This window comes from Heloderma suspectum, chromosome 1, assembly GCF_057233095.1.
Source record: "Heloderma suspectum isolate Gila_16-S chromosome 1, 16-S_ref, whole genome shotgun sequence".
NCBI classification, from domain to species: domain Eukaryota; kingdom Metazoa; phylum Chordata; class Lepidosauria; order Squamata; family Helodermatidae; genus Heloderma; species Heloderma suspectum.
In genome coordinates this window covers 158079037-158223215 of record NC_139458.1, presented here as the reverse complement: position 1 = coordinate 158223215, position 144179 = coordinate 158079037, and the positions used below count along the sequence as shown (strand labels likewise).

General features: G+C 44.0%; 1 protein-coding gene and 1 long non-coding RNA gene across 2 annotated transcripts; one reads left to right on the top strand and one right to left on the bottom strand.

The window, feature by feature from the left end:
• Positions 1 to 83412: 83412 nt before the first annotated feature.
• On the bottom strand, positions 83413 to 114793 carry LOC146358347 (uncharacterized). The gene is made up of 4 exons (XR_014784118.1): positions 114595 to 114793; positions 105605 to 105735; positions 83625 to 83720; positions 83413 to 83497 (listed from the first exon to the last, which is right to left on the bottom strand). It is a non-coding gene; the product is annotated as an uncharacterized LOC146358347 (long non-coding RNA).
• A 10518-nt stretch (positions 114794 to 125311) lies between these two features.
• On the top strand, positions 125312 to 143526 carry DDX18 (DEAD-box helicase 18). Its single transcript, XM_084808331.1, has 14 exons — positions 125312 to 125486; positions 128258 to 128443; positions 129382 to 129534; positions 131065 to 131200; positions 132330 to 132430; positions 132554 to 132753; positions 132841 to 132955; positions 133474 to 133613; positions 134639 to 134800; positions 137428 to 137580; positions 138800 to 138913; positions 139847 to 139903; positions 140948 to 141125; positions 142809 to 143526. Exons 1-14 carry the CDS (start codon positions 125357 to 125359, stop codon positions 142952 to 142954), a joined length of 1971 nt encoding a protein of 656 aa, XP_084664457.1. The 5' UTR covers positions 125312 to 125356; the 3' UTR covers positions 142955 to 143526.
• Positions 143527 to 144179: the final 653 nt, after the last annotated feature.

Here is a 144179-nt window from a genome sequence, read left to right as displayed (position 1 = left end):
TGCACTTCTCCAAATTTTGCAACACATTTCATCAACCAAAAAAAAAAAAGTACAATGGGTATATTAGGGGAAAGTTCACACATAAATGCATATGTTAATGAAAATAATGTACGAAACGTCATTAGATAAGGGGAAATTAGATAAGGGGAAATAGATAAGGGGCAAACAGGCTTGGTGTCAACACCTGGGCCAACATAGGCCCACTCAGGCTGATGCTGGTTGCTTCAGTATCCTTCCTTTCTTCTTATTTTTAAAAACATTGCAGTCAGCTGGGAATGTCCATGGTTAGAGATGCTTGTTTTATTATTTTTTATTTTAAACACATATTAGTTTAAAACATGGAACCGCACATTTTTGGAGTGTTATTATTTTAAAATCAGGGTTGGCAAGCAGGTGTGTGTGGTGAGTTTTTTGTATTTTTGTTTTCTTCTTCTCCTTTGCTCTAATATACAAGGAATGTTAAGTTGTAAAGCATGGAATTGTGGCAGGGGAGGGGGTAGAAGAGAAATACGAGTTTTGTGCTTTACTTCTAAAGTAATACACATGGCCATCTCAAGGGAGGCTTTGTAAGGCCGTTACATCCAGGGTCTAAAATGACCTACCTGCTACTAGACAAAATGGCAGACAAAATGTGTGTATTAGGATAAATGCACACAAAAATGTGTACATATTTTCAGGTGGACTTTAAAAAAAATAAATCACAAACTGATGCAGAAAAGGGATGAAAAAAACTTAAGATTGGGGAAACAAAAAACTGAGATAAACCCAAACTGACAGATTTGCCCACCCCTAGTTTGGACTTATGGTCAAGTATCTTAGCTGAGAGACTTCTCTAGACTGTACTAGTATTCCTCTGTGAAGCACCACCATAGACAAAGGATTGCTACATTGCTTGATCTAGCTGTCATTCTCTCCTTGAGAACACAGATGGTGTGCTGTCTGTTGAAAAGTGAGGCTGTGAGATCCCTCTCAGCTGCCCCAGTCTGCTATATGTTAATATGCATCAGACAGATCAACATGATATGAACATCACATGGAAAGTGCTAGAAATAGCCTCTGACTTACCCTTGCTCTCAGTTATACTTTCCAAGAAGGCATTGATCATCTCCATGTGATGCAGATATAGGATGGGCTACATGTTATAGCTGCAATGAGTATAAGTCATCATATCTGTCGACTTTTCAGCAGGCAGCAAAATCATTTTTATTCCCCTTGGCTTTTAATATTTTTTAATCTGAGATTGAAGGTTTTAACTCTTCTCTTCTTCATTTTAATACTTTGTTTTCATTTTGTTGTTTTTGTGGAATTTTGTTTTGTACACTGCTTTGAGGGTCCTTATTAGGGTGGTATAGAAATGTTTTAATACATACATACATACATAAAATATCTAGCAGTCTCCTTATGATGCCCATACCATTATCAAACTTCCATTTCTTTATGCTCCCCCATGTTCTCTGAGTTGTACTGGTATATTTTTAGTTCCTAAGCCAAGAACAATATTGATCCTTGTCTTGGTCCTTTTCTTTTCCCTTTCTTTTTTTGCAAATGTGGTACCATTTTTCACAAATCCTTTATTATTATAATAGTGCAGCAAGTCTGAGCTGGTGTGACTATTACTGCAACTAAGTAACTGCTCACATATGCACAAATAGTACCAAATTAGAAGACTGGGCTCATGCAAGATTGCAGCTGGTCTTTGATTTACTTGCGATTTTCCTTTTCATGGGAAAGAAAGGACCGTCTCCCATGAGCTTGTTCTTCTCTTATTCCATTCACACAAACAGTTCCTGCAGCCAGTTATACCTTCAATTCCTGCAGCCAGTTAAACCTTCAATTCCTGCAGCCAGTTAAACCTTCAATTATTGTTCATGTGAGTGGTGTAATAACAAAAGAGCAAGTTCATGGGAGATCACTTATGATGGCTCAGACTTGCATCCCTTTGCATGTTATGAAGACTTGGCCAATTGTTGTTTTCTCCTTTCTCCACTTACACCTCTAAGATATGAACACAGGAGAGCAATTTGCACATACGCATAGACATGATACAAATAGGGAAGAATAAGGTCCAAAGCAATCCTAAGGTATCACCCCAAATCACCCCCCCCCCAAAAAAGAGTACTGCAAACACCATTTGTATTTCCCTTGAGGAAGGTTTTGGATGATTTCAGTGGAAGGGAACGGAGAGACAATTATGTGAGAACAAGGACAGACTGAGGGCATGACTGACACAGAGCTGTGAAATTATCACTTGATAAGCCTTCCTGACAAGTATTTCATTCACTTGCTAAGGAAGGCCTCCCCAAAGAAGAACTCCATCTGTGACAACCATTTCATACAATCTATCATGTTTCAGGTTGTGTGTGGTGCACCTGTCTCAGCTCTGAGAGAAGCAGACACAGCTCTTCTCCTCACACTGCCTCAACACATACAACACTTGCTCCAGTTCCTCACAGCCAAAACTGTAGGAGGGGGAATTCAATATCTGGCACAGAAATTAGTGTTTTGCCATTGGAAATATATTGATGAAAACAAACCAGAACTATTATTCATAAGTCCTCATCCAGAGATAACTGCAGACGTATAGTAGGCTGCATGTTATATGGCTGAGATTCATTTTTAATATAAACATAATTCCATGTTAACGTTCATCATTAGAGAAGCATGAGACAAGGGTATACATGTGTAAGCCTGGTCAGTGCAGTCCCCTGGTGGAATGCCTGGAGTTCAAACATTTTTGACTATAGCCTCGTTCAGGCATTATTAAAACCAGTATTATTCACCATGTGATGTCAGGATTCCTTTAACCCCCACTTTATTTCAACGCCAAAGACAAACACAGATGAGAGTAGGGATGGGGGAGAAATCCTCCACGGACCCCAGTGAGGCTGGATTCAAAAGAATCCACCCCCCCCCCCCGAGTCCGTGGAGGATCAGAAGACTTACCTCCACCTCCTGGAGAAATCCTCGCCAGCCGGATCCTCCCTGCCAGCCGGCTCCGAAGTGCCATCGATATGGCCACCATGCCGTATCGCTGGTTGAAGGGAGGGATGTGACTGCGGACACAAATGGCATCTAGGATGCCATTTGCGGCCGTAAAGGCCTTAGTTTAAGGTAAATGCAGCCATTTTTGTGGCTCTGCGAGGTGAAGATTTTGTTCCTTCTGGAGCAGCCAGACCAATTCTGGACATTCTCAAAGCTTTGTGAGTGTTTCAGCTCTTCTGAGTGCTGCCAAAAAAATCACTACTTTGCTTTCACTTTTCCATATATTGAAAACACCAGGATGGGGAGAGAGTGGAGCTGAGTGACTGACAGGTCTACTTTCTAATCACAGTGAACCATTTACCAGGGGTCCCCCAACCACAGTGCTTGGGGGGGGTTTGTTGCGTATCACATAATGTTTTGCTGCACCCTGTTCTCTAGGGCTGTGCAAGGACTCCCTCATCTGACTCAGAAGCCACTTTGTGGCTTTGGAGGCGGGCCCGATTAAGTTTGGGCTGATTGGGGGGGGGCAACCCGACTCAGCCCCAAACCCGTAGTGGGATTAGGGTGGCCAAATCCCTCTTTGGGGGGGCCCAATGCCCTCACGCAAACCCCCAGCTCCTTACCTTGCCACCGCAGCCTTCTCCTCCATCGCTGCCTCCTCTATTGCCACCAACTCCTCCTCCCCCCCCACCTTCTCCTACGCCACTGCCACCTCCCCCTCCATCGCTGCTGCCTCCGCTACCTCCACCGCCACCATCATCGCCACCGCCAGCTCCTGAGGCCTGGACACATGCCGGCTCGTCTTGCAGGGAGTTGCCATTTTAAAAATGAAAAGGAAATTCCAGGAAGTTGCCATTTTAAAAATGGTGGCTCCCTGCAATAAGTGCTGGTGCGTGTCCAGGCCTTGGGAGCTGGCAGCGGAGATGACGGCGGCAGTGATGGCAGAGGCGCAGCGGTGGAGGAGGCAGCGACAACAGAGCCAGGAGCAGTGACAGTGGTAGAGGCGGCAGCAATGGAGGTAACGGCAGTGATGGGCAACTCTCAGGTAAGCACCTGGAGGCACTGGCACAGCTTGGCCAGGGGTGCTGAAGCTCCGAAGCGCACCAAGGCACTCCGGAGAGCCCCCAACCCACTCTGGGTCACTTCACACCCCCTCCGCTTCACCTTGGAAGGGGCTCGAAGTGACCCAAAGCAGCCCGCTTCAACTCGGACTTCGGGCCTCGGGCCAAAGCGGTGCACAGCCCTACTGTTCTCTGCTCTCTGTTAGGTGTGTCTCATCTGAGCAGCAACATTTTCGAAGAGCTTTGATGCAGTGATAGAAGAACTTTTTGTGGCTTTTTTTAATCCTTCTTGATACCAGTCCTTATCCTTCCAACCAGTCGACATCCTTCCAACCAACCCTTATTCCAACTTCTCTTTTCCTGCAATCCTTCCTTTTCCATTTGAATCCATTCATTCACACCTTGAGCCTTCCTTTACAAGTTAAGTTTAATTTGTTATTGTTGTTGTTAATTAGCCTGTCTGGTGTTTTTTTAGAAGTTAGCTGTATAGGGCATTGTCACCTCCCTTCTCCCCATCCCCAATGTTGGCCTTATTTATTTAATCATTCATTCATTCATTCATTCATTCATTCATTACATTTCTATACTGTTCTATTTAAATCAAGTTCTGTGTTCATGCTTCATTTCTTTTGCTTGTGCGAGCATGGTAGTATTATATTATTACAGTTATACTTCACCGTTCTGTCTCACTGTGTTCTCTTTGTTGCTTGTGGCTTGTGCTGTGTGTGAGTTTCATTTTACAAATGCAGACACAGTGCTATGAGTAGGGATGTTGGAGAAATCTGCAACAGATTAAAATGAGCAGATTTCTGTGAATCTGGCCTGCAGATTCCACAGTGGACTGACTTTTTCCAAGTCATGCAGATTCCATGGACTTGCAGATCATTTTTTTCACTTGGGGAGGTGGGGGGTGACTTGCACTAATATGTATTAACTAATGCACTTTAGTGTTAATCTCGCACTGAAAGGGTTAAATAATTTTGAGAACAAAGGACTGAAAAGGCTACTTCTAACTGAAAATGGCTAATTTGATCTGGAATGGTTGAATGGTCTGAATGAGGTTTTTGAGGAGACCTACAAGAAGACCTTCTAAAAGATCCCAGCCTCATATTTAAGAAGACCCCATACTTATATTCCAGACCCCTGACCCATGAACAAGAAGACCCTGAAATTGTGATTCTATGCTAATTAATGTTGTGGCATTATAATACATCTAACTAAAACTTTACAGAACTGGCTTTGAAAGAAGATGAAAAACTGCAGCTGCCTTTTGCAAACAGCTTCTACAGAGCAGTAGGAAGGTCACAGTGAACTGTGTTGGCACAGATGCTGATATGCCACGAAAGCACATAAGAACTGAGGATGCTCAGACACCAACTAGAAAGAAAGATTTGCTGTTAAGACACTCATGTTGTGCACCTGCAGAGATAATGGAATGTCCTTACTCAATGCTTGTTGGGTGGCAGAGGCATAACAATAAGCACAAGCCATGATTGGAAGGAGATGTTAAGGTGGAGATGACCAAAGATGACCAAAGACAACCGTTGAGTTCCAGGAAGATAAACCCGGAAAAAACACATCAATCAGGATAACGTGTCCAGATGGTAGGTGTTTTAAGATGTCTCAGAGTAACCTTTTAATGATGGTTCCTGAAATGTTCCCAAGCCACATGGGCATAAAATGTAAGAATGTTGGAGGGGTAGATAGACACCTTGCTTCTGACTGGTGAATGAGTGGTTTAATCATGCACACATCTTATTTTTGATTGAAAGATGGTTGTCTCATCATTCATTGGTCCCCCACCTTGAGCCAGAACAAATGTATAAAAGCACAGGTAGCAAGAGCTAAGGATGTCAGAGATATCTGCAACGGAACCAGATGAGTTCAGATTTTCATGAATCTGACCCACAGATTCTGCTTTTCCCACGTTGGCTGGATTCCATGGACTTGTGGACCATTTTTCTAACTTTCCCAAATTTTGCACGGATTTTGTTGTAGAAAAATACGCAAAATAAAAAAGGCCAAAGATGCGCATCTCCCTCATTGGCTAAAGCGTGAAAATGTGCATCTGGGGAAAATTTGCCCATTTTTGCACATGTGAATTTGTGCAAATGTGAGTTTGCACAAATTCAGGGGAAATCAGATTCCATCAGTGGGTGGGTAATGGAACGAAAGGCGCCTGACAATCCACAAAACACAGACGGAATGGATTTTACACAATGTGTATATCCCTAGTGAGAGCTCTCTGTGCTTCTTTTTGCATTGCTTTGTTCTCCAGTTGCTTCAGCTTTGATTTTTACTGGATCACCGGACCCAAGGATTTTGGTAAATATGGATTCTTTTAGATATTAGAATGCAAAGAATTTAATCGTCTTCTTTCTGAAGTTGGGTCTTAGAATGTTTCCTGAGCATGGAACTTCATCTTGTTTCTGAAAACGGAACTTTGAATTATTTTCAAGACTTTGGTTTTTTTCTTTCACTCTTGCTTCTACATTTAACTAAGTTTAATTCTTCATATTCCTAGAGGAACCGAGTAATGCTTTAGCTTAGCTTTTGACACCCAAGTAATGTACAGGAGAAAGAAGCAGAGTTACCAATTTTAGCATGTTTTAGTTTAGCTTTAAACTGCAAGTAGAATGCAGGAGGGTGTTGAGGAGGCATCATATTATTCAAATAACAAGGTTAGAAGCTCAATTTGTTATCTTGCTCACTGCATTTGTAGAGCCAGCTTTCTCAACTGCAGTTCTTTCAGTTAATCTTATATTTATGTTGCATTCTCTTTCACTGCCAATAATGTAATCATAGAGAAAGATTCTAAATTGTGCTCATATAATCACCTTTTCTTAATTTTTGTAATTTTCATAAATAAAGCATTTCATTGGTTTCAATTTCCTTCTGAGTCTGTGGTGATGTTTGCCTGTTTGGACTTAGCTTGGTTACCCATCAGGGTGTCCCAGAACCAATTGGTATAGATTCTGAAGCGAAACAGGACCAAATAAAAAATTAGCACATGTGTACAAGTGTGCATCAGCACTAATACGTACTTGTGCACTTGCACAAATGCACATTAGCTCATTAACAAAATCTGTACATCCCTAGATATGAGTCATCTAGTGTGAACACAGGCACTGTTCACTGGCAATAGTAATACAAACCATATGGTATTCCTAGGGGGGAGTTAGAGGAGGTAGACACAGAGCTGTTGCTGGCACTGCCCATGCCCAGGTGACTGCCCCGCCCGATCATATGTCCAGTGCTTGCAGAGCAGTACTTTAGAGCAGACTCGGTATTTTACAGTTACTGAATTGTATCCTATTGTGCTCATGAACTAACAGGACCCACCGCTTATGCAGTAGAGCTCTTGCAGTTCTAAAAATAACTCGAAATGAGCAGAAATTCTCATTTGTGGAACAAGGAGCTCATTTCCAGGGTAATTTTAGAAGCACAAAAGTGCAAGGGCAATTGAACTAGTGGAGGCAGGGCAGCCCTGGTGGATACTGATCACTGCATTGAACCTTCCCTCCTTTTCATCTTTGTTGTGAGTTTGGGCAAGAAAGAGCCCTCAAACCAACTGTGTCTGGGTTTGTCTCAAGATGGTGCTTTCCTTGTTTTAAATGTTACAATACATTATGCCAAGTCTATTGCTTAATTTGAAAATAACAACAATTGGGGTGCAATCCTATGGGGATAGGCAGCCGCCTCCAAACTCGGAGGCAACTGCCTATCCAATGCAGGGTGGGAGAAGCATGGAGGGGATCGTCCCCTCTGCACTTCAGCCGCCCTGCATTTGCGGCTAGACAGCCAATTTCTAGCCACGGGAAGGCAGAGCAGGGGAAGCGGCTGCCGGACAACATATAGGATGTGTTGCCTGGCATTTCCGCCTTCCCTGCCCCAGAACATTCCATTTTCACCACGCTGCACTGTTCTTACGAGTGCGGAGCACAGGGCCGTTCCGAGCTGCCTGAGAGGCAGTGTGTGTGGGGGGAAGGTTGGTTCCTGGAAACTTACGTATCCTATGGCTGTGTAGCCACTGACTAGCGGCCATAGGATTGCTCCCTTAATGTGATACATTTGGCCCCCAGCTGCTTCAATGCCTAAAAAATGTTCAGCCCATTTCTTTGGCAATTCTATAGCAATTCCTATTGTAAAGCAGTGATTCTTGCTTCTTAAATTACATGAGTTTACGGTGACACTAAAAATGAGTCCCAACTCCCTTCCTTCTCCTTTCCCCCTTTGTCCCATTCCTGAATAATCAAACGTATTGTAGCAGCAGCTGGCTTGGCAAATCCCAATTAGACCTAGCATTTGAGAGGCATTGCACACGTTTTGTGAAGCTTTCTGTAAAAGCGAAGTTTGATTCCTTCCAGCAGCCAGTGGATTGGTGCTGTGAAATTCTAATAGAGAGTGATTCCTTTGTTGCTTGCAGAATGGAAGACTGGCTGGACACAGAAGTCTAACAAAAGAGGTTTCTGCCAATATGCTTTGCTTGTTTCCCATGGTTCCAACACTGATCTAGCAAAAATGCAGTGCAATCCTACTTACTCAACTCTAGTGGAGGAAAAACTCCTGAAGTTCAGTTCCATGTTTCTATTGAAGAGTCTGCACTCCAGGCGTCTTAACCCATTGTTGTCAAAAGTTTAAGATGTCCCACATCACCTTTATTTTTTTTTAAAAAAGGTTTGTCATGTCTCTCTTGTACTTACATATAGAGTTGAAATGCCATTATATAGGCCTTAATTATTTGGAAGGCTTCCAAAGTCATTGTTCAGTCTCAGTGTAGAGCTCTACGTGCGTCTTTTGTTGACTGTACTTCAATCTACCTGATTGCCTACAGTGCATGTCTCCCTGCTTGTTTCAATAGATGATGATGCAGTATAATAATAAATTATGCTTTCCAGATGGAGAGTTGGATCCAACTCTCGCGTGACCAGAAATCTGCTCATGTGGTAGAACTTCCACTCATGCAATAGGATTCCTCATCCTCTCTTCCCCCCTGCAGCAGCCCCCCTGCACACTAAAAATCTGCTTTGTAGGGTCCCCCAACCTTCCAGAGCAGATTTAGGGAGCATGAGAGAAGGTGTGGGGGGAAGGTGAAATTCTTCCCACCAGCAGTACTCTTCTACTGGTGGAACAATGCCACTGGATACAACCAAAAAGGTTTTTAAAATAAATGCAAACGCACCATCTCTGCATTAGCTTTTTGTAGAAAGCCAATTGACATGTTTTATGTATGTGCAGGTGTGTGCATGCAAGAGAGAGAGAATAAGAGCACAGCCATTGCACTCGGGTTGGTTTCTTACCCTTACTGCTTTTTGAAGCCTAGCAGTAACGTGCTGGATATGAGCACAGGAGATCTTTCTCCATAGCTTCCAAAGCCTAGCCAAAGGCTCATTAAATAGGGTCAAGTAACTCCCAATTTCTCAATGCCAACTTAGATATGTGAATAAATTATAATGCTCTGTTTCACTAGCAGTACTGTAATAGTAAATGTTTACAATGTAACTAACAGTACTGTAAAAGAGAGATGAAGCAAAAGAGATAGAGGCTGGATCTACACTTACTGCCTTTTTTCGCTTCCAATGAGGTTTCACCACCCACCTTTCATACTACGCAGTACCCGCCTCGAGTTGGAACCGGAATTTCCCACTTCCGTGCTCCCACTTTCAATACCCTAATATCCCGGTATTTCCCCTTAATGTGCTCTGATTTTCCACCTTCGCTACCGTATCCAGTCATAGTCCCCTCCCCCGCCTGTCTATATACAGCAATGTTTGTATTTCTCTCCTGTCCAGTCGCAGCTCTCGATGGCCCCATGCCTTCTTCCGGCTACTGATCGCATAGCTTCCTCAGCAGCCCCCGTTTCCTCAGCAACAAGCAAAGGGCTGGATGTGCGCACCGGTCAGTAGTTGGATAGGCGACCGCCTGGGAATCAGGCTTCCTGCACTGAGCAGGGGGTTGTTCTATCCCTTCAAATGAGATTAAGTTTTACCCCCTCCTATCCCCCGCTCCTGATTTTTTTTTTAATTAAGGAGTTATCCTTGCAGAATCGGGGCTTCTCTGCAATTTTTTTTTTTTTTCTAATTCAGGCATGATCTTCGAAGATTCGAAGTTGTGAAGCTTCGGTCGCCCATCCAACTACTGACCGGAGCCAACCCTGCTTAGCATCCGAGATCAGACAAGCGGGCACAGGAAAACAGGAGGAAAACAGCACAGTGCTCGAGTGTGAACCGAGCTCGCACATTCGATGAAGCACTGCAACGGGGAAAATGGGTGAATGTGAATAATCACGTTTTAATGCGAGAGAGTTTAACCCAACGGGACACCGAATTCATTGCGATGGCAGGTGCTATGTAGATTGGCCCAGAGAGAGTGAACACTAAAATCTGTAAACAAAACAAAACCCACACATTTCAAGATTTGGATTTAGGGCAGAATCCAACAGGATGCTTATACCCCCACCGATTCTCTTATACCCCACCAATTATGTTGTGCAAGTGGCCCCTGCTGCTTGTGCAATGATGATTTTGCACTTCCAAGGCAACACAAAACAATGAAAATGCTCATTTCTGGGAGGCAGCTTGGCAGAATTCACATAATGAAACTCCGCTGACCTGCCTCCTTCCAGAACCATGTGTTTCCACTCATTTCGGGGCTTCCCCTAGGAAGTGCTACATCTCCCTTGCATGCGGCATGGGTCCCAATTGCACAAGTGCCCTGGAAGGACCCACCGCTTGCAGAAGGGAATCAGCAGGAGCATAAGTACCTCATTGGATTCTACCCTTTGAATTCAATGTTAGACCTCAGAATTCAGGACTAAAGTTTGACCTCAGCGTTTGACAAAAATTGACCTCAACATGTGATAGTTCTATTTTTGACATGTACGAGATGAAACAGTTAAACGAATGAGTAAATCAGCTCAAAAGTCAGTTTTTATAGAATACAATGGCATACAGATGCCAAATACTAACACTAGCATCTATTGGTACCAAATGCTTCCACAGCGGTTGTTGTCAAATAGTGATGACAGCTACTGCTACAACATCACATAGCAAATACTGTCAGATACATATTACCATTCAGTGTCAGCTGTCAAATGCTTTCAAGTATCAAAACATGAAAATAAAACATGGAATTGATTAATATCAGGGAATATTTTTTACAAAATGCTCTTCTAGTGTTGTATAACTCCAGTAAAACTACAGATAACATATAATTTTCCAGATTCATACCTTTGGAGATGTAGAACTGGTAAAGCAGATTTGAACACATGTGATGAATCTGCCTTAATATGAAAGTATTTTCAAATTTTCAAAAATACTCTTGATATCAGTTAGATATCAGCTAATTTTAAATTCAAGTATGGCTTTATTGGGGAAATCTAACAAATTGCTGATGACTCAAATAAATACTGTAGGTCCCATCCAACTCAGTATTTCTCTAGCAACAGAGAACCCATTGAATCTGTTATCTCATGACTGGAGGGTGTGGGGAAACCTTAAAGGTCTTTCCACATCTTTCCACCTACTCGGAGGAGTTGTCATTTTAGACCACCATTACCTCCCATCCCCCAGTCATATCCTTTACCAGATCTTCATAAGCTAACGAATTCATACAACAACCATCTTATCTCACATTTACACCTGATGTGTGTATGATCTGAAATCTGGTTCCTTTTCTTAAATTTAAGCCTTTCAGTTCTTTTTCAGTTTTCCTATGCCCAGCTGAACTGATCCTTTACAGGCAAGAAGACACACTGATTAAAAAAAAATTATGACAACATGGTTTTGATTTATTTCCTTTGTGCAAGCCCTTACAACCTTTGATCAAATTCCTATCAAGTACAGATGCCTATATTTTTTTCTTATATACACTATATAATTATAACTTATATATCCAATATTTCATTAGATAGTGAGCTTCTCTTTTTGCTGTTTTACTCTGGGTTACAACCAAGATCATACAAGTGGACTTTCAATTACACAATGGTAGACTAAATATTATAAGCAATGAGTTTATTTCTTTAGTGATCTTGTTGTATAGTTGTGTGTGTGCTTCTTTTTTGTTGCTTGTATGTTTAACTTTAGTACTAGTAGTTGTTTTATACTGCCTTTCAGCAAAATCCACCAAAGTGGAGTACAAAATAATATCAAAAACAATGAAAACAAAAGCATCAAAAGCAATACTAAATTTTCACTTAAAACAATTAAAACCACTAAAAGAAATTTAGAAGCCAAATTAAACTGATGTGACTTCATACCTTTTCTAAAAGCAGAGAGACTGAGGACCGATCATAACTCAAGGGAGTGCATTTGATAATTTGGAAGTGACACAGGAGAAAGCCCTGTCACACCTATCTGTCAGGTGGGCTTCCTCAAGTGTCAGGACCTCAGAAGGCCCTCTCCTGCATATCTTTCAGCTTTTCCACATGAGGCAGTTAATCGGCTGTTAATCCTCTGTACTTTCGGTTTCGTCGCAGAATTTAGATTCGAGCACTACACAAGAAGCATTTATTTTCCTGCTTTTCCACTACATAACCTCTAGGTGGCACTGTGGTAGAGCAGAATAGCACAAATACACAAGAGGAAATCACGCTTTCTTTTGTTTTCACAGTTAAACACCATATTTTCCCTGCTCTGAAAAAAACTCGCTCAATGTGCTGGAGCAAAACTGGAGGATCATGACATCATCTAAAGAACCTGTAAATAACCATGAGAAGGGAATGATGAACACAATAAATTCCTTGTGTAGAAAAGCCCTTAATAACCAGACAGGTTCATAACAAGACTGGTGGTCCCTCAGATAGCCAGGCCCTAAGCCATTCAGGGCTTTAGCAGTTAAAGCCAATACCTTGGATTGAGCCTGGAAAACAATTGGCAACCAGACCAGTGCAGATCTTTCAATATGATCCCAATACCACGTACCGATTAGCAGACTAGCTGCTGCATTTTACACCAGCTGAAGCTTCTGGAGTCTCTTCAAGGATAGCCCTATATATAGCACATCACAATAGTCTAAACATGACGTGACACAGGCATGTGTAACTGTTGCCAAATGAGACTAACTTGGGAAGGGTCTCAGCTGGTACACTAAATGTAATTGCGCAAGCACACTCCTTGCCACGTACATCACCTGAGACAGTAGGGATAGCGTGGGGTCAAGGAGCATTCCTAGGGACTTATTGTTTCAAAATAAGATATTCCATGGGGAAGACAGAGCATACCTAAAAGTTAATCCCATCTCTTCCATGATTGGGAAGGTCTCTGGAAGCACCTCACCACGGTCACAAATGATCAATATATTTTATCCTTGTCCTTCTATTATATTGGAGCAGCCCGAAACTATATGTAAATAAATGCTTATAGTTCTTAGGTTCTGCCTTCTAATGATTAAGTAGTTTATCATGTGCCTATGGGTTCTCTTCCAGTCAGCTTTCCCACCACTAAACTATGCTGCTTCATACTGCCCTCTGTGCCCTTGTGTTAATTACTTTGATTAACTAAAGGAGAGACTTATTAAATTTACTAATTCCACTGTCTATAAACCAATATCCTGCAATCCCTCTGCATCAATAACCAGCAGGAGGCCTGGTAGCTACAACATTTCTGATAAAATCATGTTTCCTTTTTTGCTTGTGAGAGATGAAATTTCTACCTATATAAGCCCAAAGCGCACCTGAGCCCTACCTGGAGACGTTAAGCAAAACACACAAACTCTTTTAACACAGGGGATTTCAGTAACACAACCAATATGACAAGTCTCGCTTTAAACAACAGAAACTGAAAGAAGGCAACAAATACATTGTGAACTGCCCAGTATATCAGCATTTTTCAAATGTGCTCTTGACAATAATTTGTGTGTGGAGGAACCCTGTACAGTTAAGAGGATTTTCTGGGTCATACACTCAGTTCCACATTAACAAAATAGTACTGTGCCGAAAATTTCTCCCACATGTTTTTCGACTAGTCTCATTCCATTTGATAGAAAAGAAATTGCTTTCAAAAAGAAATTAAAAGGAGAACATTTGGAGAAATTCTCATGGGTTGGGTCTGGGGTTCTTGTGCTTACCTTACTTATGAGGTGGCGGAGAAGTGTCCATGAGTGTCCTGTCTGTCATTGTACAGTAACCTCTGTGGCAACCTGTAGCCTCCTTGGCTTCCCACACTTGGCTTCCCACACAGTTAAAGCCATCATGAGGAAAACATCATGAGGCAATTCCTCCCATGGGGCTTTTTCAGTTCAGAAAGTGCAGGTGGCCTGGGAAGCTGCAGAGCAATGGAAAGATGTAGAATAGAGAGAGAAAAGCTCAGTCCTCCCAGCTCACCCACTTCTGCCGGAACTTTGTCCTTCTTGCTTGAGGATCACTGAAATTCTGCCCGAATTCCAGTTTCCCACTCTGTCTGGTGACATTTTCTAGGGTTTAGCTTGGCTCATCTATGACTGTGATGAATGTTGGACAGCATTCATGCTTTTCTGGCCTTTATTCTGGCCTTGTTTTACCAGGTTGTTTGAAACCTATAGTATGTCATTGTTCTTTTGCTCTGCAGAGATTCTTATCTCCCTTCACTGTGGATCTGTCATCTGATACAGGTCTAACCAATAGTGGCTCTTTTAACCATAGGCATAGCCCAGCAGAACCTGTGAACTCTTCGCTAATCGTTGTTATGTCATTCAGATCTCAGTTCTTCTGTTCCTTAAATTAGGTATCTGGGAAGAAACTACATCTCCTGGACCCTGTGACAGTATATAATCACAATAACTGTTTTTTCCATAGGAAAGTTAAGGTGGAATTTGGAAAACATTTATCCAATAAACAATAAAAAATAATGAAGTATTTTGCTTTAGTACAAACACAGAATTAGGTTTTTCTCATCCATTTTTTTTCCCATTTGTTTTTCAGATAGAGAATGTTAACACACCAGCAAAATAATTGGGAGAAATCATATGCACTCATTTTTATAAATAGCATTGTAGAGAAAGAATGAATGAAAGCTTGGCTTTTTAAGCCTTTGTATAACAGACTTGCATATCAGCTAAAAATAAAAATGAAACTGGGAGGGACTGTAAGGCGGAAATGGCTAACCACAGGAGGATTTGCATAAAAGGGGGAGGGAGTGGTAGTGGGCTAATCAAAGTATGAGATGTGAGACACAAAGCACTCATAGACTTGCGATGCTGCCTAAACGATTTGTTTATTGAGTACAGTTTTTATGAATGAAGGACAGGGTAATACTGCATGGTAACCAAGGCCCAGGCCACCTCCCTCTCAGGTGCGCTCAGTGGACGATCTCGTAGTTCCACCCACTGCCGAAGCTGGTCTTGAGCATGTGGCCCTTGTCGGTGATGGTGAAGTACTTGGGCTCCCCAACAGGCAGCGTGAATCCTGGGAGCAGATTGTAGGTGTACTTGTTGGCCAGCTTGGTCTCTCACTCAGTGCTGTAGGTGACCATGCAGTGGGCCTCCTGCTTGAGGTAGGCGTCGACTGTGAAGTCGTCGAGGCTGGCCTCATTGTCGATGGCAGTGTCAGTGCCAACCAGGATGGGCTGGGGCTGTATCTTGATGAAGATCTGCGGGGGGGGGACTGGCTGAAGGCCATGGTGGCAGTGTGGCTGATGTCGCAGTGCTGGTGCTCCTCAACGTGGGGCTTCTTGCTCCAGATGCGCCCGGTGCAGCAGATGGCCAGGTCATTCCAGCACATCCCGGGCAGGAGCAGCATGCCGCCCCCAAAAAGCTCCTCGTAGTTGGTCTGATAGCGGCCGCTCTTGTTCCCCACTTTGTTGATGTGGTTCAGGTCGGTGGGCAGCCTGTTGCTGGCCCCCACGCAGCTGCGGTTGTTGTGGTGCATGAAGTTTCCCTGATCCTCGTTGGCCACATTCTTCTCGGGGTCCAGGATCAGGGACTTGTTTGGGTAGTAGTGGCCGGAGTCGGCGTTGAGCATGGGAGGCCCAGGGCAGACGTCCATCATGCCCATGTAGGTCTCCTGCATGACGTCCGGGATGGCCGCCTCCACCCCTGCCTCGGCCGCCCCCTCCAAGATGCAGTTGTCATCCTGGGCTCAGCCGAGATCAATGCCTGCCCTGTCCACCTAGCTCGGGTCCATGCTCATTCGCATGTAAGATTGAGAGGTCTCCCAGTCTTTGATGACAACGATACACATTTGGACCGTTGTAATCAATTCACCAGAGAAGGAGGTACCTGCCAGCCAACACAGTGGATTGGACCCCTGGGCCACAGCTCCCCCAGTGGCCTGGTCTCCCCACTCGTGCAGCCTCTTGCCATTCTGCGCCATAGCCAGCTCTGCCAGGTCAGGTCGACAAGGCCTTTTCTGCAGTGGCGGGAGGATGAGAGCTGGTCCGCCCTTTCTCTTATGGGGTGCTTCAGGAGGCTGGGACTCACTGGGGCTTCCAAGAGGCGTTTCCTCAACAGTGGAAGGCTAAGACTCCTCGGGGGGCACCCTTCGGCGGGACTGGTGTCGGGCTCGGGGTCCTGCATGGCGATCCCTTGCTCGGGCTCGGGCCGCTTGAAGAGGCCTTCTCTGGACACTTTGAAATAACAGAAATGAATGCTAGTGAGGTCTTTGGGAGTGCAGAGTTTATTTTTAGTGATGGTGTAGTACTCGTCCCCATGCTCTGTGCTGAGCTGCTCGTCGACCACGGTCTCGACCCGCTCGGTGAACTGCTCGGGGTCCTCAGGCTCTTCCCCAAGGGGGTAGTTGACTTCACTGGCTCCTGCAGGAACCAGGGGTTGCTTGGGCCTGGGCTGGATGACAACCTCGTGAGCTGGCTTGAAAGGATCATACGGAGCAGGGGCCGGGGTGCTTAAATCGGGCTGAGGCTGCTTAGGCGGGGGCAGAACAGGCTTGGGTTTGGGTGCACCGGGCAGAGGCTAAGGGTCTCCAGGTTTCCAGTTACAGGGCTTTTTGATACCCAGCTGAGCCCAGGTCTGGCCAATGGCCAGCAAAAGGATAGTTTTGTACTTGGGCCAAAAGGTCTTGGGAAGCCTGCCCGAGTCGGACCTGTCTTGCGCAGAAGACCTGGCCCACCTCTGTTCCCCGCTGATCCTGGCCAGTCAGGTGCCCCGGGCCCCCAAGAAACTGGTCAACCCACACCAAGGCAAGAAGTTGAGAGAACCAAGCTGTTTGAGCCCACCCCCGAGGAGCAGGTGGACGTCGAGGAGCTCTCACAGGTCTTCGAGCTCGACTTGCCGTAAGGTCCCCCAGCCAAAATGGAGGTCCCTCCTGGGCCCAAGGCTGACCCTGCTCAGCTGGATCAGCCAATTGATATCCTGCTTCTGCAACCCCCTCACAGGCTCCTGCCACCCACCAACCCGCTGAGGTGCAAGGCTCCCAGCGTTTCTGACTTTCTCATCGAGTATAATGCCGCCCAGGTGGACCGAGGTCACCATCAAGACCCATGTGGGGCTGACCAACGGCCCCTCGGATCAAGCAGCACAGGGCGGCCATGGCTGACGATTACTACCAGCCCTTCTCGTTCTATCGTAACCCGACACAGGTGGTGGGGCACCCTCCTAGCCTGCGAGTAGCTGCCCAAGTACACGGCCACCTACTCCATCGTTCCCAGCTTGGGCAGGCCTCCCAAGGCCTTTTGGCCCAAGTCCTTTTTTTTCATATAGAGAATGTGAACACATCAACAAAATAATTGGGGAAAATCATATGCACTCATTTTTATAAATAATATTGTAGAGAAAGAATGAATGAAAGCTTGGCTTTTTAAAAAGAACATAATACAAAAATAAGGGTCTAATTCAGATGTTAGTCTCTTTTTTGTTACAAAAGTAGCATGAAACTGTAGTTGAAACAAAAGTAATAAAGGCAGGCATAAGTTTGAAATGGTAATGAGAACAGAAAAAGCAAAGCACACATCCTTTCCTGTGCCAAACACTTTAATGAGGATAAAACAAATTTAAGATTGTAATCTCAAACTGCTTATTGGATGCCAGCACTGATACTACAGAAATGTGCCATTCTGGCACTTTATATTAAGAACAACAGTGTAGAAAATTGCTCATTTTGAAACATATTATCTATCTCCTGAGTCACCCAGTCCAAATATCTCTGGGATGTACATCTTCTCTTTCCTAGATAATTGATTCTGATTTTACATTACTGCTATCTCTCATCTGAAACAAATTAGTGGTTCATCAAGCTGTGACCGCATTACCAAGTCTACCATCATATAACCCAAACTGGTATAGGAAGTAACACAGCGAGCTGGCTTCGTTCAGCATGAACTAAGGCCTCAGCTGGAGTTTTAGCTATTTTCCACCATTAACTTCCAAAGATGATAGATTGGAGGACAGTCAGATCCAAAATCGAAATCACATTCTGTTGCCCAAGTATAGCCCTGCAGTTGTAAAATGTGAAACTCAGAAAAATTCCCAGAGAGGCATTCTTAATATAAACATCAAATACTGGAGATCCCTACTTCCCCCACACACACACTTTCAGAAATGTGTGGCTTATGAAAGTATTTCATTTTCATTTTTTTCAGTTCTGTACTACTCAGTAGCCAAGCTCTCTGGGCAGTTCACAAAAATTAAAACCCAAATACAACCTGATAAAAATATAATATAAAATCTTTAACATACAAAAAAATTTAAACCATTTGAAACAGCTAAAAACAATTAACAATAGAACATCAGGACGCAATAAAACAGCTAACATTAAACACTCATCATAAGCCAGCAAATGCCTGGGGGTAGAGGAAAGTCTTAATTGGCACTGAAAAGATGACAATGCTGGCCCATGCAGACCCCAGTGTAGAGAGTATTCCAGAATTGGGAGACTATCACCAAGAAGGTCCACTCTGTTGTTGCCATCCTCTGAACCTCCCTCAGAGGAGGCAATTGGAGGCAGGCCCCAGATGTTGATCAAAGTGTATGGGTAAATTCATACCAAGACAGGCGCTCTGTCAGGTATTGTGGTCCTGAGCCATGTAAAGCTTTATAGGTAAAACCCAGCAAATTGAACTGGTTTTGGAAACATACTGGCAACCAGTGCAAGCAGCCCAGAATCAGTGTTTAAGGGCGCAATCCTATCAAGATAGGCAGCCGCCTCCGAACTCAGAGGCGACCACCTATCCAAAGCAGGGCAGGAGATGCATGGAGGTGATCATTCCCACTGCCTTCCTCCTGCCCTGCAGTTTTGGCTAGACAGCTGCTTTCGGCTGTCTAGCCACGGGACGGCTGAGTGGGGAAGGAGGCTGTTGTTCAACACATTAGATTTGTCATATCAGCATTTCCGCCTTCCCTGCCCCGGAACGACCCCCGGAATGCTCCATTTCGGCCACTCCGCACTCCTCTTGTGTGCTCTGTGCTGCCTCAGAGGTGAGAGGAGGTCAGTTCCCGGAAAACCAGATATCCTATGGCCGTCTAGCTGCTGTCTAGCGGCCATAGGATTGCTCCCTTATACTCACACGCTCTCAGCATATGGCTCAGTGGATCATGCATAATATTTTCACTTGGCGTAGATCATTAAATGCTGTGGTTTGCTGTACTGAAGGGGATCGTTGCACTGGACATTGGAGCTTTATAGTTCTTCTGTTGTTGTTTTGTCTTAAAAAGAGGGACATGACAGAGGTTTATAAAAATATGAATGACGTGGAGTTCATACGTAGATGCAAATTCTCTCCCACACTCTTTCTTAGAATTTGGATGGGGTGGTTGTCACTCACTGAATTTGATAGGCAGTAATTTTAGGGGAAGAAAAAATAAAGTTTATTCACTTATCCATGTGGTAAGTAGTTCTATATGTTATGAGTAGGGGGATCACAGGAGGACATTTTCGGAAGGATCCTCCTCTGTACAAACTGTAATGTAAGCTCTAATCCCTACTGGTATTGAATTTATGATTTCCTAATTTCTAAAATGGGAAGTGGCAGTGCTCAAATTTATCTAAAACAAACACTGATGAGTTAAAATCATGTCCCTGATGAGTTAAAATCATGTCTTGTACAAGTGTTCAGAGGCTGCCTGTGGTTGCTTGACAGTGAATGAAGGGCGCTATACACGAACTCAGAAGCACTCTGTTCTTTATTATTACTTCACATTTCCAAAGGCTAAGCCCTGGCATTTACTCTGAATTAATCGCACTGAATTTCACAGGAGTACTATTGATTAGTTTACTGGAAGGTTTAGGCCACAGACCACAATCAGTAATTCAGGAGAGGATGATGTACAGGAGTTTTTACAATAAGGCACCTATCTCCTTGCTTACATGCTATAAAACATGAATAACTTGTTTTGTGTAAAAACCAAAAATGCCTGAGGAGGAAAGGTATGACTCTTCTCTGTTCAGTGGCTTTGCCATATCAATGGTAACCTCTGGCTCTAATGAATGATCACATCTAGGTAAAGTTAGTCATGCCGATAGGCATTAAGTGATTTGAGACTTTTACTGAAGCAGCATTTTAGCCCTGATGCAAGTCCCATGAGAGAGAGAGAGAGAGAGAGAGAGAGAGAGAGAGAGAGAGAAATTTACAGCATATACCTATACATGCCTACTCAGAAGTAAGTTCCACTGAGTTCAAATGGGCTTTCTCCCAGGTAAATGGGTATAAAATTCCAGTCTCCGATATGATATTAAAGTGAACGTCTATATTCTGGTGAATGTCAACATTCAGACATGAATCTTGACAATCCAGATGAATTTCAGGTCTGTGAATATAGGTGATAGACATAGATGTAGAAGTACATATAGATATAGTTATATCCACTTTTTGACATCCAGATGTGAATGCTAAATATCACATTACGGATGATGATGTTCATTGGTGGGCGTGCGCGCGCGTGTCTTTAGTTTCCAGACGTTCACAAAATGTCTCTAAGTCTGTTGACATTCACTGTAACATACAGTAATAAGCCTCAGATCAATGCTACCAAGGATCCTCATGTGGCTGAACCCTCTTGTACTAGGATGATATTCCTCGTATGTAGATCATAACAGCCAGGTGTTTGCCTGACCTAACGGCCTTCCCAGACAGCATGCTCCACTGATATTGCAATTAGAAATTATGGCAAAGCCGTCTGCTACCTTCAGAATCTAGGAGAGCCACAGGCTCTCTGATCCTTCACCCATCTGATAGTTGATCAAAGTGGCCCTTTACAAGATGTTTTGCAAAGGCCCCCCAGGTCAGCTGGATAATGGCTAACAGGAGAGAGGAAGCAGACTAACAGAAAGCAGAGAAATCAGACTAAATCTTCCCAAGTTTGCTTAGGCAGAAGTCATGTTTAAAAAATACTACGTCTCGGCCAGTGGCGTACTTGGAGGTTTACTCCCAAAAGCAATTGGAGGGTACTGAATCAGGGATAAATTAAGCCCAATGGCTTTTTCTTGTAGCTCCACTTTGTATGGAATACAATTTCTTTACTGTTCTTTCCCCACAGTAGAAAATCTGTAAGTAATTTCAAATGCTGGAGGTGGGGAGGGGGAATCAACTCAATAGATGGAGAGCTTCACCCAGCAAGTGCATTTAGTTATTGTTTGTAAAGCAAAAGCAGAACTACAGTGCCATTCTCCTCCCACAATAAAGCTTTTTTGCCTTTCAGCTCAATCATTTACTGTAGTTTCTTTTAGCTAGACTCAAATCATCTCGCTTTATTGACTTGATCAGATGGCACCAAGTTGAAGATCTGGTAACTGAGCCATCAATGTTATTATGTTGCATTTGACTCCATGATGTCTGAGAGCTTGGTCAAAACACATTTTTCCCTTGGAACATTATCAAAACGAAAAACACCATGCTTAGTGTCTCTGACTATACCAGACAAGCACCAAAAACCTTTTTTCTCCCTAATGCTGTTTAGGTGACTTTTCAGAAAGGAAATAAAATGCAGTTAGGTAGCCAATGGCACTATGAATCTGCCATGTTCTCTGACCTTGATCCTCCCCTGCGCTGGCTCTGAGGAGGACTGCGAGTTGCAGGAGGCATCGTCCTCTGCGCTGGTTTGAACAGCGCGACGGCCCGCGGAGCCGGAGAGTGTGGATGAGTGCGCCCGTCACTTCCACTTTCATGTAGCGTGTAGGTTGCTTAGCGTGTCATCCACACTCAGGGTGCTGAGGGGCTAAGCAACCCAGCAGTTACCCCAACAACAAACCATGGGTTAGCTACTGCATTGTTGGGCCCTAAACAACCCAGAACTCTGGGTTCGGATGCCATGCTAAGCAACCTACAAAGGAGCTGATTGTGGGCTGCTGAGTGAAAGCGGAAGTGGCAGGTGTGCTGCAGAGCACACATCTGCTTGTCCCTGACAGTCCATGGGTTCCTTTACCCATGGGCTGCTGTGTCATGTGAACCAGGTCGCTGTCTGCCACCCCAGACATTCTAGGGCAGAGAATGTGGCTTGACTAGACACTTTGTACTCAGAGAATACCCCCTGGATATCCTCACCATCCCATGCCTCAGCAGCCAGTGGCAGGAGAATCAGGCAATGGCCCTTTAAGAGACAGACAGCTCCTGGGCCAGCAGGGGGTGGGGGAATGTTAATAACGCTCTTCCTGAGTGTGTTCCAGCCAGCATAGATTTGTCCAGGGTCCTGGCAGAGCCTGGCCAAGCCTGGCCATCCTGCTTTATTGGACTCTACTCCTCCTTGCCTCTCTAGTAAGAGCAACTGCTTCAGATCAGCTCCCCTGGGAAACTTGAGTCAAGCTAGACAGGACAGTATCTTTGAAAGGAATCCCACACATTTTATTTGGACGTTTTATCGCTTAAGTCAAGGATGATCACCATCAGTGGGCTCAGAGGCCATGTCTTTCTCCATACCGTGTCCGGGAGCCAAAGTGCATGTGGCCACCTAACTGTACACATTCAGGAATGATCAGCCTCTATAATCAAAATCAGCACCATCTAGAAATATTGGAAAGGGTTTGCCAGTTAAGGGATCTATGCACCGGCCCAGTCTGTGAGGAGCTCATGCTTCGGGCAAGCAGACAGTTCAGCAAAAAGATAGTGAGGGAGCTGTCTCTAAGCAGCCAAGGAGGCAGACCAGACTAGGGAGCTCTACAGCAGGGCTGGGCAGAAAGTAGATCCCCAGACGTTTTGAACTTCAACTCCCAGCATTTCTGACACTGGCCATGCTGGCAGAGGCTTATGGAATTGAAGTCTAAAACATCTGGAGATCTACCTTCTGGACACCCCTGCTCTACAGGGCCAAATGGGACACAACTGAGCCCATGCATTAATCAATCCCTACTGGGCAGTGCCAACTCCTGAAATACAACTTTCTAGTATTGGGCCTCGGCCAGGGTAGAATTAGCAGGGTCAAGGTGCAGGGCCCAAGAGGGTTAGGGGAGAAGGAGTAGGGTCCTCAGAAAATACTCCATTAAAGGTATTCAGGTATTCCATGTGCTTAGAATTCTCTGACTACCTAGCAGACCAACCCAGCTCTCCTAGCACAACCTTCTCCAACCTGTAGTTCTCCAGATATGTTGGACTACAACTCCCAGGATTCCTAACCATTGGCCATGCAGGCTGGGGCTGATGGCATTGCTCCAAAACATCTGGACGGCACCAGATTCAGATTGGGGAAGACTGCCCTAGCCCTATCCAGACACCAACTGTGCTATAAGCACAGAGCAAGAACGAAAAGTACAAACTCAACCAAGTGACCCCAGCTGCAGACTCGTACATGTTGATATGTGTAGCATATTATTAAGTAAACAAGCATTCAGAAGACATTCTAGAAAACATTTATTCAACCAGTCCCAAAGAAAGGCAGAGGTTTTCCATCAATGATCATTCCCCAGAAGAAAGAATTTCAGCAAGAGCGGAAGCAGCACATGCCACAGTTTTCCCTCTCCTAGACAGCTATTAATGGTACTGCGTTCTTGGCTTACTTTGCATCTGATCACCTTGTGTCCCACACTGAATCTAGTGATTCTAAGAGTGATCATGAGGGTGCTCCTAAATATGGATCTACTGTTGCAGCTTTGCCCAATCTGGTGCCCTCCAGATGTTTAGGACATCAACTTCCACCAGCCACAGCCGGAATGGCCAATGGCTAAGGAATGCTGGGAGATGTCATTCAGAATATCCCGAGGGTGCCAGTTTGGGGAAGGCTGCACTACTGTCTCTTATATACACTAATGTTATAATGCCCATTGATTCAGCTTAAGAACAGAAGCCTCCTCTAGCTCTCTAAGGTCAGGGAAAGTCTCTTCATTGATTGGATGTCTCGGAAGAATCCAAAGGGAAGTTAATTGAATATCTGCCTGGTGGAAGCTAGATAGGGTTGTTAATAATGAAGATACTAGTTTTCAGTTAAAACCTCTGTCCTTTCTTTTAGCAGAAACTTATAAGAACTCTTGTGCACAATGTTCTGTACCTTGTAATTGTTCAGGAAATATAATCACTCCCTGTTAACTTAAGCATTTTCCTTGTTTTGTTCCAGCCACAAAGAGCAATTGTTTAGACTGACTGTCTTTTCTGAGCATTGTTGCTCAGTTTACTCTATGTTTGCTAAATAACCTAAACTTAATACAAATTGAATTACCTCTGCTGGGGATTTGCCTATTGTCTGCTATCCACTGTGCCAGTGAAACTTCCTGACTGTGGGTATATATTATAAACTGGGGCTGCAGTGCTTCTGTGTGTGCATTTAGCAATAAACAATTATATTAACTTCTTCGTATGACCTTCGCATGAGTGAATCCCTAACTTATTACAGTGCTAGTCACATGGGATGACTGGCAGCACTGATGCAGAACACATCACCATTCATGCTCCCCTGAAATTAAACTGATTAAAGAAGGTTCATGTGAGATCTGGATATATATCCTCATTGCTAATTTACATGGAATGCTGCTTCAGCCTGCAGGTCTCATCTGCCAGTACATTTTATGAGTCTTTACTATTCAGTACAGTTCAGTTAAACATCATGATGTATATGGAGATATGGATTTACATCAGTAAGGCATTGGCTGTACATGGATCTCTCTTTCTGGATCAGGGCGCTGCTCTATTGTATGGGAAGCTCCAGAAGATTGCTTCATTGTGTTAGGATTGTGTGGCCATGCTGAATAGTTCCAAGGAATCCAAGAATTTCCCCTGTTCCAGCTAGTATGCCCATTGCAAGAAAAATCCATTTTCTAAGCACTCAAAAATATTATATTACTGGGAAAATGTGGGTTCCCTGCCCCACCATCAAAATGTTATACTGCTGTGACTAGTGCCATGTGGAATGTGGTTGCATGATTGTTACGGGCACCTATTGGTGAGTGCCCGTGATGTTACTGGCAACTGACAGCACAATTCTGCTAGGGATGTCAGAGAATTCCGCCACAGATCTCAGTGAAGCCAAATGCCAGTGCATTTGGCCCCTCAAAATCCGTAGTGGAACGAAGTCCCCCGCCCCACCACCCCACGAAAGGCGCGCAAAACGGAGCACTTACCTGGTGCCATTCACGCTGCTTTGCGAATGGCGACTGCATCTGCGGCCACCATTTGTTTCCCCATTTAGGCCATGATAGACTACGTAAATACATTTAGGCCATTTGCGTCCCTGCGGAGGCCGTCATAGGCTACGTAAATATTTAGGTAGCCTATCACGGCAAAAAAATGGGAATGCAAATGGCGGCAGCTGTAGCCACCGCCATTTGCGTTCCTGGGGTTTTTTTGGCCGTGATAGGCTACGTAAATATTTACGTAGCCTATCATGGCGAAAGACAGGGGCGCAAATGGTGTAGCGGCTGCCATTTGCGCCCCTGTCTTTCGCCTACTGTAATATTTACGTAGCCTATCACGGCCAAAACCATGAACGCAAATGGCAGCTGCCATAGCCGCCGCCATTTGCGTCCGCAGGTTCCAGGCGCCTGCGAATGCACCCAGCTGGTGGTTCTGCGGAGTTGCCGCGGAGCGGAGCCGGCCGGGTTAGGATTTCAGGGGGAGATGCAGGGCGCCTCCCCCCACCGCAAATCACCCCTGCGAAAAGGTAGGTAACTTTCGTACATTCCTAAATTCTGCTCCCCCACCCCCTTATATGCATTGTTTTTATGAGAGCTTTTAAGAGCTTTAAAAATGTATTTTTGCTATATTACATGTTGTATGAGCTTAGATTCTGTGTGTAATGCATGATCTCACATGGAGGCCAGGGTTGGGGCCTGCTGCCACAGTCCCATTCTCCACTTCACATGTTCAGTGTGCTCTGATTGCAGACATCTATACAGTGTGTCCCAAGATTTTTAAGGTAATAACATTTGGGCCAGAACCTGGTGGTAACCCTTCTGATTAGTAAAGGAAACTGTTAGTTAAATAGGTTCTCATAGCCAGGCCCTACCATTAGGCAGACTGAAGCTGCCACCACAGGCAGTGGCAGCCTTGTGGCTTTTCCCCTCTGTTGGAAGACAGACCTGTATATGTGACGTAACCTGTCCTGGTCTCCTGAACTAGCCTGCTGCCACAAGTTTGTGGTGGACATGACCCTATCACCAGTGGTGAAGAAAGATTCAGTTGCCAGCCCAGTCAGTTTCTATATGTGGACTAAGGGAGGGAGTGCCATCTTGTCCTTAACCTCAGGCAGAAAAATGTCTTAGGTCAGCACTGCTCATATAACCATATAATTAAAATAACATTTTAAGATTTTAATATTAATATTAATATTAATATTAAAAAAATAAAATTTATGTTATTTTAAAACTTGGTGGCTGTGTTTTTGTTTGATTTCTCCTTGAAGAGTTGTTGTTGTTAGTTTAATTTGCTTTTTAATGTGTGATTTTATGGGTCTTATATTGGATTTGTGGTTTGTTTTTAATGTTGTATACACTGCCCTGGGATCCTGTGGATGAAGGGTGGTTTATAAATTTTATAAATAAGATTAGATGGAGGAACGCAGAAGAGTGTTCAGTCCTAATCAAGATACATACCCTGCACAGGCAGCACATTTGCCCATATCTATATTTTACAAAGATATAAGAATCATTCAGAGGGAATTAAATCCACCTAATCGATTAGAGAGAGAGGAAAGAAAAGTTGACATGGTGTTTTTGCATTACAGATCTGAAGCTGGAAGCAAGCAAGGGGTTGTGCTCCTAATATTTACCACTCACCTGTGCTCATAGACTGCTTGTTTTAATTGGGATTTACGCCAACACTTTGGCAGAAATAAATAACACAAAGCAGGCCAGAGAAGGTTCCCCATCAAATGAAAAGATGTAAAAACAGGAAACATAAAACATCGTAATAAATAAAAGAAGATCAGAGAGATTCCATAAGCCAGCCCAAAGTAGTAACCTGGTGTCAAGCTCTGGCCAGCACATGGGTACCAGGTAATCACTTTGCCCAGCAGCTTAACCAAATTCTTTGCAGATCAGCATAGAATCATAGAATCATACAATAGTAGGGTTGGAAGGGGCCCACAAGGCCATCGAGTCCAACCCCCTGCTCAATGCAGGAATCCAAGTCAGAGCATCCCTGACAGATGGCTGTCCAGCCTCGTCTTCAACGCCTCCAGTATGAGAGAGCCCACCACCTCCCTAGGTAATGGGTTCCATTGTCGTATTGCTCTAACAGTCAGGAAGTTTTTCCTGTTGTTGAGCCGGAATCTGGCTTCCTGTAACTTGAGCCCATTATTTTGTGTCCTGCACTATGGCATGATTGAGAAGAGATCCTGGCCTTCCTCTCTGTGACAACCTTTCAAGTACTTGAAGAGTGCTGTCATATCTCCTCTCAGTCTTCTCTTCTCAAGGCTAAACATGCCAGTTCTTTCAGTCTCTCTTCATACGGCTTTGTTTCCAGTCCCCTGATCATCTTTGTTGCCCTCCACTGAACCCTCTCCAGTTTGTCTGCATCCTTCTTAAAGTGTGGTGCCCAGAACTGGACACAGTACTCCAGATGAGGCCTAGCCAGTGCTGAGGAGAGGGGAACTAGTACTTCCCGGGATTTGGAAGCTATACTTCTATTAATGCTGCCAAAATAGCATTTGCCTTTTTTGCAGCCACATCACATTCTTGGCTCATATTCAGCTTGTAATCGACAACAATTCCAAGATCCTTCTCACTTGTAGTGTTGTTGACCCACGTATCCCCCATCTTGTAACTGTGTATTTGGTTTCTTTTTCCTAGGTGCAGAACTTGGCATTTATCCCTATTAAATGTCATTCTGTTGTTTTCAGCCCAGTGCTCCAGTCTATCCAGATCACTTTGAATTTTGTTTCTGTCTTCCAAAGTATTAGCTATCCCGCCCATTTTTGTGTCATCTGCAAATTTGATCAGCATTCCCTGCACCTCCTCCTCCAAGTCATTAATAAAAACGTTGAAGTGTACTGGGCCCAGGACTGAGCCCTGCAGTACCCCACTCGTTACCTCTCCCCAGTTTGAGAAGTCCCATTGATAACCACTCTTTGAGTCTGATTCTGTAGCCAACTGTGGATTCACCGGATCATTGTTTCATCTAACCCACTTTGAGCTAGTTTGCTCCTCAGGATAACATGGGGCACTTTGTCAAAAGCTTTGCTGAAGTCGAGGTATATTATGTCTACAGCATTCCCACGGTCCACAAGGGAGGTGACTTGATCAAAAAATGAGATACGATTTGTCTGGCAGGATTTGTTCTTGACAAATCCATGTTGGCTTCGAGTCATCACTGCATTGTTTTCAAGGTGCTTACAGATGGATTGCTTTATCATTTGCTGCTCCAGAATTTTCCCAGGGACTGATGTCAGACTGACTGGTCTGTAGTTCCCAGGTTCCTCCTTTTTACCCTTTTTGAAGATAGGGACAACATTAGCCCTCCTCCACTCATCTGGCACTTTCCCCATCCTCCATGATTTCTTGAAGAGAATAGATAGTGGTTCTGAGAGTTCTTCTGCCAGTTCCTTTATTAGTCTAGGATGCAGTTCATCTGGCCCAGGAGATTTGAACTCATTCAAAGTAATTAGGTGTTCCTTGACCATATGCCTATTGATCTCAACCTGCAATCCTGCCCCTTCAGCCTGTACTTCGCCTTTGCCAGGGGGGTCATAGACCCTCTTTTGGGAGAAGACTGAGCCAAAGTAGGAATTGAGCACCTCTACTTTTTCTTTGTCACCTGTTACCATTTTGCCATCCTTATTTAATAGCTGAACAACCATTTCTTTCCTCTGTCTTTTACTATTCTCGTAGCTGTAGAAAGACTTTTTGTTGTTTTTAGCATCCCTCACTAACCTCAGCTCGTTCTCAGCTTTAGCCTTCCTGACGCCATCCCTGCAATTCTGTGCTACCTGCCTGTACTCTTCCTTTGTTGCTTGGCCTTCTTTCCACTTCCTATATGTGTCCTTTTTTTTGTTTTCAGGTCATCTCTAAGCTTTTTGTGAAGCCACATTGGCTTCTTCTGTTGTCTTTCACCTTTTCTTCTTGTTGGAATTGTTTGTAATTGTGCCTTGAGAATTTCCTTTTTTACAAGCTCCCACCCATCTTGGACTCCTTTTCTCATTAGAGTTGCTTGCCATGGGACCTTACTGATCATTGTTCTGAGTTTATTAAAATCAGCTTTCCTAAAATCCACGGTACGCATTTGACTACACTCGGCTTTTGCTTCCCTTAGAACCAAGAACTGAATTACAACATGGTTGCTTTCCCCCAGAGTTCCTATAACTGCTACTTTATCCACTAAGTCATCTCTGTTGGTTAGGATCAAGTCAAGGATAGCCGATCCTCTAGTTCTTTCCTCTACTTTCTATAGGAGGAAATTATCAGCAACACAAGTCAGGAATCTCTTGGAGGGGCCATGTTTTGCAGAATTTGTCTCCCAACAAATATCGGGGAAATTGAAGTCCCTCATTACTACTACATCATGCTTCCTGAAAACATTGGCTATTTGCTTTTCAAAAGTTTCATCCTCATCTTCTCCTTGATTGGGTGGCCAGTAGTAGACTCCGACCACCAGGTTCCTTTTATTCTTTGCTCCATTTATTTTGATCCAGATGCTCTCGATGGGACTACAAAGCTCATTCTCCTGTATTTCTGTGCAGAGATATGTATTTTTCACATACAGTGCAACCCCACCTCCCTTTCTGTTCCTCCTGTTCTTTTTGAACAAGTTATATCCTTCAGTTGCTGTATTCCAGTCATGAGAGTCATCCCACCAAGTCTCAGTTACACTTATCAAGTCATAATTTCCCTCTTGTATTAAGAGTTCAAGTTCGTTCTGTTTGTTTCCCATACTCTGGGCATTAGTATATAGACATTGAAGACCATGTGCTTTATAGTCTGGCTTTCTTCCTACATGTTTCTGAAGACTATTATTGGGTGCTATTAGAGCTGTTCTCTCCGTTGCGGTGCATGAGCCTTCATCCATTGTTACCCCCAACTGTACATCTCCCTTCCCCGCAGGATTCAGTTTAAAGCCCTCCTGATAAAGTCCTTCATGCTGTGGCCAAACATCCTTTGTGAGGTGCAACCCATCCCTTGCCAACAGCCCATCTTCCAGGAAGTATAGCCCGTGGTCCCAGAATCCAAATCTCTCGCGTCAGCACCACCTTCAGCATCTATACCCCATGCATTGGTCCAGCTGTGTGCATGACATTCTTCACTGGCTTTGCTTTACCAGAGTTTGACCAAGAGTACTGGAAATTCAGGTGTATCTATTCAAACAATGAAATGTATGGCAAGAAAACACTGTCAGCAATTAGATTGTTCAAGTATCTGCCAAGGTTTGATTTGTCACCCTAAGTCTTGGCTGACAAAAGCAGCCTATTGGCTGCTTGGGACTATAAAAGCCCTGAGCAGGACAATGTGAGCGTCATTCCAAGACAGTACTTATCTAGTGAGTTGTTTAGAGTGTAGATGATTTTCTGGACTCATTCCTGACCTTGACCTTAGTCCAGATTTAGAGCTTCTGCCTTATCTATCTCCTTCTTGTTTCCATCACTTTTGCTTGCTGAATGTTGCTAGATCCAAACCTGCAACCCAAATCTTTGGTGCATGGACTTGTATAGCAGAAAGGATGGACCATACCTGAATGATCAAGCCCAAGTTCTAATTTGTGGAAAGTCTTATTCTGCCAGCTTGCAGACTCTGCTTTAAGGATGGACGAAAGTCCCTTACCTGGCCCCGCAGCTGTTTTCGGTGTGGGGGGGGAGGCGCTCCGTTTCTCCCCCCGAAATTCTTGGTGGGGGGAAGGCACCCCGCCCCTCCCGGCCGAAATTCAGGCCGGGGGGGAGGCGCCCCATCCCTCCCCGCCGAAATTCTGGCCGGGGGGGGGGAGTGCTCCGTCTCCCCGACCACAAAATAAAAAAGTAAATTGTTAAAAAAAAAAAAGTGATAGGCTACGTAACGATTTACGTAGCCTATCACGGCTAGATTTTCAAAGTCAGCCGTGATAGGCTACGTAAATCTTTACGTAGCCTATCACAGCTGACTTTGGGGGGGGGAAAGCGCGTACGCAAATGGCGGCACCGATGGGCTCCGCCATTTGCGTTCCTTATTTGGGCATGGGTAGTCTACGTAAAGATTTACGTAGACTATGGCGAAAATAAGGGCAACGCTATTTGCGTTACCCTTATTTTCTCCGTAGTCTACGTAAATCTTTACGTAGACTACCCGTGCCCAAATAAGGAATGCAAATGGCGGCGCCCATGGGCGCCGCCATTTGCGTACGTGCTTTTTTTTCCCCCAAAGTCAGCCGTGATAGGCTACATAAAGATTTACGTAGCCTATCATGGCTGACTTTGAAAATCTAGCCGTGATAGGCTATGTAAATCGTTATGTAGCCTATCATGTGTTTTTTTGTTTTGTTTTTTACTTTACTGGGAAATGGCGGCGGCGGCAGCCGGTCGGAAGACCGGCTGCCGCCCCCGCCAAAACGCCGCCAAAACGCCGCCAGGACCCGCCGCCGAGAGGGACATTCGACAGAGGTAAGTCCCATCCCGGGGGGGGGGGCGGGGGGCGGAGAATTTCCCCACCAATTTCAGGGGGCCGAATGCGTTGGCATTCGGCCTCCCGGAGATTCATGGAGAAATTCTCCGACATCCCTACTCTGCTTACATTCTGACTTGTGCATTCTGACATAGCTCAGGCCCCTGAGATCCAGTGAAGGGTGAACATTCTGTCCAGTCTCACTTTGGCCTGTGCTCTTATTTATTTATTTATTTATTTATTTATTTATATGCTGCCCAATAGCCGAAGCTCTCTGGGCGGTTCACAAAAATTAAAACCAAACAGCACACAATAAAACAATTGTAAATATATACAACATTAAAACCACAATATAACAATACAACCACAATAAAAACTAGCAGCACTGCAGGAGTTTAAAATACAGATTTAAAACAGTAAAGTTAAAAGTTAAATGCTAAAATGCCTGGGAAAATAAAAAGGTCTTCACCTGGCGCCGAAAAGAATACAACGTAGGTGCTAGGCGAACCTCACTAGGGAGCTCATTCCAGAGCCGGGGTGCCACAGCAGAAAAAGCCCTCCTCCTAGTAGCCACCCGCCTCACTTCCTTTGGCAGGGGCTCACGGAGAAGGGCCGCTGACGATGATCTTAAGGTCCGGGCAGGCACATATGGGAGGAGGCGATCCTTCAGATAACCTGGCCCCAAGCCGTTAAGGGCTTTAAACGTTAATACCAGCACTTTGAATCGGGCCTGGAAATGGACTGGCAGCCAGTGCAGGTGAAAAAGTACTGGCGTAATATGAGCTCGCAGGCCAGTCCCTGTTAACAATCTTGCTGCCCTATTTTGGACCAGCTGAAGTTTTCAGACCGTTTTCAAAGGCAGCCCCACGTATAATGCATTGCAGTAATCCAGACAAGAAGTTATCAGAGCATGGATAAATGTAGCTAGGCTATCTCTGTCCAGATAAGGGCGTAGTTGGTATACCGGCCTAAGCTGATAAAAAGTGCTCCATGCCACTGAGTTCACCTGTGCCTCAAGTGACAGTTCTGGATCCAAGAGCACCCCCAAACTACGAACCTGATCCTTTAGGGGGAGTGCAACCCACTCCAGAACAGGTTGAATATCACCTAGCCGGGCAGACGAACCACCCACTAACAGTACCTCCGTCTTGTCTGGATTGAGTTTCAGTTTATTGGCCCTCATCCAGTCCATTACCATGCCCAGGCCCTGATTCAGAACAGCCACTGCCTCACCTGGTTTTGATGAGAAAGAGAGGTAGAGCTGGGTGTCATCCGCATATTGATGGCTCCTCAGCCCACACCTCCGGATAACCTCCCGAGCAGTTTCATGTAGATGTTAAACAGCAGAGGGGATAAATAGAGCCCTGTGGAACCCCATGGCACAATTGCCTTGGCACAGAGCAATAATCCCCCAGCACCACCTTCTGGATCGGCCCTCCAAGTAGGAGAGGAACCACTACAGTGCTGTGCCTCCAACTCCCAACCCAGACAACCTATCCAGAAGGATACCATGGTCGATGGTATCGAAAGCCGCTGAGAGGTCCAGGAGAATCAACAGGGTCTCACTCCCCCTGTCCCTCTCCCAGCAGAGGTCATCCCACAGGGCAGTTTCTATTCCAAAACCAGGCCTGAAGCCTGATTGAAATGGATCTAGATAATCCATTTAATTCAACAGTGCCTGGAGCTGTCCTACAACCACCCGCTCAAGCACCTTGCCAAGGAAGGGGATGTTGGCCACTGGCCTATAATTGTTAACATCCTCTGGGTCCAGGTTAGGTTTTTTCAGGAGGGGTCTAATTACCGCCTCTTTTAAAGTGGCAGGCACCACTCTCTCTCTCAAGGAGTAATTTACATCCTCCTGGAACCAGCCGGACATCCCCTCCTTGTTTGATTTAATAAGCCATGAAGGGCAAGGGTCAAGTACACAAGTGGTCAATCGGACTTGGCCAAGCACCTTGTCCGCATCCTCAGGCCTCAGTAACTGAAACTCATCCAATAAAACTGGACCAGACGGTGCTCTGAACTCCTCTACCAATGGAACTGCATTTATCATGGTGTCCAATTCATGATGAATCTGAGTGACTTTATCTTCAAAGTGCCTTGCAAACTTATCACAGCGTGCCACCGAGGGTTCCACCATCTCTCTCCCTGGCCCAGAATGTAACAGGCCGCGAACCACTCAGAAAATCTCCACTGGACAACACTGAGAAGATGCAATGCTGGTGGAAAAGAACTGCCTCTTTGCCACCCTCACCGCCACAGAGTAGGCTTGATAGTGGGTTCTCACCTGTGTTCGGTTAGACTCAGCACAAGTTGTCCTCCACCTGCGTTCTAGCTGTCTCCCCTCTTGCTTCATTGCCCTCAGCTCAGGTGTATACCAAGGAGCTGGCTGGGCTCTGCTCAGAGGGAGAGGGTGCTTGGGCACGATCGTGTCAACCACCTGACTCATCTCTGCATTCCACAGAGCGACCTGGGCTTCGATAGGAGCACCAGCCATAGCAGCAGGAAAATCCCCCAGAGCCCTCTGGAATCCATCAGAATCCATTAGCCTCCGGGGGCGGACCATTTTAATAGGTCCCCCACCCTTGCAGAGGGGAAAGGCCGCCAGGAGTCTAAACCTCAGCAGGAAGTGATTTGACTATGACAAAGGGACAGATGTTAATTCCTCCACTTTCAGATCACCATCCTCCTGCCCAGTCGAGAAAACCAGATCAAGTGTGTGTCCTTTTATATGCGTTGGGCCGATGACATGTTGGGACAGCCCCATGGTTGTCATGGCGGCCATGAAGTCCTGAGTCGCCCTAGATACAGCAGCCTCAGCATGGAAGTTGAGATCCCCCAGGACCATCATCCTAGGGGTCCTCAACACCAAGTCCGAGACCACCTCTGTCAGCTCAGGCAGGGAGTCTGATGGGCAGTGGGGTGGGCAGTACACCAACAGAATCCCTAATCTGTCCCAGGTACCCAACACAAGCTACAAACACTCAAGATCTGCACTCGAATGAGCAGGAAGCCTAGAGAGGGAGATTGAATTCCTATAGACCATGGCAACCCCCCCTCCCCGACCCTCGAGTCGGTGTTGGTGCTGCACTGAGTACCCAGGAGGGCACAAGTGGGAGGGAATGACACCTCCCAGTTCCCCCACCTAGGTCTCAGTAATACATACCAGGTGAGCCCCCTCATCCACAATCAAATCATGAATGCGGGAGATTTTATTTTGGGCCGACCTGGCATTCAGCAGCAGCACCACCAGGCCTGTGGGCAGATTGGTAAGGCTGCCAGGAACCATCAGGTTGGGGGAAGAACCAGAAGAGGGGACAGCTGTAAGGTGTCTAGCCCCTCTTCTCCTCAGCTGGCTCTGGCCTTCTTCACTCCAGCTCCAAGAGTTCCATCTAGGGATGTTCCACCACAGATCCCAGGGAGGCCGAATTCCAGTGAATTTGCCCCCCTGGAATCCATGACGGAACGGAGCAACCCACCCCACCACCCCGCGAAAGCCCCACGAAACGGAGCCTACCTGGCGGCGGCTCCAGCGGTGGCTCCGGCAGCAGCGGCAGCGGCTCTGGCAGCTCCAGCTGCTGCTGGGCTGCAGCCACAAATGGAGGCCACTATGCCGGTCGCCATTTGCGTCCCTGGCAAGCCGTGATAGGCTACGTAAGTATCTACATAGCCTATCACGGCTCAGGGCAGGGACACAAATGCTGGCAATCCACAGTGGGATGCGGACAATCCGTGGTGAAGGGGAGGCACTCCGTCCCTCCCCCCTGAATCCTCCCCATTTGCGTCCCTGCCCTGAGCTGTGATAGGCTACGTAGATACTTACATAGCCTATCACAGCTTGCCAGGGATGAAAATGGTGTCGCCGCCGCCATTTGCGTCCATGTCTTTTGCCATGATAGGCTACGTATATATTTACGTAGCCTATCATGGCTAAAGACACGGACGCAAATGACGGTGTCTACCGCGGCCACCATTTGCGTCCCTGTGCAGCGCAGTGGCCAGATGTCTGGCTGCGGGTGGCCCTGGCTGGCGGCTCCGCAGAGTCGCCGTGGAGCGGAGCTGACCAGGGAGGATTCTGGGGGGAGGGACGGAGTGCCTCCCCCCCACCGTGGATTGCATGGCATGGAGCCAGGAAAGACTTTCGTACATCCCTACTTCCATCTGCCCTAAGGAAAAAATCATACTGCCACCTAGTGCTTTTCATCTGTATATGTCCAAATATTTTAAAAGTCAGTATATACAATTCACGCCAACTCATGTCACCTCTACTAGAGGGAAAATTGTTCCTCTGGCTATTTCCAGAGGATTGCTCTGAGAAGCAACAGTTTTGAGGGTGACACATATCCTAAATCAGGGTTCTTAGCAACTCCAAATGGGCTAGCAGGATCTGTGGGTGGTAGAAATGCTCATCTAAACAGAGATGGTAGCACTAGATTCATGCAATAATTTGTCTCTTATTTGAATTACTTTATTTATTTTTATTGCATTTATATCCCGCCTTTTTTCCTCTTGCAAGGAACCCAAGGCAGCATACATAATCCTCCGCCTCTCCATTTTATCCTCATGACAACAACCCTGCAAGGTAGGTTGGGCTGAGAGTCTGTGACTGGCCCAAAGTCACCCAGTGAGCTTCTGTGGCCGAGTGGGGACTAGAACCCCGATCTCCCGCCTCCCAGTCCAACACTCTCACCACTATACCATACTTTCCCTGCAGTTTTCTATTTAGTGCAGGGGTGGGTAACCTGTAGCCTTCCAGATGTTCTTGGTCTACACCTCCCACCATTCCTCACCACTGGCTGTGCTGACTAGGGCTGATAGAAGTTGCATCCCAACACCATCTGGAGAGCCAAAATTGGCCCACCCCTGATTTAGTCCTGCTATTTCTGCTGGGCAGCAACCCTCTAAAACAGGGGTGCTGAACCTCTTTCAGCCTGAGGACTGAATGCCATGTCAAAGAAGCTCCCGTGGGGTGCATCCTAGTGGCGGGTGGGGCCCAAAGCCAAAGGCGAAAGACCAAAATATCAAAAAGACCAGCATCTTGCTGCTTAAAGCTCTTCCTGCCAGTGTCAGGATTCCCTTTTGCCCTGCTGAGAACTCCAAGAGCCTAATCAACACTCAGACCAGAGGCTGCATTTCCAAGGCTTTAATTCCGCTTACCCTAACGAGGCATACAGATGCAAATTGCTAGAGACTCAAGACTACAAAAGGAACAGCCTCCAGGGAGTTCAAAGGAGAGCTACGAAAGTTAGTCTCTGTTTGGGAAAAAGGTGGCAAGCTCTCTGAACTTGAGGGGTGGGAGGGGAAGATCTCCCCCTCTCCCGTGACACTTCTAGGCGCAGCTGTTGACGCCGAGCCAATCGGGCAGAGCACCGAAGTTCAGCCCCTGTGATTTACCGCTTCTGCCTGCGTCTGCGTCTTGCGTCTAAAAGTTCAGGTCGTTCTTCCTTCGCCTCCCCCTGTTCGCTATCATTCCCAGGGATGTGTGAAGGCAGGGGGGGGGGTCTTTCCATGCAGCTGTGCCTTTGAAGCCTGGGAAAGTTCCTCCCCCACGTGTTCCAGCTCTTCCTCAGAATCTGAGCTACTCTGACACTCTATATGCTCAGAGGCAACCCTGACAGCCAGTAGCTAAGCCTTCGGAGAGGCATTCCAGCCTTTTAGAATGGGGCAAAGCTGCACCAAACTTGGGAAACTACTGAATTACTGGTGGTCAGGGGAAAGGGGGTGGGGCCAGGGGAAGGGGCGTGGCCTTCTGAGGATCCCTGGAGGACAGGATTGCAACTCCAGGAAAGCTGGATTTGGCCCCTGGGTCTGAGGTTCTGCACCCCTGCTCTAAAAGCATCCCAAAACTCACCTGGATGGTTAGTGGAAGAGTCAGTGTGGTTCAGGTCACCAGGAGAGTTATTAGCTGACCAAGGACAATGCCCATTCAGGTATCATCTGCTTTAAAATGTTGCTGCACTCCCCATTCAGTGCTTCACCCAGATGCATGGAGAGGTGTGCCACATACATACATATATATATATATATATATATATATACACAAAGCAAGGACAATGGGTGGGAACCCTCTATGCCAACTTCACTCCTGGGATGAACTGCATGGTACATTGACCTTTTGATGCAGGGGGATATGTATGCACTAAAATGCTGGTGCCATGTGGAATGCAAAATGTCCAGTGTGCTGGGAAAGTCCATGTAATCCTCCCCCACAACCAAAGGTACCTGTACAGGGATGTAAATAGTGATGTTATTCAGTATGTCACAAGGTAGGTGAGAAGATTAAGGCAGGAAGAACTGATGTGACCTTGTAGCTAAGTAAAGGTAACCATCCAACTAGATGCATCAAAGAGGCCTGTCAGATCTCCTGCTTTCCCAAAAGCCAATTTAGAGGGTTTTCCCCAGGACAGTTCTCCAAAAAGAAGAATATAATTTAGCTAAAGTGATTTGATTGTTTTGCTCTGAGCCTCAAATCATTTTCAACAAATATGGCAGTGACATGAGGATGATATATTTATTTTAACTGGAATTCTTGCTATCCAGAACACTTTAAAAATATCCATCATTTACATGTTGGACCTCATATCTGTAACAAGAAAGAAAAATCAATCCAAAGTAGTCCACAAACTTAAAAAGCACCTTCTCCATATTTTCCTCATGCCATTGGTTGCAACATCTATGAGGCATTGATTCATTTCAAGATAATACAGACAAGGAACACCATGTCCCTTTTATACTTTCAGCCAGCGTTTCCCAACTATCACCTTGTGATTAAGGAGAGTTATCCCTTGGTAGCCAATTCACAACTTCTTATAACGAGAGCCACCAGCAAGCCACTTTTCATTGCTTTCTGGCAGCCTCCAGACCTACACAGATTACTTGTGTGACCTGAAGTAAAGCCACCAATCGAAAATCCTCCATTACATCATTGTGAGTCCAATTGTTGTATCATTTGTACTTATCTTAGAGAAAGCCCTCTCTTGGCTGCGAAGCCTGTGCAGAGAGGCATGATTGCTGAGGACAAGAAAAAAGCAAGATGTTCTGCCTTATGACCAGCAAGTGTTAAATGACAGATTGGTTGGAGTGCAGGCCTTGCACCCTCCCCCCCCCGCCCCAACATTGGCAGCCATGGGTATGAGGCCTATAGAGGTAGCTGCATAGTTACTTCAGCAGGGCCAGACAATGGAGCCACGGTGGCCTACTTTCCCTCCCTGCATGTTCAGGTTGCGAGCCACCTAATTAGCATGGGGAATCACCCTCACTGGGCGTGGGCTGTCATAATGTCTGAACCCAGTGAGGCTGGGTTGTTGGCATGGTTAACAAACCACCCACAACCCTAAAACAGCCCATGAGTTGTGGGTGGTTTGTTAACCATGCCAACAAATCACCGTCAGACAACATGGTAAGCCATGGTGACCGTCCGCCCCAGCGTGAATATTCAAAATGGCCACTAGCATGTACCAGGAGAACCATTATCTTAACAAAGAAATCGCATGAAATTCAGAAGACTCCAGCCAATCAGGAATGAAACTAATAACCTATGCAGATACCCAGTTCCAACATGATTGCTCCCACACAATAGCCAGGAGATACTTTCAGGATATCAGTAGAGAAATGGAATGAACTGAAAGAAGTTTTCACAAGTATCGCCATCATGAAACCATCTGCTGGACGAAGTACCCATTCATACTTAATATCCTCCTTTTGTAATTGAATAAGTATTACGCTTCAGTCTTTTGTTCATAGGCAGGAACTGCCATTCGCAACACTGAGTTTTTGAGTACCTATTGTGGTTTGGTCATGCAGGCATGATGTCAAATCTTTTGTTCAAAGCATACAAAAATGCAGGCTTTTGTGCAGCAAAGTGTGCCAGTTTCTTGATTGGTTCCTCCCATGGTTTGATGAGCAGATTCCATCTGCTCTCACCTGAGGATGCTTGGGCATGCAGTTCATCAGGCTTCCCCTGCCCAGGCTTCAGCTGATCTCTCCTAGGAAGGCAAACTCCAGCATCCTGTTCACCCTGCAGGGAAGATAGGGCTCCCACAGAGGGCATGGGATCTGAGGGTCTGTCTCTCCCTTAGTTCAAGTTTACTCAGATTTATCAGTCCCTCTGAAGCCTTCTTTTTAAAATAAAACAAAAAAACCCCAACCCATTTTCCTATTGATCAGGAGTTTCAGTGCACCCCAATTCAACAGTCTACAGGAACTGGCTTCAGCCCAGAGAAAGGTTTCTTAAAGCTTCCTGCCACTCTTTGGAGGACTTTCTACGATGGTAGCCTCCACCCCTTCACTCCTATCGAGTGCATGTGTTCACTGGCTTTCTTTGAACGGATTTGACCACCTCAGTTGTGAATGCACTTTTCTCTGGTTTGCTAGTGGAAAGGATTGCAGCTGAGATCCCTTTTTGCACCTCCTTCTTGTTCACTTAAGATTTGGGTCTCACAGGGTGTCTCTACGTTAAGCACAAAAAAACCCAGCATCCTTTCTGGGGATTTCTGCTTTGCTTTCTTTGTGAGATTAAGATGGCCTTGTTTACACAGCAGACATGTGGTTTGAATAGAGGAAGTGCCTCCCTCCCTCCGTGGCATGTGTGTGGGCGGGGGTGGGGGAGAGTCTTGCTTTCATCTCTATCTCTCTTTTTTTATTAATAGTTTTATTTTTATTTCTTTTTTAAAAGCGGGGGGAAACAACGTCGAAACACAATACACATCACTACAACAACACACACAGGGATACACTAAAATACATCTAAGATTATAAGATATCTACCTTCAGCTCCCCTTACACAACAAATGCTTATTATTGTTTTCTACTTCTTATCTTAGTTGTATATCATACATTGAGTTCACAGACATTACCTCATTTCTCTCCTAATTTTTAACAAAGAAAAAAGAGAGTTGACCATCTCCAAGATCAGAATCCACATACATAGATATAATTTTTCTCTGTTTCTTGTACCAATTCTAAAAAAGGTTTCCATTCTGACATAAATTTCATTATTAATCCTTCTTTAATTATAATAGTAAGTTTTGTCATCTCTGCCAGCTCCATCATTTTCGTGATCCACTCGCTCTCAGTTGGTATTGTTTCATTCTTCCACTTTGGTGCATACAATAACTTTGCAGCTGTTATCATATAGAAAAAGAGGGTTCCCCCTTCTCTTTTACATGTTTGTCCATTAGCCCCAGTAAAAAAGTCTCTGGCTTTAATTCTATAGTAGTCTTTAATATTCTTTGAACTAGAGAGTGTATTCATTTCCAAAATGTTTTAGCTTTTTTACAAGTCCACCATAGATGATAAAACGTTCCATCTTGGTCTTCACATTCCCAGCATTTTCCAGAAACACCCTTATACATTTTAGACAGTTTACACAGTGACATATACCATCTATACATCATCTTATAGAAATTCTCTTTAAGATTTGTACATAAGGTAAATTTTAGATCTTTTCCCCACATAGTTTCCCATTCTTCCATTAATATATTATGACCCACATTTTGTGCCCATTTTATCATACAATCTTTTACTTGTTCGTCCTCTGTCTTGTACCTTAACAATAATTTATAGTTTAGCAATAACATGTTTGTCGTTTGTACACAACGCTGATTCAAACTCAGATTCTATTTGTTCAAATCCTCCATTTTTCATATCTATTTTGAACCTTTCCTTAATTTGCAAATATGAAAACCATTGACAGACATGACCTTCTTCCAATAAATTTTCCCTTAATTTTAATTTATATTCCCCTTGTGAAAATTCTAATAAATCATTATATCTTAATCATTTTTGCGTGCTTTCAAATTCTCTTCTATGCATTGCTTCTTGTGAGGATATCCAACATGGTATTTTTTGATAAAACCTTAATTTATATTTATTCCAAATTCTTAATATAGCCCGTCTTATATAACAATCATTAAAATCTACATTCACTTTTGTTTTATCATACCACAAATAACCATGCCACCCATATCTCAAATCATGTCCTTCTAATTCTAAAAGTTTTCTATTTTTCAACGTCACCCATTCTTTCATCCACACCAAGCAGCAGGCAGAAAAATAGGTTTTAAAGTCTGGTAATCCCAAACCTCCTCTTTCTTTTGCACCTTGTAAAATTTTTATTTTAACTCTTGGTTTTTTTGCTTGCCATATAAATTTTGTTATGTCTCTCTGCCACTGCTTAAAAGGTAAATCCGATGTAATAATGGGTATCGTTTGAAACAGAAATAACATTCTAGGTAGTACATTCATTTTAATCATTGCAATTCTTCCCAAAAGTGATAGCTGTAATTTTTCCCATTTTAATAGGTCTTGTTTAATTTCATTCCACACTTTAACAGAGTTATTTTGAAAAAGCATACAATTCATATTTCTCAGAAGGATTCCCAAATATTTTACTTTCTTTGCAATTTGGAAGCCTGTCTTGTCCATCAACTTTTTTTCCTCGAACATTCATACTCTTTGTTAAGATTTTTGTTTTCTGTTTATTAACTTTAAACCCTGCCACTGCTCCAAATTCTTTTAGTTTTTTCATCAATTCCCTTTAAAGTTTCTTCCATCAGGAACACCAAGTCATCTGCAAAAGCTCTCAGTTTATATTTCTCCTTTTTAATCTTTATTCCAATAATTCGATCACCTTGTCTTATATCTCTGTTCAATAATTATAGCACCAATATAAACAGTAAAGGTGACAATGGGCAACCTTGTCTTTTTCCTCTCTGTATATCACAAGGTTTAGTCAACTCCCCATTTATAATTATTTGGGCTTTTTGGTCGGTATATATCGATTTCACCCATTATATAAAGTTTTCTCCAAAGTCCAATTCTTCTAAAGTCTTAATTAAAAATTTCCAATTGAGATTATGAAATGCTTTCTCTGCATCTAAAAAGATCAGAGCTGCCTGCTTTTCTGGGTGTTTTTCCAGATATTCCACCACATTCAGGACTATTCTTACATTATCTCTAATCTGTCTCCTAGGTAGGAAACCACTTTGATCCTCGTGTACAAACTCTTGCAATACTTTCTTAAGCCTTTCTGCCAAAATGGTTGCAAATATCTTATAATCATTATTTAATAATGAGATTGGTCTATAGTTTTATATCGAGGTCAAATCCTGTCCCTCTTTAGGTATTAGTGTTATATATGCTGTTTTCCATGTTTCCAGTATCTCCCCCTTTTCTAAGATACTGTTTTTTCTTTAAGAATTCTTCTTTCTCTTTTATCTGTTTTAAAATATTTTGTACTTTTTCTTCTCTTTTCTTTTTCAATTGCATATCTTGTTGTATAAAATAACCTGTCATATATGCCTTGCTTGCATCCTATACTGTTCGAATATTTGTTCCCTTGTCCAAATTCAATTCAAAGAATTCTCTCAATTTCTTTTTAGTGTCGTCCACAATGCTTTTATTTTGAAATAGAATTTCATTCAATCTCCATCTAAAGGTAGTTTTTCTTTTCACATATAACATAGATATAGGGTTATGGTCCGAAAATAATCTTGGTAGAACTTCTGTTTTGCCCACATTTATGGCAAACTCTTTGTTGTCAAAATCATATCAGTCCTTGAAAGTGATGTATGTCTTTCTGAAAAATATGTATATTCTTTTGAATTTCCATTTTTGTCTCTCCGTACATCTACTAAAGCCAAATTGTCCATCAGTTCAAAACTCCTTTTAGGTAATTTCCCTTGATTACTCTATTTTTTTCCTCCGATATTCTATCCATTTGGGGCGAAATCACCCAATTCCAATTTTCCATTAAATACCAACTGTCAAAAGTTAGATCTGCAAGTTTGGATAAAAGATTCTCGTAGAATTTTGCTTTATGGCCATTAGGTGCATAGACCCCTAAAATCAACATTGATACGCCATTCAATGAGATTTTAGCTCCCACAAAACATCCTTGTTCATCTGATAATACTAATTCCAGTCCCGAATATGGCTTAATATATAGCACTACTCCATTTTTCTTTTTTCGGCTTGCAGTTATAAACTCTTCACCTAATTTTTTATTAATCAAGTATTTAGTATTGACTTCCGGTTGGGACTGATGTTGCTTTGGCAGCTTCCCTCGGATCTCCGTGGGAGCTTTCTCAAACAGCTTTTTAAAAGGTTGAAAAACCTTTTCATCTCCCCCCTGGAATTGAAAGGGGGAGCAAGACATGCTGTGGACAACATCTTGGAGAAAAGTAACCCCCACGAGATAGTGGGGGGGCTGGATTCCAGGATTGTCTTCCCAGAGCTTTATCAACTAGGGATGTACGAAATGTACTTACCCGTCCGCTCCAGGGCATTGGCGGTGGGGGGAGGCACTCTGTCCCTCTCCCCAGAATCCTCCCGGAATCTCCCCAGAATTCCAGCTGGAGCCAGGCTGCTGCGGCCGCAAATGGCAGCCACTATGCCAGCCGCCCTTTGCGTGGCTGCCAAGCCGTGATAGGCTACGTAAGTATCTACGTAGCCTATCACAGCAAAAGGAAGCCACGCAAATGACAGCCGCTATGCCATTTGCATGGCTGCCTTTTGCCATGATAGGCTACGTAAATACTACGTAAAGAGCAGGGGCGCAAATGGTGTAGCATAAGTATTTACGTAGCCTATCACGGCAAAAGGAAGCCATGCAAAAGGCAGCCGCTATGACGGCCCCCATTTGCGCCCGCAGCAACCCAGCAGCACCTGCCGCGGCCGCATCCACTGCCGGAGCTGCTGCCAGAGCCACCGCTGCCGCTGCATCCACCGCCAGGTAAGCTCCGTCCTAGGGGATTCCGCGGGATGGCGGTGGGGAGGCTGTTCCGCCATGGATTCCGGGGGGGCGGATTCCTTAGAATCCGGCCTCACTGGAGTCCATGGCAGAATTCACTGACATCCCTATTGCCAACACAAAAATCTGTACTGAGACTCCTATTTTATAGGAGAAAACAGGGCTGACGTGTTCCATAATAATATACAGTTAGGGCCAGAAATATTGGAACAAGGATAACTGTTTGGGCAGTTGGCCTCTGTACACCACCACATTGAAGTTGAAAGGAAACACACCCAGATGGGACTGAAGTCAGGACTTTCAGCTGTAATTCAACGGGTTTGACAAAAGTGGGGCACTAACCCCTCAGGAAGTACAGCCAGTGGCATACACACACACCCATCATCAGTGGCTCATAAGTAATGGAACGAATGGCTGACAAGCAGCTGCATGGCCAGGTGTGGCCTGTTTCCTGGGTACCCCATGACCAATCAAGCAGATAAAAGGCCTGGTGGTGGTTCTGAGTGTTACATTTGCATTTGGTAGCTGTTCACTGGAACTCTCAACATGAGGCCCAAAGAGGTGTCCTATAAAACCTACATGGAGAAGGACACATAACTTCGAAGCTTCGAAGCTTTGGGGTTTTAACAAGGGATTTAAAAAAAAAAAAACAACCCTACCGAATGAATGTCTCCAAGGCACACAGGCCTCCGAAGTAGAAGGTGCTCTATCACTAGGCAAACCTTCACAAATATTTGGGCAACTGTGCATCTACCCACACCAAATTGCTCTATTGCAGTCTTGTAGACTCTGGGATGGGCGAGCTTCCAAATTGCAATGACTTCATGGCTTCTCCATGGGGACTGGCTGACGCATTGGTGCGATTTCCCTTTGTAGTGTTAAGATGAACTCACCCACCATTTTGAAGAAGGTGCGACAAAACATCCTGAAGTTCTCTATCCACCTTTCATTGTTCCAGACCTTTAACACAAAGTTGTCTCCCGCCAGTCCTGGCTGCTCAGTCAGACCCAGTATCTGTGGATAATTGAATGAAATGTACACACTGAGCCATGGTGTGGATGTTTCGATGGAGCCTGGATCCCAGGTGCAGCCTCCGACGATGGCACCATTTAAGAAGGAGGATCTTGGATCACCTCTGCTGGGTTGCAAGCCTATCCAAATTGTTCAGAGCTCAAAGGGCAGCCATGGGGAGATTCACAGCTATGGACATTAGCACAAAAAAAGTACTGAGTTTGCAATCCTTGCCTCCAGCTTCCATTTTCCTCCATAGGGAAGCCAATGTTTAATAAACAAGCTGGAAAAAAAATCCCTGGGGACTGTAGATGCAAGCACAGCAGCATTAAAGTTCAGCAAAAGAGAACAGAAGGGGAGGCAAATCAGGAGAAAACCGCAGAGACAGTCCTTTCATCTTCTGTGAACCACCAGCTTTTACCACATTAAACATTCTTACATTGCAAGTATAAACGGAGGTAGCACTTTGGAGGAAGTATGGAAATGGGGAAATTGAATCAATGTGAATAATGACGTTTTACTATGGTTCATGTTAAAGAGACCTTTAAGCTGGCTTACTTGTGCTTAGACACAAGGTGTAGATTCTGCCACTAATCGGTTTATGCAGGAATGGGAAACAGGAAGGAAACACCTCTTGACCAGGGTCGCGGTGAAAAGCACACCCCCGGGCAGGGCCAGCATACCCGAGGTCAATGCAGGGGTTGGGGCACACAGCAACTATACCGGAGAGAACCCAACTTGAGGAAAAGAATCGGACTTTAAGGAGTCTCAGGAAATCCACTTTTTGCCTGATAAGCTCCAGGGTGGCTGCTGGATGGCCACCCTGTCATCTAACCCTAATGACCTCTAAACACAGCCAGCTCAAAGTAAATCACTCATGGAGACACCCCCTTAGAGAACCCTGGAAGCCAAATTGGCCCCACAGGCCTGAGGTTCAACACCCCTAACCTAAAGTCTCATGAAATCTGGAATTTTTCATGAGGTCTCACAAGACGGTGAGAGGGGGGAATGTAGGAGGCTGATAGTTTGAATGTTCCCATTCAAACTATTCGCCTCTGGAGGAGAGCACATGGTTTCCCTTTCTGGTGGCCAGGAATCATCCTGATTGGCTGTTAGGCTTCCCCCACACCACACCACGCCACCCTTCCCTGGGCTATTCCTTTTTCTGGCTGAGGCTTGTGTGTTCTGGTTTAGTTGATTCAGTTTGGCTGTTGCTAACTGATGGTTTCTCCCTTCTCACAGCTTTGGCAGAAGACAGAAGGAGTAGTTTGGACATGGACATTGTAATTTACTACTAGGATCCAGATCCTGAATGTGGCACTGTTTGGTTGTGTTTCATCTAGATACAGACACACACACACACACACACTTTTTTCCTGATTGTTGACTTAAGCATTTTTCTTCTCTAAGTCACTAAAATCTGGCTTTTTACAAAACATTGTATTTTCAATAACAACACCCACACTACATTCTCCATTCCTATCATACAGTCAGGGCCAGAAATATTAGAACAAGGATAACTGTTTGGGCAGTTGGCCTCTGTACACCACTACATTGAAGTTGAAAGGAAACACACCCAGATTGGAGTGAAGTCAGGACTTCCAGCTGTAGTTCAAGGGGCTTGACAAAAGTGGGGCACTACCCATTCAGGAAGTACAGCCAGTGGCATACACACATCCCCATCGTTGGTGGCTCATACGTAATGGAACGAATGGCTGACAAGCAGCTGCATGGCCAGGTGTGGCCTGTTTCCTGGGTTGTTGTTGTTCAGTCATTCAGTCGTGTCCGACTCTTCGTGACCCCATGGGCCATAGCACACCAGGCCTTCCTGTTTCCTGGGTAACCCATGACCAATCAAGAAGATAAAAAGCCTGGAGGTGGTTCTGTGTGTTACATTTGCATTTGGAAGCTGTTCACTGGAACTCTCAACATGAAGTCCAAAGAGGTGTGCATGCGAGTGAAGGAGGCCATCATTAGGCTGAGGAAACAACATAAACCCATCAGAGAGATAGCAAAAACAGTGGGAGTGGCCAATACAACAGTTTGGAACATCCTAAAAAAGAAGGAATTAACTGGCAAGCTCAGCAACAGCAAAAGGCCTGGAAGACCACGGAAGACCACGGAAGACAACTAAAGTGGATGACCACAGAATTCTGCTCATGGTGAGGAGGAACCCTTTTGCAACATCTAGTCAGGTCAAGAACACTCTTGAGAAGGTAGGCATGTCACTGTCAACATCTGCAGTCAAGCGACGGCTTTATGAATGTAAATACAGAGGCTTCACAACAAGGTGCAAAACACTGGTAACGCTCAAGAACAGACAGGCCAGATTAGCCTTTGCCAGCAAACACCGAAAAAAGCCTGCCCAGTTCTGGAATAAGATTCTTTGGACTGATGAGACCAAGATTAACTTGTACCAGAATGATGGGAAGAGAAAAGTATGGAGAAGGAAAGAAACAGCTCATGATCCAGAGCATGCCACAGCATCTGTCAAACATGGTGGAGGCAGTGTTATGGCATAGGCATGTATGGCTACCAATGGAACCGGGTCGCTGGTGTTTATTGATGACCTGACTGCTGATAAAAGCAGCAGGATGAATTCTGAAGTGTATGGGGCTATACTTTCTGCTCAGATTCAGCCGAATGCTGCCAAACTGATAGGACGCTGCTTCATATTGCAGATGGATAATGACCCAAAACATACAGCAAAAGCTACCCAAGAGTTTCTCAAGGCAAAGAAGTGGGATGTTCTTCAATAGCCAAGGCAGTCAACTGATCTCAACCCAATACAGCATGCTTTTCACTTACTGAAGACAGGACTGAGGGCAGAAAGACCCACAAACAAGCAGCAGCTGAAGGCAGCTGCGGTAAAGGCCTGGCAAAGCATCTCAAGGGAGGAAACTCAGCATTTGGTCATGTCCTTGGGTTCCAGACTTCAGGCAGTCATTGACTGCAAAGGATTTTCATTCAGGTATTAAAGGCGATCCTTAAGTTTGAAATGATGTTGGTTTGTTCCATTACTTCTGAGCCACCAGCGATGGGAGTGTGTGCATGTCACTGGCTGTCCTTCCTGAATGGTTAGTGCCCCACTTTTGTCAAACCCCTTGAATTACAGCTGAAAGTCCTGACTTGGGTCCCATCTGGGTGTGTTTCCTTTCAACTTCAATGTGGTGGTGTACAGAGGCCAACTGCCCAAACAGTTATCCTTGTTCCAATATTTCTGGCCCTGACTGTATATGAACTCAAATAGCACAGTGACCCTATTGGATTCATTTCATTTCATGAATATGATTTATTGCACTGATTTAATAAACTTAGAGATGACAGAACCACCAAATGACAAGTTTGCCTTTCCTCATGGCGTGTAATTAGCCTTCCTATTGCCAAAGGGCTGCTCGGCTGGCTTGTCAATGTTATCTCAATCTAAAAAAAAACCCCACACACATTATCAGAAAAAGATATGTATATTATTCACATCCAGACTTTTAGCAGCCTTTCAAACTCCCAGCCGCTTTCACTGCTGTTTTGGAAATGTCACATAGAGGGGAACAATGCCAAACATCGTCTCAATAATATTCAAACATAACCTCTAGAAGACTAATGCCTTTAGATTTTGCATCAGAATTTTAACTTTTGGACAAAAGGAATATACAGATTAGTATAACATTCAAGTCAAGAGAGTTTCACATATTTTCATTCAATCTATCTTGCTCTCAAGTCTAAAGATCTGTTTGTATAACAGAAAACTTGGAGTTCAAACAGCAAAGGCCTGGTCTACATGTACAGCAGAATGAGGAGGTTGAATGGATGTCACCATTTCAGATGGGCGGGGGGATAGGGAGATCACAGTTGAACTCCCTTCAAGCATACACTCTCAGAGCGGGCAAAAGGAAAGGCTAGAATTGTTCTACTTGATGTGTTATGTATTTATTTTTCAGGGAGTTTTTAATCAGGGGAGCATTTAAATGTGGTATGCCCCACTTGCAGTCTGAAATGGTAGCATCCATTTTACCACCTCAGCATTCCACCTGCTCATCCTGCTCATGTGGAGGCCCAACCAAAGCAACAATCTGACCCATCCAGCCCATAACTATGTGCATATCTACATGGATTTATTTTATATCAGTTTAATTGTCATGTTTGTCCTCAAGGAGGGGGTTTTAGTTTGGCAAGGTTGCTGAAAATTCTTTGCTGTGCACCCACAGCAAGTTCTTTGCTGTCCCCACCCCCATCTATCGCAGAACTTCCATTCTTGAGGTACTCTGGAGAAGGGGAATACCTACAAACCATTTTAAGACTTATATAGATACGTCCCATTTCACTTACCAAAGATGGTGATGCTACCAGCCAGCCCATGACTGAACCTATAAGGGAGGAGCACTAGAAATCGCTCCAGATGTTTAGGGATAAATTAAAGTGTGCAGGGAGTGAGATAGTATTGCCACCTGATTGAAAAACAAGACGATTGCCAGAAACTGTGTGTGTGTGTGTGTGTGTGTGTGTGCGCGCACGCGCGTGAATGTTGTGTGTAAAAGACAGCAATTTGGTCTGGATACAGAATATATATATTTTAGTGAAACCATACTTTTTGAACAGCATTTTCACTGAGTGTCCATGCTACACACGTGCATTAGGGTGCCAGGCTAGTGGAGCCAAAGCAAGAACAGGTCTCGTGGCACCTCAAAGACTAACAGTGTATTCTGGTGTAAGATTTCGTGGACGCTGTCCCCTTCACACAATGCATGATGTGTTAACCTCAAGCTGGCAGATTTATATACTCTTGCTCATTGCAGATGGGGGGGAAAGGGGGAGATGTAAACCATGTTGTCAGAGGGAATTGAAATGCAGACAGCGCAGCAAACGGGTGACTGGCGTCAGCTCTTTTCTTGCATGATACTCCGTGTGATGATACTGCAGCATGCATGCATGTATGGTTCTCCATAGCCACCCCACCCAGCCTGTGTTGAGCTGGAGGAGAAAAGATAGCCGAAGTACAGAAGACAATGCGAAGACAGAGGAGAAGCAGCTGTGGAAAGTTCTCTCACGCCCACTTCCATCCCTTGCATGGCTACAAGGGCAGTCTACTATTCCTGCCAGCAGCACCCATAGGATCAAAGCGGCTTGCTTCGCTCCAGTCTCTCAGCCCCACCCAGCTGATCCTTACCCCTACAGACTTGCCTCTGCTCCTGATATCTGAAGACAGCATAAGATTAGTGGGCACATACTGCCTTCAACTCACATTATGGGTTTTTTTTAAAATGGGGGAGAGGCAGGGGGTTTATCAACCCAAAGTTTTTCTACACAGGCAGGGATTCTTCACTGAGAGATTCTCCTTACCATCAGCTAGGCTGGCCATGTGACTTCTTTTACAGAGGACAAACCTGTATTTGAAGTGCTGCCAGAGGGTTGTTCTCTATTTCACGGGTGAGCAGAAAGTAGATCTCCAGATGTTTTGGACTTCAACTTCCAGCATTCCTGACAATTGGCCACACTGGCAGGGGTTTCTGGGAGCTGAAGTCCAAAACATCTGGAGATCTAGCTTCTACCCACCCTACTCTGTTTTGAAAATGTCCTCTATTTGAAGGGCTGTTAAGTCCAAGTTCAGTTTAAAGATAATGAACCATTAGAAAGAAGAGATGGGCCTTGAAGTTGCCCTTCAACAGCACCTCGACAGCAGACTGATCAGGCAGGCATACAGGTCACCTGGTCACAGTTATCCCCACTATGGTGAGATATACTGTGTTTCTATTTAAATTTGCATCTAAACATATAAATTAGCATATGCAAAACACACACAAATCAGCATCCTTTTTTCGGGGAGGGTGATGTATTTTCCTCTCTTTTTGGTGATTCATAAATGGCTACCCTAACATCAGTAATAAACCCACGTCATCCTGTCTGTATTCCAAGCACATCTGTAAATATAGCACACCTAGTAGCCCAGTAGAACTTGTGGATGCCTCTGTTTAAATCCCATGTTCATAGGTGAGTTTGCTGTACTTGTTCACTGTTTCCTAATCATTTCTTAATAGGCAGAGTGGCAGAGACTGTTTCTTTCATCCCATCTTCTCTTGTCATGCTTCTTGCATTTGTTACAACCTCAATCATTTCATTTGCTTTTGCTCTTTAATTAAGCACTTTTCTATTCATGTCCCTTTTTATACAAGTCACCACTCCATTCTTGATTTTCAGCATTGATGAAAAGGATCTTATATGCCTTTCCGTTTCAATTTGCCATGGTTTTTCTTTCTCTCCCATTTATGTCTCATTTCAAATTTCCCAGAATACATTCTTAATGAGCTCAGCTTTTCCAGCTCATTATATTTACTTTTTGAAAGCATTTTCCAAGGCCCTTTCCTTTTGGCTTATTATGCTTCTGGTTGTCCGTTTGCTCTCCCACTACTGTCTTAGTTCCAGTCCATGCTATTGCACATCCTTATTTGAAGGCCACCATCTCAAGTGACAAACCAAAACACCACTAGTAGAAGAGGCATGCACTTTTACAACAGTTATCCACTTAGAACAGCCTTTCCCAACCTGGTGCCTCCAGATGGTTTGGAATTAATAATAGCAATAATAACACCCACAGAGCACTTTCAGGTGTTAAAAGCGGTTGCTATGTATTGTCGAGCTGTAATCCTCACAACAACCCTTTTAAGTCAGTATTATTATCCTCCATTATGCAAACGAAGGGACTGTCTGTGCAAGACACCAACCATGTGAAGCTTGACCAAATCAGCTTCAGCATGATGGCTGTCTGAAGCCAAAGGCAACCCAACAGGGGCATATCTATAATTTCAGTTATGAAGCCAGAAGGAAGCTAGGTTCATCTTGAAACCAAAGACCATTCTGCAAGCTATCTTTTTATATTATATCTATCTTTACTCAAAGTCTTTACTCAAAGACTTAGGCTTGGACCCTGAGTTGTCCTTCTGTGAATGGAAAGTCTCCTTCTGTTTATGGAAGGGACTCCAATCCACCAGAGGCTCCCAGTGGAGAAAGACGGGGTGCAATTTTTGCCAATTCCTCCTTTCATCTGCAGCCCCTGGATCCACCTCCCATGCTGTTCTAGAGGGTCCCCAGAGCAGACTCCAAGGTGGCACAGGGGGCTCAGTGGGAATCGGCAAAAATCACTTCCCACCACCATATATGGAATTCAATCCATATGAAAAATGTTTGAAGGTATTTAAGTATATTTAGGTTGGAAGGGGAAAATAATAAGGGGAAACAGGATAGGAATCTTTAAATATATGGAAGGAGCAGGAAAAATGGAGTAAGGGGCAGTGTGTAGGGAGGGAGGCTCCTTCCTCTGAATATCTGGACAAATGGATTTAGGCTGAATAATTTCTTTGCTCAAAGAATATTTGAGCAAGAGAGTAAAATACAATCAGCAGTTTGTAAAATCTCTCATCTCTGATTTTTTGTCAAGAATTACAGGCAACTTTTGAGGTGCTTTAAACACAAGATGACTCCCTTCAGGTGGAATTTATGCTAGATAATTCATTCCCATGGAATCTTTCCAACTCATTCAAGCTCTGATTTGCCTGTATGAATGAAATGCTCACTCTGCCTTTGATGGAAATTTAGCTTAAATAGAAAAATGAATTCTGCAAGATGGTTTGTGCCATCCTCCATTCTAGCAACAGTGCTGATGCAATTCCACATCATGATATTTTCTGGTTCATGTACACTTGGGTTTTTACGTTTGAAGGGAGAGGCTGTCTTATTCTAAAGTTTGCCCGGAAATAGCAGTTGATCAAAATGCACATTCTTAACTATTAACATTACCCCATAAAATGTTAATTCACACTGGAGGTATTTTAAACTTCAAAGAATTTTATATTCATCTTTCCAAAATATAACCAACCCCTCTCCATTTCAATCAATGGATTCTATTCAAGTGCAGGACATCAAAGCTTTGTCAACATTTGCCTTGTTTCCCATTAATTTAAATCACACTCCACAATTTATAACATGTTAGTTTTAAGTCCTGTTTGCATTTTTTCCCTGTCACATATGAAAATTAGCATCTTTTCCAGGAATAGGCAATGTAGAAGTTCATTTTCTTTCTCCTTTTTCTTTTCTTTGTGAAGTAATATTGTACTGGAGTGTTGTCAGGTGAAGTTTGATTACTGGATTCAGCCAACATGTTTATTTAATAGGGTTATATACAAGTAACTGACAGGGTTCTAAAATACAGGGCTGCACCAGGATTTCAAGTAGACCCAAGCAAAGAAAAAGCTGGAAACTGGACTATAGTAAAGGGGACAATCGCACAGTTAATTCACTGTGCGTGTATACAACACCCTGCAGGACAATAATTACAAGATGGTTACATGAAAGCAACCAGGCCTTAAGAACTTAAGAAGGGCTCGAGTCTTTAACATAGTCAGAAACAGGACTGAGATGTGATTGTCATACCCTACATCAGGGATCCCCAACCTTTTTGGGTTAATGGGCACATATGCAATTTGGAGAGAATGTCATGGGCAGTTTCACAAAATGGCTGCCATGCTGGGCATGGCTGGTCACAAAACATTCCTTTCCCTCCCAGAACCTAAGAACAAGGCAGAGGTTGGGTCTGAGCTCCAAAACACAAAACCACCCTTTGAGCCCAAATAAAGATGGCGCTAGATTGCCAAACTTTACTTTGCACCTTCCTAATTTAAAAAAAAAATCTTAAGAAATAAAATACAATTCAGGAGGGGCAGGGAGACTGGTGGGTGCCAAGACGGGTGTTCACAGGCACATTGGTGCCACAGGCATCACGTTGGAGACCCCAACCCTACATGATAGTTTTCCATATGATAAACGTCAGCGATGGCTTTCAAACTTTCTGCATTCAGGGAACCTTTTTCACACTGGCATGTCTGCTGAGGAACATCTGTGTGCTACAAAGAGTCACGTTCTAGGGAGTTCCTGCAGGACACTGGCCAGGCCTGTTGGGCCCTACCTGTTGCCTTACATTAAATAAGAGTGAAACCTAGAACACATTCAACACTCTGCAGTCACACATAGGTAGTTCCAGCCAAGATGCCTTCCGTGGAACCCTGTGTGCAATTGCTGATTTGCCAGTTGAGAAAACTCCATTCAGCTTTCAAGGAGCATCAGGATTCCCTGAAACACAGCTCTAGAGCACTGCGTTCTTGTTTGTCTGAAGCATCTGGAGCAATAAGTGACAGGAAATCTAATTTCTTATCGTTTCAGCTCATCATCTAGGAAGGCCGCCTAGTCCATAGTAAGACTGAACAATCCTTGGTGTGATAATAGCATCATACAAAAAAGCCACCATACGATCTGTGCTTTACTGTGTGGAAAATGGTAAATACTCTCACTTAAACTGAGCTGAAGAGCAACTAGCCCACGGCTTTCAAGATCATTCTCATGTCTAACTAGATCACAAAGGAGCCTTCATCGGTGTCCCAGGTCCTGTACTTAAGTATCCTGTGTCCGTGTCCCACATCCTATGAAAAACGCCAGACAGGACCAGCGTCAGGGGTTGGCATTGTTGGGAACGTGCTGAGGCCTATGCCTTAGCAGGAGGCCCACAGCTGACCACCACAGCCCCCTGGCCCTGCTGGTGCTGCTCCTCTTGCCACTGAAGCCTGCTGGCTTGCTCTGTCCTAAAGGTAAAACACAAGTGAGGGATTGGAGCAAGGAGGGAGAAAGAGCAGCTGCTGTGGGGAGTGGGAATTGAGCCCAGTGAGAGAGAGAGTGGGTGGGTGAAAGTGAGGAAGAGAAAGGGCCCACTGAGAGCATCTTGCCTGAAGGCCCCAAGCCAGCCCTGAAGCCCGACGTCGCACAATGGAAGCAACCTGTCTCTTCAGCCTGCACCAGACCTCCCACACATGCTTTTTTCTGTTGAGAGCAAAACCCACTCATCCACTTCAAGTGGAGCAAAAGTCTAACATACATTCAAAATTCCTGCAACTGGCCACCATATCGAGGTGCTCTTGCCTCATTCTGAGAGCAATCTAGTCTCTTGTGCTAACACCTTGTGCTCTTTTCTTCAGAAAATATTCACTTCTGCTGCAAAGCCATGAGCTGGAGAAGCTGCACCAGGGATTAATTTGAGTCTTTGTGGAATTCTTCTTGCTTGACCTTTGTGGTAAAGACAATGCTTGTTTGCAAGGGACTTAAGGCTCCCACAAGCTTAATAAGGCACCATATTTAAATAACAACAACAACAACAACAATGCTCCTTTCACAAGCTGCCGGTGAAAGCAACACAGCTCTCCTCCAGCCATGAATAATGACCACAAAAAAGGAAGCGTTGGTTAAACCCACACAATATAATTTGAACACTGCAAGTCCATCTCTGAGCAGCGAGTTGTTTCATTCTGTCTTTGGTTTTCAAGGCAGCTGATGATAAAGCTAAATGCCTTGGGAGATTCTTTTGTAATAGCTCCTTTCCTGCTATTATTTTTTACCCCGCTTATAAACCCACCGTTCGGAGTCACTCTGCATACAGACCCTTGAGAACCATGTTGAGAAGCCAGGTTCACTTCTAAGCTTCCAGTTCAAAGAAATGAGATAAAGAAGGTTGCAATGACTGGAGAAAACGCCCTGTATTTCCCTCTAATTGCTTTTTTACTCTGTTCCTCTCTCCTCCTCCTCCTCCCCTCCCTGCCCCAATCCGAATTTCTAGCGACTGAGACCTGCTGAAATTTCAGGGCAAAGGAAGGCAGGAGGGCCAGAAGACAAAGTAATCACTTTCCAGCAATGTTTTGTCAAGTCTGCTTAACCTCCCCCCCGCCGCCCTCCGAGGACATTTAGTGGCAAAGGCTTGGCAAGGAGCATCAGACAGTGTTCAGTGCTCCAGCTAATTCAGGCCTGAAGCAGGGGCAGGCTTAGCGGGAGAGAAAGATGCTGAATTTCACTAATACCTCTAAATTCACAAAGAAAAAAAAAGGAAGAACACCTATGGCAAAAGGAAAAACTGGAAGAATTATCTGTATTCCATTTTATTTTTTCTTGGTCTTATGCCAGAGCAAGCATCCATAGAACCATGAAACTAGTCCCACAAATCCAAGGAAGCTTTAGGCTTGTTTTCATTCAACAGCACCCCTTACACACACACACACACACACACACATTACAAGGAAAACTGCTTTTCAAACTGATGGGGAGATAATTTTGTGATATGGCATTAAGACTAAGGGCCACAAACTAAACGCTCTTCAAGTCTTCTATCCATGATCGGCTTATTTACTTCAGTGTAAGTGCATGTGGCCTTGATTCAGTTTGGGACCATGTTGCTCTGGAGGGATGGGGATTTCAGCTTTCCGCTACACACACACACGTGCGCACGCGCATGCACCATTTTGATCCGGAAAAGCCACGCACACTGACCTTTGAAGTTTCTGTTGCAGCTGCACACACATCTGAACATACAGACCACATTTTAAACTAGAAAGCGACATGCTTCCATTGTAGGACTGGCTTCAGAGACACCTTCAGCTGCATGCTGCTCCCTATGCACGTACACACAGCTTCGCAGGACTACAGCCTCTCTTTGGTATTGTGGTGTGTATTGTTTTTTTCTTTGTGAATACAGAAGCATATCAGAGAATATCCTATCAGACGAATATCATATATCAGAGAATATCAGAGAATATCAGCTGCTTCTGGGCCCCATCTACACGAGCCGTTTACTCTGGGGTGCTGTGATTTGAGGTCCTTTGGGACATATGATTTAGTCGCCATTTTGCAGCCAAACCGTGGTTTTCACCTGGAAAATGTGGATTTCCAAAGAGGTGTTTTGCTGAGATGTTTTTGGTTTGCTGCGGGTTTCCCGAGGTTACAAGCTGTCTGTCCCTTCCCTGTCCCTTCCTTTGATCGGTTCCAGCTTCTTCCTTCTGATGAAGTGGACAAGGTGCTTTCATCTGTAAGGCCGACCACCTGCTTACTTGATCCTTGCCCAGCTTGGCTCATTATGGGCTGCAGAGAGAGACTGGGTGAGGGGATCAGGGCGGTGGTGAACGCCTCTCTTGAGGAGGGAGTGATGCCATCAGTCCTCAAGGAGGCAGTGATAAGACCGCTCTTAAAGAAGCCCTCCTTGGATCCTCAAGTTCTGAACAACTTTCACCCAGTCTCAAATCTGCCATTTTTGGGCAAGGTGATTGAGCGGGTGGTGGTGATGCAGTTGAAGGCACACTTGGAAGAAACTGATATCTAGACCCATTTCAGTCGGGCTTCAGGCTTGGGCATGGGCATGGGACAGAAATGGCCTTGGTCGCCTTGCTGGATGATATGAGGAGGACTCTGGATAGGGGTGAATGCGCCTTCCTTGTTCTCCTCAACCTCTCAGCGGCTTTTGATACCATTGACCACGGTATCCTCCTGGACCGCCTGGAGGGGTTGGGCATTGGAGACACCGTATTGCGGTGGTTCCGGTCCTTCCTCTCCGGCAGGTACCAGAGGGTAGCACTAGGAGAGGAGGTTTCGGACCTGTGGCCACTCACTTGTGGGGTGCCACAGGGTTCCATCCTCTCCCCCATGCTATTTAACATCTATGTGAAGCCGCTGGGAGAATTATCAACAACCTCCGATATGCAGACGATACCACCCTAATGGCAGAAAGTGAAGAGGATCTAAAGAGCCTCTTGTTGAGGGTGAAAGAGGAGAGTGCAAAAGCTGGTTTGAAACCCAACATTAAAAAAACTAAGATCATGGCATCTGGCCCCATCACTTCCTGGCATATAGAAGGGGAAGAAATGGAAGCAGTGACAGATTTTATTTTCTTGGGCTCCAAGATCACCGCAGACGGTGACTGTAGCCATGAAATTAAAAGACGCTTGCTCCTTGGGAGGAAAGCTATGGCCAACCTAGACAGCATAGTCAGAAGCAGAGACATCACCTTGCCGACAAAGGTCCGTCTAATCAAAGCTATGGTTTTCCCAGTAGTAATGTATGGCTGTGAGAGCTGGACTATAAGGAAGGCTGAGCGCCGAAGAATTGATGCTTTCGAACTGTGGTGCTGGAGAAGACTCTTACGAGTCCCCTGGACTGCAAGGAGGTCAAATCAGTCCATCCTAAAGGAAATCAACCCTGAGTGCTCATTAGAAGGACAGATACTGAAGCTGAAGCTCCAATATTTTGGCCACCTAATGCGAAGAGAAAACTCCCTGGAAAAGACCCTGATGCTGGGAAAGACTGAAGGCAAGAGGAGAAGGGGACGGCAGAGGATGAGATGGCTAGATAGCATCACGGATGCAATGAATATGAACTTGAGCACGCTCCGGGAGAGAGCGCAGGACAGGAAGGCCTGGCGTGCTATGGTCCATGGGGTCACGAAGAGTCGGACACGACTGAACGACTGAACAACGAAGCCGCTGGGGGCTATCATCAGGAGGTTTGGGGTGCGGTGTCATCAGTATGCGGATGACACTCAGCTCTACCTCTCGTTCAAATCTTCACCAAGGTTGGCCGTAGAATCCCTGTCCAAATGTCTGGAGACGGTGAGTGGCTGGATGGGGAGGAATAAGCTGAACCTGAACCCTGACAAGACCGAGGTACTTTTGGTGGGAGACAAGTGGAGGCTGGGGAATGTTGACCTGGTGTTGAATGGGGTACAGCTACCCTTGAAAGACCAGATCCGCAGCCTGGGGGTCATTTTGGACTCCCAGCTGTCCATGGAGGCTCAGGTGTCAGCTGTGAGCCGGACAGCGCTGCATCAACTCCATCTGATACGGCGGCTGCGCCCCTTCCTTCCCGACCATCTGCTCCCATCGGTAGTACATGCCCTGGTCTCCTCTCATTTAGACTACTGTAATGTGCTCTACTTGGGGTTACCCTTGAAGACAATTTGGAAGCTGCAGCTGGTACAGAACGCGGCGGCTTGCCTGATTAAAGGCAGCCGCCGGCGAGATCACATCACTCCAGTGCTGAAGGAGTTGCACTGGTTACCAGTTGTTTTCCGGGCCAAATTCAAGGTGTTGGCTTTGACCTTTAAAACCCTATATGGTTCCAGCCCAGCCTATCTTAAGGAGTGCCTCCAGCAACACCAGACAGGCCGCTTAACAAGATCAGCCTCGGATGGCCTTCTCTCTGTCCCATCAGCCAGGACAGCTAGACTGGTGGGGATGAGGGAGAGAGCCTTTTCTGTGGTGGCCCCCACTCTATGGAACTCCCTCCCTAGGGAACTCCGCCATGTCCCCTCTTTAATGAGCTTCCGCCGTGCATTAAAAACGTGGTTGTTCAGGCAGGCATTTGGGGTGGGTTAGGGTATTTTAGAAAACATTTTATTGTAGAATTTTATTGTTTTAAACTGTTTTATTATACGCTGTACATCATATACAGAGTGGCTGGGTGACCAGCCAGATGGGTGATTAATAAATTTAATAATAAATAAAAATAAATTCCTGGAACTGACTTCGCATTTTGTGGTGGTAGTTTTGCCTAGTGCTTGTGTCACTCTGTGACGCCCCTTCATTCCTTTGTGGCTCCACAGTTACAGAGGCACGGAGAAGTGTGCTCATTTCTTCAACCACACCTTTGCACACCTTTGCAGCTTCATATCTTCACAATGGCTGCTTTGGAGTCAGTGGCCAAGGGCCAGGGGAGCAGAAGGTACAGGACCAACTTTGCTCCAGCCACCATTTTGGAATGATGGGTAGGCACGTATGTCTCATGGGCACACGCCTTGGCATGTGCGAACCATTGTGAGACTCTTGGGCTGGAGAACTGCCAAACAGTTGGCATGGAGCAGACCACCCACATTTTACCTAATTAGGAATGGACAGACACAAAAGAACCCCTAAAATACAAAACAGCCACTAAAACCTGAAGTGTTTTCCTGTTGGAGAAGTTTGCAGTAGGGATGTACGAAAGGCACTTATCTGGTCCCACAGCTTGCTTCGCGGTGGGGGGGAGGCGCTTCGGTTCTCCCCCCGAAGTTCAGGTTGGGGGGGGAGGTGCCCCGTCTCGCCCGGCCGAAATTCAGGCCGGGGAGTAGCACCCCGTCTCCCCAGCCGCGAAATAAAAAAGTGGGGGGGGGGAAACACCCGTGATAAGCTACGTAACGATTTACGTGGCCTATCACAGCTAGATTTCCAAAGTCAGCTGTGATAGGCTACGTAAATCGTTACGTAGCCTATCACAGGTGACTTTGAAAAGAAAAAAAAGCACGTACGCAAATGGCGGCTCCCATGGGCGCCGCCATTTGCGTTCCTTATTTGGGCACGGGTAGTCTACGTAAAGATTTATGTAAATAAGCCCTTATTTTCACCATAGTCTACATAAATCTTTATGTAAACTACCGGGACCAAATAAGGAACGCCAATGGCGGTGCCTATGGGCGCTGCCATTTGCATAAACGATTTTTTTTTTCAAAGTCACCCGTGATAGGCTACGTAACGATTTACGTAGCCTATCATGGCTGACTTTGGAAATCTAGCCGTGATAGGCTACATAAATCGTTACGTAGCCTGTCACGGGTGTTTGGGGTTTTTTTTACTTTATTTTGTAATGGCGGCGGCGGCAGCTAGTCGGAAGACTGGCCGCCACCCCCGCCCCTGCCCCCGACTAACTGCCGCCAAACTCCCACCGGGACCCGCCGCCGAGAGGGGCATTCGAGGGAGATAAGTCCCATCCGGGGGGGTCGGGGGGCGGAGAATTTCACCAACAATTTTGGGGGGCCGAATGCGTTGGCATTCGGCCTCCCCGAGATTCGTGGAGAAATTCTCCGCCATCCCTAGTTTGCGGTAAATTGCACGTGTACCGCAGCAGAAGCTAATTCACAGCTGCAATGCTCCACAGTTACGAAGGAGTGAAGGTTGAAAGCGGCGCCATCTAGATGGCCCCTCACTAAGTTCATTGTTTGCTGCATTTTCCACCTCATGGATTATTCCCAAAGTCTGGGTAATCTGTGCTCAGAAATCTTTTGTAAACCTACCCACTGCAGTCTAATTAATGGAATAGAAAAGAAGCCACATTTTAGTCTCTTCTTGAAGCAGTCCTTATTAAATTACCCCTGCTGGATCATTTTTTAGGATGCCTGCTCTACAATATATAAAGGATGATGGCAAATTTTATGTTCAACCATTACATATTTTAATCGATTGCCTACCATTTAAGCAATGACTTCATTAATTCAAAATAGCATTCTGGAGAACATCCGTCTGTTGTGACGATCTCAAGTTAAGGTGATCGTAGATCTTAAGTGTCCTGGGACTCACGGCTGTGACAACTAAATATACTTTCTACTGCCTCAAGTCAATAATTCCTGCTGGTCCCCATTACTTTCTCTGCCTTCTTCACCTATGGTGATTGCTAGGAGGACTTTACACAATAGTAAGCCAATAAGCTATAGCCACCTTGAGTGCCATTTTCACAGCGGAAAAGTGGGGTGTGAATCAAATAAATAAATAAAGCAGTGGTACATGCACGTATGTGCATATCTTTGGGCTCCAGCACTCTTGCTTGTCATTCTTGCTTTTTCTTCGGATTTCAATGGCAGCCTCTTTGCTACCAGGCCAGGTTCAAGGTTTTGGTGTTAACCAGTATAGGCTCCTGATTTTTGAGGGCCCTTGGGCAAGACTCCCTCGATGGACCTCCTCCCTTGGTGAGCCCACCCTCTAACCACCATGGTCGCCGGCGACTCTTGGTCTTCCTCCTCTTGCTCCTCATTGCTTGCTTGGCAGACAGAGCACCAGTGAGCAAGGAGGCCGTGGCAGCTGCTGTTTCTTCTCCTCACCACCATCTTTGGGCCAGAGTGAGATTTATTTATGAGTTGCCAATCAAGTGGGGGAGAATTTTAATCTGAGATTGACAGTGCAATCCTATGCATGTTTACCCAGAAGTAAGTCCCACTGCATCCAGTAGGGTTTACTTCCAAGTAAGTTTGTTTAAGATTGCAGCCTAAAGCTAAAATCCTAAACCAGGGGTGGTCTTCCAGATGTTTTGACATACAACTCCCATCAGCACTAGCTAGCCGGGAGCTGTAAGCCAAAACATCTGAAGGGCCACGTTACCTACCCCTAGCCTAAGGAAATCCGGTTTCTCCCTGATAAGTTCTGGGGTGGCTGCTGGATGGCCACGATGTCCTATACCCCTAACAACCTCCAAACACAGCCAGCTCGGAGGAAATCTCTCACGGAGACACCTAAACATACTTACTCACAAGAAAGTACTATTGAATTCAGCAGGGCTTACATCTCAGTAAACACGTTTAGGTCTGTGATGCAGAGCTTTCATCGGCTGATTACACCAAGGCCCCATCTGCATGGGGCTTTTACTCTGGTTCTACTCCACCCCCAAATTGATAGTGTCAGAAGACACATGCCGCTCTCCATAGCTAGCCTGGCATTTCTTGCCCTAAATCTGGATTTTTTTCAAACTCATTTTGTGTCAGATTTTCCTGTCAAAGCAGCTTCAGCACTGTTCGGGAGTCCGTGTGACCTCAGCTGGCTTCAGCATGGGCTGGTAGATGTGGTGCTGATTGGTGGAGGGAACAGTAGCCTGTGGTGGGGGTATGGGGAGAGCAGAGGGGTAAACATGTCTACCCAGAAGTAACTCATTGCCTTCAATTCTACTATGCCAGCCCTGCTGTTTTAAAACTGTGCAGCTCCGAGGGAGCACAGCTGAGAAATGCTGGCTCAGTTGCTGCTTCTCACTTTAGTCATTGGGCTTGAGGGAGGGAGGGAGCCAGCCCTGCTGTTTTGAAGCTGTGCAGCTACAAAGGAGCACAGATGAGAAATGGTGGATGCCTGCTGATTCAAACCTGCACAGCTAGGAAAGTGTGGCTGCCAGGGCAGATGATTTTCATGAAGATGTACTCAGAAGCACTTTCTTGAGCTGACTTCCGGTTTGGGACCAATGTAGCCTGGCAGCTTTCTCAAATAGCTTTTTAAAAGGTTGAAAACCCTTTTCATCTCCCCCCTAGAATTGAAAGGGGGCAAGGCAAATAACTCTGGATTTTTGCCTGGAGTAAGGTAACCCCCACACGATAGTGGAGGAGCTGGATGCCAGGGTTCTCCCCAGGGCTGTACCAATGTGAAAGCTGTAATGAGACCCCTATTTCATAGGAGAAAACAGGGCTGGCGTGTTCCATAAGAATATATCCTGCAAGAAAAATCAGCAACCTATGAGAGACGATTTAAGAACTTTGAACAATATTTGAGAACATCTGAGGACATATAAGATTTATTGGAAAAAATAATGGCTGCACCAAGGAGACGAAAAGGGCTTGCTTCAACACCTCCCACAACTCCTGTGTCAAAGTTGCTGAAAACAGAAGATTTAGCAGAATTATTTACAATGACAAAAACCCTATCTTCGCAATTTTCAGGACTAGTTCAAAGGCTGGACTTAATTCAAAATTCCATCACTGATATGCAGAGTGCCGTGGATTTAATTAATGTGTCACAGAAAAAAATGGAGTCCAAAATTAATGAGCTTGAAGACTGAGTGGCAAGAATTGAAACTATGACACAAGTTATTTGTAAAAATATATATGACAGAATCTCTCAACTGGAGGCCTATACGAAGAGAGCCAACGTACATATAGTGGGGATTAAAAGCTTGTCTAATGATGTGAAATTGTCTACTTTTGTGGATAAACTTTTGCATGAGATACTTTCTATATCCTCTGATTATTCTCTTGATATTGAGCAGGCATTTCGTGTGCCAAATCCTAAAGGGAATGACTATACAATTGTAGTTCAATTTGCAAAAGTCTCCACAAAGTTTTATATCCTGAATTTGGCAAAACAAGCTGGAAGCCTTTCCTGGAAACAGGATAAAATTATGCTGTTCCCAGATTACATCAAAGAGGTGGCGAATAAAAGAAGGCAATTTATCAAAGCAAAGAATCTGGCAAAACAAATGAACTTACAGTATTACTTAAAATATCCTGCTACACTTTGTATTGCGTCTGAAGACCAGATGAAGAAGTTTACGAATCATGAAATGGCGGAGGCTTGGTTGAATGTTAAAAAGCGTGAGAACTCTGTCACAATTCCATGAAATGGAATTTCTAAACAAGTACTGTTAACTGCTTGTGTCTAGCTTTCATGATCTAGACTAACTCAGAAGAAATGATTTTATATATATTTGTTTACCTTTATGTATTCCTTTTTTATTATTTTTTCTCGTTCTTTTTATGTATCTTTTATTTTATATTTTAAAATAGACAAAATATCTAATATAAAAGTATTATTGACTGTTGAAGATTTATCTTAAGTTTTATTATTATACAATACTATACTTTCTCTTTTTGATTATTATTATTATTATTATTACTACTACTACTACTACTACTATTCAGGCATTTGGGAATGAAGTGTAGAACTGTTGCGTTGATATAAAATATTGTTTTACTAAATTGTAAGATTGTATAATAGATATGGTTTTCTAAAATAGAATACCATTGGAGGTTGGGAGATGTTGGAGTTTATTTTTCTTTTTTCCTTTCCTTCTTCTCTTTCTGTTATTATGGTGTCCTAACTAAAATATTGTATGGATGAGAATTAAAGTATTGAGTAGGTTGTTGGTAATTTTGGTAGTGTTTATAAAGATAAAATAAATAAAAATACATTCCAAAATAAAAGCACTTCATTGAGCCCGTGTTTGTTTGCCCAATCAAGAGGGGGAAGCCTGTTGACTGGGCAGTTAATATACATCAACGACAACATGCTAGTCGTTCATTGGGCTTGGGAGTGGGGGCGGTGTGGGGGAAGACAGCCCTGCTGTTTGAAGCTGTGCAGCTACGAAGGAACACAGCTGAGAAACGCCGTCTCAGTCGCTGCCTCTCACTTTAAATAGTCATTGGGCTTGGGGGCTCTCCCTCCTCGCTGGCTCTCAGCACCTCTTGCACTCCTGCTCATTCTGCTCAGTCTCCGGGCAGCAGCAGCAGCTGCCTGCCCACCTCAGAAATGTGTGTGCGCATGTGGGGTATGCAGGGTTTGTTATGAACGTCTATGCATAAGCAAGTCCTGCTTCGTTGAACACGCGAGGGAGGGGGAGCGAGCCTCCGCTCATGGCCTGCCCTGCACCCGCACAATTGCTGACTTGCGCAGCTGCGCAAGTTCATTTCTACTTGCAGCGGGACTCGCCCACCCCACCCCAACTAATGCAGCTTCAGTTACCGTATACGCCGCAAAAGCGGAGGAATGCAGCACTGCGTGCACCGCGGAAAGAGCTAATGCGATTCTGTGAAAGTGCGGATTTTGCTCAAATCACTTCACAAAGCGTTTCCATTTAGATTGGCTCCAAGTAAAGCCTGCTGCCCTGAACACCACACTTGTATAATGAGACAAGTGGCATTTTGAATTTTGTTTCAGTCTTCTAAGGTATTCGCTATCCCACTCAATGTTGTGTCATCTGCAAATTTGAAAAGCTTTCCCCCCACCTCTCGAACTCCTCTTCCTGTTGGGTTTTCCTACTTATCAGTCCTCTGACTTTATTAAAATCAGGTTTCCTGAAGTCCAAGGGCTTTTACAAAGATGTTTCAATTGTGCTTCATTGTTAGCAAATTCATATCCTTTCTTGGCTGCTTCAAAAATATTGTTGAGAACAGTATCATTTTGCCTCTCTTGCAACTGCTTCCCAACACAGTCAATAAGTTTCAATGCTCCCTCAATATCCAGATTCTGCTGCTGCAGCTGTGATGTTACAGGTTTAAAATATCCCAGTATTTTTAGCATAATTTCAGTAAGAAAGGGAAAGGACAGACTACTTATCTGATTGAGCAATCCAATAGATTCAGTTTTTAGATGACAAAATTTTTCACAAGGGGAAGATGCACTGATTTATTCAAGTGTGGCAAGAATGAATTCTTCACCTAACCATAGCTGAATCCAAGTGTCCAGTCCATCACTGAAGCACCATGGGTTTTAAAGAGCTACCTTTCTAAATCTAAGCAACACACACCTTCTTAAAAATATACGTACAACTGTTCACATAAGTCAAAATATTCCTTCATCTCAGGTATAGCCTCAATTGCATGTACTGTTAGGAAAATGTGGGCAGATTCCACCATAGCACCACCCCAAAATAATAGCATCCACACCTATAAGAAGAAAAACAAAAGCTTTCCTGTTGGTTTTATAAAATTTATGTAATAAATTTAATTGTTTATTTGTAAAAAATTTAGGGGGCAGTGAAAATTTAAGGGGGCCGCCCCCCGTTGGCACCCCCTTACTAATAGGTCCACCTAGAAGTTATGGAAGCATGGATCAGCAAAGCAAGATCTGGCCTGTGCAAAAGGGGGAGAGAGAGTCCTAATCAACTATAGATGGGAAAAGGCACTTCTATTAGTAACCCAAATTTGCAGATCCTGTGATCTGGGAAAAACTGTTTAGCCTGTAGAAGAAAACATTAAGAGGAGACATGACAGTGGTCTTCAAATATCTGAAGGGCTGTCTCACAGAAGATGCAGAAGATGGATGTACCTCCAGAAAGCAGGTCTAGAGTTAATAGGAGGAAATTGCAGGGAAGAAGATTTTGGGTAAACTCTAGGAGAAATGTCCTAGCAGTATGAGCTGTTTAACATTGGAATAGACTGCCTTGGGAAGTGGCAGGCTCTCTTTCGCTGGAGGTATATGTCAGCAGAGGCTGGATGTCCATTTATGAGAGATGCTGAAGTTGCATCCTGCATTGTCACTGCTGCATTGAGCAGGGAGTTGGACTAGACAACCTCCAAAGTTCCTTCCAACTCTATAATTTTATGATCTAAGCAGGGCCAGATGCAAGAGCACACCCAGGCTTTTTACCTGGTGTGATAAGATCACACAGACCTTATATATCCTAGGAACATTCATGCCCTGCAGACTCTGGCCATTTCAGTTTGTCAACTCATCTTGTGTGGATTCAGTGTAGTCTGTCTTCCTCATTCACTTGACCTCATCTTCAGGTGAAGCAACTGGTACTCAGGAAAGGTATATTGCTGCTGAACATGGAGGCTCCATTCTTAGCTGTCATGCCTAATAGCCACTGTTAGGTGTACCTTCCTGGTACAATCTCACTTGAAATTAATAGCACCATTTTTTAAAAAGGCTGAAACTAGGGAAGATAACAGACAAGCACTATCAGGTGGATAATAATATACTTTGTACTGTATCAAACATTCTAATCTGTGACTATGACCTCGGAACTACTTGGATCAGTAGGAGCTCTTTTATAGGAAATGGGACTTCTGCAAATGCTTCTAGGAGTCTAAGCTCAAAGAGGGAGGAAAAGATATGAGCTTAACAAATTAACAAACAACATGCTCCATGCATGTTAATTTTAATTTTAATTTACAAAAAGAAGAGCAATATTATTGCTAAGAATTTATTCTCGCTCCATACAATGCAGGGGTTATTGCTGAGCTCCTGCCTTTGATTTCTTACTTTTCTTTGGCTTGTGTACCAACTAATTCTTGTTAAATATTTATGGACAAGATTAAAGACTTTATAAAACTTTGCAGCTGGCAGCTGTCCTCGCCTAAAGGATAACACACTGAGTTTTCAGTTTAATTGAATAACTATGTGACCGAAATATACAAACCCCAAAGGAACTGCACACATTAAAATATGTAATGCAGTTCTTTAAAAAAAAAAAATGGAAAAGTACCCTTTTACATTTTTTACTTTCCTTTTCCCATTGGTAGCTGTTACACATGCAGACTGACTATTGCACCTTTGTGTGTCTGTAGTTCTCTGCTGTCATGAAATTTCTGAGAAGGTATTTCATTGATGCTGCATACCAAAATAATTAACTACAACTTCATTTTTCTCCATTCAACCCTCTGCTATCATTCTCTCCTTCATTCACATTATTAGAAACATTTTCCTCAAGCCTATGTTTTCTTTCACTGGAACTCTGCCGTCACTGAGCCAGAGTATGACACTGTTTAGTGCTTTTGGAAGCTGTCTATAGTGCTGTATGCATGCCCCCCCCACACACACACACATACATTCACTGAATGTGTGAGAAGGCAGTGCTTGCAAACTCAGATGCATCTGCTGACCATGTCCTCTGATGGCCATACATACAATATGTAATGAAAAAGCATCCTAGGTGCATACGGCCCTCTCTGTGGGTACAGCTGATCTCACCATTGGAAAGTCTGGGCTTACAAGCAACAAATAGCTATGGGTCAACTCACAGGAGGATTCCTCTAGTAATACAGTAAGGCTCAGGTACTTCCTAACGCAAGACAGGACTAGGACAACGTGGGGTATATTTGCTGATTCCAGGCACTCCATCATCCCCATGTGGATTTGGTCCTGAAAGACCCAAGAAAGGGGCTGGTGCATGGGGGGGGGGTACGTTGTAAGCAAGCACAATTCATGACATTGCACATGATCATGACAGATCATGGAGCATCTCAGTTAAGGCAACAGCCTTACCTTCCAATTTCCTGGCTTTGTAGAGCTTGAGCCAACATAAGATAACCTGAACTCTGCTCTTATACCAGCAGGGTTTTTCGGTCATTGAATTTTTATGCATTTACAGCTTTTGCCAAATACTTTGCTTCTTTTAACAGTCAGGCAATAGCTGCAAAAGGGTTTCATCCAATACGGCTCCATCCAACGTCACAGAAATGGACGACTGCTCATGCAACAGTACTTGTGGGTTATAGAGTAGCAGTTGATTGGCCACTCTGTAAACAGAATGCTGGACTAGGGCTGAATCTACACATCGCCGTTATACTGTTATCATACCATTATCATAACTCTTGGTGCCCATTGGTGTCATGTGTACCAATAGTTCTGATAACGGTATTCTTGCCAAGAAAACCCCATGGAACGTATCACAAGGCTAAAAGAGATGGCGCCGGAAGATGAGCCCCTCAGGTCGGAAGGTGTCCAATATGCTACTGGGGAAGAGCAGAGGGTATTTCCAAGTAGCGCCAGTAAGAGTGAAGCGGCTGGGCCAAAGCCGAAAGGACACTCAGCTGTGGATGTGTCTGGCGGTGAAAAGAAAATCCGATGCTGTAAAGAACAATATTGTTTAGGAACATGGAATGTCAGATCAATGAATCAAGGTAAGCTGGAGGTGGTCAAACATGAGATGGCAAGATTGAACATCGACATCTTGGGAATCAACGAACTAAAATGGACAGGCATGGGCGAATTTAATTCAGGTGACCATCCTATCTACTATTGTGGGCAAGAATCCCTTAGAAGAAATGGAGTAGCACTCATAGTCAACAAAAGGGTGGGAAAAGCAGTACTGGGGTACAATCTTAAAAATGATAGAATGATCTCAGTACGAATCCAAGGCAAACCATTCAACATCACAGTAATTCAAGTCTATGCCCCAACCACTGAGGCCGAAGAAGCTGAGGTTGATCGGTTCTATGAAGACCTACAACACCTTCTAGAACTAACACCAAAAAAAGATGTCCTCTTCATCATAGGGGATTGGAATGCTAAAGTAGGAAGTCAAGAAATCGCCGGGATAACAGGCAGGCATGGCCTTGGTGTACAAAATGAAGCAGGACAAAAGCTAATAGAGTTTTGCCAAGAGAACATGCTGATCATAGCAAACACTCTTTTCCAAGAGCACAAGAGGCGACTCTACACATGGACGTCACCAGATGGTCAATATCGAAATCAGATTGATTATGTCCTTTGCAACCAAAGATGGAGAAGCTCTCTATACAGTCAGTAAAAACAAGACCTGGAGCTGACTGTGGCTCAGATCATGAGCTGCTTCTTGCAAAATTTCGGCTTAAATTGAAGAACGTCGGGAAAACCACTAAACCGTTCAGGTATGACCTAAATCATATCCCTGATGAATATACAGTGGAGGTGAGGAATAGATTTCAGGGATTAGACCTGATAGACAGAGTGCCTGAGGAACTATGGACGGAGGTCCGTAACATTGTTCAGGAGGCAGCAACGAAATCCATCCCAAAGAAAAAGAAATACAAGAAAGCAAAGTGGCTGTCTGATGAGGCTTTACAAGTAGCTCACGAAAGAAGGGAAGTGAAAAGCAAGGGAGAAAGGGGAAGATATACCCAACTGAATGCAGAGTTCCAGAGAATAGCAAGGAGAGATAAGAAGGCCTTCTTAAATGAACAATGCAAAGAAATCGAGGAAAACAACAGAATGGGAAAGACTAGAGATCTCTTCAAGAAAATTGGAGATCTCAAGGGAACGTTTTGTGCAAAGACGGGCATGATAAAGGACAAAGAAGGCAGGGACTTAACAGAAGCAGATGAGATTAAGAAGAGGTGGCAAGAATACACAGAAGAACTATACAGGAAAGATCTGAATGTCCCTGATAGCCATGATAGTGCGGTCACTGAACTTGAGCCGGACATCCTCGAGAGTGAAGTCAAGTGGGCCTTAGGAAGCATTAGTAACAACAAAGCTAGCGGAGATGACAGTATTCCAGCCGAGCTATTTAAAATCCTAAAAGATGATGCTGTTAAAGTGCTGCATTCAATATGCCAACAAATCTGGAACACTCAACAGTGGCCACAAGACTGGAAAAGGTCAGTTTACATTCCAATTCCGAAGAAGGGCAACGCCAAAGAGTGTTCAAACTACCGCACAATTGCGCTCATTTCACATGCCAGCAAGGTGATGCTCAAAATCCTACAAGCTAGGCTTCAGCAGTATGCGAACCAAGAACTACCGGAAGTACAAGCTGGGTTTCGAAGAGGCAGAGGAACTAGAGATCAAATCGCCAACATTCGCTGCATCATGGAGAAAGCAAGAGAATTCCAGAAAAACGTCTATTTCTGCTTCATTGACTACACTAAAGCCTTTGATTGTGTGGATCACAACAAACTGTGGCAAAGTGATGGGAGTACCAGACCACCTTACCTGTCTCCTGAGAAACCTGTACGAGGGTCAAGAAGCAACAGTAAGAACCAGACATGGAACAACCGATTGGTTCAAAATTGGGAAAGGAGTACGACAAGGCTGCATATTGTCACCCTGCTTATTTAACTTATATGCAGAGTACATCATGAGAAATGCCGGGTTGGATGAATCAGAGGTCGGAATTAAGATTGCTGGGAGAATTATCAACAACCTCCGATATGCAGACAATACCACCCTAATGGCAGAAAGCGAAGAGGATCTAAAGAGCCTCTTGTTGAGGGTGAAAGAGGAGAGTGCAAAAGCTGGTTTGAAACTCAACATTAAAAAAACTAAGATCATGGCATCTGGCCCCATCACTTCCTGGCATATAGAAGGGGAAGAAATGGAAGCAGTGACAGATTTTACTTTCTTGGGCTCCAAGATCACAGCAGACGGTGACTGTAGCCATGAAATTAAAAGACGCTTGCTCCTTGGGAGGAAAGCTATGGCCAACCTAGACAGCATAGTAAGAAGCAGAGACATCACCTTGACGACAAAGGTCCGTCTAATCAAAGCTATGGTTTTCCCAGTAGTAATGTATGGCTGTGAGAGCTGGACTATAAGGAAGGCTGAGCGCCGAAGAATTGATGCTTTCGAACTGTGGTGCTGGAGAAGACTCTTACGAGTCCCCTGGACTGCAAGGAGGTCAAATCAGTCCATCCTAAAGGAAATCAACCCTGAGTGCTCATTGGAAGGACAGATACTGAAGCTGAAGCTCCAATATTTTGGCCACCTAATGCGAAGAGAAAACTCCCTGGAAAAGACCCTGATGCTGGGAAAGACTGAAGGCAAAAGGAGAAGGGGACGGCAGAGGATGAGATGGCTAGATAGCATCACGGATGCAATGAATATGAACTTGAGCACGCTCCGGGAGAGAGCGCAGGACAGGAAGGCCTAGCGTGCTATGGTCCATGGGGTCACGAAGAGTCGGACATGACTGAACGACTGAACAACAAACGGTATAACTGCTATGTGTAGATTCATCCCCTTGGTCAGATCCAGCATGGCTCTTCTTGTGTTCCCCTTGCTCTTCTCCCACCTGCCCTCCCTGCACATACCACAAATCTGCTCCAGAGTACTTTGGGGGCGTGGGGGCAGAGGGAAGAAGAATTAATGCCACCAGTGATTTCTGTTCCACTGCAAGACAAGGCAGCTTTGGATACAACCCACAGAGACCCAGATGAGCCTCTAAAAAGTAATTCCAGAAAAACATTGGCAAATCCTTTTCTGCAGATATATGTAAAGCCTCTAGCACCGGCATTGCTGATACCATGGCCACCTGAATGCAAAAGTAATGGATTGTCACCTGCTTCAGAGAATTTGTGAGCGCACATAGAACTGCGAGCAGTATGTTTTCCAAAAGCATGTTGCCTTCTGCCATTTCCAACCAAGGTACAAGAGGGGAGGGATTATCTGGACAGATCCAAGGCTTACTGTTTGCTTTGGGTGTCTAATGCTTCTTTACAGGCTAGCATTGTCTAAAAATTACAAAAGGCACTCTAAGCCTCCAATCAATATGTGCATCCAAAAGGAAATTGTGTAACACTGCCCCCTTAGTTCGCACAGGGAAGTGACGTGGGGGGGGGGGAGTTGCCTGCTAAACTACAGAATTATTCAGACTCCATACACATGTTAGTAACTGAACTGGTTTATTAACAGAGTTTATATAACTGGTTTATATTCAGCTCTCTGGCAGGGTTCTTAATGTAGGCCTGCAGCAGGGTTTCTGCTAGACCAAGGGGAGATTAGAGGCTGGATTATGCATAAAAGGGGCAGTATACAGAAAAATCATTATGTCTGAATACACCACAAGGAGCATGTAACACCATCATCAAGCCTTGATCAAGTGTTGTTTCTGCTTACCGTTCCAAGGACTATGAAATCAATATTTACTTTTTAATCCATGATGTCGCATTATATATGTACAAGTAGTGCTCAGCTTAATGCCTATACCAATAAGAAACGTTTCTTTATAGAAATTTGACCGTATCAAGAAAGTTATGCAACTGCAAGGAAACGGCAGATACAGTGACGGAAAAGACTTAGTCCTTGGTCTCCTTCCGGCGCTGCGTTCCTGTTCCAATTGTCTGCTCTTATCTGTCCAGAAAGTCATTATTATTTCAGGACTAAAAAGGTCATAGAAAATCTGCACTGCAATGTTCACTCTCATATTACACCAAAGAACTGATGCACCAGTGAAGTGCATTTGGTGGCAAAATGTTATGAGCTGTAAGTTTAGAGTTCCTCCAAATAGTATAAGTTAGCAGAAGGGCTTCTGTGAAAGTTGCACGCCTCACAGTTATCAGTAAAGACAAAAAGTTCAAGCAGGTTCACAGTGGGAAATAGCAAAGTTGGATTCCATTAGATAAAGCAGAGAAAACACTAAAATTACCAGAACTGACTTTGCTGCACTTTTAAACTGATATTTTCAGCACCACTTTGAAGCGATTAGCACCACAGACTTTGATTTCATCTCTGCTTCCAATTCCTTGCGTGACCTTGGGAGAGTCACTTGTTTTTACACTGTCTCCAAGTTTTGCAGCAAATAATGTTTGACGTACCAGAAAGGAGTTTTAAGGCTTAACCTTTTAATGCCTGGGAAGTTCCCTGATGAAAACTGCCAAATAGAAAGTGTGGCTACTGGATTCTACCACAACATTTACCCTAATATTGGGCTCCTGGCCTATTAGAAAGGTGCAAAATTCCTAGTGAGATGAAGTGGGTGAACAGCTGGAATGTATTTTAAAAACTTATAATTCACTCTTCAGTTTAAGCACTCAAAAGTGGCTCACTTTATACATCTGTATTTATACAGTACTTTTTCATAAGTGATCAAATTGCTTCATATACATTACCTTGATGTTTCTTGTAACAACCCTGTAAGGTAGACCAGCATCATTGCCCCATCTCAGAGTCTGGTCTGAAAACTCATGAGACAACAACCATAGTGCCAGAAAGTATATAGAACAGTGGCAGAGATCTGTCATGTTTAGAAGTCCACTCCATGTAATTCGAGTAGTTAAACCATACCGGAATCTGGAGCAGTTTCTTCCAACCCTGGTTTTACTTGGTCTCTCCCTGTCTTTACAAGCTAGACCTGGTCAGGTAGTCCTGCAGGATTCCTATAGGACTCAATTTAAGTACTTGTTTGATACTAACTTTGCTTTAATAAAAACATACTCTGCTTAAACCATTTCTCTGCATTTTCCTAGGTTCCCAAAGATAAAGAATCTGACAAAATGGAAGTCAGAAAACCACAGGACAGGAGAACTTGGCTAGATGGGTAGAATGTACTGAAGGCTGGTACACAGAGCGGGTGACAAGTATCAGGTTTTGAGCTGAAACTCACCGCTTTGAAAAAGAAGGGTCAGATTTCAGAGCCACAGTACCAGGTTAACACACAGGGCCAGGTTAACATGTTCAATAGGTTGTCTTCTTCCTGCTTGTGTTAACACTTAGTTACCACACCCTCAGGAATCTGTGATCAGATATGTATACTTTGATGCACAAAACCGCAAATACATCCTTGCTAGCATAACCATGAACAATGTTTGTTTGTTTGTTTAAACACATTTTATTCAAATAAAAAATGAAAGTGACACAGATGTCAATCCTATACTAATCTGGAAGTAAGTCCCATTAAACTCCATGGATCTTACTAGTGAGGAGGCATGCGTAGGATTACACCGTCAGACTGGCCTCTTTATCAAACACAAACAATACCATCTTATGAAGGCAAATAACCCACAAGTTGGAGGGTGTTTCCCTTTTTTTGTAATCTATTCACTGAGGCTACAGTTATGCCAGATGCCCTGTGCCACCTCCTTCAGGGTCAACCCCAAGCTGAGAGTGTTGTTCAGGGCGGTTGTTGATGGTTTGACAGTGACACCTACAGTTCTATCTTTGGCAGTAGTGATCTCGAGTCGGACATGACTGAACGACTGAACAACAACAACAACAACCAGAGTGGCAAACTTCAGCTTAGCAGAGAAGATACCAGCTTGAAGTGCTGTGAACTGTCTACTTTGCAAATGGTCACTGTAATTATTTTACATGCATCTACACCTTAACATAATTATCACTGTATTTCTTGCATTTCATTTCCCTCTGATGTCATTACTAACATTTTTCTTCTTCTTCTGCCCTTGCTAACTCAGGATGGCATTCCATACATCTAATGAAGATAGCTTAGGTCCACAAAAGCATATGCCATTATTATTATTAATTATATTAAAATTATTATTATTATGTATGCATTGCTTTCCACTGCAAAAAGCCGTCTCAAAGCAACACACACACATACTGAAATCCATAACAGGAAAAACCCCAAATCAATAAAATCCATAATCACCATATTAATACAAACAAAAATAAACACCACAAAAACATAACCTAAAAACAAGACAATATGAAAAGTGCCCACCCACAACAAAATCTCCCCCCACCCTTTGTTGTTTGTGCTGCGACAGACTAGCGTTGGCTGGTCCTCTTGAAATTGCTCGGAGAGACGATACAGAAATGGTGCTGTGTTCCTCTGCAGAAGGTGATGGCTGCAGCAGTGTCTTCTTCATTTTTGGCATGGAGAAGGGGGGGGGGTGCAAATGAAGAGGCTGTCCACTTGGGATGGGGGTTTGTCAGGGGGGTGGTCTGAATGCTGGGGACCAGCTGCAAGGTATCCAGAGCATTCTTCAGTACCTCTTGTCAGGTGGTTTGCAGTAACAAGTTTCCCACTTATTAGCCATGATAGCAAGTTTAAAAAATTGTAGTAGAAGTAAAGTTTTATTCACCGGGCTGCCACTTGGTGAGTATCACAGGGGCACCCGACCATTCATTTTAATCTCATGTGATCTGCACTGAACTATGCACTGCTGGAGCTGCTCTGTATACACACTACTTTTCGACTCAATGCAATTCTCACCTCTTAAATCTAAAAGGATTTCTTAAGCTTTTCCCTATAAAAATAACCTAAATCCAGAAATGTGAACAATAGACTCTGTATCAAACAGAAACAAGAGATTATTGTTTATATTTTAAAAGGGAATGGAAATATAATATAAATCTAAAGCCATAGGCCCGTATCTCTATTTCCAATCTGCTAGCTAATGTTGGTTTCTATGGCAGCAGAAAATGTGGATATATTATTATTATTCAAAGGAACTATAGAATTTAAGAACAATAACTTATCCCATAAATTGTTCTTTTCTTTTCTGATTCTCTGCCAGATATGATAAAACATTAGGCATTTATAGTGCAAAATGTAATTCTGCTTCAAAGAATACATGTCCCCCACCCACCCCCCACGCACCACTGCCCCACACTCATACATTATTATCCTCTTTCTGGTGTTAAAAATGAAACATTTGTGGAATGAAGGAGGGCATCTGGTTGTTGCCTTATAAACAGCTGGAAAGGAGAACCTGATTTAATTAACAATATTAAACTAGCAGAAATGGAAAGAGCAGCAAAATTAGTCATGATTTGCCATCAACTCTTCCTTTACATTTGCAGAAATGAGATTACATTTAGAATAAACAGCTGTGTAGCTGATCATCATTTCCAATGTTCAAAATTAGAAGCCTTTTTAGATTCTCCTTTCTTGAGTCTGACAACAGAATTTAGTAAGGGCTACACATCGAGCAAACACGTACAAAGCTGCAGTTGTGAATAAATTTCAGATGAATGAAACATTGGAGGTGCAAGGCTAAAACAACTTGTAATCACTGCTCAAAATCTAGATACTGCAGATCAAAAGCCACAACTGACTTCAGATGCCAGGAAATGTATTTAGTTAATTGAGTTTATATCTGGCCCTCTCTTGAAATGCTCAGGGAAGGTAAGAAATTATAATAAATAACATAAGTTAAAGTGAATAAGCCATAAATTACTTATCCCCATCTACCAAATGCCAGCCATTTTAGAAAAAGTACGTAACCATTTTCAAAGTATACTTAAGCCAGAGCTCTAGCAAATCTTCAGGGAAGTATATTTATGAAATGTCACTGTGAAATACTCCTGAGAACTCTTCTCTTGGCTGACCTTAGAGAAAGTGTGAAGGACCAAAGAGAAGCTGTGGTCTCTTAAGATATGCAGGACTTTATAGATCATGAACCTATAAAGCCTTTGAAGTATGCCCAGATTCTAATACAGATTCTGAGAACACAGAGAGGCAACCTGGATGACTCTGTGGCAGCTCTCTGTGCCAATCACAATGGAAGGAGGGTCTGGGAGAACTGAGTATAAAAGCAAGAGGGCTGCAGAAGCAAGAGCCTTCCTGCTGTGTGACACTTCTGACATGATCAGCAATCATGTCATTTAAAAACCATTAAATACCAGGAATGAGGCAGGGGGGAGGGGGGAATGATCAGAGGCAGAGCAGCATTAAGGCTTTCTACACACGGACCTTTTATCCTGCAATTGAGATTGCTTCTTCATGGAAGTTTGCTAGCTCTTTATAGAATAGTCATAGAATAGTAGGGTTGGAAGGGACCTACAAGGCCATCTAATCCAACCCCCTGCTCAATGCAGGAAATTTACATGACGCTGTGATCATTCCAGGCGTCTCCTGCACTGTGGGCATTTCTACACCAGCCTAAAGTCCTGCATTTAAAACGGGGCTTTCTGCTTCCGTTTTAAATTCAGGATCACATACATGCTCTTCCTTTACCCCCCCACCCCACCCTTCTCCTGGCATCTGAGTCTTCCATTATCTTTCACTGATCTCGCTCCTATTGTTGCCACTTTAACTTTTTTCACGGAGGGAACTGAAGCAGAGCACAGCGGGGTAATTTAATAGCTCATTATGTGCAATCTATTTAAAAACGGAACAAAGGGCATTTAGTGCAGGAGGGTCAAGGCATCATGTAAAGAGACCACAAACTTCCGTGAATGAGCAATCTCAATCGCAGGATAAAAGCTCCGTGTGATGAAGCCCTAAATGCCCTTTGTTCCATTTTTAAATAGATTGTAGATAATGAGCTATCAAATTACCCCGCTTGTGTTCTGCTTCAGTTCCCTCCATCAAAACAGTTAAAGTGTAGAGGAGCAAGATCAATGAAAGATAATGGAAGACTCAGCTCCGGGGGAGAAGGAGGGGGGAAGGGGTGTGGGAGAAAGAAGCATGTGAAAAAGGGAATCCTTGTGATCCTGCATTTAAAACGGAAACAGAAAGCCCCGTTTTAAATGCAGGATTTTAGGCAGGTGTAGAGATGCCCTAAGCTGTCTCAGTAAACCCTCTCTCCACAAGCGGCAATTAGCATTAGGGAGGGAAGTGGGAGCTCCTAATGCTAATTGCCAGATGGCTGGGATGATTATTACTGAGACTGCAGTTGGGGAGGGAAGGGTTATACCTCCCCTTCCTGTGGGTTGCGGTGCCAATGACTCCCCTCCAGCCCACTTAGTATGGGGGGAGGGGGAATTAAGAAAACAGCAACAACAGTATGATTGCTAATCACATTGATAACGTCAGTTCTAGTTGGGCCCTAAGAGGAGCTGAACTCTCTCCCCACCATGGTTTACTTCCCCAAAGACCCTGTTCCCAAGTGCTTTTCTCACAGCCAGGATCCCTGCTTGGGGAAACCTGACCGGAGAGAAAGACAGTGAGGAGCCTAGGGACGTATTAAAAAGGACATTGGTTCATTCAAAAAGGCCATAGGAAATCATTGGAAGATCTTAGGGATCATCTTCAAAGCAAAATACCTGCAAGAGATAGACATTTAATTTTCATAGAAAACAACTCCAAATCAAAACACTTACTAACAGAGTGGTTTTAGGGAACAACTCCTATTACACACAACACAGCAATTCATGGGGATCATCTCCACACAGACAAAGAAATCAGAATGCAATACACAGGTGACTACAATCTCACATAATGATCTATAAGCATGTTTCAAATGGCTTAGATATGTGGAGGGCTTTTTCTCAAAAACCCTGCCTAGGATTATTCTCATGTTTACTGATTCCCCCAGTTGCTGTACCGGGCAACCTCCCCTTACAAATGGCCTGTACTTCCGAATTAGGGATGGACGAAATTCACTTACCTGAACCCGAAGCTTGCTTCACGGTGGAGGGGAGGCGCTCCGTCCCTCCCCCCAAAATTCTGGCCGGGGGGGAGGCGCCTCTTCCCTCCCCGCCGAAATTCTGGCCGGGGGAGAGCGCCCCGCCTCTCCGGACGCAAAAGTTCTTCTCCTTCCGGGATGCAAATGGCGGTGGCCGTAGCCGCTGCCGTTTGCGTCCCTGGCCTGCAGTCAGCCATGATAGGCTACGTAAAGATTTACGTAGCCTATCACGGTGTTTTTTGAAAATCTAGCAGTGATAGGCTACGTAAATCTTTATGTAGCCTATCACGTTTGTTGTTGTTGTTGTTGTTTTTTACTTGGAAATGGCGGCGGCGGCAGCCAGTCGGAAGACCAGCCACCACCACCGCCGAACTGCCGCCGGGAGCCGCCGCCGCCAGGGACATTCACCAAAGTTAAGTCCCATCCTGGGGTGGCGGGGGGGTGGCGGACCGTTTCTCCACCAATTTCGGGGGGCCGAATGCGTTGGCATTCGGCCTCCCGGAGATTCGTGGAGAAATTCTACGACATCCCTATTCCGAATGGCCATAGGAATACATTGGACTGAGACAAGCAGCCCAACAGGAAACAGCAGGAGTCTCCAAACTTCTCATAGGTGACAGAGTATCTGCAAGCATCCCAAAAGCACCAATTTGTTGCATGCTCCATAGGAATGGCCTGTCTTTCTGCATGGCCATAATATTCATGTGTCCTTCTAAGACAAGCAGCCCCACAGGAAGGAGCAGGAGCTTCAATACCGCTGACAGGAAACAGACTGAGTACCCCCAAAGGCCCCAAGAGTCCTGATGCCATTCCCCTTCCATGGGCATGGCCATAATATTCAGGTATCCTTCCGAATGGCCATGGGAATGCATAGGACTAAGATGAGCAGCCAAACAGAAAAGAGGGGGAGCCCCCCAATAGCTCAAAATTCATAGTACCCCAAAACATCCCAGGAATCTAAATGTGATGAATGCTCCATAGAAGTCCCCCATATTTGTGCATAGCCATAATGATCAGATGTCCTTACAAATGGCCATAGGAATGCATTAGACTAATCCAAGCTAGGGATGTACGAAAGTCACTTACCTTTGATGAAATTTGCTTCGCGGTGGGGGGGAGGCGCTCCGTCCCTCCCCCCGAAATTCTGGCCGGGGGGGGAGGCACCCCACCCCTCCCGCCATAAATCCTGGCCGGCCGGGAACGCAAATGGCAGCGACCGTAGCCGCCGCCGTTTGCGTCCCTGCAGTCAGCCGTGATAGGCTACGTAAATGTTTACGTAGCCTATCACGGCTGAGTGAAAAAAAAAAACGCACGTATGCAAATGGCAGCGCCCATGGGCGCCGCCATTTGCGTTCCTTATTTTGGAACGTGTAGTCTACGTAAACATTTACGTAGACTACGGCGAAAATAAGGGGAACACAAATAGCGTATTTGGATTCCCCTTCTTTTCGCCGTAGTCTACGTAAATGTTTACGTAGACTAGACGTGCCAAAATAAGGAAAGCAAATGGCGGCACCCATGGGCGCCGCCATTTGCGTATGCGCGGTTTTTTGTTTTTTGTTTTCACTCAGCCGTGATAGGCTACGTAAACATTTACGTTACGTTAAATGCCTATCACGGTATTTTTTAAAAATCTAGCCGTGATATCACGTTTTGTTTTTGTTTTTTTTACTGGAAATGGCCGCGGCGGCAGCCAGTCAGAAGACCGGCCGCCGCCGCCACCGAACCTCCGCCACAGCCGAGCCACAGCCACATAGCCAAAGGTAAGTCCCGTCCCGGGGTGGGGGCGGGGGGTGGCAGACCGTTTTGTCACTGATTTCGGGGGGCCGAATGCACTGGCATTCGGCCTCCCCGAGATTCGTGGCGAAATTCTCTGACATCCCTAATCCAAGCAGCCCCACAGAAAGGAGAAGGAGCCAAAAAACCACTCATGGGTGGCAGAGCAAGTACCCCCAAAGCCCCAGAGTCCCTATGCCGTTTCCCCTCCATAGAAATGGCCCCTCCTTGAGCATGGACATGAAAAGGAGGCTTGCCTGGCATGTATGAACACCAGCTCTAAGCTGAGCTATCCCAATGAAGGGGAAGGTTCTCTGGCATTTAAGAACCCCAGCTGTAGATGCAGCCATCCCCATGAAGGGGAGAATGGCCAGCCATGGGTTAAAAGCAGGTCTAAGCAGAGCCATCCCCATTAAGGGCAGGCTTACCTGGCAGGTATTAAATGCAGCTTGAAGCTGAGTAATCCGCAGAAGGGGGTGCATGTCTGCCAGGTTTAAAACCAGACTGAGCCAGACCCATCAAGGGGAGTATTGCCAGCCATGTGTGAACCCCAGCTCTGAGGTGAGCCATCCCAAACAAGGGGAGAATTGCCAGGCATGTGTTAAATGCAGCTGTAAGCTGAGCCATACCCATGAAGGGGAGAATGGCCAGACATGTGTTAAATGCAGCACTAAGATATCCCCATGAAGGGGAGAATGGACAGGCATGTGATAAATGCAGTTCTAAGCTGAGTTTTCCCAATGAAGGGGATAACGGCCAGGCATGTGATAAACACAGCTCTAAACTGAGCCATCCCCGTGAAGGGGAGAATGGCCAGACATATGTTAAATGCAGCCGTAGGGTGAGCTATCCACATGAAGAGGATAATGCCAAGGCATATGATAAATGTAGCTCTAAGTTGACCCATCCACAAGAAGGGGAGAATAGCCAGGCATGTGTTAAACGCTGATCTAAGTTGAGCCATCCCCATGAAGGGGTGAATGGCCAGGCATGTGTTAAAGCCAGCTCTAGGCATAACCAAGAAGGACATGGCTGCTAACTATGTGTAAACCCCTGCTTCAAGCTGAGCTATCTCCATGCAATGGCATGTGTTAACAGCAACATTTCCAAACATCTCTTGAACAGAAGCTGAATTTCACCTGTCATCCCACCCATCCAGGAGGGGGCAAGCAGATCAGGAGCCCATGTAAGTCTTCAACCAGCCCAGCCAAGGCAACATCCTGATTCCATATCCGGAGCAGACAGACAAGCAAGGGAAGAGCAGTACTTCTTCACACAGCGCATAGTTAAACTATGGAATTCTCTACCACAGGATGTAGCGATGGCCACCAATTTGGATGACTTTAAAAGGGGGTTGGACAAATTGCTGGAGGAAAAGGCTGTCAATGGCCACTAGTCTGGATGGCTATGTGCTACCTCCAGAACCAGAGGCAATGATCCTATGGCTCTCTTCACACAATAAAGAAAGTTTTTATCCTGTGATTGAGATTACTCCTTCACAGAAGTTTGCGGGCTCTTTACATGATGCCATGACCCTCCAGGACGTCTTCTGCATTAAATGCCCTTTGTTCCATTTTTAAATAGATCGCAGATAATGAACTGTCAAATTAACCCCTTGTGTTCTGCTTGAGTTCCCTCAGTGAAAAGAGTAAAAGTGGCAAGAAGAGGAGTGAGATCAATGAAAGACAATGGAAAACTCAGATCCAGGGAGAAGGAGGGGGGAGGGGGGAGCCATTGTGATCCTGCATTTAAAACAGATGCAGAAAGCCCCATTTTAAATGCAGGATTTTAGGCTAGTCTAGAGATGCCCTATGTGACCAGTTGCTGGGGAACAGGGGTGGGAGGGTGCTCTTGTGTTCATGTCCTGCTTGTGGGTTCCTGGACGACAGATGGTTGGCCACTATGTGAACAGAATGCTGGACTAGATGGACCCTTGGTCTGATCCAGCATGGCTCTGCTTATGTTCTTATGACTGATAATATGCAGTTGCATATGAGAAGGAATTTAAAAAAACAACCCTAATACAATGTCAAACTTACTAACTGCAATACCCAGGGAGGCACCTTAGCGTTCAGACATCCCTCTAACAGAAATTGCATTCCAATAGGTTTTGTTTGCTCATTTATTTTTTGGTACAGCAGGGGTGAGGGGAGCAGAGTAAGTGCCCAAGTAACTCTTCATCCTGCTGGGCCAACATAGCATCTTCTTGAGTCAGTCTGTAAATAGAGAAAACTGATGAGAAAAGCTCTGTGAACACTCTCCCTCCAGCAAAAGTATGGGGAAGACTGTGAGCTTATATAAACTATGTCTGTGGTTATGTAGCCACAGCTGAATTGAGTCTACCTTGTTAGTACGCACAGCTGGTTCTTTCTCCTCATGAGTAGACTCTTGCTCCTGAGTAGACCCTTCCAACCTTGACCACTTTAGTTCTCTATAGTGCTAAAAAGAGCCATTAAAAAAGAATTAAAAATGAAATCATGGGGAGTTCGTTCTTCCAATGCTGACTTTCTTCATGCAAAGCAGGCACTTTACCACTGACCAATGGCCCCATCCCTTAACCTCCTTTAGCTCTGTAGCACTAACATCAGTCATTACAATAAAAATTCCCACAGGGTGTATGAGAAGTGGGAGGGATAGACCCCAGATCTTCTGCAGTTGAGGGCTCCAAACTGGGGAAACCCATGACTTAAGCTTCTCCTCTGTCAATTTAAGCTCTGAGTACATGGTGCAAGTACTGAGTGATTTATGGTGGAGGTCTGTCTTGTAAAAGAGATAGGGGTTTGGGGTGGAGGTGCCTGAGAGTGGGGAGAGACAATTAGGGACCGAAGAGATCTACTGTCCTAGCCCACCGTCCTGCCAGGCCTACTCACCCAGTCCAGCCATTTCCCAGAGGCCTGGTCTCCCGGGGCATGGGGGAGTAGGTGGAAACCCCTCCTGCAAGAGGTGCCTCTGGAGCACAGACAAAAGGTGGTGTTGAGGGCTGACTTTCAATAGATTGCAGCAAGGGAGCTGCTCTACTACATACAAAACCCTGACCCAAAATCGGATCATCTACAAATGAGTTAGCACTGGGAACCCACAAACATATGGTGCTATGGGCAACAGGCAGCCCCCTTCTAGCCATGGCCAATTCCCGAGACAGGCAGCCCAGCTCTCCAAGGCCAACTGAAGTACCTGAGTCCTGCAGTTGCATTTTGTGGGGATTCTGAGTTAGAGGGTATGGGGGATTTCCTCCCCGCAGCACTGCTACCACCTATGGGGAAACTGCTCCTTCACTGGGCAATCCTACCTATAGGGTTTCTTAATTATAGCAAATGCTTATATTTCAGGGCCTAAGGAACTCTCTGCCACTATATCCACAAGCTGATCCTTCCCGTTGCCACCAATTCTCTTAGAATACTTTAACATCTCCTAGTAGCTGGTATAAGATGCTTAAGCATGAGATGGGCACAAACGCTAAAGACAAGATGAACTATTAGACAAGTAAATGTATTACAAGGATATTTGGACATAAAGGAATACTAATATTTACTTTGGGGTTTTCAAAAGACTGCTTAGTGACAATTCTTAAGGACTCAAGAGACATTGTTGCTGCTACAAGCCTCTTAATGACTTCTTTTACCTCAGGCCAAATTTATTTATTTATTTATTTATTTATTTATTTATTTATTTCTATACCGCCCAATAGCTGAAGCTCTCTGGGCGGTTCACAAAAATTAAAACCAAACAACACACAATAAAACAATTTAAAATATATAGAACATTAAAACCACAATATAACAATACAACCACAATAAAACCTAGCAGCAGTGCAGGAGTTTAAAATACAGATTTAAAACAACAAAGACAAAAATTTAGAAAGCTAAAATGCTAAAATGCCTGGGAAAATAAAAAGGTCTTCACCTGGCGCCGAAAGGAATACAATGTAGGCGCCACGCAAACCTCACTAGGGAGCTCATTCCAGAGCCGGGGTGCCACAACAGAAAAAGCCCTCCAGAAAAATTCCCCAAACCTTCACCTGAGCCAAAATTCCCCAAACCTTCACCTGAGCCAAATACACCTACAACCAGGTCCAGCTCTTCGGTACAGACTTCCTCTGGTTGCATTTATGCTCTTCCTGTTGTATTTATGACTGCTTGGACAATTTATCGGCAGGGGCGGAGGTGTCTCCATGAATGATTTACTCTGAGCTGTCTGCGTTTGGAGGTCGTTAGGGTTATATGACGTCGTGGCCATCCAGCAGCCACCCTGGAACTTATCAGGGAAAACCTGGATTTCCTGAGCCTGCTTAAAGTCTGATTCTTTTCCTTAAGTTGGGTTCTCGCCGATATAGTTGCTGTGTGCCCCAACCCCTGCATTTACCTCAAGTATGCTAGCCCAGCCCAGGGGTGTGCCTTTCACCGTGATTCCGGTCAAGGGGTGTTTCCTGTCCCTGCATAAACCAATTAATGTCTACTCAGAAGTAACTCTCATTGTAGTCAATGGGGCTTGTCCCCTGAATATGCACACCAGCATTTACAGAGATCCCACTCAAATTGAAATAGCAGATTTTAAAGCACCAATTCCCTAAAGGCTGTAAAGCGCTTTACAAAAGCTGCGATTCTGTGTTGTTTGGTTTATTGCCATTCGGAAGTAACTACTTCCACCTTTGATCACCGGATCCTGCACAGCATCGGGTTAGAAAGAGGGCTGGTTTCTGCATCCATTTCCCCTCTATCTTTCCCAGCACAAACATATGTGTATCTACTCAGAAGGAACTCACATTGTGGTCAATGGGACTTGTCCCCAAAATGCGCACTCCTGGAGTTACTAGATTCCCATGAATTGAAATAACGCGTGTAGGAGCCTGGATGTCAAAGCTTTGAAGCTTCAGTTGATTGCATCATCGGCTGATCAGGAGAGAAAGAACATAGTGTTCTTTTAATTATTGTTCTTTAAGAGAGTAAATATCGCTGAGGTGGGGAGGCGGGGAGAGGAGATTTTTCCCAGCATCATGAATTTCAGGGGAAGGAGAACACTGTGTTCCTTTACTGATTGTTCTTTCATGGAGTAAATAATGCCAAGGGGGAGCATGGAGACAGAGATAGAGTGATTTATGTAGTGACACAGGAGAAAACCTCCTGGGATTTTATCAAAGGTGAAAGCAGGGGAGAGCCTGGATGGGGAGAGCCTCTCTTACTGGTTGAGCAACCCCTGCCCATTAGATGATGTTCACTCCAACCCCCACCCCACCCTACCCGGAAGTATGTTCTGTGAAATGACTTTTACTGGTGTGATACACTTGCTCAAAGAGCCCTGCGCAGAGCAAAGCCAGCTTCCTGAAAAATTTGGGTACACCACGATTGGCTTCTCCTTCCATCTCCTTTGATCTCCTTCCATTCTCATGGAGAAACCCCCTAGGTTTTACTGCCTGCTTGTATAACTTTCCTCTGGCAAGTTCTTAGGGCAGCCACCCTACACCTGATCTTCACCAGCCACATATGGTTATCCCACAGAGAAGGAATAGCTTAATATTCAGGATTTAGCTATTCAATTTCTCCTCAGTTTTCTCCTAGTCCTTCTAAAACACCACCCACAAAACAGCAGAACTTCCCCCTCATTGAGTACCACAGGCTGACTAACTCCAACTCTGCTCAACCTGTATATTTGAAAATAAACTGAAATATGACGAAATACCTTAAGCCTCCACTGACCTCCTTCCAAAGGAAACCAAACCCAGGTAAGTGCGGCACCCATGGAATTTCTTGGGGGAAGCATAACAAACTGGACAGAATATTAAAAGCAGAAATCTGGATTTACTGAATAGGAAGCCAAAGAAACCATCAGAAATGGTGGCCAAAGATAAATAGAATCATGTTTTTCCGGTGGAAATTAAATGCTTAAATGCCAGGTGTTCATTCTAAATGGAGAAACAGCAGATCTGAGGAAAAGAAGACATCGGGGGGAGGGGGTGTGAGGAAGTAAAATACAGCATTGATTTCATTTCTTTGCTTCATGTCACACATATCTATCATCTGATGAATATTATTCCCACATGGCTTTTCTGGAAACCTGGAATTTGGTATTTTAAAAAAAAATATTACCACAAGCTAAGCTTGACCTTTAAATATTAGTGTTTAAATATTAATGAAATAGCAGAAGGAAATCAGATTGACAGGTGTAATACAAGTTAGACAAAATAGCATATTACAATTATATGCTGCTTTGAAATTTCCATTAGTAATAACAAGATACATACATATACCTCTGCCTGCTGAACTGAAAATGCATGGGTGGGAGGGGGATAGGATCCAGGCAGAATAAATTAATAGGAAATTGACTTAGAAGTAATTATTATTCTTCCATAACTTTGGGGGCAAAATACTTTACATTGCACAAGTTATTTAATGCACATAAGTGGACCTGTTCTCTCTCTATTTTTTTTAAAAAAATGGATTCCTGTCACATTTATTTCCTAAAATACTGTACCCAGAGACTCCTTTTCATTTCACTAATTCGGTCAAATCTCCATCTTTTATATCACTTTCCTTTTCAGCTAACTGTCCTGTTTCCTGTTAATAAATGAGCAACTTTGCAATATGCATGTATCTCAGGCATAGTTTGGCTTTAGTTCTAATAAGAGAGCAGAAACATTCAAGGTTCAAACCACCGTACTGTTCAATGTACTTAAGTCCCACAGAAATCAATGGTACATGATCACAATGGAATTGCTCTCATTGGCTGTGGATGGGAAACAATACATTGATAAAGAGGTTTGCAGTGACTGAGAAAAACAACAAATTATTAAAAAACAAACAAACCCCTAAACAATTCTTTGGGGAAGCCAGATCTGACTCAGTCAGCACGCCTGTTTGCATCTGTCAGATGCTTGAAGCTATGCTTACTTTGGATGTATGGCATGCATGCGCCTCAGGCCTTGCACTAAACTTGCTCAGGCTCTTTGTGAGAGCTTGGGAAAGGCTATACCTTGAAACAAAATGCCAGGCACGAAAGTCTAGTCCCTTCTGACTTTAAATCTATAAACTGAGTTGTTCTGGCTGAATCAGCGGACACCGTAATTGTATAACATAACATCTCCACAGATTAGGCAGATCAGGTTTCCTAGGGACATGGCAATAAAAAAAGTCATATGCCTCAATTTCATGATAACGCTGCTCATCTGAAATAACTTTCTTCATCCTCACATCTCTGTCATAGATTTGTTTTATTTTTTGACTCCCTTTACTCCAAGCTCAACTCCCAGACTCCCTGGCCATTGGCCATGTTGGCTGGGGCTCTTGGGAGTTGTAATCCAAAATATCTGAAGACCACCAAGTTGACTACCCCTGCTGGTCTATCTGAAGACCACCAAGTTGACTATGTTCCTAGAGAACCTGCTCTCCAGGTTCTCTAGGAACATAGGAAGCTGCATTACACTGAGTCAGATCATTGGTCATATAGCACAATATTATTGATACACATTGGCAGTGGCTCTCCAGGGTTTCAGGCAGGAGTTTTTCCTGCCCTAACTAGAGTTGCCAGGGATTGAACCTGAGACCTTCTGCGTGCAAAGCAGGTACTCTACTTTCCTCCCTCCCTCCCTCCCTCCCTGAAGGAGGAACATTAGTCCATGGATCAATGGAACCAATTACCTAGGGAGGTGGTGGGCTCTCCCACACTGAAGGCATTCAAGATGAGGCTGCACAGCCATCTGTCAGGGATGTTCTGACTTGGATTCCTGCAATGAGCAAGGGGTTGGACTTGATGGCCTTGTAGGCCCCTTCCAACCCTACTATTCTATGATTCTATGATTATAGAAAGCTCTGCTTTGGATAGTGTGCTGGGCTTGGAAGGGGGAGACCTCTGTTTAGTTTAAGTCATAAAGCTCACTGAGTGATCTTAGACCAGCCTAACCTATCTCACGGGGTTGCTGTGGAGATAAAATGGGGTACCTGATATGTACCACCCTGAATTCCTTGTGGCCAGTCTTCATGGCAATGCATTGAGATGCGTTTTCAGCTTCTATCCGTTTTTCCCTGAAATCGGTTTGGCTCCATCAGGGGCACACAAAGCAAGAAAAGCAGACTATACACCTCCCAAACAGACCACTTCACCAGTAGGGCAATAACTACTGGAGGGGCAAACAACCAGACCTGTCTCCTCCACACACTACTGTGAAATGGCAGCAAATTAAAACAATAATGGAAAGGGGATGGCACCACCCCTTGATGGAGATCACAGCCAGGTGAAAGACACATCCCTTTCATTCCCATCAGGCTGGATTTAATCCAGAGGAATGAGGCACACTGCAGCTGAATTGCTTGGGAGCTGCATTTTTTTAAAAAATGCAGTAAAACTACTCTGCGAAAATGCGGAGCTTACAGAGGGAAGCAGCAGCGTCACTGCCGATATCACGTGTTGCAAATGACTTCAAACTGCTTCCCCTCCACAGTAAATTGCACATGACTATTGGCCATTGGAGACAGCAGGTTCTTTAATTCATATAAAGCCTTTTATCCACTGAAAACATGTTTGTAGAAGTGTGTCATAAATAATAGAGATACCCTTTCCCAGTGAACTAAACTAGATAGTTCATGAGCTTCCTTCCGATATAGTATTTGTATGATTTAATTTCTGGCTAGCTTGCTTTGTACTCTGACTTGCATATCCTTTCTCAAGCCAGTTATCCCTTCAAATCCAGTAGAGTTACCCACCAGAACAAGAATTACTGAACAAGTAAAAGCTTCAGATCATATTCCCAGACCTGCCTGTCCTTCAATCCAGATACATAGGTAGATGATAGATAGATAGATAGATAGATAGATAGATAGATAGATAGATAGATATAATATTTTGCTCTCATCTATTTAAAAATACTGCCATCTTCTGGCTTGTTGCTAAAGCAAAACAACTTTATTTCAGAAAGAAGTGCTACTCTGGTTAATGAATGTGTCTGATCATAAAAGTCAAGTTTGCTTTGAACTTTTACAGGAAAATGCCATTGATAATAAAGGAGAGTGCAACTGAAAGTACACAGACAGATTTATTATTACTCTACTACATAGGTTAAGTTTAAGAGCAACATTATTATAGTCACGGCTCTGCAGTTTAAGACAAACTGCAGACACGCTTAGGTGAGAGTCACATAAGCTACTGAGCAGCAACATTATCCAACGTAAGAGTCAAAAATTAATTTAGAGAGCTGAACAGAAAGGACATGGAAACATAAACTAAATAGCCAGATTATGAAAGAATCATTCCGTCTGCCAACACAATAAAGTAATCATTGTTATTATATAGTGTGATGAATTTGGGTATTTGTTCAGTTGTTCAGTCGTGTCCGACTCTTTGTGACCCCATGGACCATAGCATGCCAGGCCTTCCTCTCCCAGAGTGTGCTCAAGTCCGTATTCATTGCATTGGTGATGCGATCTAGCCATCTCATCCTCTGCCGTCCCCGTCTCCTTTTGCCTTCAGTCTTTCCCAGCATCAGGGTCCTTTCCAGTGACTTTTCTCTTCACATTAGGTGGCCAAACTATTTGAGCTTCAGCTTCATTATCTGTCCTTCCAATGAGCAGTCAGGGTTGATTTCCTTTAGGATTGACTGATTTGACCTCCTTGAAGTCCAGGGGACTCGTAAGAGTCTTCTCCAGCACCACAGTTCAAAAGCATCGATTCTTCGGCGCTCAGCCTTCCTTATAGTCCAGCTCTCACAGCCATACGTTGCTACTGGGAAAACCATAGCTTTGATTAGATGGACCTTTGTCGGCAAGGTGATGTTTCTGCTTCTTACTATGCTGTCTAGGTTTGCCATAGCTTTCCTCCCAAGGAGCAAGTGTCTTTTAATTTCATGGCTACAGTCACCGTCTGCGGTGATCTTGGAGCCCAAGAAAATAAAATCTGTCACTGCTTCCATTTCTTCCCCTTCTATATGCCAGGAAGTGATGGGGTCAGATGCCATGATCTTCGTTTTTTTAATGTTGGGTTTCAAACCAGCTTTTGCACTCTCCACTTTCACCCTCAACAAGAGGCTCTTTGGATCCTCTTCGCTTTCTGCCATTAGGGTGGTATCGTCTGCGTATCGGAGGTTGTTGATAATTCTCCCGGCAATCTTAATTCCGACCTGTGATTCATCCAACCCAGCGTTTCTCATGATGTACTCTGCATATAAATTAAATAAGCAGGGTGACAATATGCAGCCTTGTCGTACTCCTTTCCCAATTTTGAACCAATCGGTTGTTCCATGTCCGGTTCTTACTGTTCCTTCTTGACCCTCGTACAGGTTTCTCAGGAGACAGGTAAGGTGGTCTGGTACTCCCATCTCTTTAAGAATTTGCCAGAGTTTGTTGTGATCCACACAATCAAAGGCTTTAGCGTAGTCAATGAAGCAGAAATAGACGTTTTTCTGGAATTCTCTTGCTTTCTCCATGATCCAGCGAATGTTGGCAATTTGATCACTAGTTCCTCTGCCTCTTCGAAACCCAGCTTGTACTTCCAGTAGTTTTCGGATCACATACTGCTGAAGCCTAGCTTGTAGGATTTTGAGCATCACCTTGCTGGCATGTGGAATGAGCACAGTTGTATGGTAGTTTGAACACTCTTTGGCATTGCCCTTCTTTGGAATTGGAATGTAAACTGACCTTTTCCAATCTTGTGGCCGTTGTTGAGTGTTCCATATTCAACACAATATGAGTGTTGGCATATTGAGTGCAGCACTTTAACAGCAGCATCTTTTAGGATTTTAAATAGCTCAGCTGGAATACTGTCATCTCCACTAGCTTTGTTATTAGTAATGCTTCCTAAGGCCCACTTGACTTCATGCTTTAGGATGTCCGGCTCAAGTTCAGTGACCACACTATCATGGTTATCAGGGACATTCAGATCTTTCCTGTATAGTTCTTCTGTGTATTTTTTCCACCTCTTCTTAATATCCTCTGCTTCTGTTAGGTCCCTGCCTTCTTTGTCCTTTATCATGCCCGTCTTTGCACAAAACGTTCCCTTGAGATCTCCAATTTTCTTGAAAAGATCTCTAGTCTTTCCCATTCTGTTGTTTTCCTCGATTTCTTGGCATTGTTCATTTAAGAAGGCCTTCTTATCTCTCCTTGCTATTCTCTGGAAATCTGCATTCAGTTGGACATATCTTCCCCTTTCTCCCTTGCTTTTCGCTTCCCTTCTTTCCTCAACTACTTGTAAAGCCTCATCAGACAGCCACTTTGCTTTCTTGTATTTCTTTTTCTTTGGGATGGATTGAGTTGCTGCCTCCTGAACAATGTTATGGACCTCCGTCCATAGTTCCTCAGGCACTCTGTCTATCAGGTCTAATCCCTGAAATCTATTCCTCACCTCTACTGTATATTCATAAGGGATATGATGTAGGTCATACTTGAAAGGTTTAGTGGTTTTCCCTATGTTTTTCAATTTAAGCCAAAATTTTGCAATAAGGAGCTCATGATCTGAGCCACAGTCAGCTCCAGGTCTTGTTTTTACTGACTGTATAGAGCTTCTCCATCTTTGGCTGCAAAGGACATAATCAATCTGATTTTGATATTGACCATCTGGTGATGTCCATGTGTAGAGTCGCCTCTTGTGCTGTTGGAAAGGAGTGTTTGCTATGATCAGCATGTTCTCTTGGCAAAACTCTATTAGCTTTTGTCCTGCTTCATTTTGTACAACAAGGCCATGCTTGCCTGTTATCCCAGTGATTTCTTGACTTCCTACTTTAGCATTCCAATCCCCTGTGATGAAGAGGACATCTTTTTTTTGGTGTTAGTTCTAGAAGGTGTTGTAGGTCTTCATAGAACCGATCAACCTCAGCTTCTTCAGCCTCAGTGGTTGGGGCATAGACTTGAATTACTATGATGTTGAATGGTTTGCCTTGGATTCATACTGAGATCATTCTATCCTTTTTGAGATTGTACCCCAGTACTGCTTTTCCCACCCTTTTATTGACTATGAGTGCTACTCCATTTCTCCTAAGGGATTTTTGCCCACAGTAGTAGATATAACGGTCACCTGAATTAAATTCGCCCATGCTTGTCCGTTTTAGTTCACTGATTCCCAAGATGTCGATGTTCAATCTTGCCATCTCATGTTTGACCACCTCCAGCTTATGTTGATTCATTATTCTTACATTCCAGGTTCGTACACAATATTGTTCTTTACAGTATTGGACGTTCTTTTCACCACCAGACACATCCACAGCTGAGTGTCCTTTCAGCTTTGGCTCAGCCGCTTCACTCTTTCTAGCGCTACTTGGAAATTCCCTCTGCTCTTCCCCAGTAGTATATTGGACACCTTACAACTTGAGGGACTCATCTTCCGGCATCATATCTTTTAGCCTTGTGATATGTTCCATGGGGTTTTCTTGGCAAGAATACTGGAGTGGGTTGCCATTTCCTTCTCCAGTGGACCACATTTTGTCAGAACTCTCCACCATGGGGAGAGTTCTGACAAACTTGGGTCCATCTTGGGTGGCCCTGCACGGCATAGCTTATGGCTTCACTGAGTTACGCAAACCCCTTCGCCACAACAAGGCAGTGATCCATGAAGGGGAATCAGGTGACATTTTAGGCAAAACCATTGTGATAAACCCATTTATAGTAATCAAGTATATATGCAATTTGGGCATACTTGATTACTATAAATGGGTTTATCACGATGGTTTTGCCTAAAATGTCACCTGATATGAATTCAGGGATTTGAGAAAAGAACTTTAATAGTCCTTGATGGCCCTAGCCTTCAGAAGTTGACACCCATATAGTGGAAGGGGGCAGAGAAAGAATAAGGTGCTGAGAGAATAAGGGTGCAATCCTATGCATGTTTAGATGGAGAAAAGGCCTACACTGCCAGCATGCCCCAGCCATCATTGCTGGCTGGGGCATGCTGGGAGTTGTAGGCCTTTTCTCCATCTAAACATGCATAGGATCGTGTCCTTAGATGGTCAGACTAGACATGAACAAAGACAGCCATGATCCATGGTTGGTTGGTTGTTGTTCTTGCTGCTGCTGCTGTTTTAAAGTAATTAATAGTGCCACTCAGCTACTTTGAATGTTAAGGAAGTGGTGCTAGGGGAAGTGAGTGTTTTCCCTTTTCTTTATCCACCATTTACCTGACCTAAGTTATATCCAAATCACCTTTACCAAAGTTAGTAACATGCAGGTGCCTGTTACTAGAATCATGGAGTTAGAAGGCACCTCATCTAACCTCTTGCCAGTGCAGGAAATCCACTATTGCAGCATCCCTTTATATGTGGCTACCTGGCCTTTGGGGCTGCGGTGGCTTTGTGGTTAAGACGCTGAATTGCAGACTGGAAGGTCGGCAGGTCAGCAGTTCGAGACCCGAGTGCTGCGTGACGGAGTGAGCTCCCGTCTTCAGTCCCAGCTCCTGCCAACCTAGCAGTTCGAAAGCAAGAAATTGCAAGTAGATAAATAGGTACCGCCTCGGCGGGAAAGGTAACAGCGTTCCGTGCACCTCGGTGTTCAGTCATGCCGGCCACATTACCACGGAAGCGTCATCGGACAGCGCTGGCTCTTCGGCTTAGAAACAGGGATGAGCACCGCACCCTAGAGTCGGACACGACTGGTTGGGGACACCTTTACCTTTTTTACCTTTTTACCCGGCCTTTGCTTAAAATGCTCTAACAAAGAAGGGTCCACCACCTCCCTAGGCAGTCTGTTCCACTGTTTAATGGCTTGCACCGATCCCCTTTCATGTAGTTTGAACCCGTTTATTCAGGCCCTACCCTCTGGAGCAACAGAAAACAAATTTGCTCCATCTTCCATGTGACAGCCCTTCAAATATTTGATATTGCCCCTTAGTTCTCTCTTTTCCAGGCCAAACATATCCAAATCCTTCAACATTTCGTTATAAGACAGTTTCGTTATAAGGCTGTTCTTCACTCACGCTAATTTGGGGGTGCTTTAGACAACGTTGTAATCCTCCAGGGCTTCTCTCATGCTTTCCAAGCATTATTGGGGTGGGGGGTTGACTGGGGAATGAAACATTAGCAGAATGAAACACTGGTGTAGTTGTGCAATTCCACAGCACCACCCAGAGGTTATGTAGCAGAAAGGCAGAGAAGGAACTCCCGCGAAAAAAAATGGTGCATAGATATTCAATCTTAATCCCACAACGGAATCCAGAAATGGAAGCATTGATAAAGTGATGGGTTAAAAGCCTCAACTAGAAATGCCCCAAGAGAAGTATATTCTTCACCATATGTTTTCTTCCTTGCCGGTGTGCTGAGATACCTTACAAACATGCAGACCTCGAGTTCAAATAGTTTCTCTCTCTCTCTCTCTCTCTCTCTCTCTCTTTCATGCATTTTGTAATACAAAGTCCAATGCTATTAATTACAAGAGAAGTCTTGTCCCCAGAAGGAGAGCATTCCATATGTTAGATGAACTGAACCAGACTTTATCAAGCTTTATGGGGAAAAAACCTTGCATACAACACTTGTTGTGTGCTACCCCGAGAACTTGGCTATAGTGTAGCCCATAAACACTGCAAATAAATAAATAAATAAATAAATATTTATAAATAAATATTTATGATAAATAATCTACCATACCATTAAAAAAGCATCACAGTGCATTTCCCCCCAGCTTTCCTGCTGTTTGTTTCAGTGTAAATGACAGACAAACTTACAGTCAGGGCCAGAAATATTGGAACAAGGATAACTGTTTTGGCAGTTGGCCTCTGTGCACCACCACATTGAAGCTGAAAGGAAACACACCCAGATGGGAGCAAAGTCAGAACTTTCAGCTGTAATTCAAGGGGTTTGACAAAAGTAGGAGCACTAACCATTCAGGAAGTACAGCCAGTGGCATACACACACACACCCATCGTTGGTGGCTCATAAGTAATGGAACGAATGGCTGACAAGCAGCTGCATGGCCAGGGGTGGCCTGTTTCCTGGACACCCCATGACCAATCAAGCAGATAAAAGGCCTGGAGGTGGTTCTGTGTGTTACATTTGCATTTGGTAGCTGTTCACTGGAACTCCCAACATGAGGTCCAAAGAGGTGTCCATGTGAGTGAAGGAGGCCACCATTAGGCTGAGGAAACAACATAAACCCATCAGAGAGATAGCAAAAACATTGGGAGTGGCCAACACAACAGTCTGGAACATCCTGAAAAAGAAGGAATTAACTGGCAAGATCAACAACAGCAAAAAGCCTGGGAGACCACAGAAGACAACTAAGGTTGATGACCGCAGAATTCTGCTCATGGTGAAGAGGAACCCTTTCACAACATCTAGCCAGGTCACGAATGCTCTTGAGGAGGTAAGCGTGTCATTGTCAACATCTACAGTCAAGAGATGGGTTTATGAATGTAAATACAGAGGCTTCACAACAAGGCGCAAACCACTGGTAATGCTCAAGGACAGACAGACCAGATTAGCCTTTGCCAGCAAACACCTAAAAAGCCCGCCCACTTCTGGAATAAGTTTCTTTGGACTGATGAGACCAAGATTAACTTGTACCAGAATGATGGGAAGATAAAAGTATGGAGAAGGAAAGGAACAGCTCATGATCCAAAGCATACCACATCATCTGTCAAACATGGTGGAGGTAATGTTGCCAATGTATGGCTGCCAATGGAACCAGGTCACTGGTGTTTATTGATGACCTGACTGAAGTGTATAGGGCTATACTTTCTGCTCAGATTCAGCTGAATGCTGCCAAACTGATAGGACGCCGCTTCGTATTGCAGATGGATAATGACCCCAAACATACAGCAAAAGCTACCCAAGAGTTTCTGAGGGCAAAGAAGTGGGATGTTCTTCAATGGCCAAGGCAGTCACCTGATCTCAACCCAATAGAGCATGCTTTTCCCTTACTGAAGACAAGACTGAAGGCAGAAAGACCCACAAACAAGCAGCAGCTGAAGGCAGCTGCAGTAAAAGCCTGGCAAAGCATCTCGAGGGTGGAAATTCCGCATTTGGTCATGTCCATGGGTTCCAGACTTCAGGCAGTCATTGACTGCAAAGGATTTTCATCCATGTATTGAAGGCGATCCTTAAGTTTGAAGTGGTGTTGGTTTGTTCCATTACTTATGAGCCACCAATGATGGAGGTGTGTGTATGCCACTGGCTGTACTTCCTGAGTGGTTAATGCCCCACTTTTGTCAAACCCCTTGAATTACAGCTGAAAGTCCTGACTTCGCTCCCATCTAAGTGTGTTTCCTTTCAACTTCAATGTGGTGGTGTACAGAGGCTAACTGCCAAAACAGTTATCCTTGTTCCAATATTTCTGGCCCTGACTGTATCAGTGATGAAATGCTGATTCAGTCATTTGTCTTTTCTCCTCTCTCTATCACTCTGGCAAGCTGTCTTCCTTTTTCTTTTTTTAAGCATCATATCTAAATATATTTAGTTAAGCATACATTAATTCCCTTTTTTTAAAAAAAAGCACAATCAATTTTAAAATATTTGAAAAACTGCTCTGGATACAGGTGATGGTACAAAATCACAGGTTCCAACCAATCATTACTATACACTGTTAGCTTCTGCTGCAAAAATGCAGAACTATTGTCCTTTGAGATCATGGATAGAAGATTCTGTATTTGGACAAAATGTGGTAAGTCCCCTTCTATGGTGGCACTACCACTCTAATTATATACATTTGCCACCCATTTTATTTGGGTGTGTACAATGTGGGGCACAGCTGGTTGGGCCTGCTTCCCCAATAAACTGGCATCACCAAGGATAGGTAGCAAAAGTACAAACTAATCCTATGCGTGTTTACCCAGAACCAAGTCCCACTGAATTCAGTGGGGCTTATTCCCAACTTCCCAAGGAAGTATGCACAGGATTGCAACCGTAGCCTCCCACCACCATGGTGTTTGTGAGTACACTCATTCAATTTCTCCCATATAATAAGATGGTGGCCATTCACTCCTCTAGGAAAAAGTAAAGTGCTTCACTTGAGGATACTGTTGCAGCAGAGGTAAAATCCAGCTTCCAAACTGACACTGGCTGATGTGGCTTCCATTGGGGGGGGATCTGTGTAGGGAGCACAGGTGCTTCTCCACATTAATGGAAAATTCCACTGCCTTACCGGGGCTTTCTGCTTCCAGAAACTTTGTGCAATTAAGATTGGCTCCATTACATGGGCAGACATGTGGTGTGAATTGAAACCTTCCATTTCAGCACTTTTCCTATATTTTCCTTTAGGCAGCACCACCTAGTGGCTGAAATATCACGCTATGGTGGCATTAAAAAGGTAAAGGTAAAGGTGTCCCCAACCAGTCGTGTCCGACTCTAGGGTGTGGTGCTCATCTCCATTTCTAAGCTGAAGAGCCAGCGCTGTCCAAAGGCGCTTCCATGGTCATGTGGCCGGCATGACTGAACACCGAGGTGCACGGAACGCTGTTACCTTTCCCGCTGAAGTGGTACCTATTTATCTACTTGCAATTTCTTGCTTCCGAACTGCTAGGTTGGCAGGAGCTGGGACTGAAGACAGGAGCTCACTCCATCAGGCGGCACTCGGGTCTCGAACTGCTGTCCTGCCAACCTTCCAGTCTGCAGTTCAGCATCTTAACCACTAAATAGAAACTTCAGGAAAGGAGGAGAGTGAATAAATTTGGGATCAAGGCACCACTGGGGAAGGAGGGTTAACACTGCCCCCGCCTGCAATTTTCTTGATTAAAATCAGTCTTCCCCTAAAGTTAATTGCTCCACAGGGAAATATAGGTATCATAAGGGTACCCTTAAGTCCCCCACTTCCATGGGGCAAATAGCAGTTTCAGGAGGTATGGATTTTAACCAGAAAAAAATGGTGGTGGTGGGAGTTAACACTCTGGATCTTCCCCCACCAGTACAACTGTCCTAATTCAACCCACCCACAGCTATTCATTTAAAAAAATGTAGGAGATCCTCATCACAAACCTTGTGCAGCAAAGAACCACAAAAAAACCTGAAAGCCATCCCTGGAAGTACAATGAGGGGTAAATATGTAGGTGCAGGCTGAAAAAGCATAAGACACTAACAGTCTCTGCCATCAATCCTGAGAAACACAGCACTTTTATGACTCAAACAAAGGAGGAAAAGCCATTGTGTAGATTAAGCCCACATAGGATCTAGCCTTTAATTAAACATTAGAAAAAGCTTTTGTAGATGAATACACTATAAATTGGCAAAAGTGGTACCGTTTTGTTGGAACAAAGAATGGTAATTCTTTCATTAAGAGATTTGAAAATTAGTACAACCAATACACTCTAGGAAAGCCTTTTACCCCAAAGACAATTGTAATGTTAAGGACCATGTACCTGCCAAGTCTGTGAATTATGAGTTGGCTGCTGATTCTGCAGCTTTTGATTAATCCACTCATTATTCACTTGACCCAACTGCAGCACAGTTTGCAAAATCTGCACTGGATACATTATTCAAATATGGGGATATTCAGCTCTGTAAATGCAATGAAATAATGTCATGATTTCTGGAGACAATTTAAGCATACGCTGCATATGAAATCCAATTTGATAAATGCATACTTTACTGGATGATCCAAGTCACAGGCCCAATATCTAAGGCAAATCTTCCCGGCTTCCTGCTTTGGGCCAGCTTTCAAAAACACATATTTGACATGTGCCACTGTCACATGTGTTGATGTGCCCAGGCCTTGTCCAATGCAGAAACAAGGAGTGAGACAGACCAATTCTTTTTTCAAAGAGAATGAAAGACCATGACATTCGAGGGCTGACAACACAGACAATCAGAAAGATAAAATGCAAAAGTGCTGAATAGAGTAGGAAATACACAGGGCTTTCCCTTGATCTCAGTGAGATATATTAGTCCTTAGCTGGAAGTATGCAAAGGATATGGACCGTAGAGCTTGGTTGCACCAAAAGAATGATTCCAAGGCTAGATCTACACAAATTTTTTGTATTGGTATTGAAGCACACTGGTAACTGTTGTGGCACATTACACATTCCATGCACTGCTTTTCTAATGTTGTTTCCCGCTTTTTATTCTGTAGTATCCAAAATACCGCAACAGATGTCATTGTGTTTGCTACAAGGTATAAATGTGCAAGAGGGATGTAGTGTCACCATGATGGGATCGTATCAATATGACATGAGGGGTAAATCTGGCCCAAGACTCGTTATAAATCCTGCATGCACACGCCATAAGAATGATAACATTGGTCAGCACAGAGGACTAGACCAGCATAATGCCAGAGCTGTGCCTGGAGAGGTTTTATCATTCAGAGTAAGTGGGTAACCCAAAACCTTGATATATGCTATGCTTCTGATATACACACACACACACACACACACACACACACAGCTGGACCTACCATTAAACAGAGTGGATACTCTGGGGCAGGGAATGGTGGTGAAGTGTTGCAGGACAGACCCACGTACGTCACACAGCCTGCCCTGTGTCCTCTAAGCTAGCCTGCAACCCTCCAGTGTGGTAGAGGACACTGTCCCATTGTCAAGGTTGGGGTAATATTCAGCTGCCAGTGCAGTTCAGTCATCTTCTGTATATGGAATAGGGGTGGGGTGCCGTCTTGTCTTTTGCCTCAGGTGGCAAAACAACTTGGGCTGGCCCTGTATCTATTCCTTTTGTAGACATCAAGATTATATATTCTGTACTATCCTGACCCTTTAGAAAGCCTGCAAAGCAAGCGTATGTGGGAAAACATTGCAACACTGATTCTGGAAATGTTAAAAGTTCTGACCAGGAGATATTCAAAATTAAGCCCTTAATTATTTATTATTTCATATTGTTTTTACATTGGCTTTTACATGTTTACTGTATTTTTTATGTAAACTGCTTAGAGATCTTAGGATATCAAGGTATAAAAATAGTTTAAATAAAATAAATGAAATTAATATGATATTCCTGTCTTGCCAATTACAAAAAGCTCCCCCCCATGTGCTCTGTTGGAGAAGAAACTTTATGGCAGTGGGGCTTCTGTTGACATTATCTCTTGCTACACTCGGCTGTTTAAACTTCCCAAAATTTGCAAAGCAGCTTGCATGAGGTATAGGGAAGCTGCTGCTGCTGCTGCTGCTGCTATTCAATAAAATGAAATAAAGCTCCATTGTACAGGCACAAGCCCATTGTGTATAGGTAAAGAGGCACAGAAGGTTGGGATGTCTATGGATTTTCATATCTGAAGTCTAGAATCAAGTCTGCTTACACATAAGCCTTTTTATATTTAAGCCCTTTTCAGCGGGTCATTCCATGCAGGATGAATGTGTGTGTGTGGGGGGGGGGGAGGCTCTTTCCCCAAACTATAACTGTTCATTATAGTTATAGAACATCTGCTCTAATAGCCAGGCTTCCAGCTCTGTGTAGAGAAACCTCCATGTGTACAGCTGTACACACAGGCATTTCCTGCAGATTAGGGCAGTGCACAGACTTCCTGCTTCACTTCAGATGCCACTTCGGACCTTCCAAAGTGGTCCCACTTTGCTTTGGACCAATTCAGACCCCATCCACTTTGACTCGGATCTGAATCCGAAGTGAGATTCAGACCTCTGAATCACTCGCTTTTTACATTTTCCCATTGACTTGCATGAGAAAACACAAATGGCCATAACTTTTTCAGTTTTCAAGATACATACATAAAATATGGTGAACTCTCAGCTTCCCTGGAGGAGTGTCCAACTGCCAGATTTCAGACAGTTTGGCCCAGTAGTTTTTGTGCAAGGAGCAGGTGAAATTTGATTTATGCTACAAAAATTCTCAAAGGAAAGAGCTGTAACTTTTCACCGCTTGGACAGAACTGCATGACATTTTGGGAACTCTCAGCCCCCCTTGGAGGGGATCCACCTGCCAGATTTCAGACAGTTTGGCCCAGTAGTTTTTGTGCTAGGTGCAGGTGAAATGTTCTGTTCTCAGTAACTCAAACCAAACTCAGAAGGGATAATAAGTTAGGTGCGTTGAAGCGGAGGAAGTCAACTATCCCTAATCTCTGCTGCAGGTTTCTTTGAGTGCAAACAACCCCTTTCCCCTAGTACTTCCTGAATGACAGGCTCAGGCTCTCTTTGACTGAATACACACACTACCTTACAGGCAGGCTGGCAGAATAGTTTGATTTTGTAGGAATGTGCTCCCCCCCCCGCCGCCCAGCATGCACAACATGAATATGTTATATTTATTTTATATTTTAACAAATTCTTTTTTTTAGCCACACCACACCTGCCAAATTTCAGACAGTTTTTAATTTTAAAAAATGATGCAAGTGAGCTAAAGGAACTGAGAGTGTAGCAAGTGCTCATCATTATTCAGTTTATATTTATATAGGCAGCTGGTGATCTCTGCTGTAGATTTCGATGACCTCAGGCTCTCAGTGGTCTTCTGACAAAGCCAGGAAGACACAGCAACTCTGCCAGGCAGGACCCGTGCTAGACATAGACATAGAATCATAGGGTTGGAAGGGGCCTACAAGACCATTGAGTCCAACCCCCTGCTCGTTGCAGGAAGCCTGATTCCCAGGTGGTCTCCCACCCAAGTACTAACCAGGGCTGACCCTGCTTAGCTTCCGAGATCAGTTCTAGAGCTAATACATAACAATGGGTGCTGACCTCATATTCTATACAGAATAGTGGCCTGGAGCTGCAAACAAATCAACAATGCCTTGCCCACCAGGGCATGTTAGGGAAGAGCGGCCTGGGGCCAGAAACGGATCAACAGTGCCTTGCTCACCAGGGCATAGTATAATTATTGTCATGCGTTGGTCACTCTAGATGGAATATGTACACTTTAAGTCCTTCAACAAGGAGCTATTGAAGGGCAAGTGTGGTGCATGCAGCTGCGGTAATGCCAGCTCCAACAGTGTATGTTGAAGCTGCTTCATAAAAAGCTCATTATGTTTATATATTTCTTTTTGTAATACAGGAAGAAAGGGAAAAGTAATAACAAATCAACATTGCCTTGCCCACCAGGGCATATGGAACAGCAGTGGCAGAGACAAACCAAAGCCAAGCCCTCCAAAAGGATAGGGATGTACGAAAATTACTTACCTTTCGGGGATTATGCTGATGGTGCAGGGGGAGGCGTTCCGTCCCTCCCCCCGGAATCCTCGCCAGGGGGGGAGGCGCTCCGTTCCTCCCCCCCCCCCCGGAATCCTGGCCGGCCGGCTGTGCTCCGCAGCAATTTTGCGGAGCCGCTGGCCAGCTCCACGAGCAGCCAGACATCCGGCCGCTGGCTAGCAGGGATGCAAATGGCGGCGGCCATAGCCGCCGCCGTTTGCGTCCCTGCAGTCAGCCATGATAGGCTACGTAAATGTTTATGTCTACGCTATTTGCGTTCCCCTTATTTTCGCCGTCTTAGTCTACGTAAATTTTTACGTAGACTAAGACGTGCCAAAATAAGGAACGCAAATGGCGGCGGCCATGGGCGCCGCCATTTGCATACGCGCGTTTGTTTTTTGTTTTTTTTAAGTCAGCCGTGATAGGCTACGTAAACATTTACGTAGCCTATCACGGTGTTTTTTTTAAATCTAGCCGTGATAGGCTACGTAAATCTTTACGTAGCCTATCATGTTTTTTTGTTTTGTTTTGTTTTGTTTTTAAGCCTGGAAACGGCGGCGGCAGCAGCCAGTCGGAAGACCGGCCGCCGCTGCTGCCGAACCGCCACCGCAGCTGCCGCCGCAGCTGCCGCCGCCAGGAAGATCCACCCCAGGTAAGTCCCGTCCCGAGGGGGTGGCGGGGGGGTGGCGGGCCATTCCACCACCGATTTCAGGAGGCCGAATGCGCTGGCATTCGGTCTCCCCGAGATCCATGGCGGAACTTTCGTACATCCCTACAAAAGGGCCTATTCTGTAATAGGGGAAGACCATAAGGGATGACTGGGGCTTGACTGCCCTGGGGCAAACAGCAGGAGCAAATGAAAAGCAGATACAGAAAGAAAACTCCCTACATGCCAACGGGTAGGGGGAAGGGAGTAACAGTTCATTACTCATAGGGACTTGAAACTGGAGAATGCGCATCACTCTTGTGCTGATATCAGACACCTCTGACGTAATGTCCATCTTCCTGGAAAAAAGAAATCCACCCATGCCAGGAGGACACATTGATTGGACAAGAATGACAGTTGTGTTGACAGACCAAGGCAAGGGCGCTGGCACATGGCTGCCAGGGAGAGAGAGAGACACCCATGAGAGCAGTGTGGTGCAGCATCAAAGCCACCAAGCCCAGCTATTTCACCCAGGCACGGGGCATGTGGCAGGAGGGTGACTTGGTTGATCCTGCAAGGCTTCTCTGACAAATAAGCCATGAGTACAGATGAGCATTACAGTGAAACTAGGAAGGGCTCATTAAATCATTTACGGTCCCTTTGAGTGGGGCGGGCAGATGGGCGGGAAAAGGCTTGAATAAATAATAATAGTAAATGTAATGCCCTGCCTGACTCAAAGACAGAAGGCCCCGAGTTCAGACTTGAACTGGGCCTGGAGGAGACAAGCAAGCAAACTAAAGTAGCATGCTGAGGGCATATTGAGACAAAACGCCTTGAGTTCAGGCCTCACTCCTTTTTATCCAGCATCCACCAATAATTTCCCAGTGGACCCAATCCTCATTAATATTTTTAATACTAATACTACTACTAATAAAATCTAATGCCCTGCCTGACTCAGTTAAAGACAAAAACTAGCTGGCCAAAATAAAGAGAAACAGCAGGGTGAGTGTGAGTGAGGGTGCTCCTCACTCACTCGATGGCTTGAGGGTGGGGTAACCCAGCAAGGGCAAGTTAACTTTGAGAAAGACCAACTGCTCCACTAAGTCAGCAGGAGCAGTGGGGTGTCACCACATCACCCACCATGGAGAACACTCTCTCGCTTGGGACGCTGGTCAGTGGGCAGCTGAGTCTTTCCCTGGCCACCTGATCCAGGTCTGGCCAAACCTCGCTGTGGGGTGACCAGAAGGCCATAGGGTCCATGGACAAGTCCTCCACAGCCTCTGCCAAGTAACATTGCACAGACACTGTGGTATCCACCTTGCGGGTGGGTTGCCTGTCTCTTCCCACAACCACTGCCTGCACTGCCTGGGCCCAGAACCCCTGGCCTGTGGTTCTGCTGGGAGTGATGCTGCTGGAAGGGATGGGCCCTGTCTCTCCGCCTCCTCCTGCTCGGGCTCCTCCCCCGGCCTCTTTGCCCGTGCCTCCCTCACTTGCCACAGCAGCATTTCCTGCCACCCCATGTGGGAGTTCTCCCCACAAAGGCTGTCCTTCAGGCGCAGATTGCACATAGTGGCCAACATGTACATCCTCTCACAGCACAGGGGTTCTAGCCACCATACTAGGCTGTCCCTCAGCCTTGTTGCCACTTCCCGCACATCTGGCAGGAAGCACCTGCATGTGATGGGATCCCCTGTCTTCAGGAACTCACCCATCTGCTTCTGGAGATGCTTGGCAACAGGGATCACCTGGCTGAGGAGGGCAGTGCTGTAGGAGTTCCAGCATGTAGGAGGAGTTCCAGCATGTTGCCACATCCTGCACGTTTGTTTTTCAATTAATAATCTAGAAAAGAAAGATGAGTTGAATGGAGAAAGACTGGGTATGAAAGTATAAGAACAAGCTGCACCCCCCCCCCAAACTAACCGAACTTAAGAAGCAAACGCAGCTCTAACCCAACCAGCTCCTTCGCTCTTGCTCTCGGGCAATGAACAAATGCAGGCTTTTGTCAAACTATATGCAGTATTCCCGCCCCCTCCTCCACCACTGTCACTATTGGACACTGCTGGGTTAAGTTCAGCCCTAATTTGGTCATTTGCCCAAACTCACTCGCTTCTCCCCCTTCTCCTCTCGCCTTCCCCCTTCCCTCCTCCCTCTCTCTGATCTTTCATATAATGATACATTTTGGAGCCAGCATGTCTGGGCTCCTCAGAATGCATCAGAACAGCTCCAAATATATGAGGCAGAACAAGGTGTCTTGTAGGTGACCCACTTTGCTTCAGGGTGCCTCAGTGCTGTTCTGATCTGCCTCGTATGCTGAGGCACCTCCAAATCAGCCTGCTTTGCCTTGTTATTTGGGTTTCGGACCAAAGAGGTGCACAGCCCTACTACAGATATTACAATAAATGCACTAGGTCATTTATCAATGAGCCTGGCTCCACCACATCACCCACTTTCTCACGAATTCATTCTACACAGAATGAACAACTGAAAAGGGCTCCAGTTAGTTCCAAAAAGCTTCTTCTGTTTTATATATTAGTCCATTCTAAACAGTGACTATGTTTGAATTAACCATGCAAATCAGTATCGTATATCCCTAAGCATCACTATAAATAAACTTGGAATTCCAAAAGCAAACACACATTAAAACATTAGGTGTCTGACAATCTTAAATCTGAATTTCAAACAATACCTTTAAATACATTAGTAGCGACCTTTCTACCTTATCAGTAAGTATAATTTCTAAGTGTCATTATTCTACACAGTTATGGAACAGAAAAAATCTCTCCAGAAAGATTTCTTTACGAGATTAACACTGGGATTTGAACACATCGGTTGAGATTTGATAAATTACACTTGATTGGGTTCTTCGGTTATTAACAGGCTCACTTCCAATAAGCTAGAAAAATCAGGCCATGGAAACTAAGTCAGAAAAGCTTCCAGTGCAGGCACACCACCTTGCAAGCCAGACTCTGGAATGGGCAATCATTCCCCTTCCTTTCCTGACATGCATTTGTCTTAATTAAGCTTTAGTGATACATGTGTACAGACACAAGCCAGGAACCAGAATTTGAAACCAGGGGTTGAAAACCCTGATTATGAATTAACCTCCCATGTCTTCTGCCCTTTATCCCATTTTTTTTTTTAAAATCAGAGATAATGAGCCATTAAAATACACCACAATGAATTTCTCTGTGAAAAGAGGAAGACATACAATAATAGGAGTTATGCCATGGCACCAACTAGTGGCTGTATAATGAAAAATAAAAACGGAGGAAAAGAGGGGAAGGGAAGCGCATGTAAAGGGCCGATCTTAATCCCGCAAAGAATCTGGAAGCAGAAGCCCCAGTAAAATTGCAAGATAAAAGTCTTTGTGTGGAGAAGCCCCGAGAGGTGAGAAATATAAAGGAGATACCTGTAGATTTCGTCTATGTTCAGCCCAATCAAACCCTAGGTGACAAATTAACAAAACAGTTTTTAAAAGTACAAACTGTTAAAATCCACTGCCTAATAGAAATAACCCATTATAAGGTCTTCCAAAATATTTTTATCCTTAGATGTTAACAAGTTCCAGATGTGTTGGTATTTGCAAAGAAAGCTTCTCTATGGGTCTGTAAATTGATGGTACTGCTAAGAGGATATTCTCATGGAATCTTGGAAATTAATTAGCAGCTAGATTTGCAACTTTCACCAGAGGGACACTTTGAAGAAGAAATGGGAATCTGAGCTAAATCTTAGACCCCACTCCAAAACAACTTGCTTTGAGGCTAATGCCCACAAATACTGTTCATCATGCCACACTTGCCTCTGGTGTTGGCAACATGACACCACTCAGGGGGCTCAGTTTGATCCAGGCATACCCACAGTTGAACTCAGTCTAGGATACTGCAATTATTTACTTATTTATTTAAACTACTTATATACCACTTGATACCATAAGATCTCTAAGCGTTTTATGTAAGAAATACATAGAATATCATATAAAAACAATATAAAATAATAAACAAATTAAAAGCATTACAGAAGTAGTAAAACAGAACAGTGCAATTACATGTCAAGGAAGCCTGAGTAAACCAGTGCATCTTGAAGAGGTGTCTAAAGTTCACCAGAGTTTCTGCCTCTATACCACTCATGAGATAAGGCAAAAGAGTAGAAGTAATTGCTTTATAAATTGAGCCCAGGCTATTTAGAGCATTATAGGTGAAAACCAGAAGCCTAAATTGGGCCTGAAAGACAATAGGAAGCCAATGCAGATGCTGGAATGCTCCCAGCAGCCCACTTCTTTCACAGCAGGCAAGAAGTTGACCTGTGTTCTGCAGCAGCATCTCAAATTTCTGAACAGGTATCAACAGCTGCCCACACAGTATATATTACAGCAGTCTAACCTTGAGATGTTAATGCTGAAAACAATGATATTTTTGGCAGTGGTGGTCCTGTAGAAAACATTAAGATTTCCTTGTGGACGATTCTATGGCTGAATTCAGATGATCCTCCCATCCATAGTTTGAAGAATCGTAAATGAGTGCCTTTGCTCCATCCTCCGCTTCCTCCACCCTTCCCCATTTTTCTGAGAGGCTTATTCAATACATCCTGCTTTAACCAAACCACAGTTTATCATTATGTCCAAACCAACAAACTACAGTTTGAGTGAACCTTCCAAAACAGGAATACAAACAGTAGTTTGATCCTGCACAGAGCTATTCACAATGATTTGAAGGATTGTCTGAACGCAGCTTATACCACAACCATTAGATGGCCACTGTGAGTGATCCAGGGTTTAATTCAGCCTTCCCTAATGTAGTGACCGCCAGATGTTTTGAAGTTCTTCTCCCATCAGCCCTAACCAGCATGGCCAATGGTCAGGAATGCTGGGAGTTGTTGTCCAAAACATCTGGAGGGCAGCAGGTTAGAATCATAAGAGTTGGAAGGGGCCATTTAGGCTATCAAGTCCAATCCCCTTCTCAGTGCAGGAATCTAGTTTAAAGCATCCCTGACAGATGGCTGTCCAGTTCCTGCTAGAATAACTCCAGCAATAAAGAGCCCACCAGCTCCCTAGGCCGTTGGTTCCATTGTCTGACTGCTCTGAAGTTTAGGAAGTTTTTCCTGATGTCCAACCAAAATCTGCCTTTCTGTAGCTTAAGCCCATTATTTTGTGTCCTCCAGTTTTGTATGAGAGAACAGGTTACAGCCCTCTTCTGTCAACCCTTTAGGTATTTGAAAAGTGCTATCATATCCCCCTCAGTCTTCTCCTCTCAAGGCTTACCCAATTCCTTTAGTCTTTCTTCGTAGGACTTAGTTCCTAATCTCCTGATCTTGGTTGGTTTAATTCATGAAGCCAAGGATGTCTTCTTCATAGAGTGAGGTCTACAGCAACTTGCAGTATTGTGGTAAATGCTGACATCTACATTTTGATGACTTATGATGGTGCTAAAAAGTACTTTAAAGAAACTGCCATCCTAAACCTACTTGTTTAAAAGCAAACAAAAAAAACGGGGATGCATGATGATAAAAAGGCTACAATAGTAAATATCAGAGCTGTGCACAAATGGCCTCTCAAAATTCTCCAGCCTATTTGTGGGCAGAGAAATTAGGGGGACAATTCCACCGAATTTCTTCTAGGAGAGGAGAAATTCTCCAGCAGCTTCTCAAAGATAGGGCTCACTATTGGCAGGGGTTGTAGCACAGGTTCTTTTTTCCTAAGGGTTTTTGGTTTATTGCACTGCTTCTGTAGATGGCAACAGCATCAACTGTGTTGAGGCTTCCACTTTTCTGAGGCAGAAGTTTGAATTTCTTTTGGTTTTTTAACTTACCTAATCACTGCAAGGTGGCTGAGGGTTCTGTGTGTGTTTTCTCTATTACACATCTTTCCATTGTTGTGCAGCCTGCCAGGCCACCTGCACTTTCTGAACTGAAAAAGCTCCATGGGAGGAATTGCCTCATGATGTCTTCCTCATGATGGCTTTAACTGAAGTGTGGGAAGCTGAGTGTCAGGAGTGCCCTAGCGGCCTCTTTCAGTAGACCCCAATAGCCAACCCGAGACACAGACAAAAGGATTCTTTTCAAGGCTTTAATCCTTTTTACAACTTAATGACAGATGCTATTTACTAGCGACTAAGCAAGGAACAGCAGAGTGGCCTATGCGCCGAGTAGGCAGTTGATCCCCGTTTGAAGGAGAGTCACGTGAAGACCCTGAACTTATGGGCTAGGGAGAGATCCTCCCTCTTTCCCTTGGGTCTATGGGAGGCGGCCGTTGCCTGCACGCCAAACGGGCGCTACGCCTCCTTTCCGCGCCCTCCATCGCTCGTCGCTCCCTGCGTCTGCATCGAGCATCTAGCAAGCCTCGTTCCTGCACTTTCTCACTGCTAGGATCACTATCTATCTCAGGAATGCTGGCAGGAGGAATCTCTGCCAGCTGCTGTGCCTGTGAGGGATGAACTAGCTCCTCTCCCACGGATTGCTGATCCTCCTCAGAATCAGAACTGCTCTGGGGATCTATTGGCTCAGTTTCCACCTTGACACTGAGGAGACTACAGGCTGCCACAGAGATGATTGTATGATGACAGAAAAACTCATGCGCCCTCCTCAGCCACCTCATAAGTAAGGTAAGCCCAAGAACCCCAAACCCAACCCATGAGAATTTCTCCAAAATTTCTTCTCCTTTGAATTTCTTTTTGAAAGCATTTTCTATCAAATTAAATGAGAATGGTAGAAAAAAATGTGAGAGAAATTTTCGGCACAATGCTAAATATTCTTACATGGTTTTGAAACATTTCTAGTCCAAAACAAGGTTCTCTACAAACACTCATATTTAATCGCTATACCTTGAATTTGTGACATTTTGACAATAGTTCAATAGCTATTTGTGAAAATCCTACTGTTAGTAATGATTGACTTATATTAGATAAGCAATTAGGAATGAATATATGGAACAGAAGTGAGACATGTGCTTTTGAGGGTCTATTCTATGACTAATGAATATCTCAGTTTCTGAGAAAAAGAAACCATCAATAACATTTGAATCACAGTGCAATCCTATACAAGTCAACTCAGAAGTAAACCCAATGAATTAAATGGGGCTTACTAGGGATGTCAGAGAATTCCGCCACAGATCTCGGTGAGGATGAATGCCAGTGCATTTGGTCCCCCAAACTTCGTGGCGGAATGACCTGCAGCGGAGGTCTTCCGACTGGCTGCCACCACCATCATTTGCAGTCTTGTCGGGGTTTTTTGTTTGTTTTTTTACAAGACGTGATAGGCTACGTTAAGATTTACGTAGCCTATCATGGCTGGGTAAAAAAAAAACGTGTACGCAAATGGCGTTCCTTATTTTTGGCCATCTTAGTCTACGTAAATATTTACGTATACTATGATGGCGAAAATAAAGGGAAACGCAAATAATGTAGCGGGCACTATTTGCGTCCCTTTTTGATTTGCCGTTTTAGCCTACGTAAATATTTACGTAGGCTAAAATGGTGAATCAAAAAGGGATGCAAATAGCGCCCGCTACGCTATTTGCGTTCCCCTTTATTTTCGCCATCATAGTCTGCGTAAATATTTACGTAGATTAAGACGGCCAAAAATAAGGAAGGCAAATGGCGGCAGCCGAAGCCGCTATTTGCGTACGCGGTTGTTTGTTTGTTTTACCCAGAGCCCTCCGTGGCCGAAAATCCAGCTGCAGACAGCTCTGGCCTGGACCTGGCCGGCTGCTCCGCGGAGCTGCCGTGGAGCACAGCCGGCCGTGGAGGATTCCGGGGGGGAGGAATGGATCGCCTCCCCCCCCCGTCGAGGATTCCGGGGGGAGGGACGGAACACCTCCCCCACCACCACCATCAACATAATCCGCGGAAAGGTAAGTGACTTTCGTATATCCCTAGGGCTTACTACCCAGTAATTGAGGACAAGATGATTGTCTACAGTGCAATTCTCTGCATGTCTGCTGAAAAGTAAATCCCACTGTGTCCCAGCCAGCTAAGTGAATACAGGATTGCAGCCCTAGGGGCAAAACAGCATTTACTTTAAAGACACAGCTCTTTAAAGCTGCAGTTCCTCTACAGATATTGGAGCTGTAATTTCTCATGCACACTTTGTCACCTGGTTGCAGACCAGGGAGCTGTTTTGCCAAAATGCTGTTTTTGCAGTTGCTTCAGAATTTCTTTCTTTCTTTGTACATCTATATGGTCATGCCTTGTAAGTAATTCCTCAGTTATGGGTAGTGTAGAGCGTATTCTTTCCATGAGTAACTGTGCAAGGGACCAACCATTGCCCAGTGGTGTACTGTGGTAAGCCAATAGTGCTTTGTATAAATCCCCTCCGCTGTTAGCTGCCCTTTTCATCAGGTTTTTAACAGTTTGGATGGACCTTTCCACAAGACCATTGGATTGGGGGTAATAGGGACTGGATGTACTGTGACGAAAGTCCCAATCCTTTGCAAACTGCTTAAACTCTGAACTTGAAAACTGAGGTACATTGTCACTAAACGGTTTACATGGAATTCTGTGCCTTGCAAACACTGCCTTCAGGCTGGCTATCACTGATGCACTGCTTGTACCATTCAGATTGCAGATCTCTGGATACAGAGAGTAATAATCAGTAACAATCAAGTATGTTCGTGAATTCCAAGTGAAGAGGTCGGTGCCTACCTTTGCGTATGCCCTCAATGGGACCGGGTGTGGATGCAAAGGCTCTGCTTGCTGGGATGGCTGGAACTTTAAACAAGTGAAACAGCTTGCTACTGTGTTAGTAATATCCTGGTTGATCCGTGGCCAATACATGATCTCCCGTGCCCTCTTCTTACATTTTTCAATTCCTAGATGACCTTCATGGATCTGAGAATTGCATGCCAGAGGACCCTTGGAATCACTACCTTGCTGCCTTAGATCACCCCATCTATTACTGAGAGGTCATGCCTACAGTTCCAGGACTCCCATAGGCTTGGATCACAGCTGCAGCGGTCCTGTGGCCACCCTTCAAGTATACTTTTTTTAGGAGACCCATGGCCTCATCGTTCTCCATTTCCACTTTATTTGCTGGAATTCTCTATCAGATATGGGAAGTGACTGTACTATCAGATCTACGTATGCCTGCACCTCCGTGCCAGAAATATGCTTTGGGTGTAATGAAGGTTGTACGGCCCTGGACAGTGCATCCACTGTGAACATCAATTTTTCTGGTGTGTAAAACACAGTCAAGTCATATTTTTGTAGTTTGAGCATGATCCTTTGGATTCTCAAAGTGCAGTCATTTAATGGCTTCTCAAACAATGCTATCAGAGGTTTATGGTCAGTTTCTACTTGCACTTTCTGTCCACAGATAAACTGGTGAAAACTCTGGCAAGGAAACAGGATGCCCAACAGCTCTTTTTCGATCTGGGCATACCTGGTTTCTGCCTCTGTCAATGCCTTCGATGCATATGCCTCTGGTTGCCAGCAACCACCATGGTCCTGCATAATCACTGCATCCAGCTCTGACTGTGAGGCATCAGAAGAAATCTTGAGTGCCAGGGTCATAGAATTTTAACACAGGGGCTTTGATAAGTTCCTGTTTCAAGATGGGCCATGCTTCCTCCTGTGGTGCATCCCAGAACCATCCATATTTGTTTTCAAGAAGTGCCCGGAGGGGTGTTGCTTTAGATGACAAACTTGTTATAAATTTCCCAAGGTAATTAACCATCCCTAGGAATTGTTGCACATCTTTCTTGAACTGGGGCCATGGCATCATTTCAATGGCCTCAACCTTTCTCTTGTCAGGATTTACCCCCTCAGTAGAGATCACATCTCCCAAAAATGTCAGTTCAGTGACCCCAAATACACATTTTTCTTTATTTAATTTCAGATTTGCTGCTCTTGTTGCATCTAAGACCTTCCGAAGCCTCAGATCATGTTCAGCTTTGGTAGAACCCCACACAATGATATCATCCATTGAGGTGTCCACTCCATCAATGTGCGCATATATCATATGTTTAGTTCTATGGTACACCTCAGGTGCTGACACCACATCAAATGGGAACTGTAGAAATGATATCTGCCAAAGGGGATATTAAATGTGCAGAGTTTGGAGCTCTCCTGTGTGAGCTTTAACAGCCAAAAGCGGGGGAAGCATCAAGTTTACTGAAAAAACAGGCATTCACAAATTGTGCCATGATTTCCTCCTTAGTGGGAAGTTTGAAATGCTCCCTCTTGATAGCCTTGTTGGGGCTTCTGGGATCAAGACATACCCATAACTTGCCATTAGGTTTTTCTAGAGAGCTCACCCATTCTGTGGGTTCCTCAATCTTCTCTATGACCTTTAAATCCTCCATCCTCAAGAGCTCCTCTCTGAGTTTGTCACGGAGTACAAAAGGCACTCTTCTGCAGGGATGAATCACTGGGGAAACTGATTTATTTGGATGGTATGTTCACCTGGTAAACAGCCAAGTTCTTCAAATGTATCTTGATAATGCAAAAGCAAAAGCAGCGTCTCATACTCTTTTTCCCCATTGGTTTGTATGGCCAGTACCCGTTTAACCAGGTTCAGTTTCTCACATGCTGCCAAACCTAGAATTGGAGTCACCTGTTTAGGAACTATAATAAATGCCAAGTTATACACAAGTGTCTTTGTATCTGATGCTGGCAATACAGTGCCCCTTTACTGGTATCTTTCCTCCAGAATACCCAGTCAGTTGAATAATAATAATAATAATAATAATAATAATAATAATAATAATACCTGTGGGATGTATTTTTGGCCTTACTTGGAGTCTTTCATAATCTTCTTCAGGCAACACATTAACCTGAGCACCTGTGTCTAGCTTAAAGGACACCACTGTTCCTTGTACTTCCACTGGCAGATTCCAGTCCTTCCTGTTCTGTCTGATTCTACATCCACAAAAAACTGCTTCTCCTGCTCAACAGCATGTACTTGTGGTGTTAGTACTTGTGACCTGCAATATTTTGCAAAGTGGTTGTGCTTGCCACAGTTATAACAGACCTTCCCAGATGCAACACACTGGTTTTGCCTATGCTGCCTGCCACAGTTTCTGCAAGCTTCACTCAACCCTCTGTTTCCTTTCCCAGGAGATTTGTTAGGTGGATGCTGCACTCTCTCATTTAGCTTTTGCTGACCTTGTTGTTGCTTGCTTAATGCATGGACAGTCTCTTCAGCTGGCCTCAGTTCTTTTGCTTAGGCCCCACTACCTCTGCTGCCCTACATATCTTGACAGTTTTTTTCTAGTGTGAGATTGTCTTCATGCAACAGCCTTTCTCGTACTGCATTCTCCCCAATAACACAAATAATCTTGTCTCTGATCAGACAGTCTGTTAAGGTCCCAAAGGCACAGGTCCTGCTAAGAGTTTTTAGCTCCATAGCATATTGCTCTATGCTTTCATCCATTTTCTGCAAGCATGTTATCAATTTATGCCTTGCAAAGGTCTCATTCTTTTCAGGTATACAATACTCCTCAAATTTTAACATTACTGGACTGAGCTTCATGTTTTCCCCTTCCGCAAACTGGAAGTTACTGTAAATCTCTAATGCTTCCTCCCCCACCACATGAAGCAGTATTGATAATTTTACTTTTAACAAGTTCCTCTTCAGACCCTGTGGCTGCCAAATAGAGTTCAAATCTTTGCTTGAATTTTCTCCAGTTTTCTGCAACTTTCCCAGACATTTGCAGGCTGCATAGGGGTTGTAACAGCTCCATAGTTGCCTTTGTGCTGTAGAAGCTGCTGGTTCTGCTGCTAAATCAAGGCCAGGCCACAGGCCTTTGGGTAGCGCCCTTCTCGCCCACAGTATTGGCCCAAGCTGGCCCAAGGCAAAAGAAAGCTTCACAGCTTCAGAAGCCTTGTGGCCTCCACTTCTGACACCATGTAATAAGTTTGGGTCCATATCTTAAGAAGATAACATGGTGGTTTTTATTCAATAGAGTTATAACAACAAACAGTTCTTTGCTGGAGCTCTCTCAGCCAGTCCAGGCTCCATCCCCTCACCTCACTCTCTAGGGATCATCTCCAAATCCCCATCCCAATGTCTCTTGTAAGAAAATGTCTCTAAATTACTACAATCACTACAACGCCCAACTTCCCTGAGACAGCCATGCTGGCTGGGGGATCCTGGAAGTTATAGGGCATTTTCACTGTCTAAACATACATAGGGTTGTGCCCTTAGTTACTTAAACTTCTGTCATCCAAGAAATTTACTGAGGCTCCACTTGCATTTTGTACCCGCAAAGAGAGCTGAAAGAGAAACAAGCCATTTATTATTTATTGTTATGTGCTATTTTTATTCTGCCATTCCTCTGAGGAGCCCAAGGAAGCATACATCGTTCTTTCCACCCCTTCCCAATTTTGCACAACCTCTGAGGTAGGTTACGTTGAGGGATAGTGATTGCCAAAGGTCAGCCAGTGAGCTTCCCGGCTGAATTACAATTTGAACCTGGGTCGCCCCAGTCTTAGTTCAGCTGAAGGCCTATGAGCTGGAAGCAGCCATTTTATCTGACCCCTGTCAGCCCTGCTAAATATTAATCAAGGTGTGATTTTAAAAGCTTGCTCGCTATGTCATTTAAAAGGAAGGCTTAAAAAAACATGGGAAGAAAAAATCGTATTCCATACTGCCATATTACATCACCTTTGGGTTTTAATATATAACATTAATGTCATGTTTGCATGCTTCTTTACACGTCATGTTATTTCTGAGTGAATTTGCTCCATAACTGGAATCTTGTACTACTAGATAGTCCACTCTTAATATGGAGAGCATCTATTTGTGAGGGCTTAGTTTGTGAGGTAAAATAAAGTTCCAGACCCTGAACTACTATCTGCAAAATACAGCGCTCCCCAAGCATACAAAAATTGGGCTTTTATTGTGACATCAGCCTGCCTTGTTCATGGAATTTTAGGGGTGGGGCGGGGGTCCAAGATACTGCCATCTTTTACTTTTAACCCTCCTGTGTTTTGTTTTCCACTTCTTCTTCTTCTTCTTCTTTCCACACACAAAATCTGTTAAGGAGGAAAAGATGGAATAGCTGCACAATGTCTTTCGATTGGTATACTGGAAGCCATCTATCTGGAAGCCCCTCAAAACAAAAAATGGGTTGAAAATGGGACTGCATTTTATAGTAGCTGCTCATACTTGGCAAACCTATCCTACTTAAAACTCTCAAACTGTGTTTAGAATGCATTACCCAATCCGGGGTCCTCAAAATATGGAGAAATAAAGACTGTGGGGGCTTGTTTGTTTTATGTGTTTCAAAAAGTGGTTTGGGGGTTAGACACTGCAAGAAGGGTCAATTTCTTCAAGCTATCAAGGTTTACCAATGGGGTTACAAAACCATCCCAAAATAGAGACTCACTGCTGTAAGGCAGGCAAGGTTAAATTAGTTGACATCTTCCTGTGCTCCTCGGGGAAAGGATGCTTCAGCGAACTGTCAAGATTTAGAATCACAAATTGTGACAAGTGGTGCTTGAAATGTCTCTCTAAGCCAGATAGAATGAAGCCCGCATGAAGGGTTTGCACCTCCAATTAGCAGCTTCTTACCTTCAGTGACAACTTGAAATGCATTCCCAAGGTTACTCTTACAAAGTTGTCATCTGGCAAGCCCTTCTTCATCCGAGTCATCCCAAACTTTTCTAAAGTTTTTCAACAAGTAAACACTGTGTTTTTTAAAAATCATCTACAAAATCCTAACTGGTCGAAGTTTAAATCAGTTTTTAAACATGAATTTGTTTCTAATCATTGTTATATGTGCTCTCCCAAAGAGAAATCAAGAGTGAGTGGCAACAAAAACAAAATGTTCTGGGACTTCTTTAAAAGAAAACTAGATATTATTTCATACAAATAGAAATCATCATCTCTCTGCACAGAAAAGTGATGTCGTATAACATTCCTTGTTATAAATGGTAATAAATAAATTATTCCGGTTTCAAGAACACATTGTTACAGTGAAATTCTTACAGAATAACTGTTCTCTTTGCACCACCTACTGTTCAAAAACGTGTGTGGATCATGTTTTCTACCAGATCAATAGGACTGTGTCCTTTGAAGATGAGAACTAAAAGAAAGAAAGGTCAGAGTGTTCACCGCTGAAAGAAAAGAGCAGCTGAAAAATTCAGGTGCCTGACCGAAGTGAAAAGATGTCCAAGTAACATCCAGGAATTCAACTAAAATATCTAAACTGACAGTCCAATACAAACCTGGAAAGTTTCCATTATAGGAGATCTGTCCACCATATGGGTAGACAATGAAACAGACAGAAACTCCTATCAAAATGCTGCACTGAGGCACCTCTGTGCCCCTTACTGCCATTGTTAGTGAAGTTTTGAAGCAGCAGGCAAATCTAAACTGGCATTTTTTCACAATCTTCTTCTAAGACTCAAGGCCAAAGCTAGACATTATGAGTAGACGTGTATAGGATTACACTGTAACTCGGTAAAAAAATACCAATTAAAACAATATATAATCAACTATACAAGATTTTTGTTTCTTTATCCATGGTTTTATTTATTTGATTTATACCAAGCCTGCTTGCACAGGAAGAACCTTTCAACAGGTTCCCAGGGCAGCTTAGAAAGCATTAGGCTGAAATCCTATATACATTTACCTAGGACTCAGTCTCATTGAACTCAATGGAATTTATTTCAGGGTATACATGGATAGGATTGCACTGTTAAAATCCCAATGAAACAAATTAAAACAAGAGCATTAAAAAAGAACATTAAAAGTGCAACCCTATACATGTCCTCTCAGAAATGAAGTCTCATTGAATGAAATGAGTCTACTCCCTGGTAAGTGTTTATAGGTTTGCAGCCTTAAACACCAAAATATGAGCAGTATAAAAGCAGTCAACAGAATTAAAAACAAACACCATGTAATACATCAGAAAAACATGACTTAAATTTCCTATCAAATATGTCCACGCAGACAGAAAAAATGCACTCACGTAGCCGTTCTTCTTCTGGTCAGGACAGTTTATAAAACACAATAAAATACTTTCAGTATTCCCAGCAGTTACTTAAAATAATACTGTTGAAGCTGCACTCTTATGCACACTTACCTGGGTGTAAGTTCAATTGAAAACAAAGGGCCTTACTTCTGAGTATACCCAAAGGAGACAGCTATCAATGGCTACTAATCCTGATGGCTATGTGCTACCTCCACTATCAGAGGCAGTATGCCTGTGTTTACCAGTTGCTGGGGAACATGGGCAGGAAGGTGCTGTTGCACTCATGTCCTGCTTGCGGGATTCCCATGGGCAGCTGGCAGGCCACTGTGTGAATAGAATGCTGGACTAGATGAGCCCTTGGTCTGATTCAGCAGGGCTCTTCTTATGTTCTTATGCTTATGGTGTCTACCAGAAACATATGGTGGATACTTAAAAAGAGTGTTCAGGCACTTTTTAAAGGTAAGAAAAGGGAAATAAAAACAAGTATCTGGAGAAAGTGATTTCCACACTGTGGAACACTCACATCGAAAAACAAACCATATGCTATGGACACTTTTTTTAAAAAAAAAGAAAGGCACTAAGCTTGCCACATGTGCTGGCCCATTTCCATATTATCTTAACACACGACTGATCTATGAAGAATATGCCACTGGAGTGCTAACGTTATGTACAAATTGGCCAGCAAATCTAGTAAGTGCATTGAAACGTGACTGGGTTTGTGTGGAAATCTTACATGTGTAATGGCTTTCCACACAGCTCATCTCCTCTATCCATCAGGCCTTATTTACACTCCTGTGTGTAAAATTAACTTTTGGAAAGACCACCCTGGTAACCAGGATTTTTTTTCCCCTGTCAGACACTGATTTATTTTGTGTGTGGTTTAAGTTCATTGTACTTTTTTCCCGAAGAAATAATATAAGTAAACCTAACAAAATAAAAACATAAATGCAGAAAAGACCAGAAAATGCAATATATGTATTATAATCAGAACTGCATATCGTCACCAGTTAGAACAGATCTTTATAGAATTGAGAATCATACAAAAACCATACAGAAATGAGCTACCTTCCAGAATAATATCTGTGTTGATGTGAAAAATGCTGTACTGAAGAATGATTGTTTATATAAGGAATAAACATAAACCATCTATCAATAAACAAGTCTGATTGTGTTGGTCCATCAGGAACATATAGTTGTTAAATTAATCCAAATATAAAGAATACGAGATATTCAATACATCAAAGAACTCCCATACGTAACCAACACAATCACTTTACAAACATGCATTTTATTAATATATTTATTTTTATATAAAACCTTCATACTGGCCCCACATTCCCCCCTAATGTCTTCAAGGCAGCATATACCCCAAAATGCAACCATGTGTGGCCCAACTACTCTCCTTGTCCCATCTTCATCAGACACTGTATAATGTTGAGGCAAAGGACATAATCCAATGCAAGTTTAGACAGAAAAGGGCCTACAACTCTCAGCATTCCCCAGCCAGGTGGGCTGGGGAATGCTAGGAGGTATAGGCTTTTCTGTCTAAACTTGCATAGGATTGTGCCCTAAGCCTATCTAACTGGCCCCAACCATCACCCTGCTACTAAGTTTCAATGTTGTGGATGAATGGCCTTTAGGAATGAAATCCAGCAGTACTGGATTAACTTGTCTGGGGTGGGTTTCTTGGAGAGATTATATCTACGTAATCTGTTTTTCTCCAGCAAAGGAGATCGTTACCTTGTTGTGGTGCTGGAGCACCTCAATTACGTCATGAGCTAAACCGTGAAGGGACACCCAAGACAGGAAGGTCATGGCAGAGAGGTCAGACTAAATACGATCCCTGGGGAAGGAAACAGCAACCCACCCCAGTATTCTTGCCATGAAAACTAGATGGATCAGTACAACCAGAGATATGTCGGTATACCATCGGAAGATGGAACTCCCAGGTTGGAAGATGGTCAAAATGCTACTGGGGAGGAACAGAGGATCAGTTCAACTAGCCCCAGATGTGATGACGCAGCTAGCTCAAAGCCGAAAGGACGGCTAGCAGCCGATGGTGCTGGTGGTGAATGACGAATCCAATGTTCTAAAGATCAACACACCATAGGAACCTGGAATGTAAGATCTATGAGCCAGGGCAAATTGGATGTGGTTATTGGGGAGATGTCAAGATTAAATATAGACCTTTTGGGTGCCAGTGAACTGAAATGGACTGGAATGGGCCACTTCACATCAAATGGCCACCAGATCTACTACTGTGGACAAGAGGACCACAGAATAAATGGAGTAGCCTTCATAATAATAAAGTGGCTAAAGCAGTGCTTGGATACAATCCAAAAAATGACAGAATGATTTCAATTCGAATTCAGGGTAAGCCATTTAACATCACAGTGATCCAAATATACGCCCCAACCACAGATGCTGAAGAAGCAGAAGTAGATCAGTTCTATGAGGATCTGCAGCACCTACTGGATAGTAGGCCAAAAAAAGAGGTTATTTTCATTACAGGAGACTGGAATGCTAAAGTGGGTAGTCAAACGACACCTGGAATTACAGGCAAGCATGGTCTGGGAGAACAAAATGAAGCAGGACATAGGCTGACAGAATTTTGCCAAGGCAACTCACTGTGCATAACAAACACTCTCTTCCAACAACCTAAGAGACGACTTTATACATGGACTTCACCAGACTGTCGACACCGAAATCAGATTGATGACATCCTTTGTAGCCAAAGGTGGCGGACATCTATGCAGTTGGTAAAAACAAGACCTGGAGCTGATGGTAGTTCAGATCACGAACTTCTTATTGCACAATTTAGAATGAGACTAAAGAGAATAGGGAAGACCCACAGATCAGTTAGATATGAGCTCACTAATATTCCTCATGAATATGCAGTGGAGGTGAAGAATAGATTTAAGGGACTAGATTTAGTAGATAGGGTCCCGGAAGAACTATGGACAGAAGTTCGCAACATTGTTCAGGAGGCGGCAACAAAAAACGTCCCAAAGAAAAAGAAAACCAAGAAGGCAAGATGGCTGTCTGCTGAGACACTGGGAGCAGCCCAAGAAAGAAGGAAAGCAAAAGGCAACAGTGATAGGGGGAGATATGCCCAATTAAATGCAAAATTCCAGAGGTTAGCCAGAAGAGATAAGGAATTATTTTTAAACAAGCAATGTGCGGAAGCGGAAGAAGATAATAGAATAGGAAGGACAAGAGACCTCTTCCAGAAAATTAGAAACATTGGAGGTAAATTCCGGGCAAAAATGGGTATGATTAAAAACAAAGATGGCAAGGACCTAACAGAAGCGGAAGAGATCAAGAAAAGGTGGCAAGAATATACGGAAGATCTGTATAGGAAGGATAATAATATCGGGGATAGATTTGATGGTGTGGTCAGTGAGCTAGAGCCAGACAACCTGAAGAGTGAGGTTGAATGGGCCTTAAGAAGCATTGCTAATAACAAGGCAGCAGGAGATGACAGTATCCCAGCTGAACTGTTTAAAATCTTGCAAGATGATGCTGTCAAGGTGATGCATGCCATATGCCAGCAAATTTGGAAAACACAAGAATGGCCAGCAGATTGGAAAAAATCAACTCATACCAAAAAAGGAAGCACCAAAGAAAGTTCATATCGAACAGTGGCACTTATTTCACATGCCAGTAAGGTAATGCTCAAGATCGTGCAAGGTAGACTCCAGCAATTCATGGAACGAGAATTGCCAGATGTACAAGCTGGGTTTAGAAAAGGCAGAGGAACTAGAGACCAAATCGCCAATATCCGCTGGATAATGGAGAAAGCCAGGGAGTTTCAGAAAAACATCTATTTCTGTTTTATTGACTATTCTAAAGCCTTTGACTGTGTGGATCATAACAAATTGTGGCAAGTTTTTGGTGGTACAGGGATACCAAGTCATCTTGTCTGCCTCCTGAGGAATCTGTGTAATGACCAAGTAGCAACGGTAAGAACAGACCACGGAACAACAGACTGGTTTAAGATTGGGAAAGGAGTACGGCAGGGTTGTATACTCTCACCCTACCTATTCAACCTGTACACAGAACACATCATGCGACATGCTGGGCTTGATGAGTCCAAGGCTGGAGTTAAAATCGCTGGAAGAAACATTAACAATCTCAGATACGCAGATGATACCACTTTGATGGCTGAAAACGAGGAGGAGCTGAGGAACCTTATGACGAAGGTGAAAGAAGAAAGTGCAAAAGCTGAGTTGCAGTTAAACCTCAAAAAAACCAAGATTATGGCAACCAGCTTGATTGATAACTGGCAAATAGGGGGAGAAAACATGGAGGCAGTGACAGACTTTGTATTTCTAGGCGTGAAGATTACTGCAGACGCTGACTGCAGCCAGGAAATCAGAAGACGTTTACTTCTTGGGAGGAGAGCAATGACAAATCTTGATAAAATAGTGAAGAGCAGAGACATCACACTGACAACAAAGGTCCGCATAGTTAAAGCAGTGGTATTCCCCATAGTAACCTATGGCTGCGAGAGCTGGACCATAAGGAAGGCTGAGCGAAGGAAGACAGATGCTTTTGAACTGTGGTGCTGGAGGAAAATTCTGAGAGTGCCTTGGACTGCAAGGAGATCAAACCAGTCCATACTCCAGGAAATAAAGCCAGACTGCTCACTTGAGGGAATGATATTAAAGGCAAAACTGAAGTACTTTGGCCACATCATGAGAAGACAGGATACCCTGGAGAAGATGCTGATGCTAGGGAAAGTGGAAGGCAAAAGGAAGAGCAAGGAAAGACCAAAAGGAAGACCAAGGGCAAGATGGATGGATGATATTCTGGCGGTGACGGACTCGACCTTGGGGGAGCTGGGGGTGGCGACGGCTGACAGGAAGCTCTGGTGTGGGCTGGTCCATGAAGTCACGAAGAGTCGGAAGCGACTGACCGAATAAACAACAACAACAATCTGTTTTTAGAAATGACTAATGACATAGCCCTAACAATATGTCAATTCAAAAATAAGCCTCATGGATTTAAATGGGACTTACTGCCAGGTAAATATGTAGAAGACTGCAGCCTTAATCACCGTTTATTTCACCAGTACCATTAAGAACAAATTATTTGGTACTTTTCATTACTTTTATCAATGCAGAAACTAGTTCTGTACACTGATAGGGACAGTACAGAAACTCCTTCCCTCGCATGCAATCAATGAAACATGCACCATGATTCAGTAGCATGCATTTGCTTTGCACGTGCACATCCAGAACTTCTTCTACCCACAACCTACAAGGCAGTTATAGATTCTAAAGGGGGGGGGGGGCTTTGTATTTTGAAGTATTGTCTTTGAGCCAGTTTGCATAAATCTGAGCTTTTGTACATGCAGCGGGGTTGTGCACTCGTGCCCTGGCGCATGTATGGGTTTTCTAGATAAGTGGGTATGACAGTAGTAGGCATAGTGCATTGGAATAGTATATACCATAGGTGGGGAACCTCCATCCCTTTTCTAGAATACTCCTTTCCATTCACCTTCCATGGTTTTTCATTTCTTCCCTCAGACACAGGAGTTTCACCCTCTCTTAAGGTGCCTCCCCACTAAAGCATTTTTTTGGGGTGGGGGGATACTTCTGCAAAGCTTGGAATTCTCCAAGGCCTGCCAATACTGCCCCTTGTGTGCATAGGACCGCTTGAACTACATACGGATTGTCACTTGGAGAATGAGTGCTGTTACTGTATACCACAGGCAGAGAGTCTCTCCGCCCCCCTATTTCACATGGGCCCCTCCCACATGCTTTCTAGGCAACCATGTGGGAGGGGCACATGTGAAGGGGGGCACGTCACACCTGGCACGTAACCCCTTAATGGGATTCCCTACACCCATCCACACACTCATATATACACATGCTCATGCACACACATACATACGCACTATGTAAACATGTGCACGCGTGCACGCACACTCCTATGTACTCCTATGTACACACGCGCATACACGGGTGCACTCATGTGCGCATGCACACGCTCCTATGTACGCACCTGCGTGCATGCGCGCACATGCCTATGTACACACACACACTTATAAAGGGCTGGCTTAAGACATTTTGCTGTCTGAGGCAGAGCAGCAAATGATGCCCCCGCCCACCCCCGCTCCTGAAAATGCCCCCGTCCCCCACACGCCGGCAATCAGGCGTCTTAAAAATCCTCCATTGGTTGTCTGGCTCCGCACTTCAACATCGGGTTACAAGTCCCGCTTGTAAAATGCGGAGCGCGGTGAGCGAGCCGAGCCGGGTCGCCAACCAGCCCCCTCAGCCGCCCCCTTTGGGTTCCCGGGCGGCGGCGAGGCGAGGCGAGGCGAGGCGAGGCGGACCCCCCGCCCCGCCCGCTCTCAACAGGCGACGCTGCTTCCTCCCCGACGCCAGAGGTCGCTGCGCGTGCGTCCTCCGCGGGTGCGGAACGGGCGCCGGAAACTGCTTCGTCGGCTGACGCCGCCGTTTCCGGCCGCTCCTTCTCCTGCTCGGGCTTCTTCCTCCCCCCGCACACGTGGGTCTTTCCGGCCGCGCTCGGGTCGGCGAGGGCGGGATGGCGGCGAGCTCCGCGAACCTGCCGATGCGGCTGTTGCGCAAGAAGCTCCACAAGCGCAACCTCAAGATACGCCAGCGCAATTTGGCCCGGCAAGGAGCGGCCGGCCCGCCGGCCCCCGGCCCGGCCGGTACGAAGGGGGCGTGCGGCGCGGGGAAGCCGTTACGCTGGGGTGGGGTGGGAGATGCGGCAGGGGTGGCGCGCGCGCTGGCTGGCTGGCTGATGGAGGGGGGGCGGCCCATGAAGCGCACCCGAGCGTGAGGCCGTGGGGGGACGGCCGAGAGAAGTTGCTGCGGACCGGGAAGCTGCCGGTTGTTGTGAATGCACTCAGGCCGCAGGGCCTTACTCGAGGCGTACTTCTCAGCCTCATGCCCCAGTGCGCTGTGGAGGTGATGATGGTATTGACCTGCTTTATGGGGGTGTTGCAAGCAGAGCTGGATTTAGGGGCATGCGACCACCTCGTTCTTTCAAGTGTGAAACGGAGAGAATATTGATCTACTTTACGTGGGGGTTCGCAGGGCTGGATTTAGGCTGCGCGTCCAGGTTTGAGGGTCACCCAGCTTGTCGAGGGCTATCTACTCGTTCGTCTAGCAGCTGAAAAAAGTAGCATAAATATGGCGTGACTAGATACAGGTTTACAGACCCTAGCATGCAAATTTACTGTATTGCAGGGATAAAACACGCATGCAAACTGTGCATCAATGCCTTAAATCAGGGGTCCTTCCCCAGGAGCCCCCGCCAAAGGAAGTGAGGTGGGTGGCTATGAGGAAGAGGGCCTTTTCTGCTGTGGCCCCCTGGCTGTGGAATTAGCTCCCTAGAGAGGTTCGCCTGGAGCTTACGTTGTTCTCCTTCCAGCGCCAGCTGAAGATCTTTTTATTCTCCCAGTATTTTAGCATTTTAGATTCCTAGTCTTCTAGGTCTGGTGTTCTGAATCTTTATCTTAAATCTCTGCATTGCTGGTTGTACTGTTATATTGTGATTTTAAGCTTTCATATTTTATATTGTTTTATGTGGCACTCTGTGGTTTTAATTTTTGTGAACTGCTTGGAGAGCTTCAGCTATTTGATGATATAGAAAATAAATAAATAAAATAAATAAATGCCTACAAATGCAATAAAATATAAAGCAAGGTTGGGCAGACCTCAAGTTTGTTGAGTCTGGGTTGTTGTTTTTTACTAGAACCCCAAGGTTCACTAACCAGAGCCAGGTGCAAAAGACATACACTTAAAAGTAAAGAACAAGGTGCCTCTGAGCACATTCTGCATCTAGGAATTTGTTTTCGATACCAAAACTGAGCAGGGCTCTTAAGTCCTTTCACACAAAAGTTTACTCCTGATTGCTCCAAGCTGTCTTCATTTCAGCAGCTCAATTTAGGTGAAAAATACCATGTGTCAATGTGACAGATATCCGATGTCAGTCTAACTTAAGACCCATTCATTTCAGTCTGCTCTAAGTAAGACTGATTTTGGATACAGCTCCATTTGCTTACCACTGTCTCAGGACTGCGTCCCATAATGCAAAAACAGTGGGTGGGCTCCCATGGTATACGTGCTGCATCTAGAAACTAAGGATGTTTTGTTCATTGTTATTTATTTTGTATATCATGAGAAGCATTCCTCTGCTGCACAGTCCATGTGCTGTGCAAAATAATTCTTTTGTACTTGAAAGTGTGCAATATTCTTGTTGCGTGTACAACATGAAAGCAATCTTGCCAGGGATGCCCGTTTCCTGACGTTTGTTTCTGTTTCTGCAGAACAAGTAGCAGGGATACTCTGTGTATCCTCCTCGCATATTAGCATACCTAGGGATCCGTCTAGTTGGATAAACAAGACGTTTTATGTTCAGACAGTGATTTGCAGCAAGGCAGTATAGGAGAAAAGTAATGCCACAGGGGTCTTTTTTATTTGAAGACTTGTTCTTGGGGCACTTCACATGCTTCAGTAGTGCTTTGGTATTTTGGAGGGCGGGTGCACGTTAGTGCCCTGTCACACTTACGGGACTTCCAGGTAGGGATGTACGAAAGTCACTTACCTGGTCCCGCAGCTTTCTTCGCGGTGGGGGGGAGGCGCTTCGGTTCTCCCCCCGAAGTTCAGGCCAGGGGGGAGGCGCCCCGCCTCTCCCGGCCGAAATAAAGGCCGAGGGGGGAGGCACCCCATCTCCCCGGCCGCGAAATAAAAAAGAAAATGTAAAAAAACCCACACACACCCGTGATAGGCTATGTAACGATTTACGTAGCCTATCATGGCTAGATTTCCAAAGTCAGCCATGATAGGCTACGTAAATCGTTACGTAGCCTATCACGGGTGACTTTGGGGGGGGGGAAGCGCGTACACAAATGGCGGCGCCTGTGGGCACCACCATTTGCGTTCCTTATTTGGTCCTGGGTAGTCTACGTAAAGATTTATGTAGACTACGGCAAAAATAAGGGCAACACAAATAGCGTTGCCCTTATTTTCACCATAGTCTACATAAATCTTTACGTAGACTACCCGTGCCCAGATAAGGAACGCAAATGGCGGCGCCCATGGGCGCCGCCATTAGCGTACATGCTTTTTTTTTTTTCAGAGTCACCTGTGATAGGCTACGTAACGATTTACGTAGCCTATCACGGCTGACTTTGGAAATCTAGCCGTGGTAGGCTACGTAAATCATTACGTAGCCTATCACCCGCCGCCGGGAGGGACATTCGAGGGAGGTAAGTCCCATCCGGGGGGGGGGGGAATTTCACTGCCAATTTCAGGGGGCCGAATGCGTTGGCATTCGGCCTCCCCGAGATTTGTGGAGAAATTCTCCGCCATCCCTACTTCCAGGTAGGGGAGTATGTGAACTGTCCCTTAGAATTCATGTTTTTTAAAAATTGTCAAACAGCGCTTGATTTATCATTGTGGTTTGCTTCGTTAGGAACGGCAACTGAGGATATCTCAGGAGAACTTTCTGACATCTCAGAAGCAGTGGTGGAAGAACATAAAATGAAGCATGTGGAGCAACCTGATGTAATAAATGCTGAAGAAGCTGGATGCACACAACCGGAGTTGAAGAAGAAGAAGAAAAAGAAGAAAAGAAAAATAGCGAATGATACAGGAAATGGTATTGCATCTTGATTTTTACATTGTTTTGAATGACCGATCTTGTTCACTGTTATTTCTTTGCTGCCCCATGATATTACTGAATTGGTGATGCCTTCAGTGTAAAATGTACGCTGAGATCTCATTTCCAAACCATAGTAATGCGTATATGCCTTGAATGCCAACTCTACATTAGGTTAAAACAGATGGCTTTTGAAAAGATTTAGGCAGATTCATAGAGGACAGTTGCATTGATGACTGTGAGCCTTGGGAACTAGAAACAGAATCTCCAAGCTGAGAAGAAGCATATTTCTGGTATGAAGAGCAAGCAGGAAATAACTAACACCACAAAGCCCTCTTTTTACTTTTATCCATGGGGTTCTAGTTGGCTCCTGTTGGAGTCAGAGGGGTAAATATAATGGGCATTTGATCTGATTCAGCAACTGAATTATTGCCAACATCTCAATTTTCCACTCCATTCTCATCTGCTTTCTAGGGTCAGTATCCACTGCTGCCTGTCCGTGAGTAGGGTCCATCGCTGCTTCTGTTCTGCGAGCAGCTAGCCCTAACGATTCCCTTCTGCAAGCAGCACCCACTGCTTGCAGAACGGAGATTTAACACTTCTGGGGGCAACCTGAAACTAGCGGAAACACTCGTTTCTGGAACGCCTGGCAAGGGAAATAGTGGGGCTACCCACTTGCGGGCAGCTTCCATTGGATACTGACCATAATGACTACTCTACTTTGTGCAGAACTGCTTTGCTCTGCCCATTGCAGCTTAGATGCAGAAACCTTGGGTGGTGGGACCACAGGTGATATTAGGAAATAGTTGTCCATAGTTTAAATGTATAAACCTAAGGATCAGTGTACTGGGTTTCTTTTTTCCTCCTTTGAATGTTCCAACTAGATCAATTGTTATGCAGATACGTATGGTTGACAATTCATTGATTTCCTTGTGTAGGTACAGAAACTAAAAAAGCAAAAAATGAGGGAGACTGTGCCGATGTAGAAGAGGTCTTAAATGGAGAGCCCAAAGAAGAAAATAGCGACAACATGGATGAGAAAGAAGTGGACGAAGATGCTGACGAACCTACCTTGCCTCTAGGACTAACAGGCAAGCTTTTTACCCTTTCTTCTCTTTCTTACATGGTGGAATTTTGTTCATTGACCTATTTCTATTTAAATAGAATTTTCTGTTTTAAAACAGATGAATAGTTCAATAGTTTCATGTATTCATTGTCTATGCAGCCTTGGGAGTAAGGCTGCATAGGATTGTGTTGTTAGATTCTGTATTTGGACACCTGATTTTTATTGGTCTTGGAGATCAAACCATCCTAGCATGGTCATCAGTTAGTGAGTGATTTGTTTTAAGTATTGATGCAGTGACCTATAGGTAAAATAGGATCAGCAATCGTATCTTTGCATAGAAGAGACATGTAGTGACTGGAAAATTAAGCAATGGCCTGGGTAATGCAGATGTTGGTTAGTTTTAAGGATGATTTATGGGCCTTTTTGATAGCCTCCTACCCCTTATCTATGAGCCCCTCTGGCATGTCTGGAAGGATACTTACAGTGCAATTTGTTATACGCGGATTATTGCAATGTATTCTATCTAGGGATGCCTTTGAAATTAGCCAAGAAACTGTAATTATTCCAAAATAGAGTGTGCACATTCTTAACTGGGACTGGCCCATTCAATCACATTTTGCCACTACTTTATCATCTGCACTGGCTGCAAGTCCATTTCCAGGCCCAATTCAAGATGCAGGTTTTAACCTTTAGAGCCCTAAAGAACTTGGAACCAAGTTACCTGAAGGAACCCATCTCCTTCCCATATTTATCTGCTTGGACCCTAAGGTCATCATCTGAGGCCCACTTCCAGGTACCCCCACTAAATGAAGCAAAACAGGAGGCTACAAGAGGGCTTTTTCAGTGGTGGCAACCCCATCTATGGCCTTTTTATTTTTCCACGCCTTAAACTGTTCTAATGCTTCTAGATCTCTGTAACATTTTATTCTTAACTGCTTGTCTTATACTGTGATGTTTTATTTTTGTTTTATTTTTGTTTTGTTTGTATTTTATGAATTTAATCTATTTGTATATTCAGAACTACAGTTAAAATGTAATAAATACATACATAAAATCCCACACATATCTACTCAGAAGTAAATTCTATTGAGTTCAGTGGGACATATTCCCGAGTAAGTATGTCTAGGATTGCAGACACATGGGTCTTTCATATGGAATTGGCACCACTTGGGCCAGTAAATACTGGCATGCAAATGCTGAATACATATGTGCCTGTGCATGGGATACAAACAGCATTGCTGCATGTGGCTGTCGTACCTGAATATGTTAGTTAAACAAAAACATACAGTAATGCTCTTACTTAGTATCCAGCTAATACCAGAAAAAAGTGTGTGTGGTGGTTGTAGAAAGCATAGGATCAAGTATCTGTGTGTATCTGGTTTTTTAAAAGAATATTTACTATCACATATGTCATAAGTATATTTTCTGTGGGCTTTACAAATTACACTTGATGCTGAAATACCACATTGTCCCAGTTCAGGTATTCTTAGAAATCTAGCCATTGATTTCAGGCAGACTATTGAGGGAAAGAGACTGAGATTGTTTCTCCCTCCAGGTGCTTTTGAAGATACTTCATTTGCTTCTCTTAATGGCCTTGTCAGTGAGAACACATTGAAAGGAATAGCTGAAATGGGTTTTACACATATGACAGAAATTCAGCATAAAAGTATTAAACCACTCCTGGAAGGCAGGTAAGAAATGACCTTTAAAAGCAGGTGCGTTGTGTTGGAACTCTTTTTTCTCTTCTTGAGATGAACTCAATGAATATATAAAGAGACGTTATCTTATTGTTCAAAAAAAATAGATGATTTCTCTTTGCTTGTTTTTGTTCAGCTGTATGAGCATTTTGTGTAGTAACACTGAGCAAATTACACCCCTATCTTAAATGTGTTGGCCACAATCCTGCACAAAGTTAGGCAAACTGAAGCATGCAGACATCAATGAAATTGAGGCTGTAATCCTGTGCATACTAACTTGGGAGCAAGTGAACACAGTCCGATATAATTTTAATAATCACACATGGGATTGGGCTATATTTCTTTCTAACTCGGTGTTGAATTATGGCCATTGTCCAGTCATTAAGTTAATTAAAATCAAGTAAGCTTGCAATACGGAATGACATGAAACAGGCAATTTAAAGTAATCCACCGATCTCTCCTGGAAAACAAAGGTATCCTTCGTATAATGAAAAAAGTTTTAGTTATCTGTCTTGCGAGTCTCATGTGGTTTGGCCTGCGCTCTTATACCCACTTACGTGGAATCCGGCTTCAACAATATCTGCCCACCATAGTGAGTGTGGAGCTTCTCTCTGGCAAGCAGCTAGTCTTCCTCATAACTTCAGAGGTGGGCAGGGATCCTCTGGGCAGTTGCCTGCCAATCTCCGTCACCTCCCCAGCTCTGAAGTTTTGGTAGCTTTGTAGCTCAGACGACTCAAGAGCCTTGGCCATACAGGGCCAAACCAGCTGGTTCGGCGGTTCTTGAGCAGTGGATCTTGAATAACGTATGCCCTTCCCCCTCCCCTGCCCAGAAAAGGCAAAAAGAGGGAGAGCATTAGAAGCCAGTGCTTCAGGGCATCTTGGGGCGGTGGCTCCCAACAGCACACACTTCCCACATCTTGGGGGGTAGTTGACAGGGTGGGAGGTGCTAGCAACTATGGGAGAAAGTCCCATTGAACTAACTTCTGAGTAGACGCATATAGAACTGTGCTGTTATCCTAGGTATAATGCTGAATATTAATGAGGCTGTTCTTGATATTTAGTTGTTTCAGCTCTCCTGGTTTCATATTCTTAAACTCTATTTTTGTCATTATTGTATATGCAGAGATATCCTAGCAGCTGCAAAAACTGGCAGTGGCAAAACACTTGCATTTCTCATTCCAACAATAGAACTCATCTACAAGTTAAAATTTATGCCTAGGAATGGTGAGATTGTCTTCTCTGGCTTATTACTTGAAACTCTGAAGATAAATTTGGGGATTGTTTGCCATGATTTTGGCTGAATGAGCACCTTTCTAAATGCACTCCTACCCCGCCCCCTTCTTTCAGGAACGGGTGTCCTTATCCTTTCCCCTACACGGGAGCTTGCCATGCAGACATACGGTGTTCTCAAAGAACTGATGACACATCACGTCCACACCTATGGCTTGATAATGGGAGGCAGTAATAGATCGGCTGAGGCACAGAAACTTGCAAATGGCATAAACATCATTGTGGCAACCCCAGGCCGACTTCTAGACCATATGCAGGTAGGAAGAGCAGTATTGAGTAGTGCATGATTTATTTTGTATGCATTTTGATAGCTGGCTGGCAACATTGTGTTTAATGTCTTGCAGAATACTCCAGGGTTTATGTATAAGAACCTGCAGTGCCTGGTAATTGATGAGGCTGATAGAATTTTAGAAGTTGGGTTTGAGGAAGAAATGAAACAGATCATAAAACTTCTGCCAAGTAAGTCAAATATTCAAATCGTCTTCTCACCATTAAGTATTATAAAGTGAACAACAGTCCCCAAGCATTTCAGTTTTTGTAACTCCTGCTCACTTGTCCAGTATTTATTGTGTATTCATTTTAACCCCTGTACAGAACATAAAATAGATATACCTGGTATCTAGTGGGCTTATTAATAGATTTACGGTGGAATCCTATGTTTATTTACTCAGAAATAAGTCTCACTATGTTCAGTGGGGCTTACTTCTAAGTAAGTGTGTTTAGGATTGTAGCCTTAAAAGTGTGTTTACTTTTGTTTGGATCCGTATATGCTCACAAATAAAAGTTTTAATGTATTCCTACTTCTGATCTGAAATGATTTGGCTTGTAATTGAAAAAGCTTGTGAGCTAATTTTAGAAATCCATTCTAAGCTGCTTGCATCATTTTGATATCTCTAAAGAAGTTACTAACAAGTTACCCTGTCAGTGTCTGAGAGACTTGTTTTACGATATTCCATTTCAATTTTTCTCCCTCCCAGAGCGTAGACAGACCATGCTGTTCTCTGCTACGCAAACCCGAAAAGTTGAAGACCTGGCAAAGATTTCTCTAAAAAAGGAGCCATTGTATGTTGGAGTTGATGACAATAAAGAGACAGCAACTGTAGAGGGTCTTGAACAGGTAATTGACCACCTATAGTAAGGCCTTAATGTCTTCGCAGAGGTTGTTTTGTTTTTATGCTTGTCATCACTTTTACTTCCACTGGTTTTCCCTGTCTCCATCCCTCATTTCCTAATATTGAAATTAGTGTCCAAATACAGATATGCCTCTCTCTTTTTTTCAGTGTGCACTTTAGCTCTTGATATTTGATAATTTCTTTCAAATGTTCATTTATCCTTTATCAAGCCTGATTCACGTTCACCTGCAGTGGCATGGATATTGCTGAAAATGGCTTTCTCATGGCAGGGGTTCCACACTGTGAATTGTGGAATTGTTGACTATCTCACTTGCCCTAATTATGTGGAATGTTCTCATGCCAAATTTAACCTGCTCCTACCAAAATTACACAATTGGTTAAATTTTAATTATAGCTGTGCAGATTCTCTTTATAGTCTAGTTTGTAGTGTACTTTAAATTGTAGAACTGAAGTGATTTTGAAATAATTTAAAACAGCCTTCCCCAACCTGCTTCCTCCAGATGTTTTGGACTGCAACTTGCATTAGCCCCAGCAAGCACGACCCATGGTTAGGAATGCTGGGAGTTGTATTCCAAAATATCTGGAGGGTGCTATGTTGGGGAAGGTTGATTAAGAAGGTAAATTCTAGCTTTCACTGAAACTTTTATTCAAGTAGTTTGCCCTATTCTAAGGCTGCAATTTTTGAACAACTTCACTAGTACATCTCACTGAATTTAGTTGGTTTGTTGAGTCAATAAGCCTAGGATGGAGCTCTAAGAAGACTTAATGTTTGTCTAGTGATACTTGTCTTGCTTTTTTTTAAAACGAAAGCTTTGTCGGTCCCTTTTCTTTAACTAACAAGAGTAATTCTCACCCCTTAAGTTCTAGTGAAAATTGTGGTGTTTCCAAGAAAAAGATGTGAAAAACAGTCATCAGGAGTGGATTCTTGTGCCAGATTTAGTTAAAATGTGGAATTAAATGCCTCAGTTTAAAAGACCACATGTAGATAAACTGTTCAAATAATTTCTAGGGTTATGTAGTGTGCCCTTCAGAAAAGAGGTTCCTCCTGCTGTTCACTTTTCTCAAGAAGAATCGGAAGAAGAAGTTGATGGTATTCTTCTCTTCGTGTATGTCTGTGAAGTATCACTATGAACTTCTTAATTACATTGACCTACCAGTCCTGGCCATTCATGTAAGTATGTGCCTTGCAATATTCTGTTTTAAAGCTTGCATTGTTTACCCATGACTGTTTGCCAGTCATGGGCAATGATTTGTTTTGGATGAGTATGTATGTATGTACATCTATCTTTTGAAGAGCTGGCATCTGGCAATAATACATAGCTTATGTATTACATAGTTTATTGGTTTTAACATGCCTCCTTTTCACTGGATCAGGTTCAGAGTTTTTACTCCACTGGCTGAAACATCAAGTGGAATTCTGTTCAGAACGCTTCCAGTGCTGGAAAGTGGGGAGGCAATATTTGCTGATTGCCCCCCTACCTGCTCAGCCCTCAGTGCCATGACCTCCACTGTTCTAGAGGGTCCCCCAACTTCTGGAGCGGATTTTATCAAAAGCCTCCCATCTTTTATCAGAAGCCTCCCTAGATCCAACACACTGTGTTGTCAATTATGGTTTATTACAACATACTATGTTGTAATAAACTATAACTGAATTGTGGGAAGGATCAAGAGGGGAAGCCCATTGCTTTAGCAAGCACTCACGTTAGTTTCTGGTAGTGCGCACATTGGTTTCCGCTAGCACAATATTGATACTGGTAACACACCAACACCACAGGATCCTTCCCAGTATTTTTGGCCAGCCAAATGCCAGCCTTAATTTATAGCTGGTCTCAGGCTTACTTTTCTGTCGTGAGACCCACCTTCGCATCTATAGCCAGGTGTCCTAATCTGACTTTCAAACTTGAATAATGTGTGCGGTTTTGAAGTTACTGTAAATTGCAGGTGGCCTTTATGAAAGCTGAGAGTGCGTAATGGGAATGTCAACATCTCAGCAAGATTTCAGCAGTGGAGTCATAAATTAACCTTTAAATGCCATCAGGAGAGCCTTTCTCTTAAATCTGTCTTTAAAATGCTTATCTGAAGAACAGGGTTCTCTCAGCAAGGCTGAAGTTGTTTGTTTGCTGTCAAGTTAACCATTTTAAGTGGCTCTACGCTGGTATGCTAAAGTTATTTTTCCACATTTCCATGATGTGAAAGAGATGCAACATCCTTTGTTTCTGCATAAATTAACATAAAAACAAAAATTTAGATGTTTGTTCTGTGAACAGATAATGGTCAAAGCTGTTGTCATGGAAATCTGAGTATCCTGTTTTTATAGAAGGTTATAAATGCTGTGGGACAATATATTCCTAACTTGTAAGGCTCAGTGGTGAGTTGCCATTGTATCAAGGAACTTTACGTAATAATAAAATAACATTTTAGCAGTTACCTCATGGCAGAGGATTTCTAGAATGCATTCCCAGGAATGGTTTTGCTATATGTTCTGCTGCTCTTTTCTTATTTTCTACCTTTTCTTTACACTTCACAATATTAAAAGCTTACTCATTTCAGGCAGTGTGGTGAACTTATTCACCAGAATCGTTTTACCATAGGCGTCTGCCTTGTAAGCTAGTGGAGGACATGCAGAACAACTGGTTATTGTTCAATACGTGTGTTCAGTACTTCTGAGTTACTTTTGCACTAGAATAGAATGTCCACGTGCAACGGAATTAGATGGGCTGCTACTATTTGCATTCTGTAACAGAAGAGTGAGTGAAGGAATGATTGACAGCTGAGACCAGAATGGAAAGTTGGATGAAGTTAGTTGGAGAAAGTCATTTAGGAGGAGGATGGAAACAGATGGGGGTCAAGGAAAGATGGAGAGTGACTTCAGTTAGGAGAGAGACAGAGGAATAAGGGACCAGAGTAGTTAGTTAAGGGCGCAATCCTATGCATGTTTAGACAGGAAAAGTGTCCTACAATTCCCAGCATTCCCCAGCCAGCCATGCTCCCCAGTTGTAGGACTTTTTCTGTCTGAACATGCATAGGATTATTCCCTAACTTAGTCAGTGAGTAGAATCAGAGACAGGTTTTGAATGAGAAGAAAGAGAGAGAAATGTTTGAAAGCAGAGATGCGGTGTTACATTTATAGAACCATTATTATTAATCAGTTATTGCTCTGAATGTTGATCCGTTAAATAAACAAAAATGTTCTTTTACACACCTATGTTCTGGTCTGAGTGGATTTGAATATTGGCCTATCTCACACCATGTACTAAGGATAGAAAAAGAGAGTCCCACTGCTCTCTATAAATCAGTAGTGGGTGGTAGATAGTGTTTTTGGGAATCCTGGGAAAAGTCTGGGGTCAGTAACCTCCAAGGGCAAGGGACTTGTAGGGGGGCCTTAGATATGTCACACATTCCTACACAAAAAGCATTGGATTTTGCCTTTTTTAATATTTAATAGCTAATCATGATAACTTCTGAACACACTGTGGGTTGAGTCTAAAGTTGGGCATCTGCCAGAACAGAACTTGCTGGCAGAACTGATGTCCCCTCCCTATTGCAGCCCTCCACCCCGAATCTCTCTGGAGGGTTGGTGGATTTGGGCTCCTGCAGAGAGAGGTAGTCATGGCCTTGTAACAGATGTCAGTTTGGGCAGTATAATTTGTAATAGCTATGTAAGCAGCTAAAGATTGCAAATTACTTTGAAGTTTCTCTAATAATGCATATTGTGAAACTGTGTTGGCTTTGAAGATCTCTTCAAGGAATCCTGCAAGTTGTTGATGAACCTCATCTTGAATACCTGTTTTCTTCTAGGGCAAGCAGAAACAAACCAAACGCACAACCACATTTTTCCAATTCTGTAATGCAGATTCTGGAATACTCTTGTGCACGGACGTAGCTGCCCGAGGACTGGATATTCCTGAGGTCGACTGGATAGTTCAGTATGACCCACCAGATGATCCAAAGGTAGTATAATTTCTAGAAAGTTATTCCATTTCAAGAATATATGGATTTAAGAGACTAGGAAGTTCCAAAATGTACCTGAAAGTTCATTAGACTGGGATTGTTTGCAATTCCTGCAAAGTCAGTTTAACGTTTAAAGTTTATTCATTGCAGTTATCTGCCTTTCCTCTTCAATGCGCTGTAAATAGATTTCCCTACCAGGCAGTGACCAGACCACAACCTGCTTATCTTCAGCGAGGTTACTCTGCTTCAGACTGTGCCCTGGGCCCCTTCATAATGTATTATTTATAACCTTTTGTGCAATATTAATTGGTTCTATTAAGGATCTAGCAATCTGGCAATTATGGTGGAATCTAATGTAGACTGATAGCTTATGCATCGTTCTCGAGAGTTAAAAAGAGAATTTTTAGCTTGAGGTTGCACCAAACTCTTCTTTTTGAAAATGAGGAAGATCTAGAAAGCTTGGTAAATGGTGAGCAGACACTAGCATTTTGCAGCACTCCTTGTTCCTTCGCCTCTTCACACATTACATATCTTCTCCTTCTCTTTCCTCCATCCCCGAATCCCTATCCTGTGCTGTACTGAAGACTGACTTAGACAGAGGTACAAGATTGGAGCCTCATTATGGATCTGCACAGAAGATGTGCAGCAGCATCCAAGGCAGGGCAGCTGTGGCATGTGTCCCAGCCATGCCAGTTGAAATGGTAGCATAACTAGTTACTGTCACATTTCATGCACAGAGTCTTAGCTCTGTAACTAGCTCCAGTGGTGCCTGAAAGGCAGAGTGGCATTTAAGTGAACCATTGGGAGTGGCTGCCCAGAAGGAAAGAGTAGGTTAGCAGATACTACCATCTGCCTGCTTGAGCAAAGTGTGGCAGTGACAAACAGCGGCAGAAGAGGAGGGGGCTCAGGTCATCAGTGGGGTCTCGCAGGGTACCAGGGCCTTAGCAGCTCCCTGAGGGAATGCTAACCACTGACATCGGTCGTAGCTGATGCTGTTCCAGCTGCTGCCAATCAGAAGGAAATGCTTCCTTGCGTTGAACAGTGCCTGCTTTTCTGAAGCCTCCATGCTGCTTGTTTTGTTTTTGTTTTCCATAATTGAAGTAGAATTTCATTTGGGGAATAGGGAACACCATGTCTGGTTGCTTATCTGTGTGATTACCTTAAATATCAACTTCCATCAAAATATTAATTGTTCTTACGTTGCTTCCTTTTTAAAAAGGAATACATTCATCGTGTCGGTAGAACTGCCCGGGGTATAAATGGAAGAGGACACGCTCTGCTTATTTTACGACCAGAAGAATTGGGTTTCCTGCGTTACCTAAAGCAAGCCAGGGTAAGTCAGTATGGGATACTACAGCAAAGCTGCTAGTGGTTGTAATGATTAATCAGATATTTCAATGCTCCACCTCTATAATTGCCTAGAGAATATTTGATGGAATAAACTTAGCAGAAATGCAGAGCAGCTGCCACAGTAAAACTGCATAATTGGAATATGCTTTCCATCACTTGAGTGTGACGCTTAGAGGAATGTAGAGAAAATTAAGCACATGCTGCTTGAAGAAGCAGTGCTTATCATTCAGTGCCCTGTTTGAGATCCTGGCTCCACTGCTACCGGAACAGAGAAAACTGGCTTCTACCTTCTGTGACATCAGGACTGGCCATAAATCGACTTCTTTGTACGTCTTTCATGGACAGGCAAAGAAGGCCTTAATTTTTGGTAATAGCACTCTGGAGGTACTGAGCAGCCTTGCTGCACATATTGGGGAGAGCCTGGGGGGTCATTCATATAAACTTGTTTTCCCATCCTAAGATGACTCATACACATCTTCTATGGGAATTATGCAATTATGGAAACTACCATGACGCATTTGCACAAGAACTCATCAGACTAATTGTCCCATGGTGAGTATAAAATCTGAAATGCCCTTAGTTACGAGGGCACTTCAGAAAGCAATTGCAAAACAGCTGCCCAGGCTGTATGTCTAAAATTGACATTACTCCCCGAAACAATCTCTTGTAGAAATCACAGTCCAGATTAGAAGGCTGCTAACTGCTAGCTAGTGTGGAGCTACAGGGCAAGGGGTGCAGAGAATGATGGACTCCAGAGACTACATCAAGTTGGGCATAGGTGTGGTGAGGCGCCTTTTGTTCCGCTCAGCTGCTTGTTTCCATTTTGGGATGCAACTGTCCCTGTTTGTAGCTGATAAGCAATAATTGTCTTTCAGTAATTTCTGCATATAATACTTTTCCTTAATGATTCTTTTAGGTACCATTAAATGAATATGAATTTTCTTGGTCCAAAATTTCTGACATCCAGTCTCAGGTAAAATGGACTTTATGCTACCAGTATTCTTAATCTAATTTATTTTGTGTGTCCAAGGCAGCTAGCAACATAAATATAAAGAACAGTCTGTAACAAACATTTAAAAAATCACATAAGGACAAAGTGCCTTAATTTTTAAGCTGTTGTGGGTGAGGGTGAAATTAAATTTGGATGACCTTTACTCCTGAAACATTAAAATGATTGTAGTGATCTGTTTTTACAAAGGAGCCTAACTGCTGATGACTTAGCACAGGCTGGGTTCATACAACATGACAACCCACACTCAAGGTTGAACCATGGACTGTTGTATTGTGAACCCAGCCACGCTAACAAAACATAAGTTTGTTAACCACAAATAACCCATGAAGAGAACCTGTGGTTTGTTGTTGGGTTGTGAACTGTGGGTTCATAGTTAACAAACCATCGTTAGTACGGCTGAGTTCACACAGCACAACAACCCACGGTTCCACGACAACCCATACTGAATGTTTTGTGAACCCGCCCACTGTGCCACGAGCATGAGGCAGCAGGCCTATGCCTTACGGTCTTCCCATTGCCAAGGGCTTGGCCCTGATAGGTAGAATCATAGCATGTGTGTGTAAACAGAGCTGATAGCAAGTTCAGAGAAAATGGGACTTGTTATGCTTTCTTAAGCAGGATGATTTGTGATTTAAGAAAGAACCTATAGGTGGCAACGTATACAATGTGTATTTTAGGGATTAGGGAAGTTGGAGGGAAGGATATTTTTGATGCAGTCCCACTATACTAGATGGAATTTTCACACATTATTAAACAAAGGAAATAATAATCAGATTATATATCACTTAGCCCATTTTATCACAATTTTTAAAAGCCCAGTATTTCAAGATACTGGGTTTTGTTAATTTTTAAAAATACATTTTGGAAAATTTGTATCCTATTCCAACTGTACTTCCCTATTTGTGGAAATGATACGTGTCGGTGTCAGCTACCTGCAAAATGTTCTGTTTGCTCATTTATTAAGTGACAGAGTATAATTGTGCCTCTTGTTTTTTTAATTTTCAGCTAGAAAAACTGATTGAGAAAAACTACTTTCTTCACAAATCAGCCCAAGAAGCATACAAAGCCTATATAAGAGCTTATGATTCCCATTCTCTGAAGCAGATCTACAATGTCAATAACTTGGATCTGCTCAAGGTTGCGCTGTCTTTTGGCTTCAAGGTTCCACCATTTGTGGATCTCAGTATCCTTTTATTGCAAGCTATTAACTCTCTTGCACCCACTTTTGTAACATGGTCACTCAAATATGCTGACATCAGCTGCTTATATTAATCCATTTTATAGGCTGGTGAACTAATAGCAGAGCAGCTTAAACGGCATTTTTGAAGACAGAAACTGCAGCTGGAAGTTTTAAACTTCTCCAAGTGTGCGAAGGATAGCAGGGAGTGCATGAGCTTGAGGCATGCACTTGCTTATTCTTGTTACAGCATACCGTAGTTTATTGTGATGTCTAAATATGGCCACTTGGTTGATCTAATTTTTTCTTTTTTAAAAATTTACCTCTATTCTGACTATCTGAAGCCAACCAAGGAAGATTACAGAAATATCAAAGTAAAAACCATAATCAAATAAAAACAATAATGTGTAAAACCATCTTTAAAACCATAACAACTATAATAACAATTTAAAAAGTCAAGTTATAAAGATGTCCTGACCCCCTTCTTAAATTCAGAGAGCGTGGGTACCAGTCACAACTCCAGAGAGAGCATGTTCCAGTGATTGGGAGCAGCATACTTTCCTATGTGCCTGACAAGCAGGCGTCTCTAAGCCACAGTGTCTTCAAAAAGGCCTCACTTGCTAATCTTAATAATCAAGCAGGTTTGTACCAAGAGAGGTGGTCACTCTGTAGCCAGGCCCTAAGCTGGTTAGGACTTAAAAGGTTAAAACCAACACCTTGAATTGATCTCTGAAAACAATTGGCAACTAGTGCAGATAGGAATGTATGGGCTGTGTGAAATCCGTTCCGTCTGTTTTGCGGATTGCCAGGCACCTTTCGTTCCATTGTCTGCCCACTGATGGAATTGGATCCCCTTCCGACTTTGCACAAATTCACATGTATAGAAATGCACAAATCCCCCCCAATGCACATTTTCACACTTTAGCTTATGGGGAAAATGTTTCTTCGGCTGGGTTTTTACATTTTTGTGTTTTTCTATGACGAAATTTGCACAAAATTCCCAAAAGTTAGAAAATGGTCCACAAGTCCGTGGAATTTGCATGATGGGAAACCCTGATCCACTGCAGAATCTGCAGGTCAGATTCATAAAAACCCGAACTCACTCGGTTCCATTGCAGATTTCTCCAACATCCCTAAGTGCAGATCTTTCAGTATTGGGGGTGATGTGGTCACATTACCATGCACCAGTTAGCAGCCTAGCTATCACATTTTACCCCAATCAGTTTTACATTGGACACAACATGATGTTGCTACTGTAGGGAAGGCCTACCAGAGCAAATGTTTAGGATGTGCTGTCTTTCTTTCGTTCTCTCTTGAACTGGGAATACTTCCTCTGCATTCTAATTTGCAAACTGTTTTTGTGCTTAATTGGAATAGTTGTGCTGGCCTTTGGAAGCATGATTGCTTCAGTTACAAGTTTAACATAATGATGATACCTAAAAGAGGACTGAACTAGCTCTCTATAGGAAAACCAAGAAGGTAACTCAGAGCAATGATGATCGCTAGGTAAGTTTTTTTCTATAGACATTTTCTTCTTCCTTGCCACAATCACAAGTTTATCCTGAACTGTGCATGCTGTGATTTCTTCGCCCCCCCCACACTGCCAAAGTAGGCACCATCCTTAAGATTTCTAATACTTTAAGCTAGTTTTTATTTTTATGAATCTACATTCCTTGACGCAATTCTCAGATGTAAACAGCAGCCATGGGAAGAGATTGCAAAAAAGAGGTGGTGGTGGAGGGTTCGGCTACCAGAAGTCAAAGAACGTTCAAAAATCCAAAATCTTCAAGCACATTAACAAGAAAAAATCGGATAGCAGACAGTTTTCCCGCTGAAGTGCTTATTCGGTTTTCAGTGAAATGGCTTTTGATAGAGGAATTTAAGTTCTTTACCCTCATACTTTCCCACAAAGTGCATTCAGTATAGAATTATGTATAGAATTTAAGGATTAGACCTCAGCACAGGCATGATCCAGTCCACGGTGAGCACAGTGCCTGCCCATGGAGGATGCACATGGGTCCCCCAGCCTCTGCTCATATGGTACATCCATAGGCAATGGGATCAGCACTGATCTCCCATCAGGGAAAAGAGGAGGCCTGTGTTTGTGTCCCACATCCCCATACAGTCTTCCCAGCCCCTATATGTGGTGCAGGATATTGGTCATCCTGCAACAAGGCCACATTGAATCCTCCAGGAACAGGTGTTTGTGGTCACAGTGGAGTGGCTCAGATTTATGCACCCCACTGTACTATGTTGTGCTCTTGACATTTTCCAGTATCCTATATTTTCTTCCAAGAACTCTGTAAGTGATTTGGTATCTTTGGGAATTTGAACATAGTGGGCATATATTTGAACATATGTTGCTTTTACAAGAGGTAATCAATACAATTATCTTTTTCTACTCAAATGTTTTTGTACCAAGTTCTTCCATATGTTGCTTTACAAAGCTAAGGCAGACTTTCATTCAGTAGCTCTTGACAGGCCACTGAGACCATACTTAGAAATTCTAGATGGGTTTCTTTTCTTTTTTGCTTGCCTTACCAAGTGGCACTTCTTTTGCTCCAAGGCTTCAAAACACTCTTTTGCTTTTTGAAGAATAAAGGATGTTTGAAGAAGAGAGAACCTTTTATGTGAGACCTATATAAAGTGATATCTTGAAATATTTAAAGTTTAGAGGTATTGCACTCTATGAACTGAGTTAATGGTTACAACTCAAAAGGGGAGATCAAATGGTAAACTACTATGTGGTATGTGTTCATGCTGGTATTGTTCTGAGCTGATGGCACACCCTTTCGGATGTTGGTTCTTGCCAACAAATACTTTTCTTTGTCCCTCTTAGAAAAGTTTCACACCCTGCTGCAAATGTGGTCATACTTTGTTTGCACATCCATGTTTCAATTTTACCAATCTGAATTGCCCTTCTGGCATTGTAGCAGTAGCACAACACCCAAAAGCACAAGGTGAATCCAAGTAGTTGTTCTTTTCAGTAACATTCATGAGTTGCTTGTATACTAATATAAGTCATGTGGGAATGAGCCAGTGGAACTTTCTAGTTTGGAC

Bases quoted from the DNA above. Each gene is read 5' to 3' on its own strand.
- DDX18 (XM_084808331.1), top strand. From the start codon at position 125,357: ATGGCGGCGAGCTCCGCGAACCTGCCGATGCGGCTGTTGCGCAAGAAG. The intron at 125,487-128,257 runs GTACGAAGGGGG...TTGCTTCGTTAG, and splicing joins GCCGGCCCCCGGCCCGGCCG to GAACGGCAACTGAGGATATC. The intron at 129,535-131,064 runs GCAAGCTTTTTA...TTCTCCCTCCAG, and splicing joins CTTGCCTCTAGGACTAACAG to GTGCTTTTGAAGATACTTCA.